Raw genomic sequence first — 111460 nt, forward strand, 5'->3', positions numbered from 1 at the left:
CATTGCCTTTTGATGTATCAGAGCCTTTAAAATGTTTTTTTAAAACAATTATCTGAGCTAAGTAAAACAAAAAAAAAATATTTTTTTTTTAAAATTTTGCATAGACTTACACCATAATAAGACACAAGAGAAATATGCAAAGTGCAGTAACCCATAACTACCAGTCTTTTTATCTAACTGCTCTAAATTGATGTAGGCTGACATTTGTTCGGTTATAATAAGTTACAGCACATCACTATTTGCACTGCCTTACTAAATAGCCAATTGTCAGCTGTTTACATACAGTATATTGTAGTATTTGTATATAATTAGAATAACCAGTATAGTTTTCTGTGTTCCAGGTAACAGGATATGGTTCAAGCTGCTTCTCCATATGGCCCCTATAGTATGATAGCGGTCACTACACATTCCAGTTTTGTGCTTGATCTTTTTTCATCATTGAGAATTCCAGTGTACCAGCTTTTGGCTGAACTAACAGCTTTTCTCCAGACTAAAAGCTTGTGTACTAAAATACCACAATACAGAAGAAAACATATTACTGGGGTGTGCTGAAGTGACCACTGTTCACACCCCTTTTTATATAGATTTATATTTTTTGACAGTAAAGCATCCCTTACTCATTTCTAGTAAAGTAAACTTTCTTTAAACAACAAATCGAAATCATATAATATAATATAAAGTTCTGCGTTAACCCCAAACAACTATTAAAAAAAGACCCAAGCTGCTGTATTAACATCATAAGGATATTGAAAAAAATGAAGAAATCTATATCTGCAGTGCCATTAATCTAATAATCTTTTACCATAAAATTCAAAATTAATGTATATAAAGTGACATCTACTATATAAACAACAACAAGAATATTTTGTGTGTGTATATATATATATATATATATATATATATATATATATATATATATATATATAATGTTGTTTATAGTAGGCATCACCTTATATACAAGAGTCCCCCCACCATAAGAAGTCAAGTGTCCCCAATGCTTCCTTGCATTACAGTTAGGCCTCATGTACACTGCTGCTGCTAAATGAAGGTTTAGGAGCAGTTGCGCATTTTTTTCAGCTGCCCCTGAACTCTCCTCTGTTATCTTATCAATACAAGTACACAGGGTCATTTATAGTTGTTTCTAGGCAGTTGAGTTTAGAAGCCTTTTTTGGGTTCAGACGGATGTCAGAGGCATTTGAAACGCCAAATGCCTGTAACAGCTTGTAAACGTGGTAACTCACGTTTAACAGCGTTTCCGTTTACAGACAGTTTTCATTTAAAAAATAAATCTTTTTTTTTTTTTTTTTTACAAATGCTTCTAGATGCAAATGCAGCATGTAAACGTGGTTAAACAACTGTTTTTAGACGCCGGTATATAGCTGTCACGTTAAATCGTTCAGGAGAGGTTGAACAACGTCCCGTGTACATGAAGCCTTACTTTGGGCTGCTCCTGGGAAGAAACTGTGGGCGGAGCTAGGAAGCAGGAAGTGCCAGGTATAGTTACATAGTAGGTGAGGTTGAAAAAGGACACAAGTCCATCAAGTCCAACCTCTGTGTGTGATTATGGTCTGGAGGAGTACCAGAGGAGGGCTGGAGGCAGCTGCTGGATGACTCCAGCCCTCCTCTGGATGCATTAAGGTGAAAAAACACAAGAGTTTACAACCACTTTAAGCACAATCAGGGTCGCTGAATTTGAACTGGTATCAGTGACTTGCTGTACAGCAGACTCAGAGAGCTGGAAGCAGTACAAGAAGACAGTCCATTGTGCTGATAGGAGAAAAGAATAGAGTGACAGGGCCCATCAAAGTACTGCTTCTCCTTTCACTGTCCAGTCACAGGCTGGGAGAGGGACAAGACCTAGAAGTGTTACCCAGCTGCAGCAAATTTAAATAAATAGGGCTTTTCCCCCACCAAACAGGACTGTGCTATATGGCAGAGCTGTGTAAATCACAAGACAGAAGAAAAGATCATTTTTCCAGGTAAAACTGTTTTTTTCTTTTCATGTATTTCATGTGTATTTAGTTGTTGGCTTGACCTTTATCTTTAATGGGAAAATGTATATTTTCACCATGAACATGTTTTTACTTATTTCAGTGTTTAATTGTTGATGTGACTTTGCCATTTTTACAAGATTTCTCTTTCGTTTCTACTAAGCCCATCAACCCTTATGTAATGAAGGGCAGACATATTGTAAATAAAGCCTAGCTGACAGCCCCGGCTGCCTCCATAGACACAGTGCAGTGAGTGAGCATTGTGACCCTAGGACAGAAAAGGGGAGATTTACTAAAATTGGTGCACACAGAATGCGGTTCAGCTGTGCATAGTAACCAATCGGCTTCTACCTTCCACTTGTTCAATTAAACTTGTAGTAAACTCTCCATTATGACTTTTCACTATGTCTTTCAAATTACACTAACCATTGCCATTCAGGAGAAAATGTTCCCTTTAATGACGTCACTGGCATGTGCGTTTTTTTCCCCCGATACGGCATGCTCGTTATACCATCAGTCAATTAACCGCTTGCCGACCAGCGCACGCCAATGTACGTCGCAGAATGGCGCTGGTAGGCAAAAGGGCGTACAGGTATGCCCCCTTTAAGAAGTGGTGTTGCGGGTGCGCTCCCGCCGTGGTCTCCGTGACCGCAGGTCCCACGGACTCGATGTCCGCCGGGTGCCCGCGATCATGTCACAGAGAGGTAGAATTGGGAAATGCTTTTGTAAACAAAGCATTTCCCCGTTCTGCCTAGTGACAGGACAGAGATCACTGCTCTCTGTCATCGAGAGCAGTGATCACTGTCCTGTGTGTTAAAGCCCATCCCCTAACAGTTAGAATCACTCCCTAGGACACACTTAACCCCTTCACTCCCCCCTAGTGGTTAACCCCTTCACTGCCAGTGTCATTTACACAGTAATCAGTGCATTTTTATAGCACTGATCGCTGTATAAATGACAATGGTCCCAAAATAATGTAAAAAATGTCCGATGTGTCCACCATAATGTCGCAGTCCCGATAAAAATCACAGATTGCCGTCATTACTATTAAAAAAATAAATAAATAAATAAAAATGCCATAAAACTATCCTGTAGACGCTATAAATTTTGCGCAAACCAATCAATATACGCTTATTGCGTTTTTTTTTTTTTTTTTTACCAAAAATATGTAGAAGAATACATATCGGCCTAAACTAAAATTAAAAAAAAAAAATTATATATATTTTTGGGGGATATTAGTTATAGCAAAAAGTAAAAAATATTGTGTTTTTTTTTTTTTTTTGTCGCTCTTCTTTTTTTTTTTTGTTTATAACACAAAAAATAAAAACCGCAGAGGCGATCAAATACCACCAAAAGAAAGCTCTATTTGTGGGAAAAAAAGGACGTCAATTTTGTTTGGGTACAGCGTCGCACGACTGCGCAATTGTCAGTTAAAGCGACGCAGTGCCGAATCGCAAAAAGTGCTCTGGTCAGGAAGGGGGTAAAATCCTCCGGGGCGGAAGTGGTTAAGGGAGATGCCGTGCCTCTGTCATCACCGCTCTGCAGCATGAAAAGGAAAATAAGTGGCAAAACAAGTAAGGAACACCCAAGAGGGATAATTAATAATGTAGAATGTTGTAGAAAGCTTTGGCATACTGGCTTTATAACTTTTTGTGATTTGGATGGCTGAGTTTACTACCGCTTTAAGCTTTGTCAATAAAACCTAGAAAGTGATTGGTTACTTTACACAGATGCACCAGATTCTGTGTGCACCAGTTTTGGTAAATCTCCCTCCTGAAGTGTGTTAATGGCAGGATCACCAACTCAAAATGAAGGGTAAAAAATCCTGAAAAAAACAAAAACACGAATGCAGCCATCACATATAAGGAGTAGTAAGCTGCAATATATTACATTTTTGGTTTTGGGTTTGCAATGTATAAAGAATGCATTGCAGAGCTGGAAGCAAAGCCTGATTATGGAATGAACATATTTGGTGGCCCCATGTGCATATCTCTTCATAAATGATATTAGAATTTAAAACATTAGCTCACATTGATAAGATAATTTTCAGTTAGATGATCTCTTTTTATATGTAAATTTTGAATATACTAAAAAGATTGTCCATATTTATTCAAAGGGATTATACAAAGGGTTAGTAATGAGGAACACCTACAGCCATACTTGATATGTAAAATTTATATTTGGCAGCATGTATAAATAATGTAAATTACTTCAGTTCAGAAAATACAAAACTGTACATACAGTATATCATACACTGCAGTTGTATTGTGCAATACCTTCACTCTTTATTGCTTAGGGTGTGAAATAAAATACTTTGGTGTTTATGATTTATAGAAACTGCTTGGAAAGTAGTCATTTGGGTTTTCTAAATTCAGTAATAATGTGGTATGTCAATCTGACCCATTCCTCAGTGCTATGTAGAAATGTTCAAAGTTCTGGTATCTGGAGTGATTTATGGACCCTGGAGCAAAGGCTAATAGTGCCATCGTGTGATAGTGACTAGTCGAGTCTTGGATGGGAAAATAAAATATGAATCGGATTTTGTGCTGTGGGCAATACTCCATTTTCTTTGCTCTGGCTTTAACCACTTGAACACCAGGGCTTTTCTTACACTTTTTGTTTACACGTGAAAATCTGTATTTTTTTGCTAGAAAATTACTTAAAACCCCCAAACATTATATATGATTTAAAGCAAAGGCCCTAGAGAATAAAATGCTGAGTGTTATGTCACACGGCATTTGCGCAGCAATTTTTCAAACGCAATTGTTTGTGAAAAAATACACTATATAATACCCTATTGTTTGGTAAAGTATAAATGATCTAAATGAAAAAACAGGTGCTTCACCAGGCCTGCAGGAACACCACTCAGCGCCAGGTCACTATGCTGATACCAAATGCAGATAAGTATAAAAATGCAAGTAAACATTCATAAGTGCATAAATACAAATAAAATCCACTTTGCAGCTATGCAGAGAGGAAAAAAGACATCAAAACAGGAAAAAGTAGCCGTCTAAAACAGAATACATAAATATAAACGCAGTGTTTCAAATGATCTACAAATAGACTAAATTGTCACACTAGACAGCGCTAATGTTGAGCAGTTATCAGCTAAACATGTGGCCAACAACACATGCATAGGAAAATCCTGTAAAAAAAAGTCCCTTAGGAGAAAGTCCCTTGAAAAGAGAAGTGATGTAAAGTTCAGGGTTTAGCTCCAAAAAAAAAAATAAAACATTTTTTAATCAGGTGATCATGAAAACATTCCTCAGCGTGCACCATCCACCGATCACTACGAATTCCACCCAGTGCGACCACTCTCCCCCTAGGGGGTTAAACTCACCAGAACTGGGAAGTAATAGAGCATTCAGAATACTAATCCATGTCAGCAACTTGTTGTTAACATCACTCATGAAGGATCACGGATGTTCGGGGCTCATAATAAGTCAAAAAAACAGATAGAGAAGCGCACATAGCGTAATACTGTTTATTGACTAAATTCCCTTCCACATATAAAAAACAACACCCCCCCTTCAATAAATACACGTACATCAATTTTCTTATAAAACGAGCAATCAATCAAGCAGGTAGTGACATTGTGTCTACTTCACCATGAGACACCAGCGCCGCTACACAGGAGACGTTGACCACTTCCTGGTTATGCAGTTGGTTCAGGTGGAGCGCACGCGTCACTTCCTACGTCGCGTAAGCCACGCCATGACGCGTTTCGTCATATCCTGACTTCGACAGAGGGCGTGGCTACACGACGCACTCATCGGCTTAAATATCCCTTTACAACCCGCCTAGCCAATCACAGCGCGACAAGGGTGCCGGCGGGTGCACGTCGCCAGCCCCAGTCCACACTGACGGCTTGTTAAGAAGGGGGAAAGGGGCAATAAGGCTCTGCACATATTACACAAGCATAAAATTAAAAAAAAACAAAAAGGATCAGATATAAAAAACTTAGAATAAGTGAATATACATCCTCGTCAATCACATGAGCCAGTCCCTAGATATACAAATCACTATACAACGTCACTACACAGCAATAGGTACTACCCATAAAACGCACTGTGAGTTGCATTCTAGCCTGGCGCGCTTTACCATTATGCTAGCAGATCTAAAAAAAGATGATTTACTTCAAATTAATATGTGTAGGTTAGGGACACCACTGCTCACCATGTTCCTATTGGTATAGACACTAAATCATATAAAGACATCTACACTCACAAAATGTAAATGTACATAGTTATGAAACAGTGAGATATCACAATACATAAAAAGAAGAATAAATAAAAAAAGGAAGACACTGATGCACACTACATTTACACTGCTGCACAGTGTCCTCTCACAAAATGATTGAGTTCACGCAGCTAAATCCTGTTTGAAGTTGAGGTATCTAGATTAGCATTTAGCTGCGTGACCTCAATGATTTTGTGAGAGGACACTGTGCAGCAGTGTAAATGTAGTGTGCATCAGTGTCTTCCTTTTTTTATTTATTCTTCTTTTTATGTATTGTGATATCTCACTGTTTCATAACTGTGTACATTTACATTTTGTGAGTGTAGATGTCTTTATATGATTTAGTGTCTATACCAATAGGAACATGGTGAGCAGTGGTGTCCCTAACCTACACATATTAATTTGAAGTAAATCATCTTTTTTTAGATCTGCTAGCATAATGGTAAAGCGCGCCAGGCTAGAATGCAACTCACAGTGCGTTTTATGGGTAGTACCTATTGCTGTGTAGTGACGTTGTATAGTTATTTGTATATCTAGGGACTGGCTCATGTGATTGACGAGGATGTATATTCACTTATTCTAAGTTTTTTATATCTGATCCTTTTTGTTTTTTTTAATTTTATGCTTGTGTAATATGTGCAGAGCCTTATTGCCCCTTTCCCCCTTCTTAACAAGCCGTCAGTGTGGACTGGGGCTGGCGACGTGCACCCAACGGCACCCTTGTCGCGCTGTGATTGGCTAGGCGGGTTGTAAAGGGATATTTAAGCCGATGAGTGCGTCGTGTAGCCACGCCCTCTGTCGAAGTCAGGATATGACGAAACGCGTCATGGCGTGGCTTACGCGACGTAGGAAGTGACGCGTGCGCTCCACCTGAACCAACTGCATAACCAGGAAGTGGTCAACGTCTCCTGTGTAGCGGCGCTGGCGTCTCATGGTGAAGTAGACACACTGTCACTACCTGCTTGATTGATTGCTCGTTTTATAAGAAAATTGATGTACGTGTATTTATTGAAGGGGGGGTGTTGTTTTTTATATGTGGAAGGGAATTTAGTCAATAAACAGAGAAGCGCACATAGCGTAATACTCTCTGTTTTTTTGACTTATTATGAGCCCCGAACATCCGTGATCCTTCATGAGTGATGTTAACAACAAGTTGCTGACATGGATTAGTATTCTGAATGCTCTATTACTTCCCAATTCTGGTGAGTTTAACCCCCTAGGGGGAGAGTGGTCGCACTGGGTGGAATTCGTAGTGATCGGTGGAAGGTGCACGCTGAGGAATGTTTTCATGATCACCTGATTAAAAATATTTATTTATTTATTTATTTATTTTTTTTGGAGCTACACCCTGAACTTTACATCACTTCTCTTTTCAAGGGACTTTCTCCTAAGGGACTTTCTTTTACAGGATTTTCCTATGCATGTGTTGTTGGCCGCATGTTTAGCTGATAACTGCTCAACATTAGCGCTGTCTAGTGTGACAATTTAGTCTATTTGTAGATCATTTGAAACACTGTGTTTATATTAAAGTATAAATGATGTTACACTGAGTAAACAGATACAAAATATGTCACACTTTAAAATTGCACACACCTGTGCAACAGCAACAAAATATGTACATTTTATTATCCATAGGTTTAAAAGCCTTTATTGGTTACCGCTTTAGATTTACACAGGAGGCTTGTTGTTTGAATTATTGCTCTCGATCTGATGTTTGCAGTGATGCCTCAAATGTCTGATGCAATCCCTGTTTACGTATGCGTGCAAGACCGACGCATGCATTCTCCCATTCTCCTTTGCGTGGGGGGTGGGGGCACTTTAAAAAAAAAGTTATACTTTTTTTTTTTTTTTTTTTTACACTGTCCCTTTAATTTTTTTATTTTATTTGGATCACTTTTATTGTTATCACGGGAAATATAAATATCCCCCGTGATAGCAATAGGCAGTGACAGGCACTCTTTACTAAGAGATCTGTGGTCTATTAGACCACAGATACTCTCCTCCACCCTTAAAAGCTTCGGATCATACCAAGATGCTTTTTTCAAACCACTAATGGTTTGTATGCAACTAGTAAAACTGGAAGTGATTAAAAGCTCATTGCTTCCGGTTTCACAGACCTTAGAGATGATCGGGGCCGTTCCGGTCCTCGGTCAACTCGAAAGTCAGCCGGCACAACTGCCGGTTGCACACTAGGATCTCCCGGTGAAATGGGAGAGCCACTAAAGGGAGGAGGGGGGAGGGAACATCCCCTCCCGCCGCTTGTAAAAGCAATCCAGTGGCTAATTAGCTTCTAGGATTGTTTTTACAGGAAAGACGACTGCCAGCTGAAAAAAAATGTCAAAGTCCAAAAAGAAAACCCACTCAAAGTCCAGCAACATATGGGTATGTCGTTGGTCATCAAGTGGTTATTATATATCCTGTATAATAATAATAATAATATCTGGGGAGTTCCCCCTGTTTTATTGGTTTGGACATGAAACAAGTGCACTCTAACCCCAATGGCTAAGAGTTTGACTTGAGGTATGCCTTTGTCCCAAAGTAATACCCATCATCTCAAAATCCAATGATTTATTGAAAGGTCAATATCATTGGTCGTCAAACTGTAGCCTGGGAGCTGGATTGTGGCCTTTTGTTTGCCTTTATTTGGCCCATAGGGCACTATTCCTCCCACTGACACCATCAATGGGGCACTATTCCTCCCACTGACACCAACAATGAGGCACTATTCCTCCCACTGACAAAAACGATGAGGACTATTCCTCCCACTGACACCAGTGATGGTGCACTATTACTCTCTCTGATGCCAATGATGAGGACTATTCCTCCCTCTGACACCAATAATGAGGCACTATTCCTCCCAATGACACCAACGATGGTGCACTATTCCTCCCACTAATGCCAACAATGAGGCACTACTCCTCCCACCGATACCAATGATGGGGCACTATATTCCTCCCACTGCTGCCAACGATGGTGCACTATTCCTTCCACTGACACAAATGATGGTGCGCTATTCCATCCACTGACACCAATGATGGGGCACTATTCCTACCACTGATACCAACGATGGAGCACTATTCCTCCCACTAATGCCAACGCTGGTGCGCTATTCCTCCAAATGACACCAACGTTGGGGCACGTTTCCTCCCACTGATGAGGCACCATTCTTCCCACTGACACCAACGATGGTGCACTACTCCCACTGATGCCAATGACGGGACACTATTCCTCACACTGACACCAATAATGGTACACTATTCCTCCCACTGACACCAACAATGGTGCACTATTCCTCCCACTGAAGCCAATGATGAATGAATTGAGAACCTGAATAGAGACAACATTGAGCACAATTGATCTCGATCAGGTGTAGGAAATTAACTAGGGTTGTCCCGATACCACTTTTTTAGGACCGAGTACAAGTACCGATACTTTTTTTTCAAGTACTCGCCGATACCGATTACCGATACTTTTTTTTTAATGTCACGTGACAGTGTTTTTTTTTTTCATTTTTTTTTTTTTTTTTAACAGTGCTTGCTTTTTTTGGGGGGGGGGGGGGGGGGGGGGAGGGGGTGAACGTTGTATGTGTGTGTTATTTTTTTTTTTTTTACAATTTTTATTTTTTACAATAATATTTCTTTTATTCTTTATTGTTTTTTTTTTTTTTTTTTTAATCAGCCCTTTTGGGGGGCTTTGGTGAGATATCAGGGGTCTTAACAGACCTCTGATATCTCCCCCTTGAGACAGAGAAAGAGACAGAGGATAGAGAATCCCCAGTCCCTTTCTCTGCAGCGTCAGCTGCACTGACAATGAATGGAGAGAAGACCGCAGCTTCTCTCCATTCATAAACTGACACATTGTAATCACAGAAGATTACAATGTTTCAGTTATGTGAATGGACAGAGTCAGCTGACTCTATCCATACACAAAGGAAGGAGGGGGAGGACGGAGGAACTGAAGGGGAGAACGGAGGGGACAGATAAGAGCAGAACGGAGGGGACAGCGGAGAGGGACAGATAAGGACAGATAAGAGCAGAACGAGGGGACAGCGGAGAGGGACAGAGGAAAGGAGGGGGCACGGAGGAGGATGCAGTGACAGTCAGCTGTGAGCGATCACCGCTGTCTGTCACTAAAGCTGGTGAAAGCCGCTGGGGGAGAATCTTGTAACTCCCCCACGCGCCGATCACAGCTGACAATCAAGGTATCGGGGGAGGCATCGGGAGCATTTGCCCGAGTACAAGTACTTGGGCAAATGCTCGGTATCGGTGCCGATACCGATACTAGTATCGGTATCGGGACAACCCTAAAATTAACTATTAGCATTAGTGCTGTGTGAAGTCCATCACAAGAAACTTGAATTCACTAAAAAATGGGTGCTGGTATGGGCACATTGCTGGGCAACTGCATGGTATAAAGGGCGTGAGGTGTACGAAGGTGGCATCGCTCCTGATGTCTGCATGACGAAATGCGTAGGGTAAAGCCTACAGCGTCACTTCTGGCTTTGGAGTTTCTGGTCTGTGGAACGCAAGGCGTCCCAGACGATTTTGTTCTATATCATGTACTACCTTTTGGCACTAGTGACAGTGCTTTTTGCTAAACTTTTATGCAATAAACTCTTATTTACGGATTTACACGATGGGATCCCTTTTTTTCTTAACCATTTATTTGTGAGTGCATTGAAAGATCGTGGATGTCAAAGAGGGAACGCAGGACAAAGAGCTGACTCCATTGTGAGACCTTTTACCCCTGCAGGGGTACATCCCATTGGCAAGTGAGGACCTGAGGGGGGAGCACATGTGAAGAGTCACCAAATCTGTTGATTAACCACTTACCGACCGGACTACACCGATATATGTTGGCAGAATAGCACGGATGCACAAAACCACGTACCCGTACCTCACTCTGTCATTGGTGGCTAGCGGGCATGTCCGCGATCGTGGCACAGAGAGGCAGAATGGGGAGATGCCTATATAAACAAGGCATTTCCCTGTTCTGTCTAGCAACATCACTGGGAGCAGTAGATCCCCATCATTGGGAGCAGTGATCTCTGTCATGTTCTAGTAAGCCCATCCCCCCTACAGTGAGAACACACTGAGGGAACACACTTAACCCCTTGATCACCCCCTAGTGTTTAACCCCTTCCCTCCCGGTGACATTTATACAGTAATGAGTGCATTTTTATAGCACCAATTGCTGTATAAATGTCAATGATCCCAAAATAGTGTCAAAAGTGTCCGATGTGTCCGCCGCTATGTTGCAGTCATGATAAAAATGGCAGATTGCTGCCATTACTAATAAAAAAAAACAGTAAAAATGCCATAAATCTAGCCCCTATTTTGTAGACACGATAACTTGCGCAAACCTTCAATATATGCTTATTGCGTCTTTATTTTTTATTTTACTAAAAATATGTAGAAGAATCTATATTGACCTAAACTGAGGAAGAAATGAGTTTTTTTAGATTTTTTTGGGGGGGGATATTTATTATAGTAAAAAGTAAAAAATATTGCATTTTTTTTCAAAATTGGCGCTTTTTTTGTTTATAGTGCAAAAAATAAAAACCTCAGAGGTAACTAAATACCACCAAAATAAAGCTCTTTTTGTGGGGAAAAAAGGACGTCAATTTTGTTTGATTACAACCACACAATTGTCTGTTAACCGCTTTAACCCCCGAAAATTTGGCTGCTTAATTTTTTGAGCCATTTTTTGGGATTCAGCACTGCGTCGCTTTAACTGACAGGTGCCCGCTCATGCGGCGCTGCACCCAAACAAAATTGATGACCTTTTTTTCCCCCACAAATCGAGCTTTCTTTTGGTGGTATTTGATCATTTCTGCGGTTTTTATTTTTTTTGCGTTATAAACAAAAAAAGAGCATACATTTTGAAAAAAACGCAATATTTTATACTTTTTGCTATAATAAATATCCCCATTTTTAAAAAAAAAAAAAGCGAATTTTTTGTCAGTTTAGGCCGATATGTATTCTTCTACATATTTTTGGTAATAAAAATCGCAATAAGCGTATATTGATTGGTTTGCGCAAAAGCTATAGCATCTACAAAATAGGGGATAGATTTATAGCATTTTTATTTTTTAACATTTTTTTTTACTAATAATAGCGGCGTTCTGCGATTTTTATCAGGACTGCGACATTAGGATCGACACATCGGACACTTTTGACACATTTTTGGGACCGTTGGCATTTATACAGTGATCAGTGCTATAAAAATGCATTGAATACTGTAAAAATGTGATCAAGGGGTTAATGTGTTCCCTCTCTGTGTTCTAACTGAAGGGGGGAGGGGACTGTCTAGGAAAGATAACAGATCGCTGTTCATACTTTGTATGAAAAGACGATCAGTCTCTTCTCCCCTCAGAGAACCGGAAACTGTGTGTTTACACACACAGATCACGGTTATCGGTGTGTCACCAGCGATCACGGGAGCCCGGAGGTGATCGCGACTGCCGGGCACGCACGCGCCCCTAGTGGTCACAGGGTGAAGCGACGTTGCATAACGTCGTTTTGCCTTGCTGTGCCATTCTGCTGCAGTAAAACTGCAGCAGCTGGCTGGCAAGTGGTTAAAGCGAAGCAGTGCTGTATCGCAAAAAAGGGCTTGGTCAGGAAGGGGGTTAAAAGTTAGAAGTGGTTAAAATATTTTTTTCACTTTACCACTATTTTTTATGAACTTTAAAATTGAATGGATTTTATATGTATTTTTTGGTAGGTTGATGTTCTTTTGCGGATCTATGCACTTTGGAATCACTAAAGAAATAGACACTTGTTGGACACATACTCATTGATCAGTTTTTTGAACACTTTATTAAGTGTGTTTGCACATTTACCACATTTGCACCTTATATGATGATGTCTTAAAGTGACAGTACACTTTTTTTCATTTAATCTTCCAAGGATTTTTATTAACATACTCTGTCACATAACTAAGTAACACTTAACAGCGCCAATCTTACCCATATATACATTTCTCAATGATGGGGCGCTACTCCTTCCCCTAATACCAACAATAGGGCACAATTCCTCCTGCTAATACTAGTGATGGGGCACTGTTTACTCCTATTGATGCCAGGGGATTTTCTACTGGCTATAGTCCGACCCCTTAAAGTCTGAAGGACAATAAACTGGCCCTTTTCTTAGAAAGTTTGGTGACCCCCTGGTCTATATGAATATCCTTTGAATCTATTTGTCACATTTCTGTATGTTATTATTAGCACATTACAGGTGCTCATCACAGTAGGAAATACTCATGTTTAGCACTGCCACTTTTAAAGCGGGGTTCCCACTTAAAAAAAAAATAAAAAAATTTAAAGTCAGCAGCTACAAATATTGCAGCTGCTGACTTTTAATAATCAGACACTTACCTGTCCCAGGGTCCAGCAATGCAGGGGATCAAAGCCCCGCTCATCCCCCCCCTCCGCTCGGCGGCGCCAGCATTTTAACTGTGGGTGCCTGGCTGTGGCTTCACAGCTGGGCACCCACTGCGCATGCACTCACTTGTCCCAGATGATTGACAAGAGGGAGGGTGGAGAGGCGATCTCCCTTCCTGTGCCGAGGGAAGTGACGTCAGGAGCCCAGGCGCCGAAGGAGGCAGACTACGAGGGATCCCCTAGCAACAGGCATTTAGAGGCGAGTAAAAAAAAAATTTCTCCAAATGTTTTTTTTTTTTATTTTTTTTAAGCACATTAATTTTTTTTTGGGGGGGGGGATGGAACTCCACTTTAAGGGCTTCTGAGACCAACCTGCTACAAATTGATCATTTCAATTAGCTGGATGATATTGGTTCAAATAGAAGACCCTCTATGGTCATTGTTAAGATAGGGGGCTCTGTGCATTGTCCTCTCCCCAGTTGGAAGTTAGTTACATTGATTTAATTAGACTTGTAAAGTCAGGACAGCAGGTGAAAAGTCAGAGATGGCTTATACTGAGAGTTTCTAGCTATGCTGTTCAGGGAGAAGGTAAATGTGGTAGTGTGTACTACACTTGCCATGGCAGTAATGACTTTAAATAATAAAAAAAAGTTAAACAATATAAAAAAATCACAGCAAAAGTCATGTGTTCTATGGCAATATTGGATCATGTATGGTAATGTCACCAAGCAAACTCTTCTGGCCTCAGGTACAGTAGCTATGTCACCCCAATATGCTAAACTTACCATGTACTACCCAACATGACCAGTAGATGGTAGCATAGCTATTTTATGCTTCTACAAAAGCAAGGGAAAGTTTAGACAGCTAGAAAACAGAAAAGCACAGAAGTCAATGTCCTCACATGAATGATTGAAGAACCATCAACGCCTGTTCTGCATGTAAAATGGTCCCCTAAAAAGGGTATTTGTACCGGTGTGAGTGTACGTTATGCATTTATATAATTACACTTTCTTAGTTTACCTGCTCTGAAACACACAGCTGTTGAGTGGCAACTATATAAAGACAGAATCTGCTTGTTTTATTAGCCAATAGATAATATGATAAACAAGCCGTTTTTTTTTTAACCACTTCAATACTGGTCACTTTAAACCCTTTCCTGCCCAGGACAATTTTCTGCGCTTTGAATGACAATTGCGCGGTCATGCAACACTGTACCCAAACAAATGCAGCCAGCACATCTAAGAATTGGTAAGCTACACTATAATAAATGTTTGTTTTTGGGTTTCACTGAAGTTGTCACTGGACGGGAATTAAATGGAATTCTTCCAATGGAGACACCTGTTCCGGTTATAACTGTCTAAGAGGGAATTTCCAATCACCTGTTGTGTCTCTGGGAAAGAAGTGAGTGAAGTCTCCCCAATGGAACCCAGACAAAAAAAAAAAAGCTAACAGGTGTAAACCATTGCTCATGCTATCCTTAACTTAAAAAAAAAAAAACAAAACAAAAAAAACAAAACAAAAAAAACAAAACAAAAAAAAAACCACAGCAGCTCTCATGTATTGATTATATAGCTCTGTGTTGTTCTTCTGCTTATTTATGAAGCACACAGGAACCAAAGATGTTTAGCAACTGACCTGTGGTCACAGTGCTGCTGCCACATTGTAATCAAACTGGTGACAAAGGTTAAGGTTATTACATTCACATGTATATCTAGAAACCATAAAAAGTCTATTGATTACCTTTAACAATTACAGTAGGGTCAGACCTGCTGTGGCTTTCTTCCCAGAATTCTACTCATAATGTTTTTACTTTTAAACTTACTTTGAAAGATTTCTCCATTTTTCTAATGGTGAATTGATTTACTCATTGGATTGCAGAGATTTAATATTTATCTCCTGAAGTGACCCAAACCCAAGTGTATTAAAATACAGGTCATCATGTTCACAAATTCATACACTGTACTCTCTCTGAGCACACTGCAGCTTTGACCACACATGATGGAGCGTGAGGAGGAGGTGATGACTTTGGCCTACAAGCAATGTCCACTTTAGTACAATTTTTATACATTACCCCGCAGTGTTCTGTGCCATATGCACAATGCTAAACTCAAATACCTGGAAACATTTTAAAGCCCCTTGAATCCAAAGTTTTGCAGGGGCACCATTGCAGTTTGCCAAATTAGTGCCTTGGTCAAAATTATAGTATTTTTACAGGTGTGGTTTGTCAAGACAGACCTTAAGGAACATGCAATCCTGGAGATAGAGGGCCAACACATAGGTAATCATGACAATTAGGGATGAGCCGAACACCCCCCGGTTCGGTTCGCACCAGAACCTGCGAACGGACCGAAAGTTCGCACGAACGTTAGAACCCCATTGACGTCTATGGGACTCGAACGTTCGAAATCAAAAGTGCTCATTTTAAAGGCTAATTTGCATGGTATTGTCCTAAAAAGGGTTTGGGGACCCGGGTCCTACCCCAGGGGACATGTATCAATGCAAAAAAACTTTTAAAAACGGCCGTTTTTTCGGGAGCAGTGATTTTAATGATGCTTAAAGTAAAAAAAAAAAAAAAAGTGAAATATTCCTTTAAATATCGTACCTGAGGGGTGTCTATAGTATGCCTGTAAAGTGGCGCGTGTTTCCCGTGTTTAGAACAGTCCCTGCACCAAATGTCATTTTTAAAGGAAAAAATCTCATTTAAAACTGCTTACGGGTTTAATGTAATGTCGGGTCCTGGCAATATGGATGAAAATCAGTGAGACAAACGGCATGGGTACCCCCCAGTCCATTACCAGGCCCTTTGGGTCTTGTATGGATATTAAGGGGAACCCCGCACCCAAATTAAAATAAGGAAAGGTGTGGGGCCACCAGGCCCTATATACTCTGAACAGCAGTATACAGGCTGTAGGTTTGTTGTTAAGTAGAATCTCTTTGTAATTTTGAACGGGTACATTTTTAACGTGTTTAGCTCCAGCCAAAAAATCTTTTTTAAGCTTTTTGGAAAACATAGGGAAGGGTTATCACCCCTGTGACATTTGTTTTGCTGTCTTTCCTCCTCTTCAGAAGATTTCACCTCACTTTTTGTCCCAATGGATTGGAAAGCATCAGTGGAAAGGAGAAATGTTTTTCCCATATTAACTCTTACAGGAGAGAATTTCCCTTCCTAGGGGTAGATTTATTCTCACTTCCTGTTGTCTCCTTCCGTTTGCAAGTAGGAGTCGTTTGTAAGTTAGTTGTTTGAAAGTAGGGTCCTGCCCTATATACTCAGCAGAAATTTGGGCCTTAGGTGTTGCTGTGGCCACAACACTGTAAGCCCTCACAGGGCTCTGCTGTGAAATATTAGATCAAGAATTGTAATTACATGCCCCTGTTGAACAGGAGCTGAAAAATTAGGCCTTAGGCACTGGTGCTGGTGCCACATCACTGCAACCCCTCACAGACACTCTAGTTGGAATGCAGGAACGAGCCCTGCTGCAAAGTATTGCATCAAAAATTGTAATTACACGCCCCTGTTAAACAAGGGCTGAAAAATTGGGCCTTAGGCACTGGTGCTGGTGCCACAACACTGCAACCCCTCACAGACACTCTAGTTGGAATGCAGGAACGAGCCCTGCTGCAAAGTATTACATCAAAAATCGTAATTACACGCCCCTGTTAAACAGGGGCTGAAAAATTGTGCCTTAGGCACTGGTGGTGGCACCCAGAACCAAAAATGTTCTTACAAGCTATCAGCGTGATGATTGAGGAGGAAGAGGATAATTACTCAGGGATAGTCACTCAGCATCAGCATAGGCAGTCTTTGAAGGGATCTGAGATTTCAAAAAAAATTATTCGGTTACATCAGCATCAGGTGCTTGGTAGCTGGTGGTGATCCAAGACTCATTCATTTTTATGAAGGTCAGTCGATCGACTGAGTCAGTGGACAGACGCACCCTGTGATCGGTTACCACGCCTCCAGCAGCACTGAATGTGCGTTCCGAAAGAACGCTGGATGCAGGACAGGCCAGTAGCTCAATTGCATACTGTGCAAGCTCTGGCCAGTGATCCATCCTCAAGACCCAGTAACCCAGAGGATTTTTGGTGGGAAAGGTGTCCAAGTCTGATCTTGCCCCTAGGTATTCCTGCACCATGTAAAACAGACGCTGGCGATGGTTGCTGGAACCGATCATACCTTGGGGCTGCGGACCAAAAAATTGTCTGAACGCATCGGTCAGACGGCCACCTTCTCCACCGCTCCTTCTTTGACTGACCGAAGCCTCAGCAACACGTTGTCCAGAAACAGGAGTTTGTAACCTCCCAGTCTCTGGGAACGCGTTGCACAGACCTTTCTGCAAGGCCTCCCGAAGATGTTTCATCCTCTGCGATGGCAAGATAAGGTCCGCAACCTTACCCTTGTAACGTGGATCAAGGAGGGTTGCCAGCCAGTATTGGTCCTTCTCCTTGATACCACGAATACGAGCATCCTTACGCAGGCTTTGCAGGATCAGGGAGGCCATGCAGCGTAGGTTTGCTGAGGCATTCGGTCCGGAGTCCTCTGGGTCACTAAGGACGACATGGTCCGCAGCCACCTCCTCCCAGCCACGTACAAGTCCATGTGTTTCTTGGGACTGATCCCTTAAAGACTGCTGCTGATGCTGAGTGCCAGGCTCCACCTCCATACTGACACAATCTTCCTCCTCCTCCTCCTCCTCTTCCTCTTCCTCCTCGTCCTCTTCCTGTGTGATCGGCGGGCACGCAGGAACACTGTCTGGATAAAGGGGGCCTTGAGAGCTAAGGAAGTCCTCCTCTTCCTGCCTCTGTTCTGCCTCAAGTGCCCTGTCCATTATTCCACGCAGCGTGTGCTCCAACAGGTGGACAAGGGGGACAGTGTCACTGATGCATGCACTGTCACTGCTCACCATCCTCGTGGCCTCCTCAAATGGTGACAGGACAGTGCATGCATCCCTGATCATGGCCCACTGGCGTGGGGAAAAAAAACCAAGCTCCCCTGACCCTGTCCTGGTGCCATAGTCGCACAGGTACTCATTGATGGCCCTCTGCTGCGTGTGCAGCCGCTGCAGCATGGCCAACGTTGAGTTCCACCTGGTGGGCATGTCACAGATTAGGCGGTTCTTGGGCAGGTTAAACTCCTTTTGGAGGTCCGTCAGCCAAACACTGGCATTATATGACCGGCGGAAATGCACACAGACTTTCCTGGCCTGCCTCAAGACATCCTGTAAGCCCGGGTACCTGCCCAAGAACCGCTGCACCACCAAGTTAAGGACGTGAGCCAAACAGGGCACATGGGTCATTTGTCCCTGTCGGAGGGCAGAGAGGAGGTTGGTGCCATTGTCGCAAACCACCATTCCTGCCTTAAGTTGGCGTGGCGTCAACCACCTCTGAACCTGCCCCTGCAGAGCTGACAGAACCTCTGCCCCAGTGTGGCTCCTGTCCCCCAAGCACACCAGCTCAAGCACCGCATGGCATCTTTTGGCCTGCGTACTTGCGTAGCCCCTTGAACGACTACGGAGCACCGCTGGTTCCGAGGAAGAGGCCATGGAGGAAGAAGAAGAGGAGGGGGTGGAGGAGAGAGGTGTGTCACAATCATTAGCATTTTGGAGGCGTGGTGGCGGAACAACCTCCAACACTACTGCACCTTGTCCTGCATCCTTCCCAGCCGCCAGCAGAGTCACCCAATGCGCCGTGAAACTTAGGTAACGTCCCTGTCCATGCCTGCTGGACCATGAGTCAGCGGTAATATGCACCTTACCGCTGACCGCCCTGTCCAGCGAGGCATGGACATTGCCTTCCACATGCTGGTAGAGAGCCGGAATCGCCTTCCGTGAGAAAAAGTGGCGTTTGGGTACCTGCCACTGAGGAACCGCACATTCCACAAACTCACGGAAGGGGGCAGAGTCTACCAACTGAAAAGGCAGCAGTTGAAGTGCTAGCAATTTTGCCAAGCTAGCATTCAACCGTTGGGCATGTGGATGGCTGGGAGCAAACTTCTTTCGGCGGTGCAGCAGCTGGGGCAGGGAAATTTGCCTGGTACAATCTGACGTCGGTGTACCAAAATCAGATTGCCCACAAGTACGTGGCTGTGACACACCTAATTCTACACCTTCATTCCTCTCAGTGCAGGTCTCAGAGAGGACTGAAGGTCTAGTGGGGTTGGAAATCTCAGCTGATGAGGAGCAAGCAGAGGTCCTCTTTGTTCTTTGGTGTGGGTCTTTTAGATACGCTTGCCAACGAACTGCATGGCAGGTCAACATATGTCTGGTCAAGCATGTGGTACCCAAGCGGGAGATGTTTTGGCCACGCGAGATACGCTTGAGACATATGTTGCAAATAGCAGCGGTGCGATCTGATGCACTCGTCTCAAAAAAGGCCCACACCAAAGAACTTTTTGAATAACGCGCAGAGACTGCAGCGCCCTGCACATGTGGAGCTTTGGGGTGTGATGCAGTCAATGTGCTGCCCTTAGGCTGGCCCCTGGAGGGCATCCTGCCTCGTTGGTGATGTGCCGCCTCCTCCTCCTCCTCCTCTCTCCTATCAGGCACCCACGTTGAGTCAGTGACCTCATCATCCCCTCCCTCCTCATCACTGGAGCAAACCTGGCAGTATGCTGCAGCAGGGGGAGCATGACTGCCAGATTGCTGTCCTTCTTGGGCACCCCCTCTGTCCGTGCTCGTGTTACTGCCTTCATCGAGCTCAGTATCATCATCAGAGCCTTCCAAACGCTGGGCATCCTCCTGGAGCATGTACCCAACACTGTGGTCAAACAGTTCGAGGGACTCCTCAGGAGGACATGGTGGGGCTAGGGAAGGAGTCACTGATGACATTGAGCCGAGGGAAGAGGCCGCTGCTTTGCCAGACAAAGTACCCTGGGCATGGGTGAGAGAGGATGAGGAGGATGAGGACGGCTTGGTCATCCACTCGACCAAGTCTTCCGCATGTTGCGGCTCAACATGGCCAGCTGCCGAAAAAAAGGCCAAGCGTGTCCCATGGCCACGTGCTGATGAGGATGCACCATCTCCACGACCAGCACTAGACACAGAGCCTGCTTGCCCTCTCTTATTGGCTTGTGACTGTCTGCCTCTCCTTCTTGGCCTTCCAGACATACTAATGGCCTGTAGCTGCACTAAGCTGGGATATATATATATATGTATATATAATATATATATGTACTGATACTGCAGCTAGCAAAATCAACTGCCTGCCTGTAGTATGAGAACACCACCAACCTTCTACAGGTAGCTTTAGCTGAACACTGTGAGGTGGACGCACCCCACTAACTTGTAGGTTTAGCAGAACACTGTGAGCAGGACGCACTGCACTAACTGTAAATAGTCTAGCTGCCTGACTGTGGTACTAATAGGATCAAAAGAACACCAGCAATTTTCTTCAGGTAGCTGTATTTACTGTAACAAGACAAGCCTGCCTGTCAGTAAGAAGATAACAGAAACGGATCTAGCTGAACACTGTGAGCAGGACGCACCCCACTAGCTTGTAGGTTTAGCTGAACACTGTGAGGTGGACGCACCCCACTAACTTGTAGGTTTAGCTGAACACTGTGAGGTGGACGCACCCCACTAACTTGTAGGTTTAGCAGAACACTGTGAGCAGGACGCACTGCACTAACTGTAAATAGTCTAGCTGCCTGACTGTGGTACTAATAGGATCAAAAGAACACCAGCAATTTTCTTCAGGTAGCTGTATTTACTGTAACAAGAAACGAGACCGTGTTTCATACAACGAACAGGGTCCCCGTGACTCCTCACCACAAGGTGGATATAGGGGTCATGATGATTACTATCACTATGAACCATATCCCCAAAGGACACCCCTTCGGACCTATAACAGGTTCTCTCCTCTGAGAGAGGAACAAAACAAGAATTACAATTCTCATTACTCCTATAGAACCAGGGATAATGACTACCCAGAAAGGTCCCCGTATAATTACAATCAACGGTTCCCTAGGGCTCCAAGGATGGAGGGTTTTCGCAAACAGAACGAAGGCCCCCCACACTATGGAGAACAAAACGGGGCACCAGAGGGGGGAGGCGCGCCCGTAAAAAGAAAGCGGGTATAGAAAACAAAGGCATCTTTAATCTGAGTAAAACAACCTTTTCGGAAGCTGAAAGGGTTGTTTTAGAGAAAGGTTTAAAGTTTGCCCCCCCTAAAAAACTGAACAAGTTTTCTGCCTTTATTGACGTACAGAAGTACGTGCGTAAATTAAACATTCAAAGGTATATTATGTCAAATTCAAGTAGACCACTTTGTTCACAGACTAATACCCACACTGTACATTCAGGATTGAGCAATCCATCTTTATTCAACCCTCCAGCTCCTATAGCACCTCCAATTAAAGTATTCAGAGACCTAGTTTTGAAAGATCTTGAAGATCTTCCCCCCAAAAGGATATATAATGACCCAAAGTTTAAAATAGGATTAAAGTCACTGTGTGAAAGAAAGAACCTCATCATCCGTTCTGCGGATAAGGGAGGAGGGGTGGTTATCCTTGACAAAAGTGATTACCACAATGAGATGACTAGGATCCTTGGTGATGTGGAGACATACCGCCGCCTCCAAAAAACCCAACGTTAGAATATAAAAAGAAACTAATGGACCTGGTATATACTGGGTCACAATTGGGTATTATAAATAAAAAAGAAAAACACTTTTTAGTACCAGTGGCACCACGTATTCCTATCATGTATTATCTGCCGAAAGTACATAAAAATGTGACTAACCCGCCAGGACGTCCGATTATCAGCGGCATTAATTCTGTAACTTCCCGGGTAGGGAAATACATCGATTTTTTCCTCCAACCGATAGTTCAAGCTGTTCCTTCCTTTCTAAAGGACACCAGAGATACTATTATGAAATTACAGAAAGTCACAGACACTAGGATTATAATATTAGCCACCGCGGACGTCACGTCCTTATATACATCTATACCCCAAACGCAGGGCCTGGAAGCAGTTGAGTGTTTCCTCTCAAGAGAGGGTAATATCCCCCGAACACAAAGAAAGTTCATTATGGATCTACTCAAATTTGCCACATGTGCTAATTATTTTTGGTACAATGACCAATTTTACCTACAAACAAAGGGAGTGGCCATGGGAGCAAAATTTGCTCCCAGCCTGGCGAACATCTTCATGGCTAAATGGGAGGAGGATGTCGTCTATGCTTTAAAACCCCCGGAGCTAGCTCTGTGGGTGAGGTACATAGACGACATCCTCCTCCTATGGAGGGGGAGCATGGACTCTTTGGATGCATTTATTACTACCTTGAATGCAAACCAGAGAGGCATCCATTTGACATACGAAGCCAGCTCGTCCAGGATTCATTTTTTGGATTTAGAGATCATATCCAATAATGGACTTTTGGAAACTAAAACATATTTCAAGGCTACGGATCGGAACGGATACATTCCGACCGATAGCTGCCATCATGAGTTATGGCTTAAATCCATTCCAAAAAGCCAGCTGGTGAGAATAAGGAGAAATTGTTCTCACCTTTCGGACTACTTCCTACAAGCTGAAATTTTAAAAACACGTTTCTGCGAAAAAGGTTATGATAATTCCCTTATTTCTAAGGAGATCCTACAGGTAGCCCAAATGGACCGGGCCTCTCTATTGGTTGCTCAATCAGAAAAACCTATAAAACACGGAGATTCCAAACATAAGTGGTCTTTCCTTACGAATTTCTCCACCCAATACAAACAAGTTAGAGACATTATTAAAAAACATTGGAAAATATTGAAAAGTGATACCATTCTGGGCCCAGTGCTACCTGAACAGGCAGCGACTATATTCAGGGGTGCTCCATCAATTAAGGGACAAATCGCACCTAATGTGATAGATCCCCCAAATAAGATATCATTCTTTCATGACATTAAGGGATTCTATCCTTGCAGAAGATGTACAGTGTGCAAATGGAATGTGTGTCAGGCGCGGAAAATAGAAATTTTCAACTCCACCACCACAGGCAAAGAATATAAAATGAAACAATTTGCTACATGCAAAACCCCATATATTGTATACCTCATTACATGCCCGTGTAAAAAACAATATATTGGTCGGACAATACGGAATTTCACCACTAGGGTAAAGGAACACATTACAGCAATCAAAAAAGGTAAAACTAACCATAGTGTTCCAAAACATTATGCACTACATCATGACCGTAACCCAGCAGGGACCATTTTCCAGGTCATAGATCGGTTTATTCCACATTGGAGAGGAGAATCTAGCATAAGGGGGGTCTCGAAACTTGAAACTTGGTGGATACACCAAATTAAATGCTATGTACCTCACGGTTTAAACATCGAGTGGGATATCAATGCGTTTATTAATCAGTCCTAATGATTCTTACTATGTTCCCCTCTTCTATTTGTTTTACCCAGATATTTATATATATTTTTTAGATTGTCCGTAGGTATCCTATTGAGGATCAGATTCTATTATCTCCATTAGATTCTGCTATCTCTACTATACTAAATTTATAATAACCAATTCCTTTAATAACGACTGTTCGTTTCGTTGTTTGGTTTGGGATTATTCCTCCCTTTTCTTTCCCTTCCTCCCCTTTTTTGGATTATACTTACTTACTTAAATACTGTACTAAATATAATATAATATCTTTAAGATAACGGTATTATTTAAAACATCTATGATGGATGACCGTAAATAGGGGTTAACATGTGTGTCGTGACTATTATGGTTCCACATTTAAAAATTCCCCTCGATGATTCTATTGGTCTGTGCATTTATATTACTCCGATGCCCCAATGATTTTATTGTTTTTGGATGTCAAACAATCTATTCGATTTGTGTCTGATTATCCTGGTAAACATAAGGAACAATATGAGTGGCTGACGGAGTAAGGAAACGTCTCCAATTGGTGCCTATTTGCAGCGCCGGTCTTTGGAGGTTTCAGGTGGATGAGACGTCTCGCGCTGTTGCGCCTGCGCGATGAGCGGTCCTTCTTTGCTAGATGCATTGCAATTAAATGAGAGGGATGTTTCGACGCATGACGTCACCGCGTAGATACGCGGTGACGCATAGGTCTAAGAATAGCCAGCCAGCCAGGAGGAATGTACTGCGCTCCGCATCATAAGGTTGTGACACGCGAGCGCGGTGATCACATGTCCACATCGCCTGATTCTAATTGGCTATATGGACGTTCCAAACCGAGGTTTGGTTTGGATCTGGAAGCCATCTGGTGATAGGTTAGATAGATAGTCAGCTGACTAAAAATATCCCCACGTGATGCAAACCCGGAAGTCACGCCGCACAGGTGTCCCCAATGCAATTTCGAGCACTTTCTATTAAATAGCGCAGAAGATGAGAGGTGAGCTGTACCCCAGTTGATGTCTTCTCAGACGAAACGCGTCAAAAAAAAAAAAGGGGTGTAGGACGCTACCTCAAACCATTTATCTACTGCGCTTACTACATTTTTTCATGTTTTTATAAATTTTGCTTTTATCTGGAATTTTTTATGCTGGAATTTTTTATGCAATAAAATCCTTTCGGAATTCACACTATGTGGAGCCTTTCTTCTCCTATTGTCCCTGTCCTGAATTGTCGGAGACCAAAGTGAGTGTTGGAGGACGAACCGGGAGACCGTTTATGATTGGAGTTTTCTATCGAGATCACCTGATGGTGGACCAGGAACAACTATAACTCTACCGTGGTACACGGTTCAAGCTCGTATGACTCACCGCTGTACGGCCTGTGAGTCCACCGCGTCCGGTAAGGGCATTTTATATTATTACACCAGGCTGATCACTGGAGGAATCCAGCAACAAATGTCATTTTGAGATAGATACCTATGCTCCAAGAAGTCTCCATTTGATTATATGAACTGTCCCCACCTCAGAGACTTATTATATACTCTTATCCACACATGCTTATGTATGACTTTTAATTTGTGTGATGCACATTTGATTCACATTGTTTTATTATAGAGGATATGCTAACAGAGGTCCTCTTTTGAATATTGGATTTCTCACGGATGTACTATCCTCTTGTATGAGGTCAAATATTAATTCAATTGTTTATACACACTGTTTGTCATCCTGACACATTGTGATGGTGTTAACCGATAAAGTATAGCTGATATGTGAACAGATGTCCCTTTTGGAATATTAGATTTCTTAATGGTTCACTGTACTTTCGCATATGGTCTAATATAACTTTTGGTATACACTGTTCGTCACCCTAGCACATTTTTGATGCTGCTAACTGATACAGTATAGCGCTACACTTTTTTGTTTCTTTATTTATTGTCACAATTTGTCTAATTGTTGGTGTTGGCTGCTTATTGTTTCACTACATTTTATTTTCACTTTTATTGGTTTGTTGGGTTGGCGCAGCAGTTTCTCTTCTCCTTTTTTTACTTTATATTTTTTGACACTACAGCTGCAGCCTTCCTTTTCTCTTTCTTTTTCTTTATTTGTCCATATCATTCAAGGATATGGACGTGTTTGAATACCGCACGAATCGCACTTTTAATATAGAAGGTGTCTTTTCAATCTTAAATACAGATTCTGAAATGGGAGGTCTCTTCTTAAGGTTGAAAAACCTAATGGTTTCAGAAATCCATTTGGAATGGGATATCGCATTTTTAGAACAGTACTCCAAAGACCGGATGGTCCCAAGAGGGTTAAGATGGACTATCCATCCACAACAAGGAGACTTGGACACTGAAACGTGGTTCCACTACTTTAATGAGGCAGGGATCTCACTGCTCAGTTTCCTTATGGACAGGAAACGGGCTAGGAGAAGTATACTAGATAAAGAGATTAAAGAGATCCGGGATAAATTACTTCCACACAAATCCACAGCAGAATACATCAATTTATCTACAAATTTAAAAAACCATCTAGAAAAAGAGGAACGGGAACAAAAAACTAAAAAACAAAAAAAATATAGTAGAGATAAGAATGACTAAAACAGGGAATGTATTCATTTGGCAAAACAAGGAACAGACAGTTGGGTCTATGGAACCTAATAGGATGGAGGTGACAACATCATCCAATACAAGTGCCTTGGAAACAATTGTGGCCCTCCCCCCATCTAAAAGGGATGGTCACATGGTCCATTACCCACCTGACCCCCATACACCCAAATATCAGTATAGGAGTCCAGCCCCCCAAAATAGGGGTAGAGGCAAAAGAGGTAGGGGCAAAAGTAGGAGAAACGACGACCGTGTTTCATACAACGAACAGGGTCCCCGTGACTCCTCACCACAAGGTGGATATAGGGGTCATGATGATTACTATCACTATGAACCATATCCCCAAAGGACACCCCTTCGGACCTATAACAGGTTCTCTCCTCTGAGAGAGGAACAAAACAAGAATTACAATTCTCATTACTCCTATAGAACCAGGGATAATGACTACCCAGAAAGGTCCCCGTATAATTACAATCAACGGTTCCCTAGGGCTCCAAGGATGGAGGGTTTTCGCAAACAGAACGAAGGCCCCCCACACTATGGAGAACAAAACGGGGCACCAGGAGGGGGGAGGCGCGCCCGTAAAAAGAAAGCGGGTATAGAAAACAAAGGCATCTTTAATCTGAGTAAAACAACCTTTTCGGAAGCTGAAAGGGTTGTTTTAGAGAAAGGTTTAAAGTTTGCCCCCCCTAAAAAACTGAACAAGTTTTCTGCCTTTATTGACGTACAGAAGTACGTGCGTAAATTAAACATTCAAAGGTATATTATGTCAAATTCAAGTAGACCACTTTGTTCACAGACTAATACCCACACTGTACATTCAGGATTGAGCAATCCATCTTTATTCAACCCTCCAGCTCCTATAGCACCTCCAATTAAAGTATTCAGAGACCTAGTTTTGAAAGATCTTGAAGATCTTCCCCCCAAAAGGATATATAATGACCCAAAGTTTAAAATAGGATTAAAGTCACTGTGTGAAAGAAAGAACCTCATCATCCGTTCTGCGGATAAGGGAGGAGGGGTGGTTATCCTTGACAAAAGTGATTACCACAATGAGATGACTAGGATCCTTGGTGATGTGGAGACATACCGCCACCTCCAAAAAAACCCAACGTTAGAATATAAAAAGAAACTAATGGACCTGGTAGATACTGGGTCACAATTGGGTATTATAAATAAAAAAGAAAAACACTTTTTAGTACCAGTGGCACCACGTATTCCTATCATGTATTATCTGCCGAAAGTACATAAAAATGTGACTAACCCGCCAGGACGTCCGATTATCAGCGGCATTAATTCTGTAACTTCCCGGGTAGGGAAATACATCGATTTTTTCCTCCAACCGATAGTTCAAGCTGTTCCTTCCTTTCTAAAGGACACCAGAGATACTATTATGAAATTACAGAAAGTCACAGACACTAGGAATATAATATTAGCCACCGCGGACGTCACGTCCTTATATACATCTATACCCCAAACGCAGGGCCTGGAAGCAGTTGAGTGTTTCCTCTCAAGAGAGGGTAATATCCCCCGAACACAAAGAAAGTTCATTATGGATCTACTCAAATTTGCCACATGTGCTAATTATTTTTGGTACAATGACCAATTTTACCTACAAACAAAGGGAGTGGCCATGGGAGCAAAATTTGCTCCCAGCCTGGCGAACATCTTCATGGCTAAATGGGAGGAGGATGTCGTCTATGCTTTAAAACCCCCGGAGCTAGCTCTGTGGGTGAGGTACATAGACGACATCCTCCTCCTATGGAGGGGGAGCATGGACTCTTTGGATGCATTTATTACTACCTTGAATGCAAACCAGAGAGGCATCCATTTGACATACGAAGCCAGCTCGTCCAGGATTCATTTTTTGGATTTAGAGATCATATCCAATAATGGACTTTTGGAAACTAAAACATATTTCAAGGCTACGGATCGGAACGGATACATTCCGACCGATAGCTGCCATCATGAGTTATGGCTTAAATCCATTCCAAAAAGCCAGCTGGTGAGAATAAGGAGAAATTGTTCTCACCTTTCGGACTACTTCCTACAAGCTGAAATTTTAAAAACACGTTTCTGCGAAAAAGGTTATGATAATTCCCTTATTTCTAAGGAGATCCTACAGGTAGCCCAAATGGACCGGGCCTCTCTATTGGTTGCTCAATCAGAAAAACCTATAAAACACGGAGATTCCAAACATAAGTGGTCTTTCCTTACGAATTTCTCCACCCAATACAAACAAGTTAGAGACATTATTAAAAAACATTGGAAAATATTGAAAAGTGATACCATTCTGGGCCCAGTGCTACCTGAACAGGCAGCGACTATATTCAGGGGTGCTCCATCAATTAAGGGACAAATCGCACCTAATGTGATAGATCCCCCAAATAAGATATCATTCTTTCATGACATTAAGGGATTCTATCCTTGCAGAAGATGTACAGTGTGCAAATGGAATGTGTGTCAGGCGCGGAAAATAGAAATTTTCAACTCCACCACCACAGGCAAAGAATATAAAATGAAACAATTTGCTACATGCAAAACCCCATATATTGTATACCTCATTACATGCCCGTGTAAAAAACAATATATTGGTCGGACAATACGGAATTTCACCACTAGGGTAAAGGAACACATTACAGCAATCAAAAAAGGTAAAACTAACCATAGTGTTCCAAAACATTATGCACTACATCATGACCGTAACCCAGCAGGGACCATTTTCCAGGTCATAGATCGGTTTATTCCACATTGGAGAGGAGAATCTAGCATAAGGGGGGTCTCGAAACTTGAAACTTGGTGGATACACCAAATTAAATGCTATGTACCTCACGGTTTAAACATCGAGTGGGATATCAATGCGTTTATTAATCAGTCCTAATGATTCTTACTATGTTCCCCTCTTCTATTTGTTTTACCCAGATATTTATATATATTTTTTAGATTGTCCGTAGGTATCCTATTGAGGATCAGATTCTATTATCTCCATTAGATTCTGCTATCTCTACTATACTAAATTTATAATAACCAATTCCTTTAATAACGACTGTTCGTTTCGTTGTTTGGTTTGGGATTATTCCTCCCTTTTCTTTCCCTTCCTCCCCTTTTTTGGATTATACTTACTTACTTAAATACTGTACTAAATATAATATAATATCTTTAAGATAACGGTATTATTTAAAACATCTATGATGGATGACCGTAAATAGGGGTTAACATGTGTGTCGTGACTATTATGGTTCCACATTTAAAAATTCCCCTCGATGATTCTATTGGTCTGTGCATTTATATTACTCCGATGCCCCAATGATTTTATTGTTTTTGGATGTCAAACAATCTATTCGATTTGTGTCTGATTATCCTGGTAAACATAAGGAACAATATGAGTGGCTGACGGAGTAAGGAAACGTCTCCAATTGGTGCCTATTTGCAGCGCCGGTCTTTGGAGGTTTCAGGTGGATGAGACGTCTCGCGCTGTTGCGCCTGCGCGATGAGCGGTCCTTCTTTGCTAGATGCATTGCAATTAAATGAGAGGGATGTTTCGACGCATGACGTCACCGCGTAGATACGCGGTGACGCATAGGTCTAAGAATAGCCAGCCAGCCAGGAGGAATGTACTGCGCTCCGCGTCATAAGGTTGTGACACGCGAGCGCGGTGATCACATGTCCACATCGCCTGATTCTAATTGGCTATATGGACGATCCAAACCGAGGTTTGGTTTGGATCTGGAAGCCATCTGGTGATAGGTTAGATAGATAGTCAGCTGACTAAAAATATCCCCACGTGATGCAAACCCGGAAGTCACGCCGCACAGGTGTCCCCAATGCAATTTCGAGCACTTTCTATTAAATAGCGCAGAAGATGAGAGGTGAGCTGTACCCCAGTTGATGTCTTCTCAGACGAAACGCGTCAAAAAAAAAAAAAAAAGGGTGTAGGACGCTACCTCAAACCATTTATCTACTGCGCTTACTACATTTTTTCATGTTTTTATAAATTTTGCTTTTATCTGGAATTTTTTATGCTGGAATTTTTTATGCAATAAAATCCTTTCGGAATTCACACTATGTGGAGCCTTTCTTCTCCTATTGTCCCTGTCCTGAATTGTCGGAGACCAAAGTGAGTGTTGGAGGACGAACCGGGAGACCGTTTATGATTGGAGTTTTCTATCAAGATCACCTGATGGTGGACCAGGAACAACTATAACTCTACCGTGGTACACGGTTCAAGCTCGTATGACTCACCGCTGTACGGCCTGTGAGTCCACCGCGTCCGGTAAGGGCATTTTATATTATTACACCAGGCTGATCACTGGAGGAATCCAGCAACAAATGTCATTTTGAGATAGATACCTATGCTCCAAGAAGTCTCCATTTGATTATATGAACTGTCCCCACCTCAGAGACTTATTATATACTCTTATCCACACATGCTTATGTATGACTTTTAATTTGTGTGATGCACATTTGATTCACATTGTTTTATTATAGAGGATATGCTAACAGAGGTCCTCTTTTGAATATTGGATTTCTCACGGATGTACTATCCTCTTGTATGAGGTCAAATATTAATTCAATTGTTTATACACACTGTTTGTCATCCTGACACATTGTGATGGTGTTAACCGATAAAGTATAGCTGATATGTGAACAGATGTCCCTTTTGGAATATTAGATTTCTTAATGGTTCACTGTACTTTCGCATATGGTCTAATATAACTTTTGGTATACACTGTTCGTCACCCTAGCACATTTTTGATGCTGCTAACTGATACAGTATAGCGCTACACTTTTTTGTTTCTTTATTTATTGTCACAATTTGTCTAATTGTTGGTGTTGGCTGCTTATTGTTTCACTACATTTTATTTTCACTTTTATTGGTTTGTTGGGTTGGCGCAGCAGTTTCTCTTCTCCTTTTTTTACTTTATATTTTTTGACACTACAGCTGCAGCCTTCCTTTTCTCTTTCTTTTTCTTTATTTGTCCATATCATTCAAGGATATGGACGTGTTTGAATACCGCACGAATCGCACTTTTAATATAGAAGGTGTCTTTTCAATCTTAAATACAGATTCTGAAATGGGAGGTCTCTTCTTAAGGTTGAAAAACCTAATGGTTTCAGAAATCCATTTGGAATGGGATATCGCATTTTTAGAACAGTACTCCAAAGACCGGATGGTCCCAAGAGGGTTAAGATGGACTATCCATCCACAACAAGGAGACTTGGACACTGAAACGTGGTTCCACTACTTTAATGAGGCAGGGATCTCACTGCTCAGTTTCCTTATGGACAGGAAACGGGCTAGGAGAAGTATACTAGATAAAGAGATTAAAGAGATCCGGGATAAATTACTTCCACACAAATCCACAGCAGAATACATCAATTTATCTACAAATTTAAAAAACCATCTAGAAAAAGAGGAACGGGAACAAAAAACTAAAAAACAAAAAAAATATAGTAGAGATAAGAATGACTAAAACAGGGAATGTATTCATTTGGCAAAACAAGGAACAGACAGTTGGGTCTATGGAACCTAATAGGATGGAGGTGACAACATCATCCAATACAAGTGCCTTGGAAACAATTGTGGCCCTCCCCCCATCTAAAAGGGATGGTCACATGGTCCATTACCCACCTGACCCCCATACACCCAAATATCAGTATAGGAGTCCAGCCCCCCAAAATAGGGGTAGAGGCAAAAGAGGTAGGGGCAAAAGTAGGAGAAACGACGACCGTGTTTCATACAACGAACAGGGTCCCCGTGACTCCTCACCACAAGGTGGATATAGGGGTCATGATGATTACTATCACTATGAACCATATCCCCAAAGGACACCCCTTCGGACCTATAACAGGTTCTCTCCTCTGAGAGAGGAACAAAACAAGAATTACAATTCTCATTACTCCTATAGAACCAGGGATAATGACTACCCAGAAAGGTCCCCGTATAATTACAATCAACGGTTCCCTAGGGCTCCAAGGATGGAGGGTTTTCGCAAACAGAACGAAGGCCCCCCACACTATGGAGAACAAAACGGGGCACCAGGAGGGGGGAGGCGCGCCCGTAAAAAGAAAGCGGGTATAGAAAACAAAGGCATCTTTAATCTGAGTAAAACAACCTTTTCGGAAGCTGAAAGGGTTGTTTTAGAGAAAGGTTTAAAGTTTGCCCCCCCTAAAAAACTGAACAAGTTTTCTGCCTTTATTGACGTACAGAAGTACGTGCGTAAATTAAACATTCAAAGGTATATTATGTCAAATTCAAGTAGACCACTTTGTTCACAGACTAATACCCACACTGTACATTCAGGATTGAGCAATCCATCTTTATTCAACCCTCCAGCTCCTATAGCACCTCCAATTAAAGTATTCAGAGACCTAGTTTTGAAAGATCTTGAAGATCTTCCCCCCAAAAGGATATATAATGACCCAAAGTTTAAAATAGGATTAAAGTCACTGTGTGAAAGAAAGAACCTCATCATCCGTTCTGCGGATAAGGGAGGAGGGGTGGTTATCCTTGACAAAAGTGATTACCACAATGAGATGACTAGGATCCTTGGTGATGTGGAGACATACCGCCACCTCCAAAAAAACCCAACGTTAGAATATAAAAAGAAACTAATGGACCTGGTAGATACTGGGTCACAATTGGGTATTATAAATAAAAAAGAAAAACACTTTTTAGTACCAGTGGCACCACGTATTCCTATCATGTATTATCTGCCGAAAGTACATAAAAATGTGACTAACCCGCCAGGACGTCCGATTATCAGCGGCATTAATTCTGTAACTTCCCGGGTAGGGAAATACATCGATTTTTTCCTCCAACCGATAGTTCAAGCTGTTCCTTCCTTTCTAAAGGACACCAGAGATACTATTATGAAATTACAGAAAGTCACAGACACTAGGAATATAATATTAGCCACCGCGGACGTCACGTCCTTATATACATCTATACCCCAAACGCAGGGCCTGGAAGCAGTTGAGTGTTTCCTCTCAAGAGAGGGTAATATCCCCCGAACACAAAGAAAGTTCATTATGGATCTACTCAAATTTGCCACATGTGCTAATTATTTTTGGTACAATGACCAATTTTACCTACAAACAAAGGGAGTGGCCATGGGAGCAAAATTTGCTCCCAGCCTGGCGAACATCTTCATGGCTAAATGGGAGGAGGATGTCGTCTATGCTTTAAAACCCCCGGAGCTAGCTCTGTGGGTGAGGTACATAGACGACATCCTCCTCCTATGGAGGGGGAGCATGGACTCTTTGGATGCATTTATTACTACCTTGAATGCAAACCAGAGAGGCATCCATTTGACATACGAAGCCAGCTCGTCCAGGATTCATTTTTTGGATTTAGAGATCATATCCAATAATGGACTTTTGGAAACTAAAACATATTTCAAGGCTACGGATCGGAACGGATACATTCCGACCGATAGCTGCCATCATGAGTTATGGCTTAAATCCATTCCAAAAAGCCAGCTGGTGAGAATAAGGAGAAATTGTTCTCACCTTTCGGACTACTTCCTACAAGCTGAAATTTTAAAAACACGTTTCTGCGAAAAAGGTTATGATAATTCCCTTATTTCTAAGGAGATCCTACAGGTAGCCCAAATGGACCGGGCCTCTCTATTGGTTGCTCAATCAGAAAAACCTATAAAACACGGAGATTCCAAACATAAGTGGTCTTTCCTTACGAATTTCTCCACCCAATACAAACAAGTTAGAGACATTATTAAAAAACATTGGAAAATATTGAAAAGTGATACCATTCTGGGCCCAGTGCTACCTGAACAGGCAGCGACTATATTCAGGGGTGCTCCATCAATTAAGGGACAAATCGCACCTAATGTGATAGATCCCCCAAATAAGATATCATTCTTTCATGACATTAAGGGATTCTATCCTTGCAGAAGATGTACAGTGTGCAAATGGAATGTGTGTCAGGCGCGGAAAATAGAAATTTTCAACTCCACCACCACAGGCAAAGAATATAAAATGAAACAATTTGCTACATGCAAAACCCCATATATTGTATACCTCATTACATGCCCGTGTAAAAAACAATATATTGGTCGGACAATACGGAATTTCACCACTAGGGTAAAGGAACACATTACAGCAATCAAAAAAGGTAAAACTAACCATAGTGTTCCAAAACATTATGCACTACATCATGACCGTAACCCAGCAGGGACCATTTTCCAGGTCATAGATCGGTTTATTCCACATTGGAGAGGAGAATCTAGCATAAGGGGGGTCTCGAAACTTGAAACTTGGTGGATACACCAAATTAAATGCTATGTACCTCACGGTTTAAACATCGAGTGGGATATCAATGCGTTTATTAATCAGTCCTAATGATTCTTACTATGTTCCCCTCTTCTATTTGTTTTACCCAGATATTTATATATATTTTTTAGATTGTCCGTAGGTATCCTATTGAGGATCAGATTCTATTATCTCCATTAGATTCTGCTATCTCTACTATACTAAATTTATAATAACCAATTCCTTTAATAACGACTGTTCGTTTCGTTGTTTGGTTTGGGATTATTCCTCCCTTTTCTTTCCCTTCCTCCCCTTTTTTGGATTATACTTACTTACTTAAATACTGTACTAAATATAATATAATATCTTTAAGATAACGGTATTATTTAAAACATCTATGATGGATGACCGTAAATAGGGGTTAACATGTGTGTCGTGACTATTATGGTTCCACATTTAAAAATTCCCCTCGATGATTCTATTGGTCTGTGCATTTATATTACTCCGATGCCCCAATGATTTTATTGTTTTTGGATGTGAAACAATCTATTCGATTTGTGTCTGATTATCCTGGTAAACATAAGGAACAATATGAGTGGCTGACGGAGTAAGGAAACGTCTCCAATTGGTGCCTATTTGCAGCGCCGGTCTTTGGAGGTTTCAGGTGGATGAGACGTCTCGCGCTGTTGCGCCTGCGCGATGAGCGGTCCTTCTTTGCTAGATGCATTGCAATTAAATGAGAGGGATGTTTCGACGCATGACGTCACCGCGTAGATACGCGGTGACGCATAGGTCTAAGAATAGCCAGCCAGCCAGGAGGAATGTACTGCGCTCCGCGTCATAAGGTTGTGACACGCGAGCGCGGTGATCACATGTCCACATCGCCTGATTCTAATTGGCTATATGGACGATCCAAACCGAGGTTTGGTTTGGATCTGGAAGCCATCTGGTGATAGGTTAGATAGATAGTCAGCTGACTAAAAATATCCCCACGTGATGCAAACCCGGAAGTCACGCCGCACAGGTGTCCCCAATGCAATTTCGAGCACTTTCTATTAAATAGCGCAGAAGATGAGAGGTGAGCTGTACCCCAGTTGATGTCTTCTCAGACGAAACGCGTCAAAAAAAAAAAAAAAAGGGTGTAGGACGCTACCTCAAACCATTTATCTACTGCGCTTACTACATTTTTTCATGTTTTTATAAATTTTGCTTTTATCTGGAATTTTTTATGCTGGAATTTTTTATGCAATAAAATCCTTTCGGAATTCACACTATGTGGAGCCTTTCTTCTCCTATTGTCCCTGTCCTGAATTGTCGGAGACCAAAGTGAGTGTTGGAGGACGAACCGGGAGACCGTTTATGATTGGAGTTTTCTATCAAGATCACCTGATGGTGGACCAGGAACAACTATAACTCTACCGTGGTACACGGTTCAAGCTCGTATGACTCACCGCTGTACGGCCTGTGAGTCCACCGCGTCCGGTAAGGGCATTTTATATTATTACACCAGGCTGATCACTGGAGGAATCCAGCAACAAATGTCATTTTGAGATAGATACCTATGCTCCAAGAAGTCTCCATTTGATTATATGAACTGTCCCCACCTCAGAGACTTATTATATACTCTTATCCACACATGCTTATGTATGACTTTTAATTTGTGTGATGCACATTTGATTCACATTGTTTTATTATAGAGGATATGCTAACAGAGGTCCTCTTTTGAATATTGGATTTCTCACGGATGTACTATCCTCTTGTATGAGGTCAAATATTAATTCAATTGTTTATACACACTGTTTGTCATCCTGACACATTGTGATGGTGTTAACCGATAAAGTATAGCTGATATGTGAACAGATGTCCCTTTTGGAATATTAGATTTCTTAATGGTTCACTGTACTTTCGCATATGGTCTAATATAACTTTTGGTATACACTGTTCGTCACCCTAGCACATTTTTGATGCTGCTAACTGATACAGTATAGCGCTACACTTTTTTGTTTCTTTAACAAGACAAGCCTGCCTGTCAGTAAGAAGATAACAGAAACGGATCTAGCTGAACACTGTGAGCAGGACGCACCCCACTAGCTTGTAGGTTTAGCTGAACACTGTGAGGTGGACGCACCCCACTAACTTGTAGGTTTAGCTGAACACTGTGAGCAGGACGCACCCCACTTACTTGTAGGTTTAGCAGAACACTGTGGGCAGGACGCACTGCACTAACTGTAAATAGTCTAGCTGCCTGACTAGTGTACTAATAGGATCAAAAGAACACCAGTAATTTTCTTTAAAATACTGTAACAAGACAAGCCTGCCTGTCAGTAAGAAGATAACAGGAACGGATCTAGCTGAACACTGTGAGCAGGACGCACTGCACTAAATGTAAATAGTCTAGCTGCCTGACTGTGGTACTAATAGGATCAAAAGAACACCAGTAATTTTCTTCAAAATACTGTAACAAGACAAGCCTGCCTGTCAGTAGGAATATAACAGGAACGGATCTAGCTGAACACTGTGAGCAGGACGCACTGCACTAAATGTAAATAGTCTAGAAGATAACAGGAACGGATCTAGCTAAACTGAATACAGTGTATATATATATATATGCAACACTTGGGATGCATATATATAGACAATACACTTTAAGTGCAGCTAACTGACTGACTGTCCTGCCTAATCTAGCTAACTCAAATGAAAAATGACACTGTCTCTCTCTCTCTCTAAGCACACCGGAACACACTGCACAGGGCCGCCGTGCAGGCGGCCTTATATAGTGTGGGGCGTGTACTAAATCCCCTGAGCCATAATTGGCCAAAGCCTCCTTGGCTTTGGCCAATTATGGCTCTCTGTTAAGGCGGCGCTGTGATTGGCCAAGCATGCGGGTCATAGTGCATGCTTGGCCAATCATCAGCAAGCAATGCACTGCGATGCTGCAGTGAATTATGGGCCGTGACGCGCCACACGAATTTGGCGCGAACGGCCCATATCGTTCGCAATTCGGCGAACGATCGAACAGCCGATGTTCGAGTCGAACATGGGTTCGACTCGAACACGAAGCTCATCCCTAATGACAATACATATAGCTCCCAACTGTCCCTGATTTGGAAAAATGTCCTTTTATCCCTTACCACCTTCTTTTGTCCCTCATTTTGGTCTGATCTATATACAGTGCCTTGAAAAAAGTATTCATACTCCTTGAAATTTTCCACATTTTGTCATGTTCCAACCAAAGACGTAAATGTATTTTATTGGGATTTTATGTGATAGACCAACACAAAGTGGCACATAATTGTGAAGTGGAAGGAAAAGGATAAATGATTTTCAATTTTTTTTACAAATAAATATGTGAAAAGTGTGGCGTGTATTTGTATTCAGCCCCCTTTACTTTGATACCCCTAACCAAAATCTATGGAACCAATTGCCTTCAGAAGTCACCAAATTAGTAAATAGAGTCCACCTGTGTGAAATTTAATCTCAGTATAAATACAGCTGTTCTGTGAAGCCCTCAGAGGTTTGTTAGAGAACCTTAGTGAACAAACAGCATCATGAAAGCCAAGGAACACACCAGGCAGGTCAGGGATAAAGTTGTGGAGAAGTTTAAAGCAGGGTTAGGTTATAAAACAAATATCCAAAGCTTTGAACATCTCATGGAGCACTGTTCAATCCATCATCAGAAAATGGAAAGAGTATGGCACAACTGCAAATCTATCAAGACATGGCCGTCCACCTAAACTGACAGGCCGGGCAATGAAAGCATTCATCAGAAAAGCAGCCACGAGGCCCATAGTAACTCTGGAGGAGCTGCAGAGATCCACAGCTCAGGTGGGAGAATCTGTCCACAGGTGACAATGACATCAACAGCCATGTCAATCAGTTGATTGACAAACTGAAATTACATTGGGCATATACCATTATAATTAAACCAAATTTTTATAAAAACAATGCTTTTTTATTTTAACAATCATTAATATGAAACAATATACAACATCGTGGCTGACATTGTATGGGTCACTTTAAAGCACCAACTCTGTGTACAAACGTAAGCCCTCCCCTACTTGTCACACCATAAGTAATAAAACAATTGAATTAGGTGGGAACTGTCCAATGCATTTTAAGAAGACTCTCTTCATCAGGGGCAGGAGTAGGATTATAGCGTTGTGATCCTCTGGCTAAATACTCAGCCAGAAATATCATTTTAAGAACAATCCCAGCTGGCGTGTGCACTGGTCCATCCACGAGAGTATGGAGGTGGACATCTGGGTGGCCTTTCCAAAATGAGTATATATCCTTGTCCTTGCAACAGGCAGGAGCTCTCAAAATATACAAAAGGAGGCAGGCATTTTAACATTGCTGAATAGAGTTCTGAGAGATATACATTTAAAACTCAGTGATAAAGCCAGAGGGATCCCATGTACAACTGTAGCTTTGTAGAAGATAGCTGGTATAATTTTGAGTTTAAAAGCTGAGGATTTGCATAGTAGAACAGCCCAGGTTTTAAGGGTTACTGTGGGATTCCAGCAAACATCTACATGTATGTCGGAGGGCTTGCTTTAAAGTAATATATATTTCTGCAGGTTTACCTTTAAGTGGTTCAGAGAACTTAGACTACCTGTCCCCCTCTATCCCTGCTGGTTTTACTCACTTAGGCTGGATTCACACCTATGCGAATTACATGCGGGTTTCCCGCATGTAATTCGCATAGCAGGAGAATGTGACTGGCTCCCTATGGAGTCGGTTCACATATCTCCGTTGCGGCTGCAGAGCGCACTGCACAGAAACGTGCGTCTTTGGCTCTGTTTCAGGGCCGAATTCAGGCATAGATTCGGCCCTGAAACGGGGAACAGGGACGCACAGCGCTCCTGTGCGATCTGCAGCGGGTTCCAGTGTGAACCGAGCCTTACTGTTTGCTTGTCCATTGCCCCATGCACTCTCTGCAGCAGGAGTGTCAAACTCCATATAATACAGAGCGAAGTTCCAGGGGTGTCCCATGCACAGACTGCAGAGTATAGGGTGCGCTATGTACAGAGTTCAGAAGTACTCTACATACAGAATGCAGATTTCAGGGGTGTGTTATGCACAGTATACAACCCCAACTCATTACCCAAAACTTCCTTGCATCTCTTTTTCCTACCTGGCCTGACTCTAGTACCTCCCTGTGTAGATGGCTCTGCCTCACCTTGCAGGGAGATTGTTCTCTCTTTCAGATTCTGGAGATCTGTACCCGCTGTGACTGTGTGCAGGGCGCTATTAAATCCAGGAACCGCTGAGAGCAAAGTTGTCCCTTGTAAACACTAAAGTTTTCTGTGTTTGCAAGTGGCAGTGGGGAGTGGGAGCAAAGGGAGAGAGCTGGAGGAGGCGGAATGGTATTCTGCCATGTTCCAGGTGCAAAACTGGGTCCGAGGGTCACATTACAAGGCCTGGCGGACCAGATTCAGTCTGTGGGCCTTGTTTTTGACATATGTATCTTACAGTGTAAAGAAATACTTTGTGTATGGGCAAGCTTGTGACTCTCCCATTATTTCGATGAAGATGTGATGTGTGTTTGAGCGTCCTATCACCTGGCCTTACACTGTCACATAGAGTGGAGAGAGAGCCCTAGTGACATAGCTCACATAGGATTGATCTCTTCATTGGGTGAACCGGGCATTGGAGGAATAACAGAAGAGGAGTATAACCAGCAGGGTGGCATCCAAATTAGCAAACCTGTTGCTGTGTTCTGCATGGGTGAAGCACAGGATGACTTTAAATTTGTTTCCTGTTTTGGAGCCGAATTCTAATAGAGTGAACAGACCTTACATCCCATTATTAATATGTCACTCAGAATTAACAGGAAGATTCAGAACAGTTTGTAGGTTTGACATCAAAACTTTTTAATGAGTTTGTATCCTCTTTGCTGCCTTTTTAATCCACATCTCTCCAGAGAACATTAATTTAACCAGGGAATTCCAAATGTATTCCGTTTTTTTTTTCACGCAAAGGAACCTATGATGCCCTTGGCTAACAGCATAAAACAGTTTCACAGATGGTAATACAATCAAGTCATTTTGATGTGAGCTGTTAAGCAGCTTCTTTGTGAGATGTTCCTCCCAAATGATGAACTACCTTTTATTCTGCCACTAGGGATTAGGCTATCTAGACTCCCAACGGTTTGATAGAAAAGTATCCTAAGCGTTATCAGAATTAGTGATGTAAATACAGAAAATACATAGATGGTGTATTTAAAACAGGAAGGAAAGAAATTGGACTGCTGGTACAATCACACAGGGCAATTTGTCCTGGCGCTCCCCAATGTTTAAACGCTGAAAGATTTAGATGTTTTATTATCATTTTGTTTAGAAAAATTAATAAAATCAGATTGAAACAAACTCTGAAAGGGCCTTATTAAAAGCAATGTTAAAAGATATGCCTAAATATGCCCACATTGGCTTAAAACTTATAAATAGATTGATTAAAACCTTGCATGCCCTCTTTTTTGCATCTGAAAGCGATACATTGTTTTGCATTGAAATTTTGCATTTTACATTGTAGGCCTGTAATGCTTAGTAATAACTCACTTAAATCTGTCCAAAACAAGAATCTAGTAGACATCCTGGGTATGATAAAGTTTGAAACACGAAATCATAAATTATAATAAATGACTATAAATAAGTATATAAAATAATAATTAAAAAATGAATTTCCCCACAAATCACTATCGCAAGTGATTGGAATTTACTATCTCTGTTTTCTAGCTGGTCTAAAACCACTTTTGACGTAAAGGGACACTTTTTGGTTGCCATGGACATTCTCAAGTTTCTAGGCAGAAAGAACAGTGTATATAATATAAAAGTGCATGCAGGGCATTGGACAAAGCACTAGGGAGGAGAAATGATTTGATACAGTAATGTAATCTGTAAGATTACAGTGTACTGTATGTGATATGTATTTTTTTACGTTTTGAATTTGCCACCAGGCTCCGCCCCCATGGGTCACGATGCTCGCAGGGAACAGAGCCTGACACACAAAGCATCGGGCGGAGGACACAGCGGGGGACATCGCAGGATCCTGGTAAAAAGGTAAGTACGCTGTACCAGGATTCTGCAATTCAATCCCAAGTGTGGCTCGGGGTTACCACTAATGGTACCGAAGTTTAACCCCCGAGCCACACTCGGGAATACCGCCAGGAGGGTTAAAGAGCATCTAAAGCCAAACTAGATTTGTATTGCTCAAGAAGTGTAGTTGTGGAGCGCTGGCTTTTCACAATATTAAAGTCCAATGTGATTAAATGTGAATTTAATTTCTAGAACTCACTGGCTCTGGTTAGGTTGCTTTCATCAAACAAGGTACCCTAGAATGGGAGCCCAAGGTCGGATCCCGACCAATGATGGAAGCGTCCAAGCTGACTTTTAATTATTTCATACTAAGCTAATACAGCCATCATGTTAAGAGGTCTGTGCACTCCCCAATCATCAGGAATGAAATGCACTGAAAAAAAAAAAAAGTAGGATCTGTATAATGTAATGTTTGTAATATTGTTTTAGGGTGGATTCACACTATTAGGAAAGCTGCCACGGAACTTTACCAATGCAGCAGCTCTCCATTGCCAGCTGTGGTAGGGGGCAGTGTGGTGTACAATTCAGTGCATTGCACTGCTCCATTTTTTTTTGTTCTGTTGGAGCTTTATTTGAAGTGTACAAAAGATACATTTCATTCACTGCAATGCCAGGTAGTGCAGTACGCTACCCAACATTGCAGTACGGTTTGGGCCAATTCACTGCCATAAAATGCAGCATGTATGCATTTTAGCACAGTGCTAGGCTGCATTGAAGCATGAATAGGGCACATAGGAGACAATTGTTTCCTGTGTGTCTCTGCCGAGACAGATGATTTACTAAAATAAAGAGATAAACATCTCTCACCGCGTATAGTGTGAATTGGCCCTTAATGCTGTCTGTGTCCCTGCTTGGGACATTTTCTCTCTGTATTTGTCTTAAAGAACATTTAAATCCCTATACACATTTGTGTGTTGGTACAACAATGCACCCGCTCTATCTGCAGTACGTGTGATTTGCCACTCATTGCAAATGGCACCCCAATACAGGGCCGTTTGAAGGAATTTGGGGGCCCGACCCCCCCCCCCACATGCAGGTAATATGTATTAAAGCTTTTTGCAAACATTTCCAAAGCAGAGAAAAGACTCTACAGTAGAGTCTTTTTTCTGCTTTGTAAATTTTTGCAAAAAGCTTTAATAAATATTACCTGATTCAGAAAAGAAGCAAGAAGATGGAAATGGGATGGTAAAAAAAGAAAATGGAAAGAAAGCCATGGTAATTGTTTTTATTATGGTCAGCAAGCTACCATATTTTTATTACTAAATGGGTCTTGATGACTGCCCCCCCCCCCCCCCCCCCACGTGTTCTTTATAACCCACCTCCCTACCGCGCTGCAGGAGATTCCGTTTTCTGTTCCCGGGCGGCCGCATTAAAGTGGAGTTCCACCCACTTTTACAACTCTTCAGCATCCCTCACTAAACTGTGCACTGTAAACGAATTGGATATTTTTACATTTTTTTTCTCAGCACCTACTGTATATCTGCTTTATTCATTTTTCACTTCCTCCTCCCTGGCCGTGGCCCATCGCATCATTTCCTGTTTGCAATGCCTTCTGGGAAGGGGCGGCAACTTCCTCTGACACTGCCATTGCTATGGAAACCTGACCTGAAACCTATTACACTGCTTGTGCTGCACTGAGCATGTGCGAGATCTGCAAGGATGAGATCCAGGAAGAAATACAATCTGGCTTCAGATGCCCACACTTAAGATGGCCACGGCCTGCTGTAAGTTTATAAAATAACAAACTACTGCTATAAACTAACAAAACAGACCTTAGTTTACAGACTAACTTTACTAGAATACATTAAGCTTGTGTATTATAGGGGTATTTTTATTTAAAATGTATAATTTTGGCCGGAATACCACTTTAAAAGGAGTGAGCACTCAGTGTATGCACTTCCTGTCAGTCCAGCCCGGAACAGGAAACTGAATCTCCTGTACTGCGCGGACTCCAGGAGGAAGGAAGAAGAGCTCGGCTACGCTACAGGCTGCTGCTTATAGGAAGCGGCGGCGAGGCTGGGGCCCCAAGCAATTGCTTGTTTTGCCTGTCCTGTCGTGATAGGCCTGCCCCAATATACTGTAATGCAGAGCACAATCCTTGTTGTGGTGTGCTGCATTGACAAATAGGGTTATGTGACTTTTTTGATGCATTGGGTTTCGTTGGCACTCCCTTAATAATGGATGGTGCCCCTTGGCCAAAAGCACATGAACACACTGCAAGAGATAACAAAACTGTATATAGGCTTGAAAACTAAGAAAAAATCTAAAGCTGTAAGTAGTCACTGGAACAGGAATAGAGGGGAAATCTCCCAACGAGGACACTTGTTCAGTAGCAGCTGTCTAAGACAAGGATTTGGGAGAGATTTTTGTTGTTGCTTTCTGATGGGACAGAAAGTGAAATCCCCAAAATGAGACACAGATGCCGAATCCTAAATATGCCAATGTGAAATGTCCCTGGCAGTTGTGTTATACCTGCCCACTTTTGTGTATTCCAGTGAATTCTCTATAATATACTGTAAGTAAATTTAACAGGGAGAGCAGAAACCTATCATAATGGCTTAGCTGCAGATCCAAGATCTCAAGTGCACAAATCTCATCAGTAGAGTCAGATTTATCATAATGTTTTGTTTTACATATCTGCCCCCCCACAGGCCAAAGTGGTACATGTTCTAATTGCTTTCTAAGCATAATTCTTATGAACAAGACCTTACAATGGCACAGTTGCTAAATATATGTTAAGTGACCAAGACACTAGTCACAACTTTTACCCAGGAGACACATTTCCTGTCCACTATGGGGATGATTTAGGCAACTAGTCTGTGCACTTTGCAAGTGCTGACGCTCCAGAGCTTAGTAAATGAGGGGAAGCCCTGCTGACTTCCATCATCCAACCATGTGCAAACAAAAATGCGGTTTGTTTTTTTTCTTGCATGCGATTGGGTATTTTGTAAAGTGAAGCTTTACCTCATTTACGAAGCAGGACAGTGGCTAAGTGGTTAGCACTTCTGCCTAGCAAATGAGGGGAAGGGGAGACAGCATGACCACTCTTGTATAGGAAGTTGCAACCAATTTTAATGAAAAAGTATTAAAAGATGTGTACTCACAAAGGTGCATGAGAAACATGAATGTACAAAGAGGATGATGAGCCTGTAGTAAAAGCATTGTCCCAAACATGTCCAGCTGGATGGACGAGCCACTGAAGACACAGAGTCCGGATCACCGTGCTGCTGGCTAGGTAGCTGTTCTGACAGTCTGACATGCACGATGTGCCCTGGTTTCCTCACCCCCACCCAGTACGGATGGCCAATGGCTGGTGTAGTCCACCTGATGTCAAGGGATGCATTTCAAAGTACCTTCCTCTTCCTCCTTTTTGCCTAGCAGCAATAGGGTCATCGCTTTGAATCCCAACCATGGCACTAACTGCGCAGAGTTTGCTTGTTCTCCCTGTGCCTGCATGGGTTTCCACCCACACGCCAAATACATGGGGGTAGGCCATACATATACCAGGGCCAATATAAAATCGGCCCTGGTATATGTATGGATAAATATGAGTTAAGCTGCCCATATATTATACAATTTTGTTGTTCAACTTCCTTTAGATTTACCTTCAACTATGTAGTGCAAGGGCTTGCCTTATTACATACAAATTGAAAGTGTTTAGGTTTGACCTCATATTATATGGTTTTAGTAAAGGTAAATTGTACAATAAGATTGTATAATGTGTGGCCAGCCTTAGGCACCTTAGAACGTACGTGTGTGTGTGTGTGTGTGTGTGTGTGTGTATATAATATATATTTTACCAAAAGTATTGGGATGCCTGCCTTTACTTACACATACACACACACACACACTTTAATGGCATCCCAGGCTTAGCCCGTAGGGTTCAATATTGAGTTGGCCCACCCTTTACAGTTATAACTGCTTCAACTCTTCTGGGAAGGCTGTCCACAAGGTTTAGGAGTGTGTCTATGGGAATGTTTGACCTTTTCCTCTAGAAGCGCATTTGTGAGGTCAGGCACTGATGTTGGACGAGAAGACCTGGCTCACCGTTTCCGCTCTAATTCATCCCAAAGGTGTTCTATCAGGATGAGGTCAGGACTCTGTGCAGGCCAGTCAAGTTCCTCCACCCCAAACTCACTCATTAATGTTTTTATTGACCTTGATTTGTGCACTGGTGCGCAGTCATGTTGGAAAAGGAAGGGACCATCCCCAAACTGTTCCAACAAAGTTGGGAGCATGAAATTGTCCAAAATGTCTTGGTATGCTGACACCTTAAGAGTTCCCTTCACTGGAACTAAGGGGCCAAGCCCAACCCCTGAAAAACAACCCCACACCAAACCCCCCCTCCACCGAATGATTTGGACCAGTGCACAAAGCAAGATCTATAAAGACATGGATGAGCGAGTTTGGGGTGGAGGAACTTGACTGGCCTGCACAGAGTCCTGACCTCAACCCGATAAAACACCTTTGGGATGAATTAGAGTGGAGACTGAGAGCCAGGCATTCTCGTCCACATCAGTGCCTGACCTCACAAATGCGCTTCTGGAAGAATGGTCAAACATTCCCATAGACACACTCCTAAACCTTGTGGACAGCCTTCCCAGAAGAGTTGAAGCTTTTATAGCTGCAAAGGGTGGGCCAACTCAATATTGAACCCTACGGACTAAGACTGGGATGCCATTAAAGTTCATCTAAAGGCATCCCAATACTTTTGGTAATATAGTGTATAATAAATATGTGTAAAGCACTGTGTAAATTGATGATGCTATACAAGTACCTGTAATGAATAAAAATCTATGTGTGTGATTGAACATGCACAAAAGCACCTTCAAATGGACATCCTTCCTCTGGTTTTCACATGTGAGGAAGCCCCTATAGCAGTGATGGCGAACCTATGGCACACGTGCCACAGCTGGTACGCAGAGCCCTCTCTGTGGGCACGCAGCACCGCCAGGATAGGGGGGAATCCTCCAGCCGGCTCTCTTCCTTGCAGAAGTGCGATCGGGCCGCAGGGCGGTCGATGTGTGTAAATCTCTCCCTACATGCACCGAGGGCAGCCCAGTGGGAAGGACTTGCACTCGGATGCTGAAGCATGACCATGTGGAAGACTGTGGACAGGTAGGACACTGCTATGGGAGAGAAGCCAGAGATCACTTCTATAGGAGAAGGGGGGGGGGGGGAGACACTGCTTTAGGAAGGGCCACCCCCATAGCAGTGTCCTCTACTGACCTTCACATCACACCCCCTGATCCCTGTATTCTGAGCACAACGCATTCCTGATCCCTGCATTCTCAGCACAATGCATTCTCCTGATCCCTGCATTCTGAGCGTAAGGCACTCCTGAACCCTGCATTCTGAGCGTAACTCATTCCTGAACCCTGCATTCTGAGCGTAACTCATTCCTGAACCCTGCATTCTGAGCGTAACGCATTCCTGAACCCTGCATTCTGAGCGTAACGCATTCCTGAACCCTGCATTCTGAGCGTAACGCATTCCTGAACCCTGCATTCTGAGCGCAACGCATTCCTGAACCCTGCATTCTGAGCGCAACGCATTCCTGAACCCTGCATTCTGAGCGCAACGCATTCCTGAACCCTGCATTCTGAGCGCAACGCATTCCTGAACCCTGCATTCTGAGCGCAACGCATTCCTGAACCCTGCATTCTGAGCGCAACGCATTCCTGAACCCTGCATTCTGAGCGCAACGCATTCCTGTACCCTGTATTCTAAACATTTTTTTCCAGGCAGAATCGTACGTTTTTGGTCCCTTAAGGCTCATTCAGAGGGATGATCAGTCCCATCCTCTGTACAGAGCCGCTGGTAGGTTTAATTCCCTGTTGGCACTTTGAAATAAATAAGTTGGTTTTGTGTCGCTGTTTGGGCACACGGGCTCAAAAAGGTTCGCCATCACTGCCCTATAGCCTGCCAAAGTATATGTAAACCCTTAAATCTGTTTTTCAGTATGTTTGGAATCAGTGTATTCGGTTCTCCTAAACAATTTCTATCCTGCCAGTAACTGTGATTTCTGTTGCAGGCTGACAGTGCATGGGACACAGAACAAAACCTGATAGAAGCTTTAACCTTTTCCTAGCAAGCTGAAAGGCTTAAGGGTTTTATTCAATTTCATTTATTTATTTTCTTTCCCACTTTTTTGATCTTTTTCGCCTAACAAACCCCCGAAGTATTGGGACCAAAAGTCAATGTACAAATTGACTAACAAATACTCTAAATTTGAATTTCATATACTGTTCTATTATTTTACTACCTTCTTATACTTTGGATTACCAATCAGGGGAGTTAGAGATAGCTCCCAATAGACCATGAGATTTGTTTAGGGGCAATTCATCTTATGTATGGGAATTATCTTAACATTGTAAGGAATATAACTTGATTATGCACAATACTAGTGATAAATGTGTGCCAGCTTCTGTACGTATTTTACTATGATATAAATCTTCTGAAAATACCGTAAAGCTTAATGTACAGGGACATTTTTACCTCTCCTGAATGATTTAACTTGACAGATTGTAACCCACGTTTAAAACGTCTGTTCTGACGCGTTTAGCCGTGTTTGCTTTTAGAAGCTTTGAAAAAAATTGATTATTTTTTTTGTTTCAAAATAGCCAAAAACAAAAAACGTCTGTAGACGAAACGTTACCGCCTTTAGCAGAGTTTGGCACTTGAAATGCCTCTAAACTTGGCGTCTGAACTCATTTTTTTTTGCTTTCCAAAAAAGGCCTCTAAACTCAACTGCCTAAAAATGACATTAAACGAACCTGTGTACATGGACACATAAGATAACATTGGATGCGATCAGGGTAAGCTGAAAAAAGCATCCAACTGCCTCTGAATGTCCGTTTACCAGCAGCAGTGTACATGAGGCTTAATAAGGAATGAAAAAAGAGCCTAAAGCATATACATTCTTATTTCATGTCACCAGTATGTACTGTTTAAGACTCCATTCACACTAATCATTAGGGCCACTGCAAATAGCTGCAGCAATCAGATTCCCGCTGCAGCCTTCAGTGGATAGGTGTGACAGTTGGCCCTGTTCTCTATAATGAAAGGTCGCGGTGGCCACAGCTATTATCACCAGCCGTGTTCGCTGCTGGACACACACAAGTGACCCTAATCACTGGTGTGAATGTAAACTAAGTGTCGGGACCCAATAGTCCAAATGTTGAGACCCATTTTAAAATAGCTACCAGGATAACTTTAGAGCAGAGATCTCAAACTGGGGGCCCTCCAGCTGTTACGGAACTACAAGTCCCATCATGCCTCTGCCTTTGGAAGTCATGCTTATAACTGTCAGCCTTGCAATGCCCCATGGAACTTGTTTCACAACAGCTGGAGGGCCGCCAGTTTGACACCTCTGATTTAGAGCCTCTGGAAGTAGATGAGAAAATGACAGAATCTGCATTTCCATTTCTTAAAATATGGAGTGCACAAGTAAGGCATTAAAAGAGTCCCCCGTTTGACTAATATCAGTAACTTTTTTACACCCTTACAGAACAGCATTATAAACTTTATGAATGATGACAGGCCAGGTGCTTAATATATGAATCAAATGTAAAACACACAAATGGATATACTATTATATTGTGCACAAATGCATTTGATTTCCAGAAACATGAGACCAAAACAATGTGTGATGTTCAGTAACCACTCTGAATTAACTGGTGCTCTCTGCAACACATTACTATACACATTTTAATGAATATACAGTATAAAAGAACGCAGTTCAAACGATGCATTACTTTACCATTAAAACATTATAACCAATTAAGTTTAGACATATATTGCTATAAATATCCTAAAAAGGCACTCTCCCCTAAAAAGAAGATTCAAAAACTCAAACTAGAATTTCCATACAAATGACTTTCCTGTTAAATTCCAAGAGCTCAGCTATACATTGGATTGTGAATAGCTTAATAGCAGGAGATGAGTCCTGTTGTCAGATGTGTCACCTGCAAACAACTTAAATCATGTCGAAAACCAAGCAACTATTAAAACGAGATTCACCCCAATCTACTAGGATCCTGGAAAAGCAGGTAATGTGCAGCTGAGCCCTTAAAATCAAACTCCGGGAAATCTAGTGCGTTTTGTTTGGCAACAAAGGGGGAAGGGTTAGGGCCTCTGTCAGTGTTTATAGGGGAGACATCTCCCTGCATCCTATCAGGACAAGTAGTAATGGGAAATCTCACCAACAGGCAAAGAAACTAAAACATTTTTTGCTCTTTTTTTTGCAGAAGGTGGAGGATTGGGAGCTTCTATTATTGTTTGCACCCCTGTTAATGCTGTACAGTTGTTCCAGTGATAACGCCAATTTCTTAGAAAACAGAACAATTCCCTACTTGGGTCAGAGACAGGGATCAAAATCTGACATAAATGTTAATTATTTGCCATTAAAAAAAAAAAAAAAAAAAAAAAAAAAACTGCAGGTGGGCATACAAAGTATAACAGAACTGAAAAATATGTAGGCTGCTCATTTTGATCTTATTCTGAAAATGCTAGTTACCTGGCCAACTGTTCTCATTACTTGAGTCTTTTACATGGATACTACTTGTTCCAAGGCAGAGGCATTGGATCTGCATAGAAGACCACTAGAATTTTAAAGTAGTAGAAGTCAGCAATGACCGCCTGCATGTTACTCCTGTACAAGTTTTCTTTTAAGTGCAGGCATGACCATTCACATTTGGAAACAGTCATTTTGCAAGGCAAATACTACAGAACCTGACAAGTGATTAACAAGCAGCGACATCACTGTAAACTGAAACATCATAAATTAATGTAAATACAGTAAGGAGTTTTAACCATCCCACACTTCAGACCTTTGCGGCCTACAGCTGAATTCATGTTATAGTACATTGTGTTAGGGTAACCCATTCATGAACAGATAATGCAGGACTACAAATGAACAAAAAAAATGAATGGCAGCACAATGCACTGCCATGCATTATGCCAATGTTCATTTTTTTTACATTTTTATAAAATAACAAACATGTCATACTTACCTGCTCTGCACAATGATTTTGCACAGAGCAGACTAAATCCTCCTCTTCTCAGGTCTCCTGTCAGCGTTTCTGGTTTCTATCCCTTGTCCAGTGCCCCCATAGCAACCTGCCTGTTACGGGGGCCCTTATGCATGCTCACTCCCAAGCTGGCTCTGTGTGTCTATTAACACACAGAATCGGCTTGGCCCCACCCCCTCTCTCTCCTCACTGGCTCTGATTGACAGCAGTGGGGGCCATTGCTTCTCTGTCCAATGAGGAGGGAGAGAGCCAAGTGAGCTGGATGGAGATTGGGCTCAGGTGAGTGGTGTGTAAAAAAAAAAACCTTCTGCCTTAAGAACCACTAAGATTTATTTGCAGATCAGATCATAAGGACTCATTCATGCGGGTATCAAAAACACTGCATACAGATGTGTATAGCATTTTATATGAAGCAGTAAATAAGGCCCATTCACACAACTGCCCTAGGGCACATAAAATAGAAAAATCGGTGTTTACGGTATATATTTGGGTTGTATTTTACACTGTATGCATGTAGGCCCTAGTGATAGTATTTACATGTGTACAGTGTACCTTGACACTGCCACTGCTCAGGGCCAACATGTAAAGATGAACAATGTGTAGTCAGCGGCACTGTCGCCGATTACATACTACTGATGTTTACATCTTTCCCTGAATGAGTTAATAATGAGGTGGTGGTGCCTGCTCATAATGACCCCAGCCTTCAATTATTCAGAATGGGCCAAGGTCACGCTGCACATGCACCAGCAGCCAACAAGGTCCATGAGGAGTGGTCAGACAAATGTTATATACTTACAGTGTACAGACAATCGTTTTACTTTAGGATCTTGCTGCCAGCACAAATCAATAGGGCCGTGTTATTGAGACCTAAGCAGAGAGTCACAAGACAAACTTAGATCCTTAGGCATTCTCTGGTTCTATTGTTGTCACCAAGAGGTCCTAGTTTTTCACCATATTGCTTACAAATACCACAAATGTGCAAAAAATACCCTATTTGTAATAAATATGGGAAATAAGTGGCAAGAGATATAAAATGAATTGCACACTAGAAACTCATGTGTTATCTGTAAGCTTTACACTGACCTTCAACTAACACCACACAATGTTGTAGAGCTGGAAATGTCACTCAGAACAGCAATGCTCATTAATTGCATGTGAAAAATATCATGACCAAAAGAGGTTTTTCTTTAGAAGTGGCCTAAAAACAAAGAGGCATTACTTTGTTTAAAGCTGGACTTCAGGAATTCAGCCACTTTGTAAAATATGCTGGCATTCGAATGCCCCGTACACACGGTCGGACATTGATCGGACATTACAACAAAATCCTAGGATTTTTTTCCGACGGATGTTGGCTCGAACTTGTCTTGCATACACACGGTCACACAAAGTTGTCAGAAAATCCGATCGTTCTGAACGCGGTGACGAAAAACACGTACGTCAGGACTCTAAACAGGGCAGTAGCCAATAGCTTTCCTCTCTTAATTTATTCTGAGCATGCGTGGCACTTTGTGTGTCGGATTTGTGTACACACGATCAGAATTTCCGACAACGGATTTTGTTGTTGGAAAATTTCATAGCAAGCTCTCAAACTTTGTGTGTCGGAAATTCCTATGGAAAATGTGTGATGGAGCCCACACACTGTCGCAATTTCCGACAACAAGGTCCTATCACACATTTTCCATCGGACAATCCGACTGTGTGTACGGGGCATAAGAGTTAAGTCCAACAGGGTACAGGTCATCTTCTGGACTAAACTCTTTAATATCTGACAGTTTAACAGAGCTCCAGAGTGCAGCTATCACTACACTCCTAGGGCTCTGCGCTTTGCTGCATTCTCACACACAGTATCCCTCTAAAGGCATCTGTGATTGGGCAGGAGGAGGGGTGGGGCGGGCTCAGTAGCTGCATGCAACTCTGAAGCCTCAGGAGCCAAGACCAGAGAGTCCAGCATTGGAGTGCCAGAAGCATAGCGATAGTTATGCTCCTAGAACTCAGAAAAAATGTGAAGTGTAAATTAAAGAGATACATCCACAAGGTGGTATGCCACTCGTTGGACGTAAACCCTTACTAATCCAGCACATTTTACAAAGTAGCTGAATTCAACTTTATGCTTCCACCCACCAATATGCAGAAAGAACATGGACTGGGGAGGGGTGGGCTTTACACCTAGGGGGCCCATGTAAAAAAACTTGAGACTTGAAACTGAGAAGAAAAGTGGATGACATGCCCATAGTGACCAGGTGTCATTTTTTATTCTCTGAGAAAATGAAACAAGGAATTGGATCCATTTTGTGGCCAATGACTTTAATGTTTGTCTGATCTGTATATCCTCAAGTTTAGGGTTTCTCTCGGTTAAAGGTCCTATGCCAAGATCTTCCTTCTTTGGACACTACAACAGCCTCTTTCTTACCAAATGTTAGTGAAACACCAGTTTCTCCATAGGAGATTATTGGGTCACAGCACTTGCTTTATGACCAGCAAAGGGAAATGCTCAGGATAGAACCTTTAAAAGAGACTAGTTCAGAAACATGGCAGTGAGGAAGGCTTGTCTATCAGTTTCCTGCATGCCCCCTTATAACCCCCTGAGCTTGAACAAATTACCCCTTAAAAAAATTAAAGACAAAATGCAATTTGGTGGAAAAATAACATAAATGTATCCCAAACAATGCCTAAGAGTCTGTATTTCAGGGTACAGTGAAGTTACTGGCTCCGTGGGCATTTTCTGGGTGAAGAACACCTAACATACAAAACGGCTGCCTTCAATCTCCCGTATACACTACATCAATTTTGCTTTGGCTACCACATTATATATCTTCCCGATATTAAAACAAAAAACTTCTTATCAAGGAAACAAAAAAAATTACAATACAGAGTACAGAAGAAGACCAGCTAACCATGATGCAGAATGCAAAACAATTGATGTGCTTGTCTGTGTAGGTTCTCCTCTATTCAGATCACAGTATATCTAGTAGTTGGTCACATTCAACTAGACATGTTCTGTAATGTTCAAGACATTTTATAGCTTATCCAAGAACATAAGAAGCAGCTATGAAATATCTTCAAGGATACAGTCCTGTTGAATGCGGCTAACTACTATTAGATAAGTTATGAGATTCCACACCACAGATGTAAGTTTGGCAAAAAAAAAAAAAGCTTTACACGGCATAACATATACACAAGCATCCATTTCCTCTCAATGTATAAGTACTTTGGAATTTGGTACATCTAGATTCATAGTTAAAATATTGGAACATTTATATATAAATGTATATATCTAAAAACCATCCGGAAATTAGGATTGTGTTTGAAGACCTGCCACGAACAGAGATAATTGAGTTCTTTGGGAGGCGGGACACAAATTCAGTATACTGCAGAATCCTTCTCCAAGGTCTCCCTCTAGTGGAGTGTGGGAGTAACGGCAGCACACCAGGACTAAATTGAAGGAGGCTGCAGACCCTGGGGGGGGGGGGGTTTGGGGGGGGGGTGTAGGGGAAGAGCATGCAGGCCCTGCAGTCAATATCATAGCATGGGGATCTGAGCTAAAAGTGCAGATACACGATATTACCAAAAGTATTGGGACAGCTGCCTTTACATGCACGTGAACTTTAATTGCATCCCAGTCTTAGTCCGTAGGGTTCAATATTGCGTTGGCCCACCCTTTGCCCTTGCTTTGTGCACTGGTCCAAATCATTTGGTGGAGGGGGGATTCTGGTGTGGGGTTGATTTTCAGGGGTTGGGCTTGGCCCCTTAGTTCCAGTAAAGGGAACTCTTAAGGCGTCAGCAGACCAAGACAATTTCATGCTTTGTGGGAACACTTTGGGGATGGCTCCTTCCTGTTCCAACATGACTGCACACCAGGGCACAAACAAGGTCCATAAAGACATGGATAAGTGAGTTTGGGGTGGAGGAACGTGACTGGCCTGCACAGAGTCCTGACCTCAACTCGACAGAACACCTTTGGGATGAATTAAAGCAGAAACAGTGAGCCAGGCCTTCTCGTCCATCATCAGTGCCTGACCTCACAAATGCACTTCTGGAAGAATGTTAAAACATGTCCATAGACACACTCCTAAACCTTGTGGACAGTCTTCCCAGAAGAGTTGAAGCTGTCATTGCTGCAAAGGGTGGGCCAACTCAATATTAAACCCTACGGACCAAGACTGGTATGCCATTAAATTTCATATAAAGGCAGGTGTCCCGATACTTTTGGCAATATAGTGTATCTTTAAATATTGTTTATATCCAATATGTTGTGATCTCACCTCAATGGTTAGTCCCCATGGTCAAGTTCTACAGATCAATGTGATCTTATGACACAGCTTATAGCTCTTCTGAGAATTGGGACACATGATTTTGCACTGGAAGTGGATCATGACACAAGCAATTAGACCAAAATGCTGGGTAAGAGCAGTTCATAATTTAAACATAAATTGGCATAAACAGTATTTAATTCCATCTCCGTTCACGACAGGTTCTCTTTAACAATCTGAAAAGCAGCCATTTAAAGATCCCTTAGATTGAAGTTCTTTCTCGGGCACCAACGTACACAAAGGTTTCAGGTCTTCATGGAAACTTACAATAAATCTCGGAGGGCGCTGCTGGAGGTCAGGTGTGCTGCCTGCACTGTAGAGTCAAACCGGTCTAATAATAGAACAACCTGTAATCCTGTGTTGTTGCTCAGTTACTAGAAATTCTCCCTCTGAGCCGTCACTGATTAAAATAAAACGATTGGCAACATCCACAGCAGGAAACAAGCGATTCTTTGTGTGGAAAAAGAAAGCAAGCAGGAAGCAAACTTGGCAAAGCAGAAGAGGCCCGTGTGGCACTGATGAGATTAATGTGGACTTCAACAAAAGTGCTTGAAACAATGCCATTCTCACACAGACACAGCTAGACAGAAACGTATCATTAATGTGCAAGAATCTAAAGATGGGCTTTGTTTATTCAGTTCTAAGGTGCAAGTCCTCTTACGTCCCTGGATTGTATAGCAAACTTCAATGGGCTGGCCACATAGCAGCAAAGACGGCACTTTCTTGTTTAGTGTTATCTGTGCATGTAAACATCCCGCATTAGTGAGTTAAAGGCTCTACTACGTCACTGGATGGCACAAACACATAAGGATGAGCAGAACTTGTCCAGTGTATAGAGGCACATTAGACGTCTTCGTCTGGATCTGCCACCTCAGCAACTTCAATCTCTGGCGGAGGCTCTCCATGGGAAGACTCATTCCAGCAGTTCTCATGGCTGTCTCTAAAAGAGCTAGGAAATGAGAAAAGAACAAAACATCAGGGATAGATGTAAACAAACGAAATGTCTACTTTTATAAATAAAATGGATCTAACAATGTAATTAAATTGCTCAGTAGCGATTTTGCAACAAAGGATAACTGTACAGCATTTATAGTAGCTTTTAGCCAAAAAACTTCAGGCAAAGTTTTAATAACAAAATACATATACACACACACACACACATATATTATATATATATATATATATATATATATATATATATATATATATATATATATATATATATATATATATATATATATATATATATATATATACACACACACACACACACACACACACACACACATATATACATATATATATACATACATACACACACACACATATATACATATACACACACACATATATACACATACAGTGTAAATATTTTGTAAATATTTGATTATATCTTTTCATGTGACAGCACTGGAGAAATGACACTTTGCTACAAAGTAGTGAGTGTACAGCTTGTATAACAGTGTAAATTTGCTGTCCCCTCAAAATAACTCAACACACCGCCTTTAATGTCTAAACCGCTGTCAACAAAGGTACACCCCTAAGTGAAAAAGTCCAAATGGGGCCCAATTAGCCATTTTTCCTTCCCGATGCCATGTGACTCGTTAGTGTTACAAGGTCTCAGGTGTGAATGGGGAGCAGGTGTGTTAAATTTGGTGATAACGCTCTCACACTGGTCACTGGAAGTTCAACATGGCACCTCATGGCAAAGAACTCTGAGGATCTGAAAAAAGAATTGTTGCTCTACATAAAGATGGCCTAGGCTATAAGAAGATTGCCAAGACCCTGAAACTGAGCTGCAGCACAGTGTCTAAGACCATACAGCGGTTTAACAGGACAAGTTCCACTCAGAACAGGCCTCGCTCTGGTTGATCAAAGAAGTGCTGCCAGCATTGCTGCAGAGGTTGAAGGGGTGGGAGGTCAGCCTGTCAGTGCTCAGACTATATGCCGCACACTGCATCAAATTGGTCTGCATGGCTGCCATCCCAAAAGGAAGCCTCTTCTAAAGATGATGCACAAGAAAGCCCGCAAACAGTTTGCTGAAGACAAGCAGACTAAGGACATGGATTACTGGGACCATGTCCTGTGGTCTGATGAGACCAAGATAAACTTATTTGGTTCAGATGGTGTCAAGCGTGTGTGGTGGCAACCAGGTGAGGAGTACAAAGACAAGTGTGTGTTGCCTACAGCCAAGCATGGTGGTGGGAGTATCATGGTTTGGGGCTGCATGAGTGCTGCCAGCACTGGGGAGCTACAGTTCATTGAGGGAACCATGAATGCCAACATGTACTGTGACATACTGAAGCAGAGCATGATCACCTCCCTTCGGAGACCGGGCTGCAGAGCAGTATTCCAACATGATAATGACCCCAAACACACCTCCAAGACAACCACTGCCTTGCTAAGGAAGCTGAGGGTAAAAGGTGATGGACTGGCCAAGCATGTCTCCAGACCTAAACCCTATTGAGCATCTGTGGGGCATCCCTAAAACAGAAGGTGGAGGAGCGCAAGGTCTCTAACATCCACCAGCTCAGTGATGTCATCATGGAAGAGTGGAAGAGTGGAAGAGGACTCCAGTGGCAACCTGTGAAGCTCTGGTGAACTCCATGCCCAAGAAGGTTAAGGCAGTTCTGGAAAATAATGGTGGCCAAACAAAATATTGACACTTTGGGCCCAATTTGGACATTTTCACTTAGGGGTGTACTCACTTTTGTTGCCAGCGGTTTAGACATTAATGGATGTGTGTTGTGTTATTTTGAGGGGAAAGCATATTTACACTGTTATACAAGCTGTACACTCACTACTTTACATTGTAGCAAAGTGTCATTTCTTCAGTATATAATGTTTTAAAAAAATTGGACGACTTTAATCAACAAGTATATCAAATCCCCCACATCACAAAGATATAAATCGGTCGGAAAATACATCTAAAAAGGACAAAAATAAATAGAATAAAGAAAAAAAATCAAAATTAAAAAAAACATGATATAAATATGATCATCTGTATTTCACATCAAAATATATTTCTAATGAATATTCACAATCATATAAAGCCTAATGTAATAATGTTTAAAAATATATGAAAAAAGACCTATAAAAAGGAAAAATAAAGATGAAAAGAAAAATGATATTAATACTGAAAAAACTATTAAAGAAATAAATACAAGTCAAAATCTGAATTTAACCCCTTGGGTTAAGTATCAAGGCGGTGTATCCAGTTAACCTGTCTTTTCCTCAACTCTAGTTCTCTATTACCTCCTTGTCTGTTTTTAGATATCCCATCAATAATCATATATCTCAGTTGTGATACCTTATGATCTTTTTCCATAAAGTGTCTAGCCAATGGTAATTTATCCAGTTTATCTCTAATGGAGTACTTATGCCTTGCAATCCTTTCTTTAAACCTTCTGTGTCGTCTCTCCTACATATATAAGCCCGCATGGACATTTAATAAAAGCATATAACATAAGAGGATTGGCAGGTATAGTAGTCCTTCATTGGTATGTTATAGCCTTTATGGGGATGAGAACAACTTTTACCTTTAATCATGCTAGTACACTGTATGCAACAAAGACAAGGAAATGAGCCCTTGTTCGGTGGACCTAAAAATGTGACATGAGAGGTAGGTGTACAATATTGATCAGATTTAACTAACCTATCATAAATAGTTCTCCCTCTATCTTTGTGATATATCGTCAAGGGAGTATTATACATTATACATACACACACCGATAAGGAATTTTACTAATTGATTCCAGATTGCTTAATGATGTAATTACATGATGATGATGATAATGAGCTATATATTCTCTTATGCATGTGACCATCTGTAGGTATGTGGTTTTAAAGAAGGGAGTTATCTATGTTAGCCCGAAACGTCACCATGTACACCATGCATCTTTGATGTAATTTTATATGTTCAATAAATATTTTTATGTGCAGCAATCTCATCTTTTTCTATATTTTGGCCCTTGGGAAGGCCAGATTGTTTGCACATTTTGCTATGACCGACGTGCACCTCACCATTTGAACTTCTATATATTTATATTTAGAGGAATTTGCTTATCCATACTTAAAAGGGGTTGTAAACCTTCATGTTTTTTCACCTCAATGCATCCTATGCATTAAGGTGAAAAAAAACCTGTCAGTGACCGGCCCCCCGTTTCACTTACCTGAACCCTCAACCTTGACCCACGGGGAAGCGCTGTCTCTCTGCCTGGGGTTCTTGGCTCGATTGGATAGATTGATAGCAGCGCAGCCATTGGCTTCCACTGCTGTCAATCAAATCGAATGACGTGGGCACCGGGGGGCAGGACCGAGTTGCTGGAATTGTAAGTGTGCCCGCAAGGTAAACCCCTCAGGGAAGCGTTTCTCCAAGGGGGTTATCAGATGTGGGGAGGAGCCGCGAGAGCCGCCGAGGGACCCCAGAAAAGCAGGTTCGGGGCCACTCTGTGCAAAACGAGCCGCACAGTGGAGGCAAGTATGATAGGTTTGTTTTTTGTTTTTTTTTTTTCACCTTTACAATCACTTTAAAATGTATGTTTATGTTGGCACCTAACAGCCCAGCACCATCACTATATTGATATAAAAAGATATCCAAAACCTTGAACATGCCAGTCAGTACTGTTTAATCACTTATTAAGAAGTGAAAAATTCCAGGATCTCTTGATACAAGCCAAGGTCAGGTAGACCAAGAAACTGCAACCACAACTGCCAGAGCAATTGTTCGGAAAAAAAGGTGCGGCTGTTTCAAGGAGCACAATACAGCGATAGTTTAACAAAAATGAGCTTAAAGTCATAGCTGCATGATCTAGTGTACTTTAATAAGTTTAAACATTACTGTTTTTTTTACATAAACCCATTTAGGCTAAACGCTTAAAAAATTGCATTCAAATCTGCAACCAGCTATAAACAGGTCTGTCACAGTCTTATGCCGCGTACACACGAATGGACATTCCGACAACAAAATCCTGGATTTTTTTCCGAAGGATGTTGGCTCAAACTTGTCTTGCATACACACGGTCACACAAATCTTGTCAGAAATTCTGAACGTCAAGAACGCAGTGACGTACAACGAGCCGAGAAAAATGAAGTTCAATATCCAGTGCGGCTCTTCTGCTTGATTCCGAGCATGCGTGGAATTTTGTGTGTCGGAACTGTCTACACACGCTTGGAATTTACGACAACGAATTTTGTTGTTGGAAAATTTGAGATCCAGATCTCAAATTTTTGTTGTCGGAAATTCTGACAGAAAATGTCAGAAGCCTACACACGGTCGGAATTTCCAACAAGCAGCTCACATCGAACATTTGTTGTTGGAAATTCTGACCGTGTGTACGTGGCATAACACTGCCAAAATGTCAAATATCTCAAACTTATACTCAAGGTCATGGTATTGAAATCCCTCCCCCAACCCCCAGGCATTTTAAAGAGTTCCTTTGCAATAGACGTTTCATATTTGGTGAGATACTTTCATAGACTTATGCACATCTAAAGAAAATGCTGACACAGCAGTTTTCCTTACAACACCACAGATTTTTTGGATGGTTAGAATGAAGGCGGACCTTTTCACTTAAAAGCCAGTTTTAGAAAAATCATGCTAACCTTGCATCAATATAAAAAAGAAAAAAGAAGCTAAATAAAACTACAATAAAATGTTGCTAAAAACTCTGCAATGTACATAGTTAAGCTGGAACTCCCTATGCCAGCCAAAAGCCAGAGGATGGATGAGGCTCCGCTACAATGCTTGTGAAGTTAGAGTGTCACAAAACCCACATCGTAAAAAAAATTATCAAATGGTGTATTACATGCTGTTCATACTCAGTCACTATGAGATTCGTTTTCTGCAAAAAAAAAAAAAAAAAACCTGGTTGATCCTACTGTTCCCCATCGCGACCTTCTGTTGATGTACCCAATTCAGCTAGCGATTTTGGAGAGCAGTGTTGGCAACTCTGCACATGCTCAGTTTTCAATGAGTTTCTATACTGGGTACTGTATTTCCTCCCTATCACATCTGAGATCTGAGAAGCCCATGCAACTACTGAGTCACACATGAGCGTATACACAGTGGTAAATGACAGCCCACTCCCTACCTCCCTCCTCCACTAACCAGCTAATCTAAATGGGGGTGAGGTATTACATGTAGATTGATGGAGGCATCACCTCCCTCTTATTCTAAGACACAAGCTGGAGGGGAGTGACACAGCCTGAGACTGGCAGAAATACGCCCACATCATGTTATTGCCAAAACACAATAAAGATTTGATTTCAAATATATATTTGTATGACAAATTTGAAACAGTTTATGTATATTATTTATTTTTATTCTGTATTCCAAAGTCTGTTTTTTTTTTTTTATCTTGAACGTGCGACTAGCAGCAGAGGACTAGAAGCTCCTCCTGCTTAGGTTTCCCTGCAGACAGGCTGGGAAAGATCTGGGTCATGTGACAGCTGTATATTGATTATGAAAAAGGTACTTAGATGTTTTTAATATTCTTAAAATAATTACAGTGCCATCATCCATATACAGAAAGAGAAGGGACAATGTCAATTAAACAGTGTGTGTTAAGTATCATTTTAAACGGTTACCATGCCTGGCCAATAGGGAGTGTGCAACATGGCTTCCAAAGATGTCAGAACAGGCAAAAGGGGTATGCTGCTGATTCCTCCCTCCTCCTCTCCAAATTAACAAACTGGGACTGTCCACCGATAACGCTTTCCTGTGAAGACCGAAAGTTCAGGGAAGCATCCCTGAGAGAGCAGGAGCTAGCAGAACTGAGAGTCATAAATTGCAAGTGCAGGGGGTACAAATTTTAAGAAATCTTTCATGGGGATTGTTTATTATTGTGCTCAATGTGTTAAGCTAAAAAACGCTGAGGGTTTAATATTACTTTAATGATTTTAAGTAAATGCACAACTGCAATAAATGACGTTACTTAAATCATCCTGGAATTCAGCTTTAAAACACAGCTCACTTTTACTAAAGAGAAAAGGAAGAACATTGTAGTCTCTAATGTCACAAAAGCAACTGTTCAGCAATTCTGCCCTTCAACGATATCACTTATGCCACAGGTAAGAATCGCACTTTGTAATCCATTAAAGAAGAAATATTACATGCAAATGGTACCTTTAACCGGCTGCCAGAATGGATTTTAGTTGTGAACTTCATCAAAAGAAGCATATTAAGGCAATGTAAATGTCACATTTATACGCATGCAGCAGAGAACAGATTAAACTCTTTATATAATGAAAGTTCTGCTTTAATGACTGGAAGGTCACTCCACTGATCAAAGTCATAGTCATTACAAATATTATGCCTTTACCCAAAATTCTTATCACCATTTGCTTTTTAATTCTCATGTGTAAGAGCTCAGCTTAAAGTAGTTGTAAACCCTTTACAACCACTTTTTATTACAGGTAAGCATATAATAAAGCATGCATGTAGCTACCCCAGATATCTCCTAAACCTGCACGGTTTAAGAGATATCCCCTCTAACAGCATGTGCCAACGTCACGCGCGTAACGTACGTGCCATTGCTTCAGTTCGTGTGCCGTTACGGGCAGCTCCCGTGCGCATGTGAGGGAGTGATGTCATTGCAGCTCCGGCCAATCACAGCGCCGAAGCCCGTGATATCCGGAAGTAACTCTGGGAGCGATGTCGCCGGCCGGAGCGGTGTATGAGGACCGCTGTGGGGGCTTAGATCTCAGGTAATTCATAATGAGCCAGTATGCTATGCATACTAGCTCATTATGCCTTTGTCTTGCAGGTTTTTTTTTGTTTTTTTTTAGTTAGTGGGTTTACAACCACTTTAAAGTGATTGTAAAGGCTCGCTTTTTTTCTTTATATAAGAAAACAAACATGTTATACTTATCTCCTCTGTGCATTTGGTTTTGCACATAGCAGCCCAGATCCTCCTCTTCTCGGGTCCATCTTTGCTGCTCCCGGCGTCTCCCTCCTTTAAGTGCCCCTCAGCCAGCAGCTTGCTACAGGTTATCACCTAAGCGGAGTCAGAGCTCCGTGTATCCATTCAGACAGAGCCCCGCCCTGGCCCCACCCCCTCTCTCCTGATTGGCTGACTGACTTTGACAGCCGCAGGAGCCAATAGCTCCGCTGCTCTGTCTCAGCCAATCGGGAGGAGTGTACTGGATGGCTGAGGGGATCGTGGACATTGCTGGAGAGAGAAGGAGCTCAGGTAGGTAATTGGGGGGTGCTGGGGGGGGGCTGCTACACAGAAGTTTTTTTTATCTTAATGCATAGAATGCATTAAAGTGGATGTAAACCCACTCTCATCAATTATAAAGTACTGCCATAGTGCTGAACTATAAGGATAAACATTCCTCCTGCATGTATCCTTACCTTTCAAACATCTCCCCTTTTTCCATTTGGAGCCCCCAAACACTCCGGATTCAGTGGGCGGATCGGTTATCTGGCGCTCGGTGGGTGGAGTCGTGACGCCAGCAGACTCCCCGCCCACCTTCACACTCCCCTTGGCCAGAGCGCGCACAGGAGAGGCAGAGCGCATTCTGGGTAAAAGCAGATCGCGCTCACTGCCCCCTGTCACATCGGTGAGGCGGGGACAGCTGTGAGCACCGATCTCCCTGCATGGCTTTTCATCATCTGCTTCTCCCTCCCGTGGCTTTCACCTCTCCCGTGGGCTGCGAGGGGGGGCGCGGAGGAATCTGTCAGGATGGAGAGCTGAGAAAGGGGCCGGTATGTCATTTACCGGCCACTTTCTATTCTGAATGGGACATAGTGAGTGTTCGTTACCAAATCGCTCCTGTGTCCTGTGATAACTGAGCAGAGTAACCTTCAGTTTATGAATGGAGAGAAGCCTCTGTCTCCTCTCCATTCATCTTCAATGCAGAGAAAAAGACTGGGGAATCTGTGTCCTCTGTCCCTTTCTCTGTCCCAAATGGGAGATGTCAGGGGTCTCAGTTTAGACCCCTGACATGTCACTAAAGCCCCCAACAGGGCCGATAAAAAAAACAAAAAAACAAAACAAAAATATTACAAAATAAAATTGTAAAGAAAAAAAAAAAAAACTGACACCACAAACGCCCCCCCCATACTGACATAGTCTAGAGCTCCAAGCCCCCGCCCCCCTCTCATCCCCAAAAAGGATTGTCAAAAAAAAATTAAGAACAAATTAACTTGTAAAAAGAAAAAACATAAAAATAAAAAAACTACTAACACCGTCCACTGCCCTACTGACATCAACCACTGTCCTCGACTGCTGCCCTACTGACACCAACCACTGACACCGACCTCTCCCCCATCCCCCCTTCCCAAAAACACTGTAAAAAAATATATTTAAAAAATAAAAACCCACCCCCATTATTGTGAAAAAAAAGAAAAAAAAATAGTACAAAAATTGTAAAAATGATTAAAAATAATAAATGTAAAATTCGGACACTGTCCATTGCTCTACTAACACCATCCACTGGTCCCAAAAATGCATTCTGAAAAAAAAAAAATGTAATTGTAAAATAAATAAACTACTAAAACTGTCCACTGTCCTACTGACACCATCCTGCACATACTACCCACCTCCATACACTCCACACTCCTCTCCTGCACATACTACCCACCTCCATACACTCCACACTCCTCTCCTGCACATACTACCCACCTCCATACACTCCACACCCCTCTACTGCATATACTACCCACCTCCATACACTCCACACACCTCTCCTGCACATACTACCCACCTCCACACCCCACTACTGCATGCACTACCTACCACCGCCCACTCTGCACTGTACATTCCCTATTTAACATTACCACATTCTGCGCTGTCATCTCAGATTGTATTAAACCACACTGCTTTAAGTCAACAGCCAATATTTTATGTAATTGTAGCACCCTCTAGTAGTGTAGGTTCTACAGTGAGAGCTGTTAGTGTAGGTAAATTTAGGCCGGCCTCGCCTGTTTGTTTTTGTTTGATCTGGGCTGGAAGTGGCTCAGGGTAGAAGCTGGGTGACTCACAGGCAGCATCACCAAGACCTCCCTCTTCTTTCCAGAGCTCTCTAGAAGGTTCTGGGAAGAGAGGAGGAGAGGGGATGTGGAAATGCCTGTGGTATTCTGAGGAGCCCTGACCAATCCCCAACTTGGAATTGGCAGGGGGCAGGCCTCCTCAAATACCTAGGGTCAGAAGTTGTTGGGTGGAGGAGTTGGAGATGGAGTACTGAGGCGGTTGGGGCCTTGGAGGGAGCTCTCCAGTCTGGGGGGGGGTGACCTTGGGCCTGGGTGCGGACAGGGCTCTCCAAGAAAACGTGGAGGTGTCCTGGACAGGAGGTACAGGGGGAGCAAGAGAGGACAGCAGGAGAGAGTACTGCCGGGCAAGTCTCCAGGGAGAAGAACCAGGGAGAAGAACCAGGGAGAAGAACCATCGGTTGCAGCCAAGAGGGCTGGTGACTGGCATGCACAGTTGGGAGGACTGGGGAGGCACACCTGAAAGGACTGGGAGAGTGCAGTTGGAGATGGGTGCAGAACCAGAGGAGAGGACTGTGGTGTCGTGGGCAGCCAGGAGGGCTGGCAGGGTCTGAAGAGGGCTGACTGGGATCAGTAGCCGCATGTGGGACAGCTAGTACCAGAATTTATTATTTTCTTTTTGCTACACCATAGCAGCCCGCGGTCCCTGCCTGTGAAGGGCATTTGCTTTAAGCCTGGCTGAGTCAGTGTCAGGCCTACAGTGCTAGCTAGTCTGGAGAACGAAAGACAGTAAGCGATGTACAGGAGGAGTATGGAGCGATACTCAGAAGATAGGAAGTGATGTACAGGAGGAGTATGGAGCTATACTCAGAAGATAGGAAGTGATGTACAGGACGAGTATGGAGGGATACTCAGAAAAAAGGAAGCGATGTGCAGGAGGAGAAATGGAGTGATGTATATACAGGATGTATACAGAGTCCCATGCTCCAATGTTTGATCATCTAGGCATCTCACGGGTCCCCATCCCTATCCAAGTTCCCCTCAATAAAACAAACAAAAACAAAATGCAAGGACTGCTTTATTGTTTCCGAGGAATGAAAAAGTGTGCCTGGATGGACAGGGTGACAGACAGACCATTATGCTCAGCAGCCTCTACAGGGGTACTGCTACACAATTTAAGCCACGTCCACAATTGGCAGCAGCTGTATCATTTCTGCACACTCTCTGACCAACTACTGTGTCATGTGGCTGGATATGGGATATGACAGGACGGAGATGTTTGAGTCATTATTAGACAGCTATGATTTGGGTAAAAGATGGCGATCGGAAAAGACATCGTGGTGCAGGCTGGAGAGGATGACGACTTTATTTAGTGTGATGTTTGTACAAGAAAATATAGACTTGGCGGGAGCAGCCAGGCGACACGAGTAGGGACTTGGCGGGAGCAGCCAGGCGACACGAGTAGGGACTTGGCGGGAGCAGCCAGGCGACACGAGTAGGGACTTGGCGGGAGCAGCCAGGCGACACGAGTAGGGACTTGGCGGGAGCAGCCAGGCGACACGAGTAGGGACTTGGCGGGAGCAGCCAGGCGACACGAGTAGGGACTTGGCGGGAGCAGCCAGGCGACACGAGTAGAGCAGTCAGGTAGTACGGGTAGGCTGTGAGCTTTGAGCTCATTCAGCCTTACTCGGTGTAATTATGAAAAGTGAGACATCCACCCCTCCCCCACATAACACATCCTGGTGATCAAAATGAATGATGCAACGTGATCATGTGACCTCAGACACACACTGCACCATAACAATCATCAGATCACTGGAGCTTCTCCTCTGCCCAGCTCTGACTAGATACATCTCTCCTAAATCAAATCACTTGTCTGTGTATCTTCTGCTGGCCATCCTGTGAGTTCACTGCACCATACATACATTTCCTCCTCTCACACTGATCTGTAGATCACACCCCATGATGAGAAATATCCAGTCAAAACCCAGGAAAGGCAGCCAGTCCTGGGAGAGCTGGAGAAGAAAGAGGGGAGGGGGAGGGGGAGATGTGAAGTACACAGAATGCCTCTCTCACACTGGTGCATGAGATATGCAAATCACCTGTCACTCACAGCAAGGGGGAAGAACTGACTTTTATTTGGTTGTGTCTGTTTTTATCTCACTGAAAAAAGATGAGAGGATTGCTCAGAGCTTGATTAACTGTTCGTGGCAAGACTGGGTACAGATGACATGAAATTCTATACTGTATAAGGTTCAAGCCTTAATTAAAAATGTTTTTTTTTTGAGTTTACATCCACTTTAAGATAAAAAAAACCTTCTGCCTTTAAACTCCTTTAAAGAGCAAGTTTACTTTTAATCTTTTAACATATACCCCCACCCCATTTAGTGAGTTCTTCACACCTTCTATTGACTGGTCCATACTCAGGGTAGTCCCCAGCCATTCAGCAGAGTACAAACCATCGCCCAAAGGAACAATAGCGGTGCACATGCACACTAGGCCTAGGACCAGGGTGGATTTGATTTAAATCACTAGTAAAAAGGCTAGATTTAAATCATAATTTTTAAAACGCAACTATCATTTCTGTGCTGCAGCGTCTCCTCCTCTGACCCGCTGTTGACTCACCAGCAGTCCCATTCACTTTAATAGGACGGCTGGTGATGCGGCAGTGACACAAGGTGAGGGACGTGGCGGCAGCAGGTGAATGGATGCCCGCTAACAAAAATAAATATTCAATATTTGCAAACAAAATTAAGGTTTCCTATTTCGAATAATAAGCTGTCAGTTCAATAAAACAGCGATATCAGAACCGATTCAATCATACAGTTTGTAGTGTAGATAGTTTTGCAAAACAATGAGATAAAGGAATATTCCTGAACTTTGTTTTATCTCATGGTTACTGTGAAACTGTGAATGCATCAATGCAGTGCATGTTATCTTATATAATAATATAATTTAAAATAAATGATAAACATTGGCATGTCATTTTTTTGGGGGGGAGGGGGGGTCAGATACCCTTTTTAGGGGCATCCAGCTCCCACTTCCTCACGGGCCGGAAGGAAGTTCACCTCTCCCACAGTGTACAGCACGGCTGTGAAGCTACAACCAGGCGCCCACAGTCACAATGTTGGCCATGAGGAGAGGAGTGGGGAGAGGAGCGAGGCTTCGTTCGCCCGCATCGCTGGACCGTAGGACAGGTGAGTGTCTGATTATTAAAAGTCAGCAGCTACACTTTTTGTAGCGGCTGACTTTTATATGGGTAGAACTCCACTTTAATGCATAGAATGCACCACGATAAAAAACCTTTAGGCTTACTGCTAAGATAAAGTGGCTTATTGACCTTAGGCTCACTTAAGCTGCCAAGTACCATGCCAGTAAGATTTTGTTATCCTTATGTATGAGGCTAGGCTCACTGCAACCATGGCCTTCAATAGGTCTCGATTTCCCTAATGATGTTATTTGTCTTTATTTTTGTAAGTTTACGGAGATGTATGGCTTGGCATTACCCCAATGTAATCTTCTAATGTGATTTATAGCTTTCTCTTGGAAAATATTTTTCAATAAAATCTATTGGAAACGAAAAAAAACTTTAATTGGGGGAAATTGGGTTAACAACCACTTTAATCAGGCACACAGCACATGGTTCCCTAAGCATTGCAGCATCTTCATATTATTTTTTTGTGTAAATACCTTTTATTAGCCTTTTTTAGCTCTGTCAATTGTCATATATCTTCTCTATATCCGAGCCAAGGGAGCTGAGTAGGAGGGACACAGATTCCTTCTGACTTATGCAAGATAAGTCAGAAGAGGAATCTCTTATCTTCCTCCATGTGGCCATCAATGCAGTGTGTATGAGAGGGGGAGGGGAGGGGAGAGGAGATGAGAGGAGAGGAGAGGAGAGGAGAGGAGAGGAGAGGAGAGGAGGGGAGGGGCGTGGCTGGGAGTATAGATTTTCTCACTCCAGACTACATGTTGACAGGCGGTGGGAGCTGAAAACAGGCAGAGAGGAGACCTGCGGATTACACAGACATGCATTTAGACCACGATATCTTGGCTCAGCAGCCATGAGAATCGTGGTCTGTTCTCAGGGGGAAGACAGGAGCTGGTAGGATCAAACAGGTATTGTAAGAGATACAGAGAAATAATGCAAAAAGCAACAGCACCATGCTGCAGCTTTCACATTAAAAGGGACAGGAGCAGCATATTTTATTTTGGGTTAAACGCTTTAAAGTGGATGTAAACCCTCTCCTATTTCCAGTGAAGTGAATAGCCTCAGATGATACACAGAGATGAAACAAATCTCCCTACATAAGTTTTACATGTATATCTGCTGTCTTCAGCTTCATATACTGTTTATAAAGTGCACATTGTGTTAGAATTTTCTCTTCCTGTTCCAGCAGGGGGAGGGGAGTCTTGCCACACACCGTGAGACAGCTGATTGGAGGAAAGGCACACACCCCCACTCCATATAGGCAGAGACTTGCAGAGCTGTGCTGTGAATTGACCAGCTGTCTGCTAATTTATAGCACCTGCCCTGACACAAATTTCAGCCTGGTTTTATCATATGTGTCATAGAACTTGTCAGAGGTTATCATGCTCATAACAGAAGAACGGAGCAGGAGACAGCCTCGGGACTTAGGGCTTTAGAGAGAGACAATAAAACACTGCAGATATATGTGCCCAGCTCAAATTTTATGAATCGGGTTTACATCCACTTTAATGCTTTAGAAACACTATGAACCCTGCATAGTGCCCCTCTTCTATGGATATTGCTAAAACTGTGTTGCTTATGTTACTTGCGGATGCGCCTTTCCATTCTAATTCACGGGACCAAGGCAGTGCCGTTGCCTTGGTTTACATTGCTGTCTTCTCTGGCTCTGTTCTTGTAAGCCCTCTCATTCATTCCTCATTGAGAAGGGGGGTATTCTTCCCTTTAGTTCCACTTTAACAAAGCTTTAAGGTAGTGTTGGAGTATAGGTGTATTGTACCTGACCTCACGTGTACTGGTAATCTACTCTAATGGTTGATGTTTTGGTGAGTTGTTGTGGATTCTTGCAGCATGGTAACCCATCCTCTTGGTACCTGTTATTGTGCCATTATCACATTCTGCTCTCTGAGCCCGTTCTATGTCATTTTTTCACATAAAAAAAAAAAACAAACAAAACATAATCATAGGCATGTAGTTACTGTTGCACATCTCTGTTCATACAGTTCCACAGAAGCCACAATGGGCATGCATCTGCTGCGGGCATTCATATTCTTTTCTGGCCATTTTCTAGACTTCAGACAGTTCTGCTCCATTTTCACAAGGAGAAAACCCAACACAAGTATAACTTACCCATTCTCTGTAGAGGCAGCTTGATCGGCTTCAATGGCGGAGGACTCCACCTCACCGCTGCATTCGCTCTCCTCTCCGGAAGGTCTGCGTGCCTTACTGTGTCCCATACTCATTTCCCTACAAAGAATCAGATTTGATTATTTACTAAGGATGTTACAGCTGGACTCCAGGGAAACAGTCAAGTACACAGATGATACATATATGGGAACTGTTGTACCTGCTAAAGGATTTGTATTTTTGCGCATCAAGTCTTGAGTTTCCTCAGTGACAGGAATGCAGAGGTGTCATCTCCCACCTCCAGTGATGTGAGTGGACATTAAAAAGTACAGCAACAGACTGATGAGCTCTCTGATCACTGTACTCTATCAGCGAGCTTCTTGTCAACATAGTTGCATGTAGCTCCCAATGCTGCCACTCCCCTTCCCAGTCTGAGTGGTACTGTACAGGGGTGTTTCAGTGCAAGAGACTCATACCAGATCAGATTCAGTTATTTGCAATTTTTTTGTTTAACTGTAATAATGTATTAATACAGTATATAACTGCAGCATATTTATGTCATGTATAGAAGCACAGAGTTTATCTTAAAATGCAACTGAATAAATTGATGCTAAACTATAATACAAGGCCCCTGTCACACAGGAGTCATTTGTTCAGTCATGTTTTTTTTTTTTAAAGAAGCAACGGGTCCAGTTTACATCAGTTCTCAGTTCAGTTCACACTTGCCTGCTGGTGTCCTTAACCCTTTCCGCTGCTGCCTCCCAGCCCCTTAAAGAGCTTCTAAATGCCGGGAGGTGGAGGTGGGCATTAAGGTCATGTGACCACTGTGATTGGCTGTTACATGATCGGAAAGTTCCCGATCACAAGTATGCATTGGGAGCTTCCCAGTCCCTACCGGTGACTATGCTGAGAGCGTGCAGGGCGTGCATTTTCAGCACAGAAAAGTGTTTAAACAGGGACACTTATGTGGTCTCTTTACCTTAAAGCCCACTCGCCGAGAGGCCCGCATATAGGTGCCACGCTGGTGGGAAGAGGTTAACAACCATGACTCATCCTTGCTGTCAGTGGGGAATTCTCCACAAACAGCAGAATGTAAACCAAAGAGCTGACAATCTTTTTCTTTTTTTTTTCCAAGATTGGAAGATTGGTGTGCAGGCCTCTCCCCCACCCAATCCATAGCAGGCCCTTCAGATCTGCTATGGATTTTGGCAGGACCATACGCCAAAGAAAAAGACACGAGGTGCCCCCAAAATCCAGCCTTATCAGAGTATGGTTTGGGGGACCTCACGCCGGTTTTTTTTTTTTTTTTTTTTTTTTTTTTTTTTTTACACAATTTTTGGCTCTTTTGTTTACATTCTGTCAGCAGGGAATCACCTGCTGACAGCAGGGACCAATCAATGTTTGCTAGGATGCTGGTGGGCGCCGTTTTTCTAACAACCAATGTAAAAAAGGATGCAAAAATGGACTGTTGTCTGTTGACATCCATTTTGGTCTGCTTCTGTTTTTTAAATGGAACAAAAATGGAGACTTGTTCCGTTTAAAAAAAAAAAAAAAAAAAAAAAAAAAAAAAATGAAATGGTGTGGCGCTACAATATTGTCAGGCCAGTGGTCTCCATCTCCTGCAGAAGCTCCCCAGTCTTTAACCACCCTGGTAGCACATCCATTCTGAGCATCTTCTGAAGGATGTCCATCCCCTCAGACAGTCTCTGTAGTACTGAAGTATTATATATACTGAATATTATGTGCAATCATTGACAGATGAAACATGAACAGCAATGTATTCCTATGAGTAAACAGATGATCATTCGTTTACACCTGCGTCCATTCAGGTTTTTTTTTTTAAAACATATATTAGAGGTAATTTTGCACTATGAAATTATAAAGTAAATATATAGCAGCACCCATCATCCAATGATCTACCCTAAGGTAGAGTGCATGACTAATTAAATGATGATGCGGTGCTACAATATTACCAGGCCAGTGGTGTGGTTATATTTAAATTATAAATTTGATCATGCGAACTACAAAACACCTCCCTCGTCAATAGTGAGAATACTAGGTTTCACCTAATCTCAATGCATGCATGCACTTATAGTGAATATATACTTTCAATGATGAACTCGTAAATGGTGCAAACTACAAAGCACCTCCCCCTCTACTTCAAGTGTTAAGACTGGGGAACACTTGTAATTTGCTACTGGAGATCACTGGCAGCACATCCCTTAAAGTGTTACTAAACCCAGGACCCATTTTTGCTATACAATTATTCTCTATATCTGGTCTCCCACAGTACAAGGAACATGACAGAAAAAAACGCTCAGTGCTCGGATTTGAGCAAGGTACCTTGAAAGAGTAATGTGCTCAGCCTTAATGTATATGCTACTGAGATAAATTTAAAATTTAAATTTAAGAAAAAATGTCCATAAGCGAATATAGTCCTTAGGTAGTAGTCCTTAAGCAGATGAGTAGGTCCATGAGCAAGCCCTATGGGCAGCCAGTGTAGGAGAGCTAGAAGCAAACGCTATGGCAGACAAGGGGGGGGGGGGGGACACAGCTCCTCTAAGTGCAACATGCACTGACCATTTATTCAAATAGTAAGAGTGTAAATTGGCTACTCACAAATAGATACAATGCGCTTACCTTTTATCTATTTGTGAGTAACCAATTTACACTCTCTTACTATTTGAATAAATGGCCTGTGCATGTTGCACTTAGGAGGCACTGTGATTTTTTTCTGTCTACATAGAGCATAAAATTGCAATTATTTTGGTAAATAATTGGTAATGTCACATCACCTTCTACTGGGTAGGAACTAGCCACTATCACTTTTGAGAGAAGTGAAGAATGTGAACTTTTTGATGACTCAACAAGGTGATCTTGTAATCAGTTTTTGGCTTTCCAGTCTGGCTGCTTAACATCTGAGTTCCAGCATTACGGTTACCTGCACGACTCCCTGGATTCGTTCTTGGAGCTCTTTGGATTCCCTGGATCGTTTTGGAAATCTGCTGATCGGGCTATCCCCACTTGATTGACTCGTTGACGCCGACATTCGATTCCACTATTTCCGGTAAGAGTATATATCCCTTATCTCGGGTGTAGGACACACTATCCCTGATGCTCTACATACCTGCTGAGGCCTCTGTACCCCACTTCTGAACTTTTTGTGGTGGACGTCAAATATGTTTACCATAGGATGGTTTCACCTTTGGGACTTTCTCACCTGTGTTTCCACTCATTATACATGTTCTGTTTTATATTCAAGAGTGATTTTTATCACAAAGTTTTTATTATTTACACACAATACTTGATATATTGTTAAATGTTTATTGTTTTATATTTTTAGCACTAAATTTTTCACTCTTATGGAGTGTGGTCACACACTGCACTGCCCTGCATTTAGTAAGAAGCTGCAATTAGTTTACTTTCGGACCATGTACTAATCCCAGGGCAGTGATGCTCAACATCTTTAGCTCATATGCAACAAAGAATGTGACAGATTTAGGTTCCAAGACTTTAACACTAACAGACTTTTCACTCTTAAAATGTTTGCAGTCCATCTGTTCTCAGACACAAGTGTGGCTAACAGTAACACAAATGTTGCTTCTATTCAGGGCCACATTCAGACCGCAATAAAGTGCTTCCTATCCTAGGTGTATGACCATCTGGTGACCTACAGAGGATGCAAACACCAATAGTGCCGAGATTTACACAGAACTAAAGACAAAAATGAGGCAATTCCATCCAGAATCTGAAAATAACTCCAATAATTTTTAAGTAAAGAGCCCGCAGAGCAATGAAATTGTAGCCAGGAAATGTCCTCAGACGTTGCAGTTTAATAGGAAATACTCACTGAATCTGGCTTTCTAGGGTCTGTATATGCAGCTGTTTCTCATTTAACAGCTTCTTCATGGCTTCCAGCTCTTTCTGCTTCTCAGCAAGATCCCTTTGAAGTCTGTAATTTGTTTCTTCTAACGTCTCGCAGAAAGCCTAAGTGCATAGCAATGTTCAGTCAAATTTGGAAGAAGGAAAAAACTGCTAACATCATAAAGCAGAGAAAAAGGCATTATACGGAAGAGAAGAATGCATTGGATCAGTCAGCCTGCGGCTTTTTAGCTGCTCTGGAACTACAGATCCCAGCATGCTTCTTCATCTCATGGAAGCCACAGCTTCCTAAGCCTGCAGTATAATAGGAACATATAAAACAAGCCAATGTGAAAATTAATTACAAAAACAAATCACACTCACCCTGCTCTCTTCTAGACTATCAAAAGGACCAGGAGGATCATCTAAGCAGAGAAACAGCCTCACCGAGGCACTGTAAGAAAAATACATCTCATTACTATAGTTTATTTCAGGTTGTGCACAACAAAAAATAATATAAAATGTTAAAAAGGTAATTCCCCAAAAAGTTATTGTGCATTTTAAGCCCAATCTTACCCCAAACTTTTTTTTCTTTTGTAAAAGTTTGGATAGAATGGGAAAGAGTAATTTGCATTGCTGCCTGTGCCCACACAGTGACACCAGGACAAAAAATAAGAGGGTTCAGTTGTCACCAGGAACAGAGAAAGAAATTAAAAACATCTCACCATCTTGATTATATCATTCTGAATATTTTGGAAACAATTCCATACAGGCCCTAGCCAAGTATTTAAAGTGGAACTTTGGGCCAGAATTAAAATGGCAGGAATTTTAATGCAGAGAAGACATGCTTCGTCTCTTCTACTTAAAAATGACTTACCTACCTGTCTGCCCCCGCACAGTGAGTGGGCAGACGCAGCTCTCTATACAAATTTGGCAATAGCAAATCTGACTAAACTTCCACACATGCGAGGGAGTGATGCCACCCACATCCTGCCACTCGAGACCTGAAAGTCGGCCATGAGAAGATCTCAGCGGCCAGGTGGGGAGCTTGGGGACACAGTGTCCCTGGAGCCAAGGAGAGTATAGTTTCTTTTTAAATTTCATTAAAAGAAAGCTCGACAGGTGTCCTAACACCTCTCAACTCTACCTAATAAAAGTACAGTAAAACTTTGCATTGAGAGTAACTTGGTTTGAGAGTGTTTTGCAAGGCAAGCAACATTTTTTTTTATAAATTCTGACTTGATAAACGAGCGATGTCTTGATATACAAGTAGCGGCACATCACAACAGAGTATAAAAGACAAGAGAGGCGCTTCTAAGTGTAGCAATATGGTTACATTTAACGAAGGTACAACATTTAGCAACTCACATGGTTGATGATTAAAACAGACACATCTAAGTATGTAGGCATTCGGGGTAAAGTTGTCCACATAGACCGTCCTCCACACCGTCATCAATGTCATCCCTTGCACACTATGCTCCACAAGCGCTTCAAGCCTCGCTTTCAGATCGCTCTACTGCAGGGCAGTCTTCCCGGTCACAATAGCAGACTGACAACGGTGAGATCCGGCGGTGCGGAGGATGGTCTATGTGGACAGCTTTACCCCAGATGCCTGCATACTTAGATGTGTCTGTTTTAATCATCAACCATGCGAGTTGCTAAATGTTGTACCTTCATTAAATGTAACCATATTGCTACACTTAGAGGCCCCTCTCTTCTAGGGCTGTGAGATTTTCTAAAAAAAAAAAAACTCGATTCACGATTCGAATCGATTTTTTTTTTCACCGCGTCGGTCCCGAGGAGCTGTGGGCAGGAGTTTTTAGGCGAGGCCGCGGCTTTGGCCTAGTCTGCGGCGTCTGGCTTCGCGGACTAGGCCGAAGCCGTGGCCTCGCCTAAAAACTCCTGCCCGCAGCTCCTCAGGACCGGCGTGGTGAACAAAAAAAAAAAAATCTAAATCGATTTGCCTAAATTTTGAATTGATTTGACCTCTCAACTCAATTCAAGATTTAAATCGATTTTTTCCCCAGCCCTACTCTCTTCCCTTTTATACTAGGTAGCTCCAGCTGGATTTAGCTTCTAATCCCCTTGTGGATAGACATTTTATGGTTACACAACCTGGTCACGTTGTTATAATCTTTTTATATGGACTATAAACTGAAGGACTTAAGAATATTAATTGGTTGTGGAACGAATCATCTGAGTTTCCATTATTTCTTATGGGGAAATTCGCTTTGATATACGAGTGCTTTGGATTGCAAGCATGTTTCCAAAATGAATTACGCTCGCAATCCAAGGTTTTACTGTACATTTCTTGTCACCTCTGCCTTCATCTAGGAGGTACTGTATCCCATCATGTCCTTATGACACAGTCAGGAGGACAGGAATTGACGATAGATTTTCCCAGTAGGGATATAAATAGCAATAATAATAATAAAAAAAAAAAAAATATTCTAACCCTTCTGTATAGAACTAAAAATCACTTTTTGCCTGGCATTGGGCTTAAGGAAATACAAATCCTCTCTGACCATTCATCTTTTAAAAACAACAAAAGCTTACATTCTACTTTGGTGAAAGCAAATATGCCACCCACAAAATCTCTTTGGTCTGCAAAGGTTAATGAGATCAAGGGCATGGAAGATCTTACTGCTACTCCACATAACACTGAAGAGATCTTCAGGTCTACATGGAGGCCCTGGCAGTATTTTGTCTACACTGATGCCTACTTAAAAACAGACCCTTGCAACTTGAGTAATCCATTCAGTCCTCACTTCTTCCTCCTAAGGAGAACCTTCTGTCCCCTACCTACCCTCCCCTGCTTTTTCCTCCTTCGTCTTTGTCCTCTCCTCTTCTCTTCTCCACTCCTATTTCTATAGTCTCACTATGGTTACCATTGATACTATGTCTTGGTCATAAACTACAATATTCACTTCCCATAATAGGACTTCAACTCAGCAGGAATCAGACATGCCTTGTATGGGACTCACCAGCTAGCAAGGTTATTGCTCCTTCAGGATCAATGATGGTGTACAAAATTCACTAGTCTATAGCAATAAATAGATTTTAGTTTATTATAAGTAGAATAAAGCCATGCTAACTAGTTTGTAAAGTATGCAGGATTGAATAAGCCAATTGTTGACTCCCCATGGATGGAATTGGGCTAAGCTCCTAATGCAGTAGAAGTGAAGACCTGCTCACTTTGATTAAAGCGGGGTTCCACCCAAATTTTGAACAATATCTGTATGTATTCTCTTCCTTGCCTAGATGCTGACATGCCGTTTAAAAAAATTTAAATCGCCGTAATTACCTTTTATTTTTCTATTCTTCTTTGCACTTCCTGGTTCTCCTCCCGTGGGAGTAGGCATGTTTCTAGCCTCTCCCAGACTCCTGGGAGCTAGTCTCAGGCTTCCCAGGATGCCACTGAGCATGTGCGGGAATGAGTGGTGAATACTGGGAGCACAGCATTCACCACATCCAGGAAATAAATGCTTGTGGGCTTCAAATGCCCACAATGAAGATGGAAACCGCCTGCAGTGAATAATATAAGTTATTCTTTCCGACGAAATCTGACACAGGCGGACATATTACACACAATATGCGAGCATGTAATGCTGAGAAGAAAAGTTTGTGAATGAACTCAAAAAAAAAAAAAAAAACACGATAGATGGGTGGACCCCCGCTTTAAACAATCGTATGCAAAAAATCTACTTCCCCCATGTACAATTGGGAACATGCGTGCAACTACCCATTTGCTAACAATATGGGCATAAAAAAAAAAAAAAAAAATCAAACAATTAGGTTCCTTTCACACTGACAGACTGATCGGGTCTGCTTGTCAGTTTTTCAGGAGGACCTGATCGGACTATGCATTGCTCTCTATGGAGCTGTAGATGTGTCCGCTGACACCCGCCTGTATCTGATCTGCTAAAAACAGATGCATGGGGAAGTTCCCCATCTGTCCAGCAGATTGGATCGGATGACAGTTGGATGGAAATGGACAGGTGGTCGCTTTCCATTCGACAGCCCTATAGAGAACAGCAGAGGGAACACAGACCTGTCATCTGCCTGCTCAGCGGGGATCAGCAGAGAGATCCCCTGCTGAGATGGTAGATTCCATCAGTGTGAAAGGGGTCTTATACTCACCTAGGTGGATGCAGCATCGGTCCGATGCTACATCTGTCTCCCCGCTGATCGCTCAGTTCTCCTTTCTGCTTTCCCTTCCGGCACTCACTGAAGCGGTGGGCTGCAAAGGGAGTGGGAGGGGCTGGCTCAAACTCTCAGTTCATCTCTGAGAGGCTGAGCCAGGTGCCGGTCCAGGCTTCTAGGTGAATCCTGACCACATGGTCAGGTTCTTCCCCATGCCTGGACCGGCTGAGTAATGTCAGCGCTGTGAAAAAATGCACACAGGCAGCATTTGTATGCAGTGCACTACACCACACCTCCCTGCTCTGCATTATGGTGTGAACAAGGCAAAAAACAATTGTTTTCTATGTGCCCTTGAATTGATCTGCATAGATGGTGTGAATGAGCCTTCCCTATGCAAAGTCAATACTGACGTTACTAGGTGAACAACCTCTACTCCTTGTAGCAAATCAACCCCAGTGATCCCTTCTTTCAATAAGGAAGTGCTTTTTATTTTTAAAATTCTGAGAATTTCCACCTGTTTCCACTAAAGCAGTACTGGTAGTCCCTTCCCTGAGTCTATCACTTCAGACTACTGGACTAAATAAAAACCAAAAGTAGTTGAAGCAATAAATTACAGAAGGGACTGCCATCACAGGTTTCCTGAACATAGGGCAGTGCAGGTTGTCAAATTAGCTCCATGGTCAGCAAATCAGGATCAGCACAATAGAATGTAGAGGATGTTACCATCAGGAGGTACTGTACAGGCCTTGTTCAGGAACAGTGACATGGGAAGAATTCCCACAGAATCATATTTTATGCAGCACTTAACTCAAACTGTCATCCTGCCAAAATCAAACTACACAGTTCCTTGTTATGGGGAGAGATGCTAGCCCACATAGTCACAACAGTCTGAAAAGGAGAAAGAGCAATTATTCATGTGTTCCCCCGCTGTAAAGACCTATTATACTACAAGGGCCACTGTACGACACTGTTCCCAGCAAAGACATTTCCAACTGACCTCCTTCCACCCTCTTAGGGGACAGGCCATCACTGCTAACGTGAACATCTTTTGTGTGAGCATAGCTGTGTACAATTTAGGAAATATGCTGCTATTGAGTTCATTTATTTTATGTGTCCAAATAGAATAATACATGTATTTTCTTTCATTTTCCCCAATCTCTTGCACATTTCTGGGCCATTAATGATTTTTTTCTAAAAAGATGAAAACACTGCAACCAGATTGCATAGTACTGCAGTACCATGTGATCCCAGGCCCACACAGTGTGTCTGCAATCTGGGATTGGGGTGTTAGGAATACATCGACACCTGCACAGATTGCACACCCAGTGCATTTTGAACGTGGTTTGGGAAACCACCTAAAATCATTTGAACAACAGAAGGGGTTGCTAGAACTTCAAATCAGTGTTTACTGCTATCTGTGTTGTTTAACAAGTATTATTTATTTCTTGCTCTATTTATCTTGCAATTTTGAATAGAAGGCCTCATGCACACTGGACGTTTTTACAGCCGCTGTTTTTGGCTTCAGATATTTTTTTTTCTACAGTCAAACTCTCCAGCATGTTATCCCATGTGTCCATGCACACATAGGCTGTTATCAACTGTTTCAAAGCGCTAACAAGCGCTGAAAAACGTTAAAAAGCGAGGAAAAAGGCAAAAAAAAAAACGCTAAAAACATTATTGCAAAAATGTGGAAGAACTCACTGCAAAACTACTGGCATTTTTATAACGTTATTATTATGTCCAGTGTGCATGAGTCCTAACTGTTCAAATAACAAATGAAAGAAAAAAAATATATATACAGTTTTTGTACAAACACAAAAAAAGCCTTTTAACCTCTTCAGATCCGCACTATTGCCAAATGACGGCAACAGCGCGGACCTACATTGCCGGGACGACGTCTATTGACGTTGTCCCGTGCACGAACGGCCTGCGCGCCCCCAGCAGGGCGCGCGGGGCGCCTGATCACAGATCAGGGTAAGGGGTCAGTCCCGACCCCTTACCACATGATCAGCTGTCAGCTGATCATGTGATGTAAACAGAGCCGGTAATCGGCTATTTTTTCTCCTCGCGCTGACAGCATGAGGAGGTAAAAAAAAGCCAATCACCGGCAGCTGTGAGAGGGACATCAGACATCAGTGCCCACAGTGCCACCCATCAGTGCCCACAGTGCCACCCATCAGTGCCACCCATCAGCGCCTACATCAGTTCCACCTATCAGTGCCCATCAGTGTCACCTACCAGTGCCCATAAGTGCCGCCCATCAGTGGTACCTATCAGTGCCCATCAGTGCCATCTATCCGTGCCACCCATCAGCGCCACCCGATGGCCATCAGTGCCGCCTTATCTGTGCCCATCGGTGCCGCCTTAACTGTGCCCATCCGTGCCACCCTAACTGTGCCCATCCGTGCCACCTTAACTGTGCCGCCTTAACTGTGCCACCTTAACTGTGCCTATCCGTGCCCATCAGTGCAGCCTATTAGTGCCCACCAGTGCCGCCTCATCAGCGCATATCAATGAAGGAGAAAAATTACCTGTTTGCAAAATTTTATAACAAACTATGAAACATGATTTTTTTTTTTTCAAAATTTTCCATCTTTTTTTGTTTGTTTAGCAAAAAATAAAAATCCCAGCTGTGATTAAATACCACCAAAAGAAAGCTCTATTTGTGGGAAAAAAATGATAAAAATTTCATTTGGGTACAGTGTTGTATGACCGCGCAATTGTCATTCAAAGTGCGACAGCGCTAAAAGCTGAAAATTGGTCTGGGCAGGAGGGGGGTTTAAGTGCCCAGTAAGCAAGTGGTTAATAATAAAAAGTGGGGGGGGGGAGCATCTGCCTTTATAATCCATTAGATGAATACATATGTGTTTTGGCTTAAAAAGTGTCCAAATCAAATAAAAAAAGATTTTTAATATACACAGAAAGGCCCTGACATTCAAAGAGTGGTCACCAGAGTACCAAAGTATTGTGCTATAGATATAGTCCAGGCATTGTCATGTGGCCCTTTCGCCCAGTTTTGCAGCTGGATTGTGGCGGAAATCTGTTCTGCCACCTCAGGCTCTCACCCCCTGCTCCTTGCTGACACTTGTAAACAATCTACTTGCAAGGCAGTGCTGCCTAACCAGAGAGGTATAACAGAGCCGAATACATGGGTAGTAGAGAGAGCCACCTACACAGGAGAGCACTAGAGTCATATACATAGAGGTAGGCGTGACTAGAGATGCAAAAAAATCTTTTTTTTGGGGGGGCATAGTGCACCCCTGAACTCTACACCCTGTACACAGCACACCCCCCTGAACTCTGTTGCCTGGAGCTCAGCTTTAAATGTATAAAAGGTCTACAATGCATATATGTTCTACAGCCTACTTATCCAGGTCTTCAGTTTCTCATGCAGGTGCTGCTGTAGACCACCAGTCCACTCTCATTTAGCAGGTATTTGGCAATCTGGGAACCCCTTTTAATGAAGTAGAGTTGTATCCAAACACACTTGCTGTCACTCGCATAGCTCAATGCATTAAACTGTCAGATCTTGGCTTAATTTCTGATAAAATGCGGATACAGTATGTTTTAATGAATAAATGGTCTACATCTAAAATTATGAGCACCTGAAAACCACTTATGAATTTTTAACTTTCTGGATCGTAGAGTTAAGCTAGCCATACAGGTTAAAAGGAGTTGTAAAGCCAGGTGGTTTTTTTATCTTAATGCATTCTATGCATTAAAATAAAAAGCCTTCTGTGTGCAGCTCCCCCCTCAGCCCCCCTAATACTTACCTGAGGTCCCTCTCTGTCCAGCGATGTCCACGAGTGTCTCAGCTGTCTGAGATAAGCCTTGCTGATTGGCTGAGACGCAGCAGCAGCGCCATTGGTTCCCGCTGCTGTTAATCAAAGTCAGCTAGCCAATCAGGTGAGATAGGGAGCGGGGCTCTGTGTCCTAATAGACACAGGAAGCTGTGACTCAGCTCGGGTGTCCCCACAGCAAGCTGCTTGCTATGGAGGCACTGAACAGGAGGGAGGGGCCAGGAGCATCGAAAAGGGACCCGAGAAGAGGAGGATAATCCACTGCAACAGAGCAGGTAAGAATAACATGTTTATTATTTTTATAGGGAAAAAAATGAGACTTTACAAACCCTTTAGGATTTCTCTCAATCAGCCCCGCAGGTTGAATGAGGGAAAATAATTTAATTCCCCTATCCATGCTAAACAGCATGGATGGACAAATTTGCAGCACCAGCTATTGGCTGCCTATATACCTGAACAGTGACTGCATCGGGCTGCTCGGCCCAGACTTTTCCAGCTGAGAACTTTCCTTCTGACTCCTCCCACAAAAGTTAAATAAAAAATGCATTGATTAAAAAAAATAAATACATTAAAAAAAAAAAAAAAGAATTAATTTTGGACAATTTAGCATGTATAGGCCAAAATTTGATCCATATATTGCCAGCTTTATATAATTTCAGTCTAGGTCTTACATGCACATCACAGGGCTGAAGATGTTTTTGCTTACACCAACCTATTAAAAAGATCATAAAAAGGTCTATTTCACAACGAATGGTTTTTATCTAATTTGGACTTCATTCTTACATGTCTCCACTTTATAGTTTTCATCTACCCAGATTTTTTAGAAGGTGAAAAGATGTCAATTATTTTAATCTTATTTACAGAGAATAGTAATGAACTATAAAATTACTGCTTGGTTTCAAACAATAGAGGGAATATTCCACTGCACTGCGGTCACTACGAATATTATTGTCATCTAGATTAAAACTCGTCTGACAACTATAAAAGCTTTACAAGAAAAAACACTGAACAGGCCAGATAGGATGTAATTAAAAAAGCAAGGTGTAGGTGGAGGATCAACAAACTGTTCTCAGAGAAACCTCAACTGCGGATTGCTGCACGTCTTTTTATTATACAGGATTTCTATAGCAGCAACAATTTACACAGTGCTTTACAATAAAAAGGGGGACAGTACAATAACAATAAAGTTCAATACAGAAGGAACAGGAGGGCCTTGCTCATGGAGCTTACAATCTAAAATGTCTTTTGTGGAAAAGTGCAGCCCATCTACAAAGCATCTTATTATAAAAAGTTGTAACCTTTTCTTAAAGTGGAACTAAACTGTATCTGAGTACCACAATCTGAAAAATATTCAATGAATGTCAATATTCAAAATAAATTCCCCCATCCATGTCTCCATTCTTTATTTTGTTCAGAAATAACATTGACCTCCCCTCCCGTCACCAGCATTTCCAGCTGTAGCCACCTTGAATAAGGGTAGATGATTTATGTAGCATTTATTTCCTCTAACTCATCTGCCCTTAGCTCAGGCATGCTGGCAGGAGGGTGTGCCTAGCTAAAATAAAAAAAAATAAATAAATAAAAAAAAAAAATGAAGTTTTCTTCCGGGACAGCTCGGAAAAGAAAAAACAGTAAGCGAGGTCACCACTTATTACAGTTTTGTTGCAGCCTGACTTCCTACTGCTGCAGGTCCCCAACACCACTTTTTTGGATATGGAAGTCAACAGTGACTTCCTGAGGGATCACAGCAGGATTCCCGCTGTGCGAACGCAAAATTGCATGGCACTGTGTGACTGGAACTGCAGCTTCCAGGAATGTGCGACATTTCCCAGGAGGCTGTGGGAGGGTGTTGTGGGCAGGGGGTGTACCCAAGTGTACGTCAATCTCCCCTAGGCAAGAATTGAGAAAGTGGGAGTGGTACCTGTCAAAAATAATGGAAAAAAAAAAAAACCCCCATCAAAAGTGCTAACCGGAATTTTCACTTTTGAGTGAAGGTCTGCCTTAATAGTCAGTGGTGTGTGGTTTTGTGTTTTAAAGGAATATAAAAACCAGCCACGTGGCTGTGGTAAATCTACTTCCCCAAACTACTGAACGCTTAAAAATTCCCCTTCCCTGTAACTGAAGTCTCTTTCTAGGATGCCATGAGCGCCTGACAACTAAGTGTCCCATTATGTTGGTACGGACTTCACCTAGAAATGTGGCTCCCGAATCCGATCATTGGTCACCTATCACAGAGATAGGCTGATAGTGAAGGGTCAGCCAAAGTTTTAAAGTGATCCGCTTCTCCTCTTGTGTCAGCCCCCATAGCAAGCTGCTTGCTATGGGGGTAGATATGCGGATTTGCTCCCGAGCCAGGATGTGTGTCCATAGACACACAGCGGGGCTTGGCTCCACCCCCTCCTGGTTTTTATTGACAGCAGCAGGAACTAATGGCTCCTGCTGCTATGAATCTGCCCCAGGAGAAAGAGCAGTGCTGCTGCAGACAGGCACAGTGCTGGATTAATACAGTACTTAGGTGGGGTTTTTTTTTTGGGGGGGGGGGGGAGTGAATAGCTAGTTAAAGTTTTTTTTACCTTAATGCAGGTAAAAGTAAAATGCCCTGTGACTTTAACTGCCTGGCCAAAGACAGTATTTGCAAAGTCAAGATCTCCTGTGTGCTCTAGAAAGAAGCTGAAATAAACCTGAACTGAGAAAATACTGTAAGTAGGCTTTCATTGCCAAACTCCTCTTTGAAATACTGTATACTTTGTTTAATAGAAAGACTTTTTAGTAGTTGAACCTTGCTCTGGATTAGTGACTCAAAAGTACTGATGCCAGAAGCAGACAGGCAGCTAGCATTTTTTATGAGAGGGTCAGCAATGGTGTTATTCATACTTCTATAATTTCCTTCATGATTACTAATTTAAGAGAGTGTAAAATAAGCAGGCTGACATGTCTGAAAATGCTAATTGCCTGGCTATTTTGATCACTGAACTGGCATGAGCATACAGATAAGAGATTAAATGTCATGACTATTTACATACGTGACAGTGACAAGGTAACCAGGCAATTAAAGTGGTTGAAAAAGCGCAAGATTTTTTACCTTCATGCATAAAAAGCCTTTTGTGTGCAGCAGCCCCCCCCCCCAATACTTACCTGAGCTCCATCGCGATTTAGCGATGTGCACGAAAGCAGCAGCTCTCCCGGGTCTTTTCCTCCTCATTGGCTGAGACAGCAGCAGGAGTCATTGTCAATCACAGCCAGTGAGCCAATGAGGAGAGAGTGGGGGTGGGGCCAGGCCACGCTCCGTGTGTGAATGGACACACACACGCAGCAGTGGTTCGGGAGCGCTGTCGGAGGACCTGAGAATAGAAGGATCGGGGATGCTCTATGCAAAACCAATGCACAGAGCAGGTAAGTATAACAGGTTTGTTCTTTAAAAAAAAAAAAAAAAAAATATTCCTTTAATAACACTTTAAGAAACAGGTCAGCAATAGAAAGCATCACATTTCTCTTATATCAGGTTTCTTTTAAAAGAGAAGTATGGGTTTCTTATATATTTAAGATTCATACTTACCTAGGACTGTCAGTCACAGCTCTCTTCTCTTCTCCCTCCTCGCTCATTGGAGCGCTGAGCTGTGGAGGGGGCGGAGCGGACCGTCTCAGGCTCTCAGCGGCTTGCTGAGAGGCTGAGATGGTGTCAGTTCAGTCACCTAGTAGATCCAGACTTTGTCGTGATGATGCGGTGCCTGGACTGAAATCCGTGATGTCAGCAGAGAGAGGACTCAAGTCCTCTCTCTGCTAAAAACAGGTCACAGGAGTGCAAAACGAATTGCACTCCAGTGATCCATAGGAGAAGTACAGCCAAAAGAGCTTTGGCTGGACTTCTCCTTTAAGATAACTGGTCTTACAGCCTTTCCCAATTAGACTGTAGAGTAATCAGATAGTATTTGTACATTGTGCTCATTGCATAAAATCACATGGTTCATGAATGCCATGAATATACTGTGCGCAATATACAGGATTAACATTTTTTCCTTAGAGGAACTGAAACAAAAAGAAGAGGAACTGGTCTTAAATCTGCAACCCTCAACCAGCCACAATTTTTTCAAATCCCTCTAACACAAAGCAATATTTACAAAGCTAATGATCAGTTTCACTGAACTGTAATTTACACTGCGACAAGTGGGAGGAAATATACTCAAAACAAGAGTTCAGAAAGATTTATAGATCACAAGACTGTGCAAGCAAAATCAAGCCCTAATAGCCGGTCATACCAGTTTGCAATATCCTTGTGCGCCACCAAGTTTTGTAGAAATGCCTGCAGACCCAGCTGTCGATCCTCTAGAAAATCTAAATCGTAATTGTCCTTAAACCATCGTTTAGGAGGAAGAGCGAGCCGGAAACCGGGAAACATTTCCTTAAGCTGGAAGGGATTAAAACACACATTTAGTTGTCATAAATGGAATTAAGACTCTACACAACATGCAAAGAATGAAATCAGGAAAAAGGAGTCAAGCAGGTGTCTAAATTATGAGGCCTCATACACTGCAGCTGTCAAAAACCTTTATTTTGTGCCCCTAAACGTCCCTCTATTTTAGCCTATGTGTTCATACACACATATAGGCATTTACAGGTAGAAATCTGAACACACCAAGGTCACGTTCAGGAGAGATGGGCAGAAAAAACACCTGATGCGTCCAAATGGGCGTGTTTATCGCTTGAGCGATCACTTATTTCAATGGCCAGAATAAATTACGCCCAAACATTTGATGCACCTGAACCCATCTAACGCAATTGAGAAACGCGACTTTAGGCGTGTTTTTAATGCCGCATTTCTCCTGTCAGAAGAAAATTGTTCCTAGCGTGCATGGGGCCTAAAAAACACAAGTAAACAGTTCAGTTATGTTTGCGCTCTGGTATTACAGCACCAGCAACCCTTGTATTACAAGTTAGTAAGTCAAACCAAAGTGAAGACGTTTGAAATGACTTAAAATTAGAACAAAGTAACTACATACATGTAAACTCACTCAGTTGCTTAAATATTTCCCACACTTCTTACATTAAGGCTTCATTCGCATGGGCGTTTAGACACGCTATGAAACGCAGCAGCAAGAATCTACCGATTCCTGCAGCTAGGATTGTGAGCTGTGTGCACATAGCTGTAACCGCCAAGCCCATACACTGCAATGACAGGCTGTTGGCGCTCACAGCTAATTGTGACTAACTTAACTATGCTAATCATGGCCGGATGCACATAAAAAGTGCGTCGAGCCACGATCCGGGGATGTCTTTAATATGCCTAGTCTCTGCATCAGGCAGGAACGATTTGAACAGGCTTGGTTAATATTGTTTCTAACAGAGCATTCAGAGCAAGTTGTATTTGTATAGAATTGTTCTCTGGACCTCTTATCTTCCCAGCCGGATGTTATTACGTATCCAAACTGTCCAAATTAAAGGATAACCCATATTCAGGGTGTAACATATAAAATGTTACGAACAGACTGGCCACCTCTCCCCCCCGCTCTGACAGCCAGCGGGGGATCTTCTTCCTCCATCACCTAGCTGTCACAACTTTAAAAAAAAAAATGCGGCCGAGCGGGGCTCTGGCTGCGCCACAGTCCTTTGCGGCTGTCAGCTTGTAGTGTTCAATGAACTACCACGGTGCTGTGGAGTGCTGTGGTAGTATATTGAGTCTTCCTGTCAAATTGTATCTGCTTATCCGTATAGCACACAGATACACTGACAGGTCTGCAGGAGACCTGCATGGCACCAGTGATCTGCTTTACACGCTCCAGAAACAAATATTACCTGCAAAAAACGTGCATTTATAATTTTTGGTTAAAAGGTAAACTTATCCTTTAAAGTGATTCTAAAGGCAGACGATTTTTTACCTTAATGCATTCTCTGCATTAAAGAGGTGCTATCCAGGCCCCTTCAGAAACAATTAAAAGTCAGCAGCTTCAAATACTGTAGCTGTTGACTTTTAATATTAGAGCACTTACCTGTCCAGAAATCCAGTGGTGTCCTCACCCGAGCCGATCAATTCAATTGGCTATCGGCTGCTGCTGCCGCCGCCACCTTGACTAAGGGAACCCAGCAGCAAAGCCTTTCGGCTTCACAGCCGGTTTCCTACTTCGCATGGGGGGGGGGCAATCATTGGTCATGTGATTGCTCAGTTCTCGGTCTTAGAGTCGGCGGGGGACAGTTGCAGCTTAGAGACGAGTATAGAAGTTTGTTTTTTATCCACCCCAAACTTCTCCCTTAAACTGCATTATTTTGCTGCAGTTTTTCTATTACTGTATGTGTCCCAAAGTACTGCAAAGATTAAACTCTTTCCTCCTTACCTTGTCATTAAGTCTTGAAAAATCTGTGTATCTTCTGAATACAACCCAACTCTCATCTGGACTTCTTCTAACCAAAATTTTGTAAACCTGTCAATGATCAATTATATATCAGCGTTATCTGGTATAGCATTACTTGGGTGACACCAAAAGTTAGAGATAGCAAAAGGTCAAAGACTGATTCTAAGCAAGCTTATAACAAATATTTAGTTACAGACATAGGAAAGATATTCCCAAACACACCCACTGCACTGCCCAATGTATTAGCCCAAGTAGCCTATTCATTCAGCTATAAGGAAATATTCTTCTAATATGTGCCACCTATGTGTATTACTGCTATACACAGAAGAACTAGATTGACCCAATATGGGCCAGTGATCTCATGGGCTGTGTTTAAAACTGCTATATCATATATCTTTTTTTTTTTTTTTTTTAACATCAGATGTTTGCAAAGCACAAGTTCACTTCCCCAACCTCAGGAAAACGGTCTTATCCAGTTCCGGAAAGCACTTAGGAGAATCCTATAAATATATATGGCCAGGTAAAGAATGATTGTACTGGACAGGTGACTCCCAACTGAACAAAAGGCCACATTGTCTATTGTGTATTCTTCTGCTTTCTATGAACTCTACATTTACAATCATTAACTGAAAGCAAATAGAGTGTCTCAAAAGGGTCATTTAAACATGAGAAAACAGCAGAAGTAACAATAGTTTATCTATTCATAAGATGGATACTGCAAAATATTCATGTGAAGCTGGAGACCGAGCTTCTAATGAAGTGCAACCCCATAGAACTCCATGCTTCTTTGTAGGAGTTGTAAGCATCTAGTCATGTGAAATGCATACATTTTCCTGTATACTAATGTAATCCCAACCATCAACAGTCATATAAATTCACAGTAATACAAAGGGCCGCATTTATCCAAATCTGTAATGTGGATGAACTCATAAAACATAGAATTGGATCTCAATTCTGTCTTCATGGCAGAAAATGTAAAGAATCAGAACACATCTGTTCTCCCATACTGACCAACTAAAATAATGTCATATTATTTTAAAATAATAACTATTAAATGTCAACAAATAGTATTTTTTACAATGGATCTAAAGTTGTGGTCTACAAACTGCGGCTCTGGGGCCCTTGTGGCATAATTCCTGCCACTGACACCAACAATGGGGAACTACTTCTTCCACTGACACCAACAATGGGGGACTACTTCTTCCACTGACACCAACAATGGGGGACTACTTCTTCCACTGACACCAACAATGGGGGACTACTTCTTCCACTGACACCAACAATGGGGGACTACTTCTTCCACTGACACCAACAATGGGGGACTACTTCTTCCACTGACACCAACAATGGGGGACTACTTCTTCCACCGACACCAACAATGGGGGACTACTTCTTCCACCGACACCAACAATGGGGGACTACTTCTTCCACTGACACCAACAATGGGGAACTACTTCTTCCACTGACACCAAAGACGAGGCATAATTCCTCCTTCCACTGACAACAAAAATGAGTCACTATTCCTCCCATAGTCACCAGATCCGGCATTGTTTACCCCCACTGGGCACAGTGCGGCCCCCCTGATGTCTGGAGGACAGTAAACTGGCCCTTTCTTTAGAACGTTTGGAGACCCCTGATATAGAGAATGAAAATACATGTCTACATGATGATACCTGATCCAAGGTAGCCATGGACAAACTTTTTGGTACCCTTCTACGAAAAAAGAAGAACCCACAATTTTCTCTGAAATACCCTGAAAAGTAATTGCCATCCATCACTGTTTATTCCAAAATCAGACTTTGCTTTTGATTAAACAGGATAGTTGAAATAACAAAACCATCTTAAAAATGCCATACCGGGGGGCGTGTCCGGACGTTCAACAGGGAGGACGTGTGTTTGCACTGCTCCGTCCAGGCTAACTGGATCCATAGCCATCCCTGTCCTTCCTCAGCCCATCGAAGCTCCATATCCACCTCAGGGGCTTCTGAACACCCTCGGCTGCGTCCCCGGGGGAATATTTTCACCATTTGATAACTCTAGGCGGACCCAGGCCTACAGTTAAGTCTGAGCCTCGGACGCCCCCCAGCCATCTTGGGGCCTACGCGTCACCCGGAGGCATCGGAATAGCTCCTGCACAGCAATCTGGATGCGGTTCCACCCGCACTCGTGACCCCCCTGCTCGGGCAGAGGATCCCCTCTCTGAAACGCCGACCTCCGGAGGTCCGACGCCATCTTGTGGCCAACCGCTCCGTCCTACCCTACCTCTCAGAAAGTGGTGAGTACCCCGCTACTTTACCACCTAACCCTCAGCACTGGGACAGTTTCAACTAACTGGAGCTTCGGATTTAGGCCCATACATAGCCGCCTGAGGACTTCCCGCAATCGGCGCTCACTGGGCCGGCCACCCCCGCCAGGAAAGTCCGCGGTCCCGGCCTATCTCTGGAAGTCGGCGGCCATCTTAGTACTCTCACTACTCCCTATATACATCTGTGCCTCCACACATACTTTACAGCCACTACACCTGTTCCTCTATACTCTGTTCAAATTGGATCCCCTTGCTCTGCAGCTGAGGTGGCCCTGCCACTACTTACATTTTAGTTATATGAAAATCTTCACAAATAATAACATGATTTTGAAACATGATTGATACTGAGCAAATGTAAGTAAGAAGTGCCCCACTCAGCTACCGGCCTAATAGTTCCAGTTATGCCTTCCAAATCAACTAAATCTCGTTCTGCATCGGGTAAAAGATCTGGCAAGAGGTCACTGTCTATCCCAGTATCTGCAGGCTCTATTCAACAATACTTGGCTAACGCACGTGGCGACCAGGCCCGAACCTCGAGACCAAGCGCCTCTCCCTCATCTCACATTGCCTCTGTGAGGGAAAGCTCTCCGGCCTCATCATACTGCTCGGATCTCATGGACGACCCAGGATCCCCTGCTGGCTCAGAAATGACTACGCTGATGAGTGGTCTTAAAGAACTTGCAGGTATGTTCCCTAACTTGGAAAAGTCTATTAAAAAAGAGATAACTGCAGTTAGAACCGACATGTCACACATCTTGGTCAGAGTAGAGGAAACGGAGCAACGGCAGACACACAAGCCCTAGCCATTAAAGAACTGCAAGACACTGTTAGTCAGCTAGCATTTGCTCATCGGGCCTCCCTATACAAGCTCGAAGACCTCGAGAACCGCAACCGCAGAAATAATATACGTGTTCGAGGTCTGCCTGAGGCTACTGGAGATAGTGATTTAGAACCATCAATACGTGGCATTTTCAACACCATTATGGGTAACCCTGTCACTGCACCACTCCGCTTTGACCGTGTACACCGTGCTCTTAGACCCCGTACTGGTAATTCTGACCAGCCCGGAGACGTTATCTGTCGCCTGCATTACTTCGAGGATAAAAATGCAATTATGATGAAGATGCGGGGCCTACCTAACATTGATTTTGACGGGGCAACCATCACCGTATTTCCAGATCTCTCCAAAGATACTTTAGACCGTCGGAGAGCTCTAAAGCCACTCCTTGATCTTTTACGTTCAGATGGGATCACATATAGATGGGGCTTCCCAGCCTGCCTGATTGCCACACAAAACAGCCGTTCCCATACATTAAGGTTCCCGGAGGAACTCACAACCTTTTTACAGGCTCTTAATCTTCCGCCTTTGGAACTCCCAGGATGGCAGGACTCAATTCCTAAATTTTCGAACCTCGCGGATTCAACTTGGAGAAAAACCCCCTCAAAGGCAGGATGCTCCTCCCTTCCAGGATCTGCACAAAAACACGGTTGAATTGTGCAAATTTGTCCTTTATTTTTCTTTCTTTTCATTCAACCACATTCCACCAGTATAGATGCTCATTTTCCTACAATTGACTGGCACCAAGTCAGGTTTCAAACTACAATTCTTTGCAAATTTACCTGACTAAACTTGGTAGACTTTTACCTGTGACTAGTTAGACCACTGATCTTCTTATATGTTTATGTTGTTGTTTTGTTGCCGCATCCGTATGGTCTACAACATGTGCTGCCTTGTAGGAATTTCAATGCTTAAGTTGATCTTTGTTCCTGCCTACATAACCTTTTTATTTAATTGGAACTAATTATTCATTTCTAGTTTTAAGTTACTTGTTTTTTTACAGGCCAAATGCTGTTGGGGCACGTTTTTTTCAATTGCCCCTCCCCTACAACATAACTCTGTCCCCCCCTCCTTCTGGGGTCAGCGAGTGCGTGCGACCTTAAAGTTATTTTATCCAATCCCTGTTCCAGGTTTTGGATGGCTGCTCGCTCTCTCTTTCCCCAATGGGACCACTGCAGATTTCTGTGTGTTAGTCATGTGTTTCCCACAATTTCTTTAATTCACGTATATGATTCCTCTATATGTTCATTCTCTCCTGCTTTTCTTTTTTTCTACTCTTCACTCTATTCTCTCCTCTTCCCCCTTTCTCCTCACCTCCCCTCCTCCTGCTGGCATGCATGGAAGTATAGGCTGAAGGATCCTGTTTTGATGTAACAATGGTTACGTTGAAGTTCTTATCGTACAATGTTAAGGGTCTTAATGTTGCAGCTAAGCGGCACCAAACATTCCGTGAACTAAAACAAGCTGCATTCTCTATTGCTTTTCTTCAAGAAACGCACTTAACCCATACAACTCCGGTTAAATTGACCTCTCCCCACTTTCCGCAATGGTATTACAGCTTATCTGACACTAACAAAGCTAAGGGAGTGGCCATTGGGTTTAGCAGAAATGTATCCTTTCGCTTGTCTGACATGTTAGCTGATGATTTCAGTCGCTTTCTATTCCTCAAGGGCTTCATAGGCAATACCCAATGTACCCTTGCAAACGTATATTGCCCAAACCAAAATCAGCCTACCTTTTTTTCACAAATTATAACCAAGCTATCACATTTCGCCAAAGGTCTCACTATTTTAGCAGGTGACATTAACATGTCTCTAGACCCATCAATAGACACGTCCCAAGGCCGCTCTAATATTTCCTTTAAACGCCTGAAATTTGTCAAAAGGAGACTCATGGACCTCCAATTAATGGATGTATGGCGCCTCCTCCATCCCAAGGAGAAGGATTTCTCACATTTCTCCACAACACACCAATCATATTCTAGAATTGACAATATATTCATAGATCATTTTCATCTCCCCCTCTTACAGGCTGCTCACATAGGTACCGCAACTATTTCAGATCACGCACCTGTTTCGATGACGCTGACTATGCCTTCCTTAGCACACTGCACTAATAACTGGAAACTTAACGATTCCCTTCTTACCAATGAAGCTGAGGTTTCCATACTGGCCTCTTATCTCTCACAATATTTCAAGGAAAACAAACCTTCTGACACCTCTCCATCCATTGTTTGGGAAGCTCATAAGGCTACTATTAGAGGCCGATTTATCGAGCTCGGTGCCAGAAAGAAAAGGGAACATGGTCAGCGACTCAAACAGGTCTTACAACAAATAGCTGATCTGGACAAGCAACACAAACTTTCTCTCCATACTGAGCACCTCCAATCCCTCACACTTAAACGAGAGGAACTAAAGTCTCTTCTTAACTTAGACACTAAGAGAAAATTCCAACGCATATCACAAAAATTTTATGAGTGGGGAAACAAACCAAGTAGATTACTGGCTAGGTCATTAAAAGCGAAACAAACACAGTCCTTTATTCCCAAAATTAAACTTTCATCAGGAGAGCTTGCCCATGCAACTCCGGACATTGCTAAGGACTTTAAGGAGTTTTATGCGAATCTATATTGTGTCAAAAATGACTTGTCCTCTTTACCTCAGAAAGAGAGGAAGACACATACTCTCCTACTTGAAAGAAGCTAATCTACCTAAATTACCAATGTCTATCCTTAGAGAACTAGAAGAAGATTTCTCGGTAGAGGAATTTCAGGCAGCCTTGAAGTCTACCCCCTCTGGCAAAGCGCCCGGACCGGATGGGTTCACTATTTTATACTACAAAACATTCAGTGACATTTTGCTTCCCCGTCTTACAGCTTATGCAAACTCAGTCTCTCAATCCTCAGGCTTACACCCAGAATCCCTCTCCACTCACATCACTGTCATCCCCAAACCCGATAAGGACCCTACCCTCTGCAGCAGTTTTAGGCCTATCTCATTAATAAATACTGATATTAAATTATTTGCTAAAGTTATGGCAAATCGCCTGCTCCCCCATTGCCTAGCTGGATCTCCAAAGACCAATCAGGTTTCATTCCCAATAGAGAAGCAAAAGATAATTCCCTCAGAGCGATTTCCCTAATCCAGTATGTTCAAAGGAGGGCCCAGCCCACCCTACTTCTTTCCACTGATGCTGAAAAAGCGTTCGATAGGGTGGACTGGGAATATCTTAAGATGACACTGAGATATTTTGGATTGGGACCGAAGATGTATCACCGTATTTCATCCCTATAGTCTAACCCCACAGCACAAATTAGAATCAATGGGACGCTGAGTGACCCTTTCGTCCTACATAATGGCACTAGGCAGGGATGCCCCCTGTCCCCCCTCCTCTTTGCCATTACCTTAGAACCCTTCCTAGCGACAATTAGGAACAATGATAATATTCAAGGCGTACAAGTAGTAAAAGCTCCCATAAATACGCAGCCTACGCCGACGACATATTTTTTATACAGCAGCCACGCATTTCAATACCTAACTTAATGTCAGCATTTTCCACTTTTCAATCAATCTAAATCGGAAATTTTAAACATTAATTTCTCTCAGTCCGAGGCGACTTCCCTGAAGCCTCTTTTTCCCTTTAAATGGGAACCAAAAAATATAAAATATCTAGGTATTTATCTTACTCCCAACCCTCACTCCCTTTTCCGGCATAACTACATCCCTTTGCTTAATAGGATTAGGGAGGACTTACGAAAATGGTCCAGTCTATCTCACACTTGGTTAGGAAAAGTAAATATTATTAAAATGAATATACTACCCCGCATACTTTTTCTTTTTCAAATGCTCCCACTGGGGGTTCCAGTGGGATTCTTTACAATTTTGCAAAACATGATCTCCCGTTTTATTTGGAGGAATAGTCACCCCAGGATATCTAGGGAGCTACTATTTCGCTCCAAGGGCTCTGGGGGACTGGCACTCCCTAATTTTAAGGCGTATTATCAAGCGGTTGTACTGTCTAGGATAGCCGACTGGAAATATGCTTTTAATTCAAAACTGTGGGTACAACTTGAATACCTTTTGAGTGGCGCGTATCTCTCGGTAGTCCCTTGGATACCTCGCTCTTGCAGGAATCTTGACCGAACCACCTCAGCACTCACCATATCCTCATTAGACATATGGGATGCCCTACACAAAAAATTTTCATGGGGGTATGACTCCCCTTTAACACCTCTCCTTAATCACAAATATTTTTTACTAGGCTTATTAGATCCCGGCTTCAAATCCTGGAGACCGAAAGAACCTCTCTTACTACATCACGTTCTCCGTGGCAACACATTTAAACCATTACATATGATCCTTGATCCTAAACCCGCCACGTTTCTTGATAAATGGAGATACCATCAACTGCAACGTTTCTTGAGTTCTCTCCCCACCCGCCTAGAAGCCTGCAAGATTTAAATACCGTAGAAGAAATACTCTATCCAAAAGACCCTCCCTTACATAGTATTTCTCTATTTTATAAAGCTCTTATCGCTCTTCAAAATCCTGCCTTTCCACCCTTCTTGGCAAAGTGGGAAACTGATCTAGGCTCCCCCCTCTCAGACAACCTAAGGGATAAGGTTTTACAATTAGCTCACACCTCCTCCCTTGCTTCCAAAATGGCAGAGGTCAATTATAAATTACTCACCAGGTGGCACTACACTCCTGTTAGACTACACCAAATGTTCCCTACCAGTTCCCCATTGTGCTGGAGGAACTGTGGGAATGAAGCCACTCATGCACACGTCTGGTGGTTCTGCCCACTCATTCGCCCTTTTTGGTCGGACATTTGCAATCTGATCTCACAGATTTCGGAGGTCAGTTTACCCATGGATCATCCTTTTCCATGCCACTAAAGCCCCCATAGGTTCATATAAACGTTCACTCATTCCTCATCTATTGAACACAGCCAAAGCTTTAATACCTACCTTATGGGGCCAATCAACAATTCCGTCCATAAAAGTCTGGCTTCAGAAGGTTGATGAAGTGCATCTCATGGAGAGTATTACCCATAACATCAAAGGGATTTCAGAAAAACATTCACTAACTTGGGCTCCTTGGGTAAAATTTCAGTCCACCCCCTCATATAAGGATATTATAATGCAAATCCCCTAAGTCTACCAATTATAAATTGTCATCTAAATTTCGATAACTCAATACTTTGTACATGCTTGCCAGCATCTCCCCCCCCCCCTTTCCCATTTCACCCTCCATCTTATCTACTATCCCTTTTATGCATCTCATACTTTCAATTCTCCCTATTTTATCTCTCTTTTCTAACTAAAGCAAGGTTTTTCATCTCGTTTATATATTTTGATTCCTATGCTCGCATAGAAAGAAGCCTCTTTCTACTCAATTATTACATTAGTTTTCATTTTCCCTCTCGAGTGTACAGTGGTAGTCAATATATTCCTGGCTTCATGACACACATTGTAACTCTTCGAGCGTTGAAATTGATTTTGCTTTCTCACCAAGTTTGTATCTAGTTTGTGATTTAAGTACGCCTTGTATTTATTTTTCTTTAATAAAAATTTATTAAAACAAAAAAAAAAAAAAAGATGCCATACCCAAAAATGATATTCTCTGAACATTTTGATGTACAGCCTTTAAAGGGGCTGTAAAAGGTAAAAGTTTTTTCACCTTAATGCATTCCGACAATACCGCCCCACCCAGCCCCCCGTTTTACTTACCTGACCACTCGAAAGTCCCGCGCTCGCCCCCGACATCCTCTTCGCCGCTCAGCCTGGCTGTTGATTGGATGGAGTGGATGGATTGAAAGCAGCGCAGCCATTGGCTCGCACTGCTGTCAATCACGTCCAATGCTGCGGCGCGCTGGGGGGGCGGGGCCGAGTGATACAGTGAGCGGCTATGGCCGCCGGCTGTATCACAGGAGCGTGCCTGCAAGCACTCAACACCATGCGAGGGAGCTCGTATGAAGGTGTTGAGTCCTTGTGGGAGTGAGCTGAGACAGCTGCCGAGGGACCCCAGAAGACCAGGTTCAGGGCCACTCTGTGCAAAATGAGTTGCACAGTGGAGGTAAGTATGACATGTTTATTAAAAAAAAAAAATAGTGATCCTTTAAAGCCTGGTACATACGATGAGAATATCCAACGAATGATCCTCCTTTTTTTTTTTTTTTTGCATGCTAGTCTCATATCGAAACTGAAGAGGTTACTAAAGTTATGAAAATTCTCGTACGACAGAATACAACTTTGGAAGTGATGTCATGTGTTGTATTGTATTTAAATTATTATGATACAGGAATTATATAGCGTCAGTTTATGTAGCGCTTTACAACACATGAATCTCAATCAGAGCAGCCTGTACCACAAAAAAATTCAATAAAATATTTAAACTAATTTATACAAATGCTGCTGCAAGCTAGAACACTAAAAAAAATGGTGATTTCACAACACCCTCTCCTTAAATCATTACAATAATAAGTGCAGCGCAACAAACGCCACTTTATTAGGTACACCTTGCTAGTACCGGGTTGGCCCCCTTTTGCCTTCAGGACTGCAGTTATTCTTCATGGCATAAATTCAACAAGGTGTTGGAAACATTCCTCAGAGATTTTGGTCCATAGTGACATGATGGCTTGGTATCATTTGCTTTTATATCATTTTACACATTGGCAGTACTTTAATAAACAAAAGTATTTTTACAACGACTGGACAGACTGTCTAGTGACCAGCCTCACATACACTTATTCCTACGAAGCTTACCTTAACACTTGTACCTAGGGCCTTGACTGCTGTCCCTTTTGTTTGTTATATTTGCTACTGTAGCCCATCTGCTTCAAGGTTCGATGTGTTGTGCGTTCCAAGATGGTATTCTGAGTTACTACTGCCTTTCTATCATCTTAAACCAGTCTGCCTATTCTCCTCTGACCTCTGAAATCAAAAAGATATTTTCCTCCACACAACTGCCGCTCACTGGATATTTTCTCTTTTGTGGACGATTCTCAGTAAACCCGAGAGATGGCTATGCATGGAAATCCTAGATGATCAGCAGTTTTTGAAATAATCAGACCAGCCCGTCTGGCACTAACAACCATGCCACGTTCAAAGTCACCTAAATCCCCTTTCTTCATTCTGATGCTCGGCTTGAACTTAAGCAAGTTATCTTCACCACGTCTAGATACCTAAATGCATTGAGTTGCTGCCATGTTGATTAGCAATTTGTCTTACCAAGCAATTAAACAGGTGTATCTAATAAAGTGGCCGGCGAGTGTATATACACCATCTAACACTGTATATATGGAAAAATTAAAAAAAATATGTATGCAGTGACAGTCCAGCACCCACCCTAGTGCAATCAGTGACCATCTAACTTCACTTCTTTCCTTAAAAACGTTAAAATTAGGCTCATCTGCAACATCCAATTGTCTTTAAGGCCTCATGCACACTGGATGTTTTTGGACATTTTTACAGCAGCTGTTTTTTTCTACAGCCAATTAACTCCCCATCATGTTATCCTATATGTCCATGCACACATAGGCTGTTATCAGCGGTTTTTGACTGATGCTTTAAAAAAAAAAAAAAAAAAAAAAAAGTCAGTTCTGAGAGGAGTTTTCAGCTGCAAAAATGCTCTAACATCAAAAAACGCTGATAAAACGTTCAAAAAACGCGGCTCACCATCGTTTGTTTTTGATCCATTGAAAAAAAATTAAAAATACAAATAAAACGCTAAAAACCGCTATTGCAAAATGTTAAAAAAAAACATTATTTTAACGACCATTGTGCAGGAGGCCTAATCACGGAACAAACCCTCCTCAGATACAGGATACAAGACGGATCAACCTTCCGATTCTAAGCGCACCCATATGCCATCAAACATAAAATTCACATGGAACAGAAAGGCAAAAACATAGTACTATTTCAAAAGCCCAATCGGAGGGCGCAACACGTCTGGGTGAGAGGAGCCGAGCCTGTGACGTCACGCCGCCCCATCTCAGTGTGGAGTCTCTCTATTTCAAAAATGTAATAAAAAAAAAAAAAAAAAAAAAAAACCCCAGCCAATACAATACAGGTCAGGACAAGACAATACAGAAATAAAGTGCTGGACTGTGTACATAGTGTAGATCTTTACACACATACAATATATATATATATATATATATATATATATATATATATATATAGCTTTCTAAACAACAAAGCCGCTTTCTAAACAATACAATAATCTGAGCACACAGCTTTCGAGAGCTGATCATGAGTTCCATAAATTAATACAAAATTAAAAAGTATTCAAAAAATATAAAGGTAAACTATTTTACCTTTATATTTTTTGAATACGTTTTAATTTTGTATTAATTTATGGAACTCATGATCAGCTCTCGAAAGCTGTGTGCTCAGATTATTGTATTGTTTAGAAAGCAGTATTTTTCATCCGATTCTCTCATCTTGTGTACTAGGCATAAGGCTCTTTAAAGCGGGAGTCCAGCGACCAATCCTTTTTTTTTTTTTTTTTTTTTTTTTTAGGTCATTGAGACACTTTGCCAATCCCAAAATAATACTCACAGTGTGGGTGTAATATTTCCGCCTCTGTCTGTTTTCGTACTGAAGAATAACTTAAAAAATGTGATGCTGGCTGTTTCCATCTCGCTTGTGGGCATGTGAAGCCCACAAGCATTGATTTCCGGGATGCGGTGAATGCTGTTCATTCACAGCTTGTTCACACGCATGATCATTGTTTCCGCACTGAATCTTGGGAAGCCTGACACTAATCTCCCAGGAGACAGTGCGGCGCCGGGGAAAGGCAATAAACACGCCTACTCCCATGGGAGGAGAGACAGGAAGTGCCACAATAAAGTACAATATAAAGGTAATTACAGCGATAAAAAAAATTTTCGTGCGGCATTTGAACATCTATGCAATTAACTGAAGGGGTGATTAAGTTAAAAATTTGAGTGGAACCCCGCTTTAAGATGTGAAGTCAGGGGTGGTAAAAGCAGGCAGTCAAGCAGCAGTTTTATTGCCCACCTGCACAAAGGACATGCTTCATGGCAAAAAGGAACCCCTGTCGCACTCAGCAGGCAGTATCATGCTGAACACAAACCATTCACGTTATTAAGGATACAGAGAACCAAGGGGCTCGACACTCCTGGAAGTGTTGAGTTTCCCAGTGGACTTCAACAGAAGATTTTTCCTGAACAGATCGGTATTCTGGCAGTGCAGACGTTGGTATATCTATCAGAACAGCCAAGTATACACTCTTTTTTGCAGGTAGATCTAAATAGATTTGTTTTTTTTTAACAATGCTGCTTTAATTAACCTGCCATTGTTGGCACCATCTGAACATGCCAGTTATCTGGCTGAGACTACTCATCAGGTTTCCCAACCAAGTGGAACAAACGTGCAGATCTGAAGTTCTGACTATGCTTGCTGCATGACTGTTCCAGGTCAGAGATCCCGAGAGAACTGAAGCCAGGGGATCAGAATGAACAGGCAAACAGCAATTTCAGAAGGTTGTCAGCCATGATATTCTTATTATTTGTTTCCTGGGATGTTGGTGCAGGGCGTCGCTCCTTTGAGGCCTGCTAGGGAATTAGCCAACACTTTCTGATCCTCGGAAAGAATACAAATAAGGTAGAGATTTTGCACCATTAACTTTGCAAATTATAAAGTCTGAGCAGCCTAAAATATGATGTGTTCCCAGTACATAGAATCAGGCAATTAGGTCATTAGGAAGTCCTTAGAAGAGACAGAAAATGCAATAAAAAAAATCAATACAAATAAAACATCTGAATAAAAATGATCTCTAATTTAAACAAAAGTAAAAGATCAAGTGCATACAAAAGTATACGGCGAGACTGCCTAATAGGCAGACATTTGTATGGATCTAGCTAATGATCACACAGCCTCCAATCGATACGGCAACATTACTGAAGGGAAGATAGACATCTGAGAAGCCTTAGCACTTAGTATGAAGATTTCTCTCTCTTAACAGTACAATACAATAAAAGCATACAGCTGCAACAGATGAGATGATGCTATTCGATTGGCTTTCTAATGACAGACATTCTTTGAGGGCTATGGTTAGTCAGAACATATTTTTAGACAAGATCAGGACCAGCAGTATATGGATTAAACTCAATCACAGGTGCAGGAAATATGCCATGACTACAGATTTCAGTGTATGGCAATGTATGGGGATAAAACAATAAATTAGGTGTCAACAATTCCATTGTTATTGTTATCTGCAGCTTTCAATCCAGCCCTCCCTTAACCACTTCAATACCGGGCACTTTCACCCCCTTCCTGCTCAGACCAACTTTCATCGCTGTCACACATTGAATGACAGACAACTGCACGGTCATGCAACACTGTACACAAACTCAATTTCTATCATTTTGTTCACACAAATAGAGCTTTCTTTTGGTGGCATTTAATCACCGCTGGGTTCTTCAGAAATTAAGGTCTAAGTGTATTCCAATACATTTCTTAGGTGAAAAAAAACACTAGGGATCAACCGATTATCAGGACAGCCAATTAGTGCGGGCCGATATCAGCGTTTTCCAAAAAAAATAAAAATATATGGAATTGGTCACAAACTAGACCGATATCACTGACATTGGTCTCTGCGGGCCGCGGCCATCTTTTTGGGGGCCCAGAAGCCTGCAGACCCAGTGCGCAGGGGCGCGCGGCACACAAAGTCATTATGCCTCCACACACTGGGCCTAACGTTCTGTCTGACAGGCCTCGCCAGTCGGACGGACACGCCAGCCACCCACAGTAAGGTGCCAGCCAGCAGCCACAACCTACAGCAAGGTACCAGGCAGGCCAGTCAGCTGTCACCCACCCACATCAAGGTGCCAGCCAGCAGCCACTCACCCACAGCAAGGTGCCAGCCACAAACCGAAAGGTGCCAGCCAGGCCATCCAGCAGCCACCCACAGCAAGGTGCCAGCCAGGCCATCCAGCAGCCACCCACAGCAAGGTGCCAGGCCATCCAGCAGCCACCCACAGCAAGGTGCCAGCCAGGCCATCCAGCAGCCACCCACAGCAAGGTGCCAGCCAGGCCATCCAGCAGCCACCCACAGCAAGAGGCCAGCCAGCAGCCACCCACAGCAAGGTGCCAGCCAGCAGCCACCCACAGCAAGGTGCCAGCCAGCAGCCACCCACAGCAAGGTGCCAGCCAGCAGCCACCCACAGCAAGGTGCCAGCCAGCAGCCACCCACAGCAAGGTGCCAGCCAGCAGCCACCCACAGCAAGGTGCCAGCCAGCAGCCACCCACAGCAAGGTGCCAGCCAGCAGCCACCCACAGCAAGGTGCCAGGCCATCCAGCAGCAACCCACCCACCGCAAGGTGCCAGCCAGCAGCCACCCACCCACCGCAAGGTGCCAGCCAGCAGCCACCCACCCACAGCAAGGTGCCAGCCAGCAGCCACCCACCCACAGCAAGGTGCCAGCCAGCAGCCACCCACCGCACGGTGCCAGGCCATCCAGCAGCCACCCACCCACCGCACGGTGCCAGGCCATCCAGCAGCCACCCACCCACCGCACGGTGCCAGGCCATCCAGCAGCCACCCACCGCAAGATGCCAGCCTGCAGCCACCTACCCACCGCACGGTGCCAGCCAGCAGCCACCCACAGCAAGGTGCCAGCCAGCAGCCACCCACAGCAAGGTGCCAGCCAGCAGCCACCCACCCACAGCAAGGTGCCAGCCAGCAGCTACCCATTCACCCACCCACAGCAAGGTGCTAGCCAGGCAGCCAGCAGCCACCCACCCATGTTCAGTTTATACCAGATTTGTGCATAAAATAGTTGTTATTTTTGAAAAGTTTAAATGTACAAAATATCAGCACATAAAATCTGCTATCGGCAGGAGAGGTGGGCAAAATATCGGGATCGTATCGGCACCAAAAATAAACAAATATCAGTCGATCCCAAAAAAAAAAAAAAAGTTTTCATATTTTAGTTTTTTACATACCATCACCAGTGCAGTAAAGCATCGTCCTATAACTGGTGTGTCAGTGAGCAGGGACACTGACTGGTGACCATATGCAAAAGAAAAAAAAAAAAAAAAAAACCCTTGCTTACTGGGCACTTAAACCCCTTTCCTGTCCAGGCCAATTTTCAGCTGTCAGGGCTGTTACTCTTTGAATGACAATTGTGTGGTCATGCAACACTGTACCTATATGATATTTTTATGACTTTTTTTCACACAAATAGAGCTTTTCTTTTGGTGGTATTTAATCACTACTACGGCTTTTATTTTTTGCCAAAATATTTTTTTTTTTTTTGCTATAAAATGTATTTTTTACATCACGTGTAAACCACGTGATCAGCTGTCATTGGCTGACAGCTGATCCCGTGGTAGGGGGCCAGGATCTCATTGACTCGCTGATCAGAGAGCGCGCGGCCCGCAGGCAGCTCATGCACGGGAGGATGTCCATGGACGCCCTCCCGGCAATTTAGGGCCATGCTGTAACCATCTTTTGGCTATAGCGTGGGTGCAGGGGGGGTTGATTTTCTTTTTTTTACATATTGTGATAGAGTAGTACAGTGTTACCATAGTGAGGAGATAGGAATTTTTATTTTTTTATTTGTTTTTTTAATTTTTTTTACACTTACACACACACACACACAACCACACCAGGCTTGCTTAAAGCAGTAAATTTCACTGGTATAAGCAAGCATTTTTACTCAATGAAATGGATTAATTCAGTGTGTATTGTTGTGATTAACTGTAAATGGCCACAGCTAATCACATGGTTAGTCTGGTTGAAAAAAGACACAAGTCCAACCAATACAGATGTAATTGGCCCTGTCTACCATGTGATCACTGGGACCAATCACAGCTAGCAACACAACTGTACACCATGAATGGAAGCCATTCATTGTTTACAATTGTCATGTGATCTGCTGAGATTGGTCACAGCGATCACATGGTACCGGCAGCAGGCTGGTACACCGATCTGTCATCAGATATGTGGGGTGGACACAGCAGGTGACAGATCGCATTGGAGTGCAGCCTGTCAGCCCAGCGCGAGACACAGTCTAGGGAGGATGTCAGATGACATCAACACAAAGGAACAGGGCTCCCACACGGGTGTCATTTTGCAATGGCCTGGGCAGGCAGCAGTTAAAATATGGCTGACCATTTACGGACTGAAATTTGACTGATTCCTGATGAGCCTGCTGAAATTTCCTGTGTGGGTGGCCCTGTTGGTCCCTTCCCACCCTGTATATTCTAAGGAGCTGGGCAGGAAACTGTTGGCTGAACAATGGCTGCATCCAATCAGATGCAGCCACTGTTCCGGGAATTCGGCCATCAAACAATAGCCACAGAGGGACATTATCATCCATGCTGTGTAGCATGAATGGAAGGATCCATTACTAAAGCAGTAAAAGACACCTATTCATTCAGCAATACTAAGTTATAGTTGTATATGAGAACCTCATGTCCATAGAGATCCATACAATGCTACCATCAGTCTCCAAATTTATAAACAGAGGGCCAGTTTACTGTCCTTCAAAACTTTAGAGGGGCTGGGCGTCAGTGGGAGTGAACGATGCCTTATTTTTGGTATTAGAGAAATAGTGTCCCATCATTCATGTCAGTGGGGGTGATAAGTAGTGTCCCATCATTAGTGTGGGGGGGCGAGAATAGTGTCCGATTCATTGGGGTCGGGGGGGGGGGGATAGTGTCCCATCATTGGCGTCAGTGGGGGAGGGGAATGGTGTCCCATCATTGGTGTCAGTGGGTTGAATAGTGGCCCATCGCTAGTGTCAGTGGTGCGGGGGAGAATAGTGTCCCATCATTAGTGTCAGTGGGGGGCGGGGGGGAAATAGTGACTCATTGTTGGTGTCAGTAGAGAAATAGTGCCTCATCATTGGTGTCAATGGGGGGGGGGAATAGTGCCTCATCATTGGTGTCAATGGGGGGGGGAATAGTGCCTCATCATTGGTGTCAATGGGGGGGGGAATAGTGCCTCATCATTGGTGTCAATGGGGGGGGGGAATAGTGCCTCATCACTGGTGTCAATGGTGGGAATAGTGCCTCATCATTGGTGTCAATGGGGGGAATAGTGCCTCATCATTGGTGTCAGTGGGAGGAATAGTGCCTCATCATTGATGTTAGTGGGAGGAATTATGTTCCACTGTTAATGGCAGTGGGTGGAAGTGTCTCCCAAGGGCAGATAAAGGCAAGCCATCTCCTTCTTCCCCTCGACATGCAGGAAATATGTGAAAACTGGACCAAGGTCCAAATACAGTGAGTAATAGCAAGAAAACCTGTAGGATGTAAAAACTAGAATCTATATCTTTTAATTATCAAAAGGGGATTGAAGACATCTAAAGGTTAAGTAGAAACTGTATTTAGCACAGGTGGGAGTCTTTTTAAAGGGTTTCGTAATGCTGGCTTGCTACTTTTCTGGTTAAGGCTAAATAAAGATCACAAGAGTGACATTAGGGCTCAGGTGGGTAGCCCAATGCTAGATTTTTACCAGATGAGCTGCAGACATTGTGAGAGGCCGGAGCTATCGGAGGAGGTAAGTACAGACTGGCTGGAAGAAGACTCAGGAGTAGAGGAGGATAAGGAGAGGGGGTGGGTGACTTTTGATATAAATGTATACATGTATTATGAAAATGAGAGTGTGTGTGTGTGTGTGTGTGTGTGTGTGTGTGTGTGTGTGTGTGTGTGTGTTTGTATGTGCATCGTTTCCACTTTCGGCAGTTAAAACCCCACACTGGGTTTTTGGAGCCTAAAAATCAATGTAACATTGTACATGGATAAAACTTACCGTAAACTTGGCTCGTTCTTCCATTACTTCATATCCTAAAATGGTTGGAGTTGAAGGCCTTTCCTCCAGATCCACTGAATTTGGTATGTGTTCATGTTCCACTGGTCGGGAACTGTACTCTACTGACGAGTCAAACTTAGTCCTGATGAGAGGGCTGCCACATACAGATGAAGTGCAGCTCATTTGATCGGGTGCACTCAGCTTCTTGCGCCCTCTGGGATCTTCATGTGGCTCCTTTGAGGAGTTTGAACTGGTTGAGCTGCTTCCAAGTGAGGAGCTCCTTTGGCTTCTAGTTGTAATGCTGCTGGCAGAAGAATTTCCTATTGGCACAGGCATAGGTACAAAAGGAGTTGCCATACTTGTTGCACTTTTCAGCTGTTTGACTGTGCCAAATGATACCACCCATCTAACAAAGCATTCTGGTTGCACAAAAATACAGAATCTGTTGGAAAAACGAAACAGAAAAGATTGTGGAATGGATTGTGAAAGTATACAAACCTAGTTTTTATTTAATTCCAGATTTTTATTAATATGCGTTTAGAAGTGACAAGAAATTTTTTTTAAAAAAGTTGCAGGTAAAAGCAAAAATAAAATATTTTAACTTCGTATTGTTTTTGCTTAAATGTTTTTTTCATTCACTTGCAATGTGCCTTTAAAGTGTCACTAAACCCACATCATAAAAAAAAACTATCAATAAATAGTGTATTACATGCTGGTCATACTCAGTCACTATGAGATTTGTTTTCTGTATTCTGCAAAAAAAAAAAAAAAAAAACCTGGTTGATCATGCTGCTCTTTGTCCCCCTTCTTTCCATGTCCCCAATGCAGCTAGGGGATTATGCTCAGTTTTCAGTGAGTTTCTATGCTGAGCATTTCCTCCCTCTCACATCTCAGTAGCCTACGTGACTATTGAGTCACACATGTGGGAGTATACACAGTGGTAAATGATACCCCAGTCCCTCCTTCCCCCTCCATACCAGCTAAACACATTGGGGGGGGGGGGGGGGATATTACATATAGATTGATAGAGGCTTCACCTATCTCTTATTCTAGAACACGGGCTGGAGGGGTGTGCTACAGCCTGTGACTGGTACAAAACTGCTTACACAATGTTATTGCCAAAAAAAAAAAAAAAAATTTGATTTCAAATTGATATTTGTATGACAATTTAAATGGTTTATTGATATTATTTATTTTTACTCTGTATTCCTAAGGCTGTTTTTTATTTTTATTTTGAACATGTGACCAGCAGCAGAGGACTAGCTCCTGCTTAGGTTTCCTGGGCTGGGATAGAGCTGGGTCATGTGACAGCTTTATATCGAATAGGAAAAAAGGTACTTGCATGTTTTTAAATTAAAATAACTACAGTGCCATCATTCATGTACAGAAAGAGAATGCATAATGTAAATGAAACCGTGTATATTTAGTATCACTTTAATCATTTGTCTACCGGGGCAATGTCCCCTTGCCCTTCAAAGCACCGGATCAAACACAGATCGTCTTTGATCAGCTGCTTTTCTGGCTATAACAGCCAGGAAAGGATGGCTCTAAAACTGGAAGAGATAAAAACCTTATCATCATTTCTGGGATCATTTGTTGTAGAGGAGATGGGGGAATGGATGGGCAGCCGTCCTGACCACTTACCGCAGTCCTGGGTTCCCTGGTGGAACCACCTAAGGTGGTGACGGGGGATACAAGAAAGATAATCGCTGGCAGTAAAAAAAAAAAAAAAAATTTTTTTTTTACTGCCGGCGTTTATCTTTCATGTATCCCCGTCGCCACCTTAGATGGTTACTGTGCTCTCCCATTCCACCAGGGAATATATATATATATATATATATATATATATATATATATATATATATATATATATATATATATATCTCTGCGGCCATGAACCTGGTATAACTACTTGCTATTCATTAAATGTATATACATGCGCCAGATAGGAAGTGGTTAAACAACTAAAGGCAAAACTTTTTTGTTTTGCAGTGGAGAGGGATTAGAAAACTTGTCAGCTTTTAATAATTGTTGTCCGTGTCCCCTCTCTATTTGTCCTGCATTATCATTGAAAGTGAAAGTAAAAGAAAATCCAAAATTTTGGGTTGTCCCCAGAAAAGTAATGGCGGGTAAATCATAGAATGGGGCACTAGTTCTGGTGACCTGGGGGTCCCTGAGGGACCTCACTTCCTGTTTTGGCTATGGGACAGGAAGTGAAGGGAAATCTCTGTAATGGGACACAGATGGCAAAAAATAAACTGACAGGAGTTACGACCCTGCCGCACTCTATCCAAAATGAGAAAAAAAGTTTTTTCTACATTTCTACTTTAATAGAAATTTGACTACTGTAGGAAGAGTCCTTTACTTAGCACAGTCCCCTCCTTTGCACGTCATCTCCTCTACTGGGAATGACTAATTACGGTTTGTGCTGGCCCAGCATCTCTGCTCCTCCCCATATAACCTTTTATGTAGTAGCCAGTGTAGAAGTAAAGGGAAATACTATAGCAGATCACTTCAGTGACAACTCTGGGGGAAGTGGTACTTAAACTTGTTGCATTTATAAATACATTTTATTTGGTGAATTAAAAAAAAAAAAATGTATTTTTTTTTTTTAACTTTCCAACAGGCGATATCCCCATTATGAAGGGAATGATCCCACCCACAAATTCCACCAAAATAAAAGTATCTGTCTCGCGTGTGTATCTCTCTCATCAACAACAACGTAGTTGTTGTAGAAGAGAGAGATACAGCAGACAGATCATGTTTTAGAGCCTGATGAGGGGGTTGACACCATGTGTTAGAGCCAGATTTGGAGGGGTGGCAACATGTTTTAGGGCCGGTGGGGGGGGTGACACCATGTTTTAGCGCCGATGGGGGGGACACACCATGTTTTAGAGCCCGATGGGAGGGTGTGACATTGTTTTAGAGCCGATGGGGGGGGTGACACCATGTTTTAGAGCTCAATGGGGGGTGGGGGGGTGACACCATGTTTTAGAGCTCAATGGGGGGGGTGGCACCATGTTTTAGAGCCTGGTGGGGGGGTGTGACACCATGTTTTAGAGCCAGATGGAGGGTTGACACCATGTTTTAGAGCCCGATTTGGGGGGGTGACACCATGTTTTAGCACTGATGGGGAGTTACACTATGTTTTGGAGCCCGTCGGGGGGAAGGTTGACAACATGTTTTAGAGCCGATGGGGAGGGGGACACCATGTTTTAGCGCCGATGAGGGGGGTGACACCATGTTTCAGAGCCTGATGGGGGGTTGACACCATGTGTTAGAGCCGATGGGGGGTGACAACATGATTTAAAGCCCGATGGGGGTTTGACACTATATTTTAGAGCTAATGGGGGGGGGGGGACACCATGTTTTAGAGTCGATGGGGGGGTGACACCATGATTTAAAGCCTAAGGGGGGGTTGACACTATGTTTTTGAGCCTGATTGGGGGTGGTGGGGGGGTGACACCATGTTTAAGAGCCGATGGGGGGGTGACACCATGTTTTAGAGCTGATGGGGGGTTGACACCATGTTTTAGAGCTGATGGGGGGTGACACCATGTTTTAGCGCCGATGGGGGGGTGACACCATGTTTTTGAGCCCGAGGGGGGGTGACACAATGTTTTAGGACCAATAGGGGGTTAAACCATGTTTTAGAGCCCGAGGGGGGGGGGGGTGACACCATGTTTTAAAGCCCGAGGGGGTGACACCATGTTTTAGAGCCCGAGGGGGTGTACAACCATATTTTAGAACCAATGGGGGGGTGACACCATGTTTTAGAGCCCGAGGGGGGGTTACACCATGTTTTAGAGCGGTGGGGGTTACACCATGTTTTAGAGCCGGGGGGGTGACACCATGTTTTAGAGCCGGGGGGTTGACACCATGTTTTAGAGAGGGGGGGTGACGACATGTTTTAGAGCCAGGGGGTTGACACCATGTTTTAGAGCCCGAGGGGGGGTGACACCATGTTTTATAACCGATGGGGGGGTGACACCATGTTTTAGAGCAGGGGGTGACACCATGTTTTAGAGCCGGGGGGGTGACACCATGCTTTAGGGCCCGAGGGGGGGGGGTGACACCATGTTTTAGAACCAATGGGGGGGTGGTGACACCATGTTTTAGAACCGATGATGGGGGGGTGGCAACATGTTTTAGAGCGGGGGGGTGACACCATGTTTTAGAACCGATGGTTGGGGGGGGTGGCAACATGTTTTAGAGGGTGGGGGGGTGACACCATGTTTTAGAACCAATGGTGGGGGGGTGGCACCATGTTTTAGAGCGGGGGGGTGACACCATGTTTTAGAGTTGGGGGGGGTTAACACCATGATTTAGAGCCTGAGGGGGGGTGACACCATGTTTTAGAACCAATGGGGGGGGGGGGGGCGGTGACACCATGTTTTAGAACCGATGGTGGGGGGGGGGTGGCACCATGTTTTAGAGCAGGGGGTGACACCATGTTTTAGAGTCGGGGGGGTAGACACCATGTTTTAGAGCCCGAGGGGGGGTGACACCATGTTTTAGAACAGATGGGGGGGGTGACACCATGTTTTTGAAACAATGGGGGGGGGGCGGTGACACCATGTTTTAGAACCGATGGTGGGGGGGTGGCACCATGTTTTAGAGCGGGGGGTGACACCATGTTTTAGAGTCGGGGGGGTAGACACCATGTTTTAGAGCCCGGGGGGGGGGGGGGGTGACACCATGTTTTAGAACAGATGGGGGGGTGACACCATGTTTTAGAACAGATGGAGGGCGGTGACACCATCTTTAGAACCAATGGTGGAGAGGGTGGCACCATGTTTTAGAACCGATGGTGGGGGGGGTGGCACCATGTTTTAGAGGGGGGGTG

General features: G+C 42.8%; 1 protein-coding gene across 1 annotated transcript; it reads right to left on the reverse strand.

Annotated features, from left to right (window-relative positions):
• Positions 1–54436: 54436 nt before the first annotated feature.
• Positions 54437–107056, reverse strand: SNX16 (sorting nexin 16; the record flags this gene model as incomplete). The annotated part of the gene is given in 7 exon segments (XM_073631877.1): positions 54437–56215; positions 70539–70655; positions 74386–74522; positions 74781–74850; positions 86596–86744; positions 88666–88752; positions 106615–107056. Coding segments are annotated over 7 exon segments (1023 nt in total). The 3' UTR covers positions 54437–56109.
• Positions 107057–111460: the final 4404 nt, after the last annotated feature.

The sequence above is a fragment of the Aquarana catesbeiana genome, linkage group LG05 (assembly GCF_042186555.1).
Source record: "Aquarana catesbeiana isolate 2022-GZ linkage group LG05, ASM4218655v1, whole genome shotgun sequence".
Classification (NCBI taxonomy): Eukaryota; Metazoa; Chordata; class Amphibia; order Anura; family Ranidae; genus Aquarana; species Aquarana catesbeiana.